This window comes from Bos taurus, chromosome 3, assembly GCF_002263795.3.
Source record: "Bos taurus isolate L1 Dominette 01449 registration number 42190680 breed Hereford chromosome 3, ARS-UCD2.0, whole genome shotgun sequence".
Taxonomy (NCBI): domain Eukaryota; kingdom Metazoa; phylum Chordata; class Mammalia; order Artiodactyla; family Bovidae; genus Bos; species Bos taurus.
Window position 1 is genome coordinate 92,876,346 of NC_037330.1, and position 124,079 is coordinate 93,000,424.

General features: G+C 50.2%; 1 protein-coding gene across 15 annotated transcripts; it reads left to right on the forward strand.

Annotated features, from left to right (window-relative positions):
• Window positions 1–42,817: 42,817 nt before the first annotated feature.
• Window positions 42,818–120,166, forward strand: LRP8 (LDL receptor related protein 8). Of its 15 annotated transcripts, none has more exons than XM_024985270.2 (21): window positions 43,262–43,478; window positions 44,266–44,385; window positions 78,697–78,819; window positions 87,373–87,501; window positions 91,133–91,516; window positions 92,440–92,562; window positions 93,359–93,481; window positions 95,416–95,454; window positions 96,608–96,727; window positions 96,803–96,928; window positions 100,097–100,271; window positions 102,224–102,451; window positions 104,867–104,985; window positions 105,222–105,361; window positions 106,856–106,997; window positions 107,969–108,121; window positions 108,994–109,218; window positions 111,247–111,315; window positions 115,094–115,266; window positions 116,230–116,406; window positions 118,632–120,166. In XM_024985270.2, exons 1-21 carry the CDS (start codon window positions 43,370–43,372, stop codon window positions 118,668–118,670), a joined length of 3,036 nt encoding a protein of 1,011 aa, XP_024841038.1. In that variant the 5' UTR covers window positions 43,262–43,369; the 3' UTR covers window positions 118,671–120,166.
• The last annotated feature ends 3,913 nt before the right edge of the window (window positions 120,167–124,079 follow it).

Here is a 124,079-nt window from a genome sequence, read left to right on the forward strand (position 1 = left end):
AAGATTCGATATGACTGAGTGACTGAACAACATCTATGGAGAAAATAATATGAGCACTTCCAACTTGATATGATTTCAGTTTTCTTAAATTTACCAAGCTTGCTTTGTGGCTCAGCGTGTGATCTATCCTGGAGAATATTCCATGGGCACTTGAAGAAAATGTATATTCTGCTGCCTGGGATGGTAGGGATGAAGGTTGACTGGAAAGGAGCATGAGGGAATCTCTGGAATGATGGAAATGTTCTGTCTTACCTTGAATGGTAGTTATACATTGTACACAGTCGCCAAAATTTAGTGAACTGAACACATTTAACCTGGGCATTTTATTATACATAAATGATATCACACAAAAACACAGAAAGAATAGCTGGGAGGATGATAAGAGAAAGAATCCAGGATTAGACATAAACACATATGAGTTTTAAATTGATAAGGTATCGTTTCACGTGAATGAGTAAAAATTGACTAATAAGTGATATTGAGGTAATTTGAAAAAAGTGCGCAGGAATCACATACTACTGTTTACATCAATATTAATTTTGTGTGGATCAAAGATTTAAAAGTAAATGAAACCATGAAAGTATTGAAACAAACATGGATACTTCTTTTGTAGTTCTGAGTTTGGGAAAGGGAAAGATTTTCCCAAATTGATTCAAACTCAGAAGCCACATAAGAAAATATGAATATAACTGCTAAAATTTGATGTGTCCGATTTGAAAAAATACCACAAGTAAAATTTCAGGTTGTGCTAGTGGTAAAGAACCCACCTGCCAATGCTGGAGACATAAGAGATATGGGCTCGATTTTTGGGTCGGGAAGATTTCCTGGAAGAAGGCATGACAATTCACTTCAATACTCTTGCCTTGAGAATTCCATGGACAGAGGAGTTTGGTGGGCTATAGTCCATAGCATCACAAAGAAAAAAGTTGGACACGACTGAAGCGAATTAGCACATACACACACACATATATATGAGTACATATATATACATATATGTGAGAGGCCACATGTCAATTTTTTAAAAGATCAATAATATAAAATGGCCACATGACATGAACAAATGGTTCATAGAAAGTGTATACAAATGGTTTCTGAAAGAAGGAAAAATGTCCATGCTCAGTTATAGTAAGAGAAATGCCAACAAAAACTGGATCAAAGTTACCACTTCCCCCAGTAGATGGCAGAGACCAAAATTTTAGATAATATGCTGTTTTGGTGAAAGTGTAGGGCAGCAAGTTCTCTCATGCATTGTTGACTTGCCGGGGTCCAGCCCCGGCTGATCCAGGGTATTCGAAGCAGGGACGGCGTCAGCAAGGATCAGGATACAATAGCTTCAATTAGATATTAATTAAAGATGTAAAGAGTAATAGAATGAGGATAGCTCAGTAGGAAAAATCAGTGGAGAAAAGAGGCTGAGTAGCTTGGTTTACGCAGGAGACCAATAAAACTTCAAGACAAGAAGCTTGCACCACTTATGTAGGCCGCAGGCGTCCTTCCGTTCTCCCGAAGGAGAGGAGACACTGAGGCCTCCCTGGTCGGATCTTAGAAGCCCAGGCAAAATTAGTAAGCATGGTGGGTTCCGCGCTCCAGATGGAGACTCAGCCAGAATGAGAGAGAGAGCGACATGGGGAGACCAGTATTTCGAGAAACTGATCCCAATTCTTTATTTTCCATGGTCTACTTTTATACACTGAGATGTTATGCAAAAGTCATGCAGGGTCAGCAGTCCTGACTCTTATCAAAGTCAGGTGCTTCATACAAATGTATACAGAGGTCTTAGGGGTGTTACATCATTTTCTGGCCAGGGGGCCTGCTGACAATTTACAACCCTCTCCTTGTGACAGTGGTCAGTCAACCAGGACACTCATTTCTCCAGGGGTGATTATTCTTAAAACAGACGCCACCCAAATAAAGTTACATTCCTATAGGGTGAGGGTATAGTGGGTTTTAGTTAAGGAAAGAATTTACTTAGCCTAAGGTCTAACGTGATTTATATCAAAGGTTAATAGTTATTTCTTCTATATATTCATTAACGTGTGTAAGGGCAGGGGATGTGGAGACTTAGCAACAAACATTGGCTCAACAAATGAAAAACCCTTCGCCAATACAATTTCTAATCAGCCCATTATACTTATACTAATAGTTTTCTAACTTTTCTAAGGAACCTGTTTTTAGAAGGTTTAAAGCATCTCGTGCCTCTCACGGTTGGGAGGCTGTGAGCAATCACATGTGGCCAGACAAGCCTGTCAGGCAGGCCAGAGAACCTTCAGAGGAGTTTGTAGGTTAAAACACTCTTGTCACGCCCAGGAGTTTTTATTAACTGGAGCTCTAAGTTAACTCCTTTTCCGAAAGAGGTGGTGGGGGACAGCCCCCTGTAAAGTCAGAGGTGTAGGTGAGAGCACAAAGTAGTAAAGTAGGCAGGCTCTGGTTATGGGGGTAGCTGCTCAAGGATTTCCAGGGGGACTCCTGAGGCTTGATCCCGCCTTTGCGTATGTCGAGCCTCCTTCCTCATGACCTTTGCCACGGGCCGAGTGCCTCACTCTGGCCCCCAACATTGACTGGAGTAAAAATTCTTACAATTCTTGAGAAGATAATCTAGAGATATCTATCAAATATAAAACTGCATATGCCCTGTGACCCAGGCATTCAACTTCTATGAATTAATTCAACAGATGCACTTCCACATGTCCAGAAAGATGAATGACGGAGATATCCAGGGCAGCCTTGTTTGCAGTGGCAAATAATGGCCATCAAGAGGAGGCTGGTTAAATAAATGACCATGTCTGGATGTAATGGCATTTCATGACACTGCTTGAAGTGGATTAATATGGTCTTTAGAACATAGACTCTAGACCCAGAATGCCTGAGTCCTAATCCCAGCTCTGCCACCACTGGCTGTGGGACTGACTTTGGGCCAGTTACCTAACTTAACCTCTCTGTGCCTCAGTTTTCTAACCTCTAAAATGGGATGAGTATCAGTAATAATAATGTCACCCACCTTAAACTGCTGTGCTGAGGAGTAAATAAGTAAAATTGGTCTTATGGTATTTAGACCAGGGAGTGAAGTGAAGTGAAAGTCGCTCAGTCATGTCTGACTCTTTGCGACCCCAGGGACTACACAGTCCATGGAATTCTCCAGGCCAAAATACTGGAATGGGTAGCCTTTCCCTTCTCCAGGGGATCTTCCCATCCCAGGGATCGAACCCAGGTCTCCCACATTGCAGGCAGATTCTTTACCTGCTGAGCCACCAGGGAAGCCCAGGGAGTGGCACATGGTAAGTCCCACGTATGGATAGACTATATTTATTATAGTCTATCTGAACAACCTGTATTAATATATTAAGTACAAAAAAACAAATGCAGTTCTAGTAATATAAAATCAGGGTGTGGAAGGAGTTGAATGTATTTATGCCTGCATATGCATAAAATAGGGCTTCCCTGGTAGCTCAAATGTTAAAGAATCTGCCTGCAATGCAGGAGACCCAAGTTCAATGCCTGGAGCAGGAAGATCCCCTGGAGAAGGGAATGGCAACCTACTCCAGTATTCTTGCCTGGAGAATTCCGTGGACAGAGGAGCCTGGCAGGTTACAGTCCATGGGGTCACAAAGAGTCAGAGACTAACACACACATACACACACACATGCACATAAAATATCTCTAGAAGGCGCTAGAAACTAGAAATCTCATCTGGGGAGTGATTGGGGTGGAAGACAGTTCTCAATGAATAACTTATATACTTTTAAATATATTTTTTACTGAATATATGTATAATATATTCCAATTTTTTATTTTTTTCTTTTCTTTTATTATTATTATTATTATTATTATTTACTTTACAATATTGTATTGGTTTTGCCATACATCAACATCCAATTTTTTAAATAAAAGTTCATATTTTGAAAAAAAATCCCTTATATAATGGAACTGTGTCCTTATTGTGGTGGTGGTTACACAAACCTATACATGTGTTTAAAATTCATAGAACTGTACATAAAAGTAAATTTTTCTGTATGGTAATTAAAAAATTGAAAAAAGAGTGTCCTTTTGGCTCCAATGCATAATACAGAGCAAGCCTGGTCCTCCAGGAGGTCAATGAGGAGCTGATTGCATTTAAAGAGAAAAGAAATTCTTAGAACCTGGGAAAGGAGCACCACGGTGGGGACAGGAAGGAGAGAATTCAGAAGTGTAGAGGAAAAAGGCTTGTGCTCCATTCTTTTATGAACCACACCCCAACTTTGTACACTCTGTTTGCCGAGCACTGTGCACTCTCTTCTCACAACAGTCCTAGAAGATAATGGTTATTTTCTGTCGTCTCAATTTTCCAGATGAAGTTAAATTGACTTGCCCAAGATATAAGTAGAAGAACCTTTGAATCAGGCCTGACTCCAAAACTGGTTCTTTTTGAAACTGCACTTCTTGGATGGGATTCAGACCCAACCAAAACTCAGACTGGGGCTTGAACCCACAATTCCTTGTGGGTTCTCAAACTCACTTTTAATTGAAACTGCTCACCTGGTGTCAAAACTTATTGAAGCCCAGTTTCTCTTGCCTTGTTGCAGAAAGAATTCCGCGTGAGACAAAGCAATAGGTAAAGCATGAGTTTATTACCATAGGCTGCTTGTGAGAGATACAAGCAGGCCAGCAAGGGAGCACAGTTCCAACAGCAAAGCGGGTTATATTTTTATAATCAAAGAAAAATGGGGAATGGAGAAGACCACCTTCTTCCTCATGTTTGGGCAGATGTCAAGGCTTATGTCAATTCTTCCTTTAACCCTACATGGTCCAACTGGGACTGTCATGGTGCTTTTTAAATCATATGTATATTAGAAAAAGGATTGTAATACTTACTAAAACATGGTCATTCATCTCAGGTTTTGGTATAATATCCCCTTTTCCCTGTTTTTTGTGTGTGTGTGTGTGTGGTTTTTTTCTTTTTTTACATATTTATTTATTTGGCTGTGTCAGGCTTTAGTTGCAGCATGCAAGATCTTTGTTGCATCACGTGGGCTCATTCATTTAGATGCACGGATTCTCTAGCTGTGTCACGAGAGCTCCAGAGCGCCCAGGCTCAGTAGCTGCAGTGCTGGGCTTAGTTGTTCCGTGGCATGTGAGATTTTAGTTCCTCAACCAGGGATTGAACCCATATCCCCTGCATTGCAAGGCAGAGTCTTAACTTCTGGATCACCAGAGAAGTCCCTCCCCTAGTTTTTTTAAATCTTTCACCTATATTCCTGTCTTGGTTACATGCAGAAATGCTACTCTTCAAGGACCATTAACTCCCTGACTTCACATAACAAGATTCTGATCCTGTATCTATTGTCTGTGTTTTAACTACCAGGTTTTGTGGCTTGACTGTGCCTGGCACTTGATGTACCTGGTCTTCCTTCAAGGTGGTGTAGATTGCTGCTAGGTTACTGGATTCTTTTCTTGAGGGGTCATTAGCTTACAACAGTTTCTCAAACTCCCTTAAAATTCCCTTTCTGTCTTTAGTCCCCTAGTGGGATTTCTAAACTCACTATTAAATTATCCTATTCTATCCTTATCATTTTTAGAACACAAGACTCCCTTTCTCTAGTAAACTAGATCTAGGGAAGTCTGGGAAGGCTTCACAGAAGAGGTGACATTTGAACTGGGGCCTTGAAGTTTATCTAGGGTTCTACCCTGTACAATTCCAAGTGCTGCCATTCACAAGGTAATCTCTGTTACTGGCTCCCCTGCATGTGCAGGGCAACTCTGAGATCTTCACAGAGAAATGGAGAAGGTGCCCTTGTTAGTTTTTGCTGTCTAACAAATGGCTTCCCAAATTCAGCCTCCCAAATTCATGCTCTATTGGTTTCAAACAATAAGCATTTACAGGTCAGCTGGCTAGCTCTTCTGAACTCAGGTGGGCTTATTCCTGCACCTGAATCAGCTGGTGAGTCAACTGTAGGGTGATCAACCGTCCTGGTTTGCCTGGAACTGCCCCAGTTATAGCACTGAAAGACCTACATCCCAGGTGACCCCTCAATCCTGGGCAAATGAAGCAGTGGGTCACCCTAGGTGACTGGGGCTGTCAGGTCTAGGCGGGCCTGGGTGAGGGTGGATGGGGCCTCTCTCTGCAGTTCCTTCATCCTCCGGTGGGCTAGCCCAGGCTGTCCTCATGGCAGCAGTGGCAGGGGTCCAAGACAGCGAGTGGACATGTGTGTCCTCTTGAGGCCGAGGCTCAGAACCAGCCCGTTGTCGTTCTGCCACATCCTATTGATCAAAGCAAGTCATAAGACCAGGGGTAGAAAAATAACCTCTCCCTTTTTATGGCAGATGAACATTGCAAGGGGCATCGATATGGGAACAAGGTTGGAAAACTGGGGCCCGTTTCATAATCAACTTGTCTTGACTGAGGTGAAGCAATAAGCCCAGCTGACCTGTAAATGCTTAGTTTTTTTAAACTACTCTACTGAATTCGGGAGGTTACATAGCAAAATCTAACCTACCTCCTTTCACGAGGTATGTCTGGGGAGTGGCAGGAGTTCAGAGTGGCTGGAGCATAGTGGGCTGTGAGAAGATGGGAGAGTGATAATAATGGCCGAGTCTGCGTGTTTTCTCATTTCCTAGACTGGCAGATGAGTACAATTGGAGACAGACTGTGATCCCTTTATACAGATGAGAAACACCAGGGCCCAGGTAGGGCAGGCACACACCCAAGGTCACACAGCATGGATAGGGACTGTAAGGCTGTACCTGCTGGGCCAAGAGAGGTTATGGGAGGAGGGGGGCCTTTTGCCATCTCCTACTTAAGACCAAGAAGCCACTTGGGTGTTCATAAAAGAATAGGGATGACTTGATGGAGATGGAGGGTGTTGAAATCACCAAACCTCCCCTGGCACTCACACTTCTGCAGAACTGTGATTATTTATTCTTTGAATTTGAATAATTGGTTTTTTTCCCCACCTCCAAATATTCCCTGAGGCTCACTCTGTATCATTAGTAGCAAATGGATTTGCAGGTGTGTAATTAGGCTGGAAAATTACAGACAGCCGGAAGCCTTGACCATGATTCTCCCACCTCCTGGGGAGGCCCCCGAGGCAGGAAATCAAGCCAGATCCTGGGAAAGGGCCTTCTTGCTAATGAACTGGCCAACCAGGCCCCTGTAAATCCACTGACCCATCACTAACTTACTATGTGACTCTGCTCTCTGGGCCTCAGGCTCCTGCTCTATAATCAGGAGGGGACAAGGGGAGAAGCAGCGTGGTGGGATTTAGATGGCAAGCATGCCTGGTAGTGGCAGGGCCATCCGTGAACTGAGCTGAGGACATTACAGGCCCTGGAGTGGCTGTGAGGAGCCAGGTGGCTGGAGATGGCAGAGGCTTTGTCCTCTCTTGGAAAAGGCAGATGATATTCTTTTTTAACCAACAAGCTTACCATGTACCTGACTGCACAAAGTCTACACAGACTCACTTCAGCTTCTCCACATTCCCAGAGAGGGTGTTTGCTACTCTGATGGACAAACGGACAGGGGACGCAACTGTCCAGTATCACTCGGTAGGTGTGAACCCAGGCAGTTTGGCTCATTCCACAAACCTACTGAATGTCTGCCGCCACCCTCCCACCTCCATCTGCCCAGCATGGAATCAGGTGCTCCACTGGCCTAGAGACACACCCTGTGCCTTGCCCTCGGTTCCACCAACTGTATCACCTGAGCCCCCTCACCTCTGGCTTCCATGCTTCAGTCCATGGCAAGCAACAGCAGGAGCTTGGAGGGTGGAGGTGAGAGAGACTGGGGACTTATTACCACCCCCTCCCTGCCGGGCCGGGTTTCACCCTCCATTAGTCAGGTGGCACTCTCCCCGGAGCCTCCGCCCTCAGGGGCCTGGGCAGGGCTGTCTGCACAGCTCTGCAGGCACTGACTGCTCCCACTATTGTAGGTTCAGGGTGTTTCATCACCCCCGAATCCATCATTAAATACTTCCATCAGGATTCTGAGAGGAACCCTGGAAGAGACCCCTCTAGAAGGCTGCTCCTGCCCCACAGAGCTCTGTGTTGTATCACCAATAATTCCTCCTCTTCCTTCTCCCTGCCCCCCAAGACCTTATCCTGTGGACACAGTTGATCAGGGTTGGGAGGAAAGCAGGATGATCAAACTGGTTCCCGGCAAAGAAGAGTTCTCCACCCATTGGTCCCTGCAAATCTCCAGAGCCAGTACTTAATATTTCCCTTTAATCAACTCTTTTCTGTCCAAACTTTTAAAAAATTGAATCTGGGTTTTTGAAATAAATTTTTAATTTTAGAACAGTTTTAGATTTCAGGGATATTGTGAAGAATATTATAAGTTCAGAGATCGACCGACTCTCAAACTTATTTTAAAAGGAAATATTTTCATTATTCCTGCAAGTGAAATCAGCATGATTTGCCTCAGATAGACTTTAATCTTAAAAATGAACACTGAAAACTAAACAATGTTGTTAAATTTTTAAAATTAAAATAAAAAATTAACAGCCCAATAGAAGTATTAATAAATCTGGTTGATTTATATAATGCATTTTGCATGCAGAATTGGCTAGGGTGTGTGTGTGTAGGCAAAAAAGGAGGCAGTATATGCAGCTCTCCCCAGGGCCATCACCAGGCAGTTTTCCATCAAGAGTGCCCTGCCAAGAGTCCTCCAAGGAATGAGCCAGCATAGTACAGCCAGTGTTGATGGAGTGCTGCCTCTGGTGGGGCAGCGTTTTGATATCTTACATCTACTAAGTTGTCAGAGCCTCAGGACCACCTGATGAGGTAGTAGGTACTGTTACCATATCACTCTTTAGACGGAGACACTGAGGCAGGTCAAGGAACCGGTTCAAGGCCGCAGGACAGAGCCACATGGAGGCAGTCTGGCTACCAAGCCCACACTTGGCTGTGCTCTGTTATTGGGCTTGGCTATGCATCGCTGTTCCCTGTTACCGACAGCAGAGGAAACAGACTCTTTTCTCATCCCGCTGCAGGCTCGCTGGACCAGGACAGCAGCACCAGCCTCATCTCTGTTCTCCTCCTCCTGTCTGTTCTCGGCTCTGCAGCCGAGCGCTCTCAAATCCACCAAGCTCTGTCCTGCCCTCACTCAGCGCCCTCCAGGGATGTCCCCCACTCTTCAGTTTTATTCTCCCCCACACCAACTTTGTACTCTGAAATTCCTCTATAAGAGGTGAAAGACTAGAAAATGAATACCCTATGTACTTTTCCAAGATTTAACGATGGCTAACATTCTCCATCTCGGAGAAGGGAATGGCACCCCACTCCAGTACTCTTGCCTGGAAAATCCCATGGATGGAGGAGCCTGGTGGGCTACAGTCCATGGGGTCGCAAAGAGTCGGACACAACTGATCGACTTCACTTTCACTTTTCACTTTCATGCATTGGAGAAGGAAATGGCAGCCCACTCCAGTGTTCTTGCCTGGAGAATCCCAGGGACGGGGGAGCCTGGTGGGCTGCCGTCTATGGGGTCGTACAGAGTCGGACACGACTGAAGCGACTTAGCAGCAGCAGCAACATTCTCCATCTACCTCTGTGTGTTCTATTTTGAATTGAAACAAAACCTTTCCTCATGTGTCCCTGGCAATAACACCATGCTTGATGTGCTCGTTATTTTTTCTAAATATATTATAAAATAAATATATTACTGTGGAAAAAAAGGTATTTGGCCATGTACCTCCTAAAATCACCCTGTGCCTCCCTTCTGACGTGAGTGCCACACACCGGGGAATCTCCATGGGCCCCCACATTGTTTGCAGCAAGGATGCGACCCGGACTCGCTAGCTCCCTCTGGTGGCAGGGCTGGGAGCCGTGTGGGGAGAGTCCCTGGGGTCTGGGTGGGGAAGGCAGGGGCATCTTGGGGACCTTCCACCTAGCCTGGGAAGGGAGGGAAGACAGTACAGACAAGGCTTTGCACTGGTCCGCACTGGCTGTTCCCTATACTCTTCCTGTGTATTTGGAGGCACCTTCCCTCCCTTTAAGTGGGTGACTGCTCAGATGTCTCTCTCAGAGGGGCCTTGCTGACCACTCAGCTACATGGTCGCCATCTCACTCACCTCGCTTAATTTCTCCTCAAACCATGATATTGTTTTCTACACTAGTCTGTCAACTCCACAAGGGCAAGGACACAGCCCTCTTTACTCAGCACTGCACCCCTGTGCCTGGCACAGAGCCTGACCCTAGCATGCAGTGAGTAAACAATTGTTGAATGAGCAGATGAATGAATGAATCAGTGGCCTGGGGTTCAGAGGCTAGGCCTGGTGCTCTCACTAGGACCAACCCAGCCTCTACTTGCATGCCCTCTGTGATGGGGATCTCAGTCCCTACATTTCTGAAAGATAACCATATTCAAAGAGTTTCTTTCAAGACTTTGCACACCGGTATGATTTGTTATGTTGTCCCCCAAACTGGGACTTATGTTTCTTTCAAGCAGTAGTGTAACTCCCCTAGGAAACGAGAGGGAGTTTGCCTGCCGGGGACTTGGGGAGGGCAAGGCCCCTCTGCTTTCTCCTGACCCCCATTGTACCTATTTCTGAATTAGATCCCAGTTTCACTTCAGCCTCTGGGGCTCCGTGGAGTCTTCATTCTCCACCCCCATTCCCTACTGATGGAGCGATGGGAACATTGTCCTCTCGCCTGGGAGGCCTTGTTGACAAAATCCTGAACTGGATGAGGCAGTGGAAAGGGCTCCAGCTAGGATCCAGCAGGCCTGGGTTCTCTGCCACAGACTCACTGTGGAACTCTGCTGAACCTTACCGTCCGTACCTGTAAAATGGACATAGGGAGCTTGTTCTGAACCCAAGGATAAGAAACTATCCCAGGTCAGATTTCCAGTCCCCAGGGTCCTTCTGCAAATAACTACGAACCACCTCATCGCCAGAGGCCCTGGGCACAGGTTAGCGGTAGAGAAGCACCACAGGGCCCATTTTACGTAAGCACAGGCAGAACTGTAGCAGAAGAACCAGGCGAGGGGCCCCTGCAGCGGCCTCATTCTGAGCTGTCAGTGTGACGCATGAGACAAATTAAGTTCATAAAGAAAGTCAAAGAGGGCTGGCGCAACGTGGCCACAAACTGCGCTTCTTGGCCACCCTGGCCGAGGAGCTGGCAAGGCTGCCCTTTGGAAGGCCCAGCCCAGTATTTGCCATGTCTACTTGCCCTCCCCACAGGGCACACAGAGCCTGAGCACCAGGGCTTTGCTCAGGTCATGCTCCTACCTGACATGCTCTCCCTGACTGGCTCAGCCCCACCGCTCCTGATCCAGAACAGGGTCTAGTGGAAGTTGTGGTGCTCCTAGTCATGAGATACCTGGGCCAGTAGTCCCAGTTCAAGGCCCAGTTCTGGAGTGAGGGCTGCCCCCTGCCTGGGGCATTGACCCTTTCAATGGGTTGGGAGTCAACCCCCAGTCTCCAGCAGGAATGCCTCCTATTGGGATTCTCATATCGTGTAGTAACCACCCATGCTTCCAGGTCAGCACCAGGACTCCTCCTCCATGAAGCCCTACTAGAATGGCTCAAATGCAGCCCTCTAACTCCTAGGCAATGGCACCCCACTCCAGTACTCTTGCCTGGAAAATCCCATGGACGGAGAAGCCTGGTGGGCTGTAGTCCATGGGGTCGAGAAGAGTCGGACACGATTGAGTGACTTCACTTTCACTTTTCACTTTCATGCATTGGAGAGGGAGGTGGCAACCCACTCCAGTGTTCTTGCCTGGAGAATCCCAGGGATGGCAGAGCCTGGTGGGCTGCCATCTATGGGGTCACACAGAGTCAGATATGACTGAAGTGACTTAGCAGCAGCAGCAGCAACTCCTAGGCACACAGGTTTCTCCCAAGGTGAGAAGGTCCTGGGCTGGGCCCAGCAGGATCATCCCTGGTCACCCTGTATAAAATGCCAGCACCATCCTCGCCTCAGCACTTCCAGTCCCCTTTCTCTGCTTTGTTCTTTGAGCATGGCCCTTATTGCCCTCTGAGGTACTTTAAATTGGCTGATTTATTTTCTGGCTCTCCTATTAGAAGTAAGCTCTCTGAGGGAGGGCCTTTGTCCTTTCTCTTTGCTTTTATGTCTCTGTGTCTAAGCAGTGCCTGTGTGGCAGTGGTCTCAAATGCTAATTAAACAAAGAATGAATAGAAGGAGGGGTGCACAGCACATGCCGAGGTCTGGGGTGTGAAAAGGGCTTGAAAAGGAAGAGGTGGGGAAGGGTTTGGAAAGGAATTCAAGTGCAGAATTCCTGCAGGTGAGGTGGGAAAAGGTAGTAAGGCCTAAACTGAGAAGGATCTTGAATGCTAGACTGAGGTTGGAGGGGACTGAGAGCTTGTTGGGTGTTAAATGGGGGAGCAATAGGATCACACGCGGGCTTAGAAAGACCCTCTGGCTAGGTGAGAGGAAGGATAGTGGGGTAGGGGGAAGAGTGGAATCGGAGAGAACATCGGGGGACATGAAATTAGGTGAGAGAGGGCGGGCAGCTGGGGGAGGGCTGTGGCGGGACCTGGAGGTTGAGCAGGAGGCCTGGATCGGGCAGGCACTGACTGGCAGGAGGGCGCAGTGGAGGTGAGCATCCCCTGTGGCCAGCTCTTCCTGGTCAGCCTCACCCCACAGGGCTGCCCCATAAGGGGCAGAGAGCCAGGGGACCCAGCCTGGCCCTGCCTCTCTGGACTCCAGGGAGGCACAATGCCTTCCGTTAATGGCAGGAGACTGCAGCCAGCATTGCCCACCGAGTGCTGCCGTGTGGCGGGTGGAACTTCCCAGTGAGGGGAGCTCAGCTGATGCCACATGCCTGGCTCCTGAGGCTTCAGGCGTGCAGCACTGTGGGAGAAGGGACCTGTCACTGACTGAGCACCTACTCTGTGCCAGGCATGGGACGGATGCTCTATATGCATTTGATCCTTACAAACAGCAAGGCAGGTCTGCACCCCCAATTTACAGATAGGGAAACTGAGACCCAGAGAAGCTAAGTAACTTGCAGGAGTCACCTGGCAGCAGAGTTCTTTCTACTCTACCATGCTGCCTTCTAAAAGGAAGCCAGACAGAAGGCACACAGAAAAGGAATTTATGATCAACCCAGCAGCCCAGCAATGGAGGGGCTGCTTGGGAGGGGTGAATGGCCTGCCCAGGCAATTAGAGACCCAGGGAATGCTTGACAGTGTCTTTGTGGAGGGGAGGAAAGGGTGAGCTATCTTCTGGTTCCCCCTTCCCCAGCCAGGCACCTCACAGGAATGGACAGTCTGAGCTGAGGGGTGGCTTTGTCCCTGCCCCAGATCCCCACAGATGCCCTTCCTGGAAGCAAAGTCCCCTTCCTCAGAATGGACCCGATACTCTGAAAAGGTATGGGGTTGCCACTTTTTCTTGCTCTCTATCACATAGTGGAAACAACACAGGCCCAGAAAGTAAATGGGGCTGGCCCAAGTCATATTTGTGCCATTGGAGGATTGGACCAAATGCATTGTTCAGTGGTCTCCAAGGGCTCTGGCCACTGTCTAGTCGGCTGGGCCCAGCCCTATCTTGGCCACCATGATTGCCCCAGCTATTATACACGTGCCTGTGGCCAGAGTTTCTCAGGGAAACAGGGATCTGGAATTCCTATGACTCCCAGCACTGTCTCCAATACTGGCTTTGGGAACTCTGCACACACCTGCACAGGTGTTCAAGCTGGAAGTGTGGGTGGGGCCATGGCATCTTATTTCTTAACATGACTTGAGGGCTGGGCTGCCTGTCCGTCCCCATTGCCTCAGTCAGTTAGTCAGTTCAGTCGCTCAGTCGTGTCCGACTCTTTGCGACCCCATCAATCGCAGCACGCCAGGCCTCCCTGTCCATCACCAACTCCCGGAGTTCACTCAGACTCACGTCATTTGAGTCAGTGATGCCATCCAGCCATCTCATCCTCTGTCATCCCCTTCTCCTCCTGCCCCCAATCCCTCCCAGCATCAGAGTCTTTTCCAATGAGTCAACTCTTCGCATGAGGTGGCCAAAGTACTGGAGTTCAGCTTTAGCATCATTCCTCCAAAGAAATCCCAGGGCTGATCTCCTTCAGAATGGACTGGTTGGATCTCCTTGCAGTCCAAGGGACTCTCAAGAGTCTTCTCCAACACCACAGTTCAAAAGCATCAATTCTTCGGCGCTCAGCTTTCTTCACAGTCCAACTTTCGAATCCATACGTGACCAATGGAAAAACCATAGCCTTGACTAGACAGACCTTTGTTGGCAAAGTAATGTCTCTGCTTTTGAATATGCTATCTAGGTTGGTCATAACTTTCCTTCCAAGGAGTAAGCGTCTTTTAATTTCATGGCTGCAGTCACCATCTGCAGTGATTTTGGAGCCCAGAAAAATAAAGTCTGACACTGTTTCCACTGTTTCCCCATCTATTTCCCATGAAGTGATGGGACCGGATGCCATGATCTTTGTTTTCTGAATGTTGAGCTTTAAGCCAACTTTTTCACTCTCCTCTTTCACTTTCATCAAGAGGCTTTTTAGTTCCTCTTCACTTTCTGCCATAAGGGTGGCGTCATCTGCGTATCTGAGGTTATTGATATTTCTCCCTGCAATCTTGATTCCAGCTTGTGTTTCTTCCAGCCCAGCGTTTCTCATGGTGTACTCTGCATATAAGTTAAATAAGCAGGGTGATAATATACAGCCTTGACGTACTCCTTTTCCTATTTGGAACCAGTCTGTTGTTCCATGTCCAGTTCTAACTGTTGCTTCCTGACCTGCATACAGATTTCTCAAGAGGAAGGTCAGGTGGTCTGGTATTCCCATCTCTTTCAGAATTTTCCACAGTTTACTGTGATCCACACAGTCAAAGGCTTTGGCATAGTCAATAAAGCAGAAATAGATGTTTTTCTGGAACTCTCTTGCTTTTTCCATGATCCAGCGGATGTTGGCAATTTGATCTCTGGTTCCTCTGCCTTTTCTAAAACCAGCTTGAACATCTGAAGCAGCTTCCCTTTTAGCCTCAGTGGCATCTCTCAGGTGGCCAATCGCTATTGGAGGGCTAATGACCTAAGTCCTCCACAAATTCTACATGTTCCAGACCTGATGAAGGGGATGCAGACTCAAGAGTCTGGGGTCTGAGTCCTAGGCTCTCCCCCAAGTTGTGTGACCTTGGGCAGGTTCCCTTGCATCTCTAGGCCTCAATTTCCTGAGGGTTCAAATATTCCTAGGGCAGGACACAGCATGTACTGTAGTTTTTCTTTTTTTTAATCAAATTGGTTGTCAACATTTAAAACACAAGATTAGGAAAGTTCATCCAAAAAAAAAAAAAAATCTAGGTTTTCAGGTTTCTTTAAAAATCAAAAGATCTGGTCTCACCGGGTTCCCATGCCTGCCAGGTAATAGTCCACTAGAGTGAGTCATTCTGCAATCCTTACAGGCCAGGGAACCCTTAGAAGCTGGTGGGTTTTCTACCTTTGAGTCAAGCTGGGAGTCCCCAGCCTCATACCTCAGGGTCCTCAGAGCTCCTGGCCCAGCCCTGGTCATTGGATGGGTTAGGGTTGATGAATGAATGAATGAATAAATAAATGAACACAGCAAAAATGATAATAATAATGCTTGCTCCCTGTCCCACAATTTCCCAGAGGAGTACAAGGAGGTACTTGCATTTTATAAATTTTGAAGTTCCAGGAATAACAACAAATGCATGTGTAGCACTCACCAGGTGCCTCTGTGTGTGTGTGTGTGTGTGTGTGTGTGCGTGTGCACGCGTGCTCAGTTGCTTAGTCGTGTCTGACTCTTTGTGACCCCACAGACTGTAGCCCATCAGGCTCCTCTGTCTATGGGATTCTCCAGGCAAGAATACTAGAGTGCGTTGTCATTTCCTTCTCCAAGGGATCTTCCTGACCCAGAAATCCAACCTGCGTCTTCTACTTGGCAGGTGGATTCTTTACCTCTGAGCCACCTGGGAAGCCCACCAGGTTGCCCTGGCCAAAGTAATTTTCTTCCATTATCTCATTTGCCCCTTGCCATGGTCTATGAGGTGTGACTTCTCCATCCTGGGGAAGACAGGGTAACAGGGAACAGTACGCCGCTCCCAGGGTTGGTGGGAGGATTAACTGAATTAATGAAGCTAAAGTGGCTGGAACAGAGCCTGGCATACAGCAGGTGCTCAATAAGCACTGGCCATCAACACAAAAGCCAGCATTTTCAAAGCAGTGATCTCATGTTGGTGAACAGATGAGCCCCCTCAAGCTGGAAGGGCTTGGGATTTGCTCAAGATCACAGGGCAAGTGGTGGCTTGGAGAAGATTCTTGGATGGGTAGACACATGACTTCTCGCGGTGGGGCTCAGAACTTCCATGCATCCTTCCGTGTGTTCCTGACAACAGCCCTGATTCACAGCTTAGAGGATGGAAGCTCAGTCTTTCCCCATGTCACACAGCTCAGGGTGGATTCAGAGCCAGGTCTGGGTGAGTTCACAGCCTGAATTCTTGAAATGAAGGAAGTGGTGAGTATTCATTTGGTCACTGTGAGAACATAGAATAAAAAAAATTAAGTAGTAGTTGAAGTTTCTGTAGCTTTTAATTACCATGCCAGGGCTGTTCTAAGTATTTTGCCCAAGTTAAGTGGCTTCACCCACCCATCAACAGTACCAGACAGTTCTCCTATTGTCATCTCTCCGTCACAGATCAGGGACCTGAGGCACACCGAAATTAAGTAACACGCCCAAGGCCACAAGCTAGTGAGCAGCAGAGCCAAGAGTTGACTCCAAGCCTTCCAGCTCCAGAGTCCTTGCTTTAACCCACTATGCTGTGAACAGAGGGCACCGTGCATAAAGTGTGTGATGAATCCCAAACCCACAGGAGTCCTTCCCATCAGCTCCATCGTCAGTATGTCAGCTGCAGAGCTAGCAATGAAGATGCAGGCCCCTGGGATTCCTGTCCCAGGCTGCTCCCCACCCTCACCACTCCAGCCCCACCCCAGGGTCTAGTCGGGTACACAGGCCATAACCACCAGGACAGAGAATCAGCAGCCTGAGAACAATGCAGGAGCCTGACATCTATCTCCCTAGAAACCCAAGTCAGCGCTGGCCTAGCTGATGCAGGGAGGGGACCCGTGATTCCTCCTGTCCTCCATCCTCCTAGGGCTCCTGGCTCTCAGTTCTCTGAGCTTAGATTAGACAGCAGACTCTGCAGCAGGCCCCACGACTGGGAGCCATGACCGCACAGCCGTCTCCTGTCCTGTATCCCACCCTCCAGCTCCTCCTGAGTGAGGACACTTACGACATTGTTTCACGCTGCCCTTTCCGATTCCTGGGCCTTTGCTTGGCTACTCCCTCTGCCTGAGGGCTCTCTCACAACCCTATGAAAAGACCTCCTTTTCCCTGTAAGCAGTATGTCCCACATTCCTCTGAAATCCTATGGTCTCCATGGCCCCTTTCGTGCCTCATCACACACCACTGTGATGGTGTATGTGTCTGTTTCAGTCCCTAGCCTGTTCACCTACTAGTTTTACATAAGCACACGATCCCCTCCAAACACACTATGACAGACTCAGAAACATGCAAGCACGTGGAAATACACACTGTCCTCTCATAGGGTGCATCCACACACCCAAAGGCCCATGCACGTACTCTAGACACCCATAGGCAGGCTTACACTCAAGCAAGCAACAAGGCAATATCTGTGACTTTACACCCATACAGGTACACACACACAGAGGCACAAACTCACTCACAGCACACAATCCAAGCACACAGGGCCAAGCTACCCACAGAGAATCACATACTGCAGAAATTGCTTTTACACTCCTGAGCACAGACATGAAGTTTCAATCATGCAGGAACATGCAACACCACCCACATACGGAAATGCCAAACTGCATCCATACTGGAGTCACTCCCCACGTGGGCTGGCCGGCTCTGACCTGAGGCTTGGAGGATGTCTCCTCAGAGACAACCCGGAGCCCGGGTAGCAGGGCCTGGGAAACCAGGCCACCACCTCCTGCTAGAGCTCACGCCTGGAGGGGAAGATAGTGACATGTCTATTGGGCTCCTGGGTTGAGGGTCCCATGTGAGAGGGTGTTCTTGGGCTGATTCCTGGCTCCTGTTTCCTTTTTGTCACTGTGCTTTCAGACCAGCAAGCCCCTGCCCTCTAGCTAGGCCCCAAGCTGTTCCTCCAGGTGCCCCTAGTAGCCTTGTTCTTAAATAAAAAGAACCAGGATTTATCAGCATTTGCTTACCACAGGGTGGAACTGGGAGAACACCGCCCCAGTGGCCTCATGGGGATCACACTGGTCCCGGCTCTCATAGCACTGACACCAGTGGGAGGGATTCTTCGGATACCTGACATATAGGATTATTCTGCCCATTTTAAATAAATGCAGAAATGGCAGCTCAGAGAGGTGAAGGAACTTCCCCAAAGTAACACAGCCAGGGAGTGGTGGGGCAGAAAAGTACCAGCCTTCCCAAAGGGAGCTCCTGGTCCCTGGGCTCCCAGGACAGCCCTGGGTCACCCTCACCTACTCTCAAGGGAAGAAGCAGGAGTTAGGAGACCCCAGGCCAGGGTGGAGTCTTTTTTGGGGGTCTGGGGAGGCGGTGAGATTGATTTTGCTGGGATGCAGCCTGGCCTTTCTGCCTCTGGGAGGTCAACTCCTTGACATATCAGGAGAGGGGCTCCAGGCCTATACTCCCAGCCCCATTTCTGGGTCTGAACAAACTGTCACCCAGTTACCAGGTGGAGCCAGCATCTATCCAGGTTCCTGTGGGAACATGAAGCCCCTCATCCCTGAAGGGATTGAGTATCTCAGGCTATTGTGGGCACAGCAAGGGAACAGCTGGAGCTGGTGCCAAGGGTTTCAGAGATTACTCCAGGAACTGCTTAGAGCTAAGAGACCTTCATGGGGCTTCCCTGGTGGCTCAGATGGTAGAGTCTGCCTGCAGTGCAGGAGACCTGGGTTTGATCCCCAGTTTGAGAAGATCCCCTGGAGGAGGGCATGGCAACCTACTCCAGTATTCTTGCCTGGAGAATCCCATGGACAGAAGAACCTCGCCAGCTACAGTCCATGGGGTCGCAAAGAGTTGGACATGACTGAGTGACTAACACACACACACACACACACACACACACACACACACACGAGGTCACCATGCCAGCTGATTGCCTTTAAGAATTAGGCAAGACAGCCAGGAGCAGACAGAAATCACATTTAGTGAAAGCATGAAACTGCTCCTGGCCTGAGCCTCCTCAGCTGCTGGACTCCAGTGGAGATTTTCAGACTATGTGCCCCACTTGGCGAAGGGGCCTAGGTGGAGTGCTGCCAGCTTTGAGGTTCTAGGATTCCTCACCACCCTTCAGCAGAAGCACTCAGTGTGACTGCAGGCTCACCAGTCTTATTTTTTCTTTCTGGATCCACAGGAAGACTGCATTTCTCACCTAACTTGCCAAGGTGACAAAGGCCGGTAACTGGGTTCTTTGGAAGGAGTGTGAGCAGAAGCAAGGTACAGGCCCAGCTTTAAATCCCCAGCGTGACACTGTAGGCTCTTTTCTTTCTTTCCCATAGTGACAATGCATTGAAATGACATGGTCTATAGGGTATGGCTTCCCTGGTGGCTCAGATGGTAAAGCGACTGCCTGCAATGCGGGAGACCTAGGTTCGATCCCTGGGTTGGGAAGATCCCCTGGAGAAGGAAACGGCAACCCACTCCAGTACCCTTTCCTGGAGAATCTCGTGGACGGAGGAGCCTGGTAGGCTATAGTCCATGGGGTCGCAAAGAGTCGGACACAACTGAGCGACTTCACTTACTTACACTTACTTACACTTACTTATAGGGGTATATTGTAAGATGGAAACAGGGCTTCCTGGGTGGCACTAGTGGTAAAGAACCCACCTGCCAATGCAGGAGACTTAAGAGGCATGGGTTCGACCCTTGGGTCAAGAAGATCCCCTGGAGGAGGGCATGGCAACCCACTCCAGTATTCTTGCCTGGAGAATCCGATGGACAGAGGAGCCTGGCGGGCTACAGTCCATGGGGTTGCAAAGAGTTAGACACGAATGAAACAACTTAGCACATATGCAAGATGGAAGCAACTTCGACCCCTGAGTCATCAGGCGGAGGAGAGATGCTCAGGAGAGCCACTAACCCACATTATATTTGTGTGAGTAATAAACTTTTATTGTGTTACCCCCACTGAGACTTCAGAGTTTATCTGTCACCTCAGCAGAGCCTGGACTCGCATGGCTAATATATTCCTCTTGGATGAATTTTTTATCTTGAGTTTGCACATATATTTTTATTGAGGAAAGAACTCTGTGACTAAAATCCCACTTCCAAGATGCCCCTCTTAGGGTCTCCCAGCTCTGATGTCCTGAGATTCTGCATTTAGACAGCTGTAGGCTGTGGCTTGAATGTGGTCATATACCCTGACTGTGTGACCTTGAGCAGGCTTCACACTTTTCTGAGCCTCAGTATCTTCACCTATAAAGTAGAGGCCAAGATGCTTCACCTACAGGTCTACTGTGAGGATCCATGAGGAACTGTAAAGCAGGAGAGATTTGCTTCAGGGAAGGCACTGACTCAATAAATGTTTTTGTCATTATGATCATTCCACCTTCCACACCCAACACAGCCAAGGTCAGGGAAAAGAGACTTCAAGAGGCATGAGGCTTCATTCATTCAGGTAGGGGACAGGTCCAGCCCTGTGTGGGGTCCTGGGCCACAGTCAAGGCTCTGCAGAGACATCATCTCTCTCTTCAGCTGTATCTCCCCTGTCTTGGAGGAAGGGATGGTGTCTACCCTAACCACAATGATGGCTCATGAAGAGATTCCTGGCCCTTAATGATTCAATGAAGCCTCACTGGGGTAGGGACTTTCCTCAGATTCCTTTCACAGAGTAGGAAACTGGAGGTACAGAGAGACGGAGCCACCCGCCAAGGGTACACAGGTAGGATGCTGGTAGGTTACACAGGAAGGACGCAGGCGATGCTGGAATTTGAACCCAGGAAGTCCTACCTGGGAAGCCCCCCAAATCAGAGTGCCTGAACAGGGACAGGAACTCTGGACCCGCAGATTAAAAGTCTGATGCTTTACTGACTGAGTTATCCAGTCGGGAAGTGGGAAGTGTCCGACTCTTTGTGACCCCATGTACTGAGGTGGACGCAGGATGGAGGAGTGGAGGCTGCCGGGGTGGGTTTCCAAGACTAAGCAGAATAGTATCACTTCTCTGTTGCTTGGTCCCCTTCTATCTCTCTGACTCTCTCCCCCTAATTTCCTTCTTAACCTCATTTGATAGCTCTCTTCCCGACTTCTCAGTTTTCTTTGCCTCACTTTAATTCTGCTGCCCTTGGGATGCAGTTCGAGATCTGAGGCTCTGCATTCAGGGCCCCCAGGAGGTGCCCTTTCCAGCCCTGCTTCCCGCCGCTGCACTGCCCCGTTGTCCTGTGCCCTCTGCTCTACTTAGAGTGAAGGATGTGAATTGCCTTCCCCGAGCCCAGCCCGCTCATTCCCACAGCATGGCTCTCTGCATTCTTTCTGTCTGCTTGGAGCTCTCTCCCCACCTTTCCCGTGAGCTCGATCAGCTCCAGGCAGCCATCCCAGGGTCTCCAGGTTGGCCCACGTTTCTTGCAGTGCCATATGTAGCCCGGAGCCGTGTCTCTCCTCTGGTCCCCTGGGTTATCACATCTCCATCTCCATCTGAACCTTGACAGGTCTTCTAGGGCAGGGCCTGGATTGGGAGCCCAGTGTTGCCCAGCACAGGGCCTAGCACCAAGGGGATGTCAGTGACCCTTGATTGCAGGCGAGGTTTCAGGGACACTGGAGGATGGTCCTACACAGAGTCACAAGTGGATGGGAGTTGGGGAGTGGGACCCTGGGTGGGGTGGGGTATAAGGACTCAGGCACTGGGGAATCCAAATGGCTGCAGGGGTCATCTGAGGCCCTGAGGACAGATACCCAGGCTGGTTCAGAAGGATACCAGGGCCAAACCACAAAAAACCCCTTAGATCGTGGCCAGGCTGTGGCCCTGGCATTATACATTACATATATGATATAATAAAAGTTATATACAAGAGAGATGCATGTTGTACTTTATAAGAAACAAATAGAGTAGTCATATACATTATTATCCAAACCAGAACTTTCTGAGAAAGAAAGGAATTGCAGTGAAATTATATGAGACAACAGGTATAAACCCGGACTATCCTGGAAACACCGGATGTATGGCAACCCTGGGAATAAGGGATCGTAATGAACACCTTTGAACCCAACTTAAACGTGAGAACATGATTAACACTGTGGGCCTCTTCCTTATCCCATTTCCAATCTGCCTTCGTTATAGAAGTAACCATTATCTCGGATTTTGTTGAGTCATTTCCTCAGTAAAGCTTGTATCACATATGTATGAAAACCTAAACAATACAGTTTGGTTTTGCCTGTTTTGAGCCCTCTAAATGTTGGATTGTGTTGTCTGAAGTCTTCTGAATACGCTGTTCTCCCTCAGCTTATGTATCTAAGCTTCCATTATGCTCCTAAGATTCCCTTCTATAGCTGACTGCAGTTGTTATCTGCTTCATTTCCACTGCCATACAGGATTTCATTATATGCAGATGACATAATTTATTAATTCATTTTTCTTCTAAGGACATTAGCTTGGTTTCCAGGTTTTTGCCATTGTAAATGGCATCACTGTGAACATTTTTGTATGGGTCTCCTGATGCTTGTCTGCATGCCTATCTCTAGTGTTTTCCCTTAATAATGAAATCACAAGTTCCAGAGCAGCTGCAGCAATTTTCACCGTATTACATGGGTAGGAGAATTCTTGTTGCTTCACATTCTCACCAGTACTTGTCACTGTCCGATTCCTTTTCTGTAGAAAATCTCATTGTGGTCTTAACTTACTTTTTCCTGATTTCTGTAAGGTTCAGCATTTTTTCTTCAGGTTTATTTTTCATTCATATTTCCTCTAGAATGCTTGTCCATAGCTTTTGCTGTTTTAAAAATATATGTTTTGTTTATTTATTTGGCTGTGCCGGGTTTTGGCTGTGGCACAAGGGATCTCCCGTCTTTAGTCGTGGCATGCAGACTCTAGCTGCAGCACGCAGGATACCTGGCCAGGGATCCAACGTGGGGGCCCTGCAGTGGGGGCACAGAGTCTTAGCCACTGGACCACCAGGGAAGTCCCTTTTGCCGTTTTTTAATTGAGCTGTTGGTCTTCTTCCCATTGGTTTGTAAGAGTTCTTTATGTATTCTGGGTAGAATGCCTCGTTCATTATTTGAGCTATAATGTATTTTCCCATTTTGTGGCTAGTCTTTTAAACGATGAGAGAAAAGTTAACTTGGACGAAGCAGAGACTTCTGCAGGGTGATAAATACTTTAACAGAAGCAACAACAAAATGTTATGTACATCTTTAAAGAAATAAGAGAAAATATTGCATTATGAAAAAAGAACAAGGTACTATAAAAAAGGAATAGTCAGTGAAAAAATGAGGAGCTCTTGGAAATATGATCAGAGGAAAAATAAAAACAAAAACCTCTGTAGAAGGTTGAAAAAAATTTTCCAGATAGAGAACAAAAAGAGGTGAAATATATATATATGAAACATAGAACGCTAGTTCAGAAGGGCCAATGTTGGAATAATTAAGGAGATCCAGAAAGTAAAAAACACAGAAAATGAACGTGAGGAAATTGTTATTTTATAGAGATCACTCTAGGAAGCTTTCTCCAAACTGAAGATGAATTTCCAGGATGAGAGGACCCAGCATGGGTCCAACACACTGAATGGAAACAGATTTACTCAAAGACACTCTGAGGACACAGATGTTTAAATGCTTCTAGAGAGAAAGAAGGCAATGGCAACCCACTCCAGTGTGCTTTCCTGGAGAATCCCAGGGACGGGGAGACTGCTGGGCTGCCGTCTATGGGGTCGCACAGAGTCAGATATGACTGAAGCGACTTAGCAGCAGTAGCAGCAGCAGAGAGAAAGAACAGGGTCCTATAACCAGGAAACTAAATGGCATTGGACTTTTCAATAGCAACTATCAATAGAAGACATGGGATGTACTCCCCTGGTGGTCCAGTGGCTAAGACTCCATGCTTCCAATGCAGGGAATCCAGGTTCGATCCCTGGTCAGGGAACTAGATCCCACATGCCACAACGAAAGATCTTGCATGCTGCAACTAAGACCTGGTACAGCCAAATAAATAAATCAGTTTAGTTCAGTTCAGTTGCTTAGTCATGTCCAACTTTTTGCAACCCCATGGACTGCAGCACGCCAGGGTTCCCTGTCCATCACCAACTCCTGGAGCCTACTCAAACTCATGTCCATTGAGTCGATGATGCCATCCAACCATCTCATCCTCTGTCATCCCCTTCTCCTCCTGCCTTCAATCTTTCCCAGCATCAGGGTCTTTTCAAATGAGTCAGTTCTTCACATCAGGTGGCCAAAGTATTGGAGTTTCAGCTTCAGCATCAGTCCTTCCAATGAATATTCAGGATTGATTTCCTTTAGGATGGACTGGTTGGATCTCTTTGCAGCCCAAGGGACTCTCAAGAGTCTTCTCCAACACCACAGTTCAAAAGCTTCAATTCTTTGGCTCTCAGCTTTCTTTATAGTCCAACTCTCACATCTATACATGACTACTGGAAAAAGGATAGCTTTGACTAGACGGACCTTTGTTGACAAAGTAATGTCTCTGCTTTTTAATATGCTGTGTAGGTTGGTCATAACTTTTCTTCCAAGGAGCAAGTGTCTTTTAATTTCATAGCTGCAGTCACCGTCTGCAGTGATTTTGGAGCCCAAGAAAGTAAAGTCTGTCACTGTTTCCATTGTTTCCCCATCTATTTGCTATGAAGTGATGGGACTGGATGCCATGATCTTAGTTATCTGAATGTTGAGTTTTAAGACAACTTTTTCACTCTCTTCTTCCACTTTTATCAAGAGGCTCTTTAGTTCTTCTTCTCTTTCTGCCATAAGTGTGGTGTCATCTGCATATCTGAGGTTATTGTTATTTCTCCCAGCAACCTTGATTCCAACTTGTGCTTCATCCAGCGTGACATTTGGCATAATGTACTCTGCATATAAGTTAAATAAGCAGGGTGACAAAATACAGCCTTTTCCGATAAAGAGAAGACAATGGAACAAGACGTCAAGATTCAGAAAGAAAATTATTTCCAATTTAGAACTCTATATCTTATCAAACTACCAATTAAATGAGGGGCACTTTTAGGCAAGCTCTCAAAAAGTTTACCTCAAATACCTCCTCTTAGAAAGCTATGAACATAAGTTTTCTATGTCTGTGAATCTATTTGTTCTATGAATAAGTTCACTTGTATAATATTTTAGATTCCATATATAAGTGATATTATATGACATTTGTCTTCCTCTGTCTGACTTACTTCACTTAATATGATAATCTCTATTTCCATCCATGTTGCTGCAAACGGTATTATTTCATTGTTTTTAAAGGCTAATATTCCATTATATATAGTCTTCTTAAACCAGGTGTCTATTGATGGGTATTTGGGTTGTTTTCATGATCTGAGATTACCAAAGGGGAAGGGGAGACAGGTGGGATAAATTAGGCATATGATATTAACAGATATAAACTATTATACATAAAATAGATAAGCAACAAGGATTTACTGTATAACACAGGGAAGTATATTCAGTATTTTATAGTAACCTGTAATGGAAAATAATCTGAAGAAAATATGTATATACATATATATACACACACACACACATATATATGAGTCACTTTGCTGAATATCTGAAACTAACACAATATTGTAAATCAACTATATTTCAATAATAAAAAAAGAAAGCTATGAGCAGATGTTCCCCCAAAAAAGATAGTGAATATTGAAAAAGGAAGACATGGGATGTAGGAAGCAAGAGATTCAACACAGGAGAAATGTGCAGAGAAATCTCCAGATGATGGGGAAGGGAAAACCCACAATGAGATCTGAGCAGCTGACCTTGCCGTCAACTCGTCAGAATTTTGCAGGGACTTCCCAGACAAGTAAATGGGTAAAAGGCTATTATGGGTGATTACATTAAGAGAAGTCTACACAAATGATGGAGAGTTTGGGAATAACGAGTGAATACTTAGAAATGAAGCAAAAAATAAAGTGACAAATAAATAAATGTCCATTACCAATTCCAGGAAAAACATAATAATTCAGGAAAAAATACTAATCATGGCACACTGTGAATAGCATTTATTTTATTATGATCACATAAAAATCCTTTCAATATAAGACACTAAAGCACAGGCAACAAAAGAAAAAATAGATGAGTTAGACTACATGAAAATAAAAAATGTATCAAAAGACAACTACACAGCAGGAGAAAATATTTGTAGATCATGTATCCAATAAGGAATTAAGATCCAGAATATATAAAGAACTCCTACAACCCAACAACAACAACAAAACAGATGAATTAATTTTAAAATGGGCAAAGGACTAGAATAGACATGTCTCCTAAGAAAATGCACAAATAGCCAGGAAGCACATGAAATGACTCTCAATATCACCATTCAGATCAGATCAGATCAGTCTCTCTGTCGTGTCTGACTCTTTGCAACCCCATGAATCCCAGCATGCCAGGCCTCCCTATCCATCACCAATCCCGGAGTTCACTCAGACTCACGTCCATCGAGTCAGTGATGCCATCCAGCCATCTCATCCTCTGTCCTCCCCTTCTCCTCCTGCCCCTAATCGCTCCCAGCATCAGAGTCTTTTCCAATGAGTCAACTCTTCGCATGAGGTGGCCAAAGTACTGGAGTTTCAGCTTTAGCATCATTTCTTCCAAAGAAATCCCAGGGCTGATCTCCTTTAGAATGGACTGGTTGGATCTCCTTGCAGTCCAAGGGACTCTCAAGAGTCTTCTCCAACACCACAGTTCAAAAGCATCAATTCTTCGGCGCTCAGCCTTCTTCACAGTCCAACACTCACATCCATACATGACCACTGGAAAAACCATAGCCTTGACTAGACAGACATTTGTTGGCAAAGTAATGTCTCTGCTTTTGAATATGCTATCTAGGTTGGTCATAACTTTCCTTCCAAGGAGTAAGCATCTTTTAATTTCATGGCTGCAGTCACCATCTGCAGTGATTTTGGAGCCCAGAAAAATAAAGTCTGACACTGTTTCCCCATCTATTTCCCATGAAGTGATGGGACCGGATGCCATGATCTTTGTTTTCTGAATGTTGAGCTTTAAGCCAACTTTTTCACTCTCTACTTTCATCAAGAGGCTTTTTAGTTTCTCTTCACTTTCTGACATAAGGGTGGGGTCATCTGCATATCTGAGGTTATTGATATTTCTCCTAGCAATCTTGATTCCAGCTTATGCTTCTTTCAGCCCAGCGTTTCTCATGATGTCCTCTGCATATAAGTTAAATAAACAGGGAGACAATATACAGCCTTGACGATCTCCTTCTCCTATTTGGAACCAGTCTGTTGTTCCATGTCCAGTTCTAACTGTTGCTTCCTGACCTGCATACAGATTTCTCAAGAGACAGGTCAGGTGGTCTGGTATTCCCATCTCTTTCAGAATTTTCCACAGTTTATTGTGATCCACACAGTCAAAGGCTTTGGCATAGTCAATAAAGCAGAAATAGATGTTTTTCTGGAACTCTCTTGCTTTTTCCACGATCCATCGGATGTTGGCAATTTGATCTCTGGTTCCTCTGCCTTTTCTAAAACCAGCTTGAACATCAGGAAGTTCATGGTTCACATATTGCTGAAGCCTGGCTTGGAGAATTTGAGCATTACTTTACTAGCGTGTGAGATGAGTGCAATTGTGCGGTAGTTTGAGCATTCCTTGGCATTGCCTTTCTTTGGGATTGGAATGAAAACTGACCTTTTCCAGTCCTGTGGCCACTGCTGAGTTTTCCAAATTTGCTGGCATCTTGAGTGCAGCACTTTCACAGCATCATCTTTCAGGATTTGGAATAGCTCAACTGGAATTCCATCACCTCCACTAGCTTTGTTCGTAGTGATGCTTTCTAAGGCCCTCTTGACTTCACATTCCAGGATGTCTGGCTCTAGGTCAGTGATCACACCATCGTGATTATCTGGGTCATGAAGATCTTTTTTGTACAGTTCTTCTGTGTATTCTTGCCATCTCTTCTTAATATCTTCTGCTTCTGTTAGGTCCATACCATTTCTGTCCTTTATTGTGCTCATCTTTGCATGAAATGTTCCTTTGGTATCTCTGATTTTCTTGAAGAGATCTCTAGTCTTTCCCATTCTGTTGTTTTCCTCTATTTCTTTGCATTGATCGCTGAAGAAGGCTTTCTTATCTCTTCTTGCTATTCTTTGGAACTCTGCATTCAGATGTTTATATCTTTCCTTTTCTCCTTTGCTTTTCGCTTCTCTTCTCTTCACAGCTATTTGTAAGGCCTCCCCAGACAGCCATTTTGCTTTTTGGCATTTCTTTTCTATGGGAATGGTCTTGATCCCTGTCTCCTGTACAATGTCATGAACCTCATTCCATAGTTCATCAGGCACTCTATCTATCAGATCTAGGCCCTTAAATCTATTTCTCACTTCCACTGTATAATCATAAGGGATTTGATTTAGGTCATACCTGAATGGTCTAGTGGTTTTCCCTACTTTCTTCAATTTAAGTCTGAATTTGGCAACAAGGAGTTCATGATCTGAGCCAGAGTCAGCTCCTGGTCTTGTTTTTGTTGATGTATAGAGCTTCTCCATCTTTGGCTGCAAAGAATATAATCAATCTGACTTCGGTGTTGACCATCTGGTGATGTCCATATATAGAGTCTTCTCTTGTGTTGTTGGAAGAGGGTGTTATGACCAGTGCATTTTCTTGGCAAAACTCTATCAGTCTTTGCCCTGCCTCATTCTGTATTCCAAGGCCAAATTTGCCTGTTACTCCAGGTGTTTCTTGACTTCCTACTTTTGCATTCCAGTCCCCTATGATGAAAAGGACATCTTTTTTGGGTGTTAGTTCTAAAAGGTCTTCTAGGTCTTCACAGAACCGTTCAACTTCAGCTTCTTCAGCGTTACTGGTTGGGGCATATCACCATTAAGGAAATGCAAATCAAAACAACAATGAGATACCTGTTATAGCTGTTATACCTGTTTATAGCTACTGTAAAAAACAAAACAAACAGAAAATAACAAATGTTGTAAAGGGTATGATCCTTTGTGAACCATTGGTGGAATGTAAAACAGTGCAACCACTATGAAAAATGGTACAGCAGTTTCTCAAAAAATAAAAATGGGATTACCATATGACCCAGCAGTTTCGTTTTTGGTATATACCCCAAAGAATTGAAAACAGAGATTTGAAGTGATATTTGTACACCCATGTTCATAGAAGCATTATTCACAAAAGCCAAGAGGTGGAAGCAACCCCATGTGACCATTGTCAGATGAATGGATAAGCAAAATATGGAATATACACACAATGGAATATCATTCATCCTTATTAGTTCAATTCAGTTCAGTTGCTCAGTCATGTCCAACTTTGTTACCCGATGGACTGCAGCACACCAGGCTTCTCTGTCCATCACCAACTTCCAGAGCTTGCTCAAACTCATGTCCATTGAGTTGATGATGCCATCCAACCATCTTATCCTCTGTTGTCCCCTTCTCCTCCTGCCTTCAATCTTTCCCAGCATCAGGGTCTTTCCCAAAGAGTCAGTTCTTTGCATCAGGTGGCCAAAGTGGTGGAGCTTCACCTTCAGCATCAGTCCTCCCAATGAATACTCAAGACTGATTTCTTTTAGGATTGACTGGTTGGATCTCCTTGCAGTCCAAGGGACTCTCAAGAGTCTTCTCCAACACCACAGTTCAAAAAGCATCAATTCTGTGGCGCTCAACTTTCTTTATGGTCCAACTTTCACATCAGTACCTGTCTTACTGGAAAAACCATAGCTTTGACTAGATGAATCTTTGTCAGTAAAGTGACATCTCTGCTTTTTAATATGCTGTTTAGATTTGTCATAGCTTTTCTTCCAAGGAGCAAATGTCTTTTAATTTCATGGCTGCAGTCACCATCTGCAGTGATTTTGGAGCCCAAGAAAATAAAGTCTCTCACTGTTTCCATTGTTTCTCCATCTATTTGCTATGAATTGATGGGACCAGATGCCATAATCTCAGTTTTTTGAATGTTGAGTTTTAAGCCAGCTTTTTCACTTTCCTCTTTCACTTTCATTAAGAGGTTCTTTAGTTCCTTTTCACTTTCTGCCCTGAGGGTGGTGTCATCTGCATATCTGAAGTTGTTCATATTTCTCCCGGCAATCTCAATTCTAGCTTGTGCTTCATCCACCCAAGCATTTTGAATGATGTACTCTGCATATAAGTTAAATAAGCAAAGTGACAATATCCAGCTTTGATGTATTCCTTTCCCAATTTGGAACCAGTCTGTTGTTCCATGTCCAGTTCTAACTGTTGCTCTTTGACCTGCATACAGATTTCTCAAGAGGCAGGTAAAGTGATCTGGTATTCCCATCTCTCTTTATTTTTTAATTTTTTTTATTTTTAAACTTTACAAATTGTATTAGTTTTGCCAAATATCAAAATGAATCCGCCACAGGTATACATGTGTTCCCCATCCTGAACCCTCCTCCCTCCTCCCTCCCTATACCATCCCTCTGGGTCGTCCCAGTGCACTAGCCCCAAGCATCCAGTATCGTGCATCGAACCTGGACTGGCAACTCGTTTCATACATAATATTATACATGTTTCAATGCCATTCTCCCAAATCTTCCCACCCTCTCCCTTTGCAACAGAGTCCATAAGACTGTTCTATACATCAGTGTCTCTTTTGCTGTCTCGTACACAGGGTTATTGTTAACATCTTTCTAAATTCCATATATATGCATTAGTATACTGTATTGGTGTTTTTCTTTCTGGCTTACTTCACTCTGTATAATAGGCTCCAGTTTCATCCACCTCATTAAAACTGATTCAAATGTATTCTTTTTAATGGCTGAGTAATACTCCATTGTGTATATGTACCACTGCTTTCTAATCCATTCATCTGCTGATGGACATCTAGGTTGCTTCCATGTCCTGGCTATTATAAACAGTGCTGCGATGAACATTGGGGTACACGTGTCTCTTTCCCTTCTGGTTTCCTCAGTGTGTATGCCCAGCAGTGGGATTGCTGGATCATAAGGCAGTTCTATTTCCAGTTTTTTAAGGAATCTCCACACTGTTCTCCATAGTGGCTGTACTAGTTTGCATCCCCACCAACAGTGTAAGAGGGTTCCCTTTTCTCCACACCCTCTCCAGCATTTATTGCTTGTAGACTTTTGGATCGCAGCCATTCTGACTGGCGTGAAATGGTACCTCATAGTGGTTTTGATTTGCATTTCTCTGATAATGAGTGGTGTTGAACATCTTTTCATGTGTTTGTTAGCCATCTGTATGTCATCTTTGGAGAAATGTCTATTTAGTTCTTTGGCCCATTTTTTGATTGGGTCATTTATTTTCCTGGAGTTGAGCTGTAGAAGTTGCTTGTATATTTTTGAGATTAGTTGTTTGTCAGTTGCTTCATTTGCTATTATATTCTCCCATTCTGAAGGCTGCCTTTTCACCTTGCTAATAGTTTCCTTTGATGTGCAGAAGCTTTTAAGTTTAATTAGGTCCCATTTGTTTATTTTTGCTTTTATTTCCAATATTCTGGGAGGTGGGTCATAGATGATCCTGCTGTGGGTCATAGAGGATTCAATATACCATGTTCATGGATTGGAAGAATCAATATAGTGAAAATGAGTATACTACCCAAAGCAATTTATAGATTCAATGCAATCCCTATCAAGCTACCAACGGTATTCTTCACCGAGCTAGAACAAATAATTTCACAATTTGTATGGAAATACAAAAAAACCTCGAATAGCCAAAGCTATCTTGAGAAAGAAGAATGGAACTGGAGGAATCAACCCACCTGACTTCAGGCTCTACTACAAAGCCACAGTTATCAAGACAGTATGGTACTGGCACAAAGACAGAAATATAGATCAATGGAACAAAATAGAAAGCCCAGAGATAAATCCACACACATATGGACACCTTATCTTTGACAAAGGAAGCAAGAATATACAATGGATTAAAGACAATCTCTTTAACAAGTGGTGCTGGGAAAACTGGTCAACCACTTGTAAAAGAATGAAACTAGAACATTTTCTAACACCATACACAAAAATAAACTCAAAATGGATTAAAGATCTAAATGTAAGACCAGAAACTATAAAACTCCTAGAGGAGAACATAGGCAAAACACTCTCTGACATACATCACAGCAGGATCCTCTATTCCCATCTCTTTAAGAATTTTCCAGTTTGTTGTGATCCACACAGTCAAAGGCTTTAGCATAGTCAATGAAGCAGAAGTAGATGTTCTTCAGGAATTCTCTTGCTTTTTCTATGATCCAACAGATGTTGGCAATTTGATCTCTTGTTCCTCTGTCTTTTCTAAATACAGTTTGAACATCTAGAAGTTCTTGGTTCACGTACTGTTGAAGCCTTGCTTGGAGAATTTTGAGCATTCCTTTCCTAGCTTGTGAGATGAGTACAACTGTGTGGTAGTTTGAACATTCTTTGGCATTGTCTTTCTTTGGGATTGGAATGAAAACTGCCCTTTTCTGGTCCTGTGGCCACTGCTGAGTTTTCCAAGTTTACTGGCATATTGAGTGTAGCACTTTCACAGCATCATCTTTTAGGATTTGAAATAGCTCAGCTTAAATTTCACCACCTCCACTAGCTTTGTTCGTAGTGATGTTTCCTCAGTCCCTCTTGACTTCACATTCCAGGATGTCTGGCTCTAGGTGTGTGATCACACCATCATGGTTATCTGAGTCATTAAGATCTTTTTTGTATAGTTCTTCTGTGCATTCTTGCCACCACTTCTTAATATCTTCTGCTTCTGTTAGGTCCATACTGTTTCTGTCCTTAGCTGTGCGCACCTTTGCATGAAATGTTCCCTTGGTATCTCTAATTTTCTTGAAGAGATCTGTAGTCTTTCCCATTCTATTGTTTTCCTCTATTTCTTTGCATTCATCCTTAAAAGGAAGAAAACCCTGCAATACACTACAACATGGATGAACATTGGGGACATTATGCCAGTGAAATAAACCAATTGTAAAAGGGAAAATACTGTACAACTCCACTTACATGAGGTACCTAGAGTAGTCAAATTCATAGGACAGAAGTTATAATGTGGTTGCCAGGAGCTGGGGACAAAGGAGAATGGGAAGTTATTTGATGGGTACAGAGTTGCAGTTTGCAAGATGAAAAGAGTTCTGGAGCCGACTGGGGTGATGGTTATGCAACGATGTGGATGTAATCAATGCCACCGAACTGTACATTTAAAAGGGGTTAAGATGGTAAATTTTAGGTTATGTGTTTCTTACCACAATTAAAAATTAAAAAAGTTAAAACACCTTTTAAAATCACATAATCACAATCATATTGGAAGGATGGGTAAGGGTTGACTCAGAGAGTGACTGTGTGGATGTCTATGTGTTTATGTTTCTGGGAGAGCAGTGGGTGGTGGTAGTGGCGGTAAGAGAGCTAAATCCTTGTCTTCATGGTGGGAAGTCAAAAGATAGTGCCTGAAATTGAAAGATCAAGAAACAGAAACAGAAAAATGTTTGCCTCTGGGGAGAAGGAAATAGAGGTGGGGAGTGAACGACTGAAGTTTCTCATGACAAGTGTGCAGAAGTATTTGATTCTTTAAAGTATGGGAAGTGAAACTCTAATAAGAAAAAAAGAAATTAAAACTAAACCAAAACAAAGCAAACGGAAAATTGCTGAGCCTCCACTAGCAGGTCCTCTGACTCAGGTGGCCAGCACCCTGGTGGCCTCTCGGTCACCTTGAGAGGTTTGCTGTCATGGGCAGAATGGCCAGGGCTCCTGTACTCCATCCTCTTCAGATTAAGTGGGGCGAGGAGCTGGAAGCCCCGAGAGAAGCAAGACGCATCTGGCTGGACAGAAAGGTATCATTTATTTGAATAAGCACACATTTATTTTAATGTGTATTGGAGAATATGATTAACATATCAAACCTGTGATCTTATGGAGATTATTGCTTAGCATTGCTTAGGATGAAGTGAAGTTTATTATTAAGTGAAAGGACTTAAAGGAAAATACTAGGATGACAGTAGAGGAGGTAAGTGGAAATGGAAAAAGTCACTCCAGTGGGTAAGAGTGACTGATCTGTCATAAGAAATACTGACCTAGTCCAACCCTCATGTTTCGGATGGGAACCCCAAGGTCAGAGAGGAAAAAAGACCTGCCCAGTGTCCTCCAGCAAGGCAGTGAAGGAAGCAGATGTGACTCTCCTGGGGGTACACAGCCAAGAGGCAAGAAACCAAGGCTGGGTTTGTCTTGCTCTGCTCTGGTCAGTTTTGAAACCCTGAAGTGCTTTTATCCTCTCAATTGCTGGGTGTCTTCCTCTATATGATGAATAGGGTTCTGTAGATAATAGGAATAATGTTTATGGTATTTGTAAATAACCCTTATGGAGTCCTTACTATGTACCAGAAAAAAACAGCAATGATTGCAACAACAAACACACATATAAGATGTACTATATACAGAAAACCCTTCTGAGCACTTTACTTATATTAACATGTTTCATCCTCGCTAATCCTATGAGATATGTGGCAGCTAGTCTCCAAGATGGCCCAGTGATTTTTGCCTCCTGACTGTCATTCTTCTACATAGTCCCTTCCCACAAGGAATAGGGCTGACATGTGAAATCAAAAGGATATTGCCAGAATGATGGAGTGACCTCCCTACTTGGGCCATAAAAGACATTGTGACTTCCTTCTTGTTTTCTCTTTCTCCTTCTTGGATGGGGGGAGCTGGCTGCCATGTTGTAAGGACACTCAAGCAGTCCTATGGAGAAATCCGTCTGGTGAAACGCTGAGTCATCTTGCCAACAGCAAACATGAAATTGCCAGGCACACGAGCGAGTCAACCAAGACCCTCCAGCCCCAGTTAAACCTTCAGAAGACTATAGCCTGGGCAACATCATGACCCAATTAAGTTGTTTCCACATTCCTGACCCATAGACACCATAAGGGATAGTAAATATTTGTTGTTTTGAGTTGCTAAGTTTTAGGTTATTTTGGTATGCAGGTAATTAATACTATTAGGTAACATTGTCATCCTCATGTTATAGATGAAGATGTAGCACAGAGAGTTCAAGTAACTTGTCTCAGGTTACACAGCTAACATATGATTTAAACCATGGCAGTTTGGACCTGTATAAAGTTCATGTAATAAATGAGAATTCTTCTATTATGGGAAGTGAAGATATTCTGCTAGAAAAGAGAGAGAGAGAGGAGGAGAGAGAGGTAAATATGTAAGGACATGGCAATTCATTGCTAGTACACATGACAGACCAGGCTAGACTTCTGTAAAGTGAAGGCAGCGGACAGTGGGAGAGTTCTGCTGCCCTTGCAGCTCAGCTGTGATTAGCTCGGGGCCACTAGTCTCTGACCCTGGCTGGATGGGTGATGCAGCCTTGGGTATCTGAGGGTGGGGATGTGATGCCATGGGCACCCCCTCTCGGGCTCTTATCAGCCTGCACTGTCACTGTCTGCCCCTAGACCCGAGATCCTCAAGGGCAGGGACAAAGTCTGGTCCATCTGTGCTCCTTGCCTAGCACAAAGCCAGCTGGAGCAGCTGGGGGAGGTGTATATGCAGAAGGCTCTCTGGCCCTGGCCCTGGAGAGAATTCATATCACACTACCCTTTAACAAATCATCACTGGGGACACAGCAAGGACCACGACGACCCAGTTTCTGACTTGAGCAACTCATTGGATGGGGAATCCAACAATGATATCCCAGTGTGATCAGAGAGACTGGGACACACAGTCTTGTGGGAGTCTAGAGAAGAAGGGGCGGTACCTCTCTAAAGGAGGCTGGAGGGCTTCCCAGGGGAGGAGGATTATGAGCTGAGGCCCAAAGTATGCACAGAAGTGAGCCAGGGCAAGAGTATTCTCAGCAGAGACTACAGCCTGGCAGAGGACTGAGGCTGTCTTGGGGGACAGAGTGCGGGAGTAGAATGTGCAATGGGTGGGCCATTGGGCCTCTGATAGCTCTGAAGGCAGGACACAGAGACCTGGGAGGGACATGTGGACAGCAGGTGGAATGTCACCTGTTTCTGTTTCACAGAAAACTCACTGTACTTGGGGTTGGGTTTGAGGGTTTTCTTTGGAAACCCAGGACTGGGTGAGGCCAGTATGCGTGAGTCAGCCCAGGATGGAGACAGAGGACAGGTAAGGACAAGAAGTCACTTGAGCACAAATTGTACCAGAAGCTCAGCATCCATTTCCTGTCTGGTGTGTGCCAAGGGCTGGCTTTCTCTGTTTGTCCCTCATGAGAATTAACCAACTTAGGTGCCCTGAAAAACTCCCAGATCTGTCCTCTGAGTTCAACTGCTAGCCCTGCCATTTATTATCTGTATGATCTCCCCACCCTTTCTTTACCTTGCTCATCTGTAAAATAGGATCAACATAAAACCTGCTTCATAGAGATGCTGTAAGGACCAAATGAGTTAAAGCATTCAAAACACCCAGACAGTGCCTGACCGCCTCCCTCCCAGCAAATGTACAATAAGCATTAGCTATCATTATTATTTGACATGGTTTTCTTTCTAATCTTTTCAAGGATTTAAACATCATTTATCTAATGCTTGTTATATACCAAGGCTTGTATTTATCCTCTGAAAATAGGGGTGAATACGACATAGTCCTCCTAAAGATACAGAAATCATAAATAAAGGCAACAACAAACAAACACTGATCAAATGTGCCCTGTGCCAGAAACCCAGACATGCATGAGAGCTAGCTCCTGTCCTTGGGAAGGTCACAGGCTGACTAGGGAGAGAGAGAAGTGGCCCAGATTGGGTGGGAGCTGAAAGGAGCCTGGAGAACCTCTGGTAGGGGCTTTTTCGAGAGATGAGTTGCCCACTTTGGCAGCTGGATGTGCGTCAGACAGTAGGAGTAAAGACCCTCTTGGAAAGGAGGTCAAGGAAGGCTCAGTCTTTATTCTTTGAGTGCTAGGATGTTATCAAAGGTTTTTGATGAGGAATTATGTTTCAATAATCATGTTGGAGACGACTCTTGAGAGTCCCTTGGAGTGCAAAGAGATCAAACAAGTCAATCCTAAAGGAAACCAGTCCTTAATATTCATTGGAAGGACTGATGCTGAAACTGAAACTCCAAAACTTTGGCCACCTGATACGAAGAACTGACTCATTGGAAAAGACCCTGATGCTGGGGAAGATTGAAGGTGGGAGGAGAAGGGGATGACAGAGGATGACATGGTTGGATGGCATCACTGACTCAATGGACATGAGTTTGAGTGGGCTCCGGGAGTTGGTGATGGACAGGAAAGTCTGGTGTGCTGCAGTCCATGGGGTCACAAAGAGTTGGACACAACTCAGTGACTGAACTGATTGACTGAACTAAACTAGTTGGGCTTCCCTGGTGGCTCAACTGGTAAAGAATCCACGTGCAATGCGGAGACCTGGGTTTGATCCCTGGGTTTTGGAAGATCCCCTGGAGAAGGGAACGGCTACCCACTCCAGCATTCTGGCCTGAGAATTCCATGGACCACAGTCCATGGGGATGCATAGAATCAGACACGACTGAGCAACTTTCACTTCACAACTAAACGAGTAGCTATTATGTGCCTACTGTACACTGCATCGTAGTGATGCTTCCTAAGGCCCACTTGACTCCACATTCCAGGATGTCTGGCTCTAGGTCAGTGACCACACCATCGTGATTATCTGGGTCGTGAAGATCTTTTTTGTACAGTTCTTCTGTGTATTCTTGCCACCTCTTCTTTATATCTTCTGCTTCTGTTAGGTCCATACCATTTCTGTCCTTTATCGAGCCCATCTTTGCATGAAATGTCCCCTTGGTATCTCTAATTTTCTTGAAGAGATCTCTAGTCTTTCCCATTCTGTTGTTTTCCTCTATTTCTTTGCATTGATCGCTGAAGAAGGCTTTCTTATCTCTTCTTGCTATTCTTTGGAACTCTGCATTCAGATGTTTATATCTTTTCTTTTCTCCTTTGCTTTTTGCTTCTCTTCTTTTCACAGCTATTTGTAAGGCCTCCCCAGACAGCCATTTTGCTTTTTGGCATTTCTTTTCCACGGGGATGGTCTTGATCCCTGTCTCCTGTACAATGTCATGAACCTCATTCCATAGTTCATCAGGCACTCTATCTATCAGATCTAGGCCCTTAAATCTATTTCTCACTTCCACTGTATAATCATAAGGGATTTGATTTAGGTCATACCTGAATGGTCTAGTGGTTTTCCCTACTTTCTTCAATTTAAGTCTGAATTTGGCAACAAGGAGTTCATGATCTGAGCCACAGTCAGCTCCTGGTCTTGTTTTTGTTGATGTATAGAGCTTCTCCATCTTTGGCTGCAAAGAATATAATCAATCTGATTTCGGTGTTGACCATCTGTTGATGTCCATGTGTAGAGTCTTCTCTTGTGTTGCTGGAAGAGGGTGTTTGCTATGACCAGTGCATTTTCTTGGCAAAACTCTATTAGCCTTTGCCCTGCTTCATTCTGTATTCCAAGGCCAAATTTGCCTGTTACTCCAGGTGTTTCTTGACTTCCTACTTTTGCATTCTAGTCCCTTATAATGAAAAGGACATCTTTTTTGGGTGTTAGTTCTAAAAGGTCTTCTAGGTCTTCATAGAACCGTTCAACTTCAGCTTCTTCAGCGTAACTGGTTGGGGCATAGACTTGGATTACTGTGATATTGAATGGTTTGCCTTGGAAACGAACAGAGATCATTCTGTTGTTTTTGAGACTGCATCCAAGTACTGCATTTCGGACTCTTTTGTTGACCATGATGGCTACTCCATTTCTTCTGAGGGATTCCTGCCCGCAGTAGTAGATATAATGGTCATCTGAGTTAAATTCACCCATTCCAGTCCATTTTAGTTCGCTGATTCCTAGAATGTCTACATTCACTCTTGCCATCTCTTGTTTGACCACTTCCAATTTGCCTTGATTCATGGACCTGACATTCCAGGTTCCTATGCAATATTGCTCTTTACAGCATTTGACCTTGCTTCTATCACTAGTCACATCCACAGCATAATCACGATGGTGTGATGACTGACCTAGAGCCAGACATCCTGGAATGTGAAGTCAAGAGGGCCTTAGAAAACATCACTACGAACAAAGCTAGTGGAGGCGATAGAATTCCAGTTGAGCTCTTTCAAATCCTGAAAGATGATGCTGTGAAAGTACTGCACTCAAGATATCAGCAAATTTGGAAAACTCAGCAGTGGCCACAGGACTGGAAAAGGTCAGTTTTCATTCCAATCCCAAAGAAAGGCAATGCCAAAGAATGCTCAAACTACCGCACAATTGCACTCATCTCACATGCTAGTAAAGTAATGCTCAAAATTCTCCAGCCAGGCTTCAGTAATACGTGAACAGTGAACTTTCTGTTGTTCAAGCTGGTTTTAGGAAAGGCAGAGGAACCAGAGATCAAATTTCCAACATCCGCTGGATCATGGAAAAAGCAAGAGAGTTCCAGAAAAACATCTATTTCTGCTTTATTGACTATGCCAAAGCCTTTGACTGTGTGGATCACAATAAACTGTGGAAAATTCTGAAAGAGATGAGAATACCAGACTATCTGACCTTCCTCTTGAGAAATCTGTATGCAGGTCAGGAAGCAACAGTTAGAACTGGACATGGAACAACAGACTGGTTCCAAATAGGAAAAGGAGTACATCAAGGCTGTATATTATCATCCTGTTTATTTAACTTATATGCAAAGTACATCATGAGAAACGCTGGGCTGGAAGAAGCACAAGCTGGAATCAAGATTGCTAGGAGAAATATCAATAACCTCAGATATGCAGATGACCCCACCCTTAAGGCAGAAAGTGAAGAGAAACTAAAAAGCCTCTTGATGAAAGTGAAAGAGGAGAGTGAAAAAGTTGGCTTAAAGCTCAACATTCAGAAAACAAAGATGATGGCATCCGGTCCCATCACTTCATGGGAAATAGATGGGGAAACAGTGGAAACAGTGTCAGACTTTATTTTGGGCTCCAAAATCACTGCAGATGGTGACTGCAGCCATGAAATTAAAAGATGCTTACTCCTTGGAAGGAAAGTTATGACCAACCTAGATAGCATATTCAAAAGCAGAGACATTACTTTGCCAACAAAGGTCCGTCTAGTCAAGGCTGTGTTTTTTCCAGTGGTCATGTATGGATGTGAGAGTTGGACTGTGAAGAATGCTGAGCGCCGAAGGATTGATGCTTTTGAACTGTGGTGTTGGAGAAGACTCTTGAGAGTCCCTTGGACTGCAAGGAGATCCAACAAGTCCATTCTGAAGGAGATCAGCCCTGGGATTTCTTTGGAGGGAATGATGCTGAAACTGAAACTCCAGGACTTTGGCCACCTCATGCGAATAGTTGACTCATTGGAAAAGACTCTGATGCTGGGAGCGATTAGGGGCAGGAGGAGAAGGGGACGACAGAGGATGAGATGGCTAGATGGCATCACCAACTCGATGGATGTGAGTCTGAGTGAACTCCGGGAGTTGGTGGTGGACAGGGAGGCCTGGCGTGCTGCGATTGATGGGGTCGCAAAGAGTCGGACACGACTGAGCGACAGAACTGAACTGAACTGTACACTGCATGCTCTGCATAAATAATCTCCTCTAATGCAATCCTCACAACCCTGTGAGATACTCATCATTCCCATTTTACAGGTAAAGAAAGTGTGCCATAGAGGTCAAGTGAGTTGCCCAATATCACGTAGCTAGAAAGAGAAGGAACAGACTTAAACCCAGGCAGTCTAACCCAGAGCCTATGCTCTTAATCTCTTTACCTTGCTGCCTTTGAACTTCAATTCACACAATCTGAAAACTAAAACGAACCTATGAAATTCCCCATTTTTGCTTCACAGATGAGCAGCTGAAGCTCACAGATGGGGAATGACTTTTCTGAGACCACAAAGTGAAGGAGGTGCTAAGCTGAAGTGGTCAGTTTTGGCTACAAGAGGGGCTCCAGTCCTATGCATCCCGCTGTCACATTGGGAATCATTGTGCTTGGAACAAAATCCAGACCTCTTGCTGTGGCCTACAAAGCCCTCATGTGATCAGAACCTTGCTGCTCTCTCTGACATTACTTGCTCACCCAGCTTCTCCTTATTACCAGATTCCAGCCCAATTGGAGGAGTCTGTCTGCTGCTCTCCTGTCCAGGAATGCCTCTGCAGCTGATCTTCCTAGGGTTGGATTTTGTCTCAGTCCACTGGGGATGCCATAACTAAATATCACGGATTGAGTCGCCTGAAAACAACAGAAATTTGTTGGGAGCCTGAGACGTTCAAGGTCAAGGCAATGAAAGGTCAAGATGCCAGCAGATTTGATGTCTGGTGAGAGCTCACTTCCTGTGTCATAGATGACTATCTTCTTGCTATGTCCTCCTATGGTAGAGGGGGCCAGAGATGTCTCTGGAGCCTCTTTCCTAAGGGCACTAATTTCATGTATGTCCTAATTGACTCCCAGAGACACAACTTTCAAATACCTTCACAATGAAGATTAGGTTTTAATGTAATTCTGGGAGGATACATTCAATCTACGGTAGTTTCATCCTTGGCCATTCAGTGAAATATCACCTCCTCAGAGAGGCCTTCTCTGATCACCTCTCTAAAGTTACCTCATATTACTCTCACATCATCCTACTTTATTTTTTCTATAGCAGTTATGATGATTGGAAATTATGATCATTTTTTTGTTTCTGTTTTCTTGCTTTTGTGTCTCTCTCTCCCAACTAAGATTTAAGGTGCAGGAGGGCAAGGAGGAACGCCATCTATTTCTATACTGTATCCCTGGGCAATGTCAGGCACATAGCAGGTGCTCCATAATTTTGTGCTGAAAGTATGCCTGCATTTCATCGACTGTTGGTTGATGGTCTGTCTCCCCAGCAATGAAGCTGGTAGACTGTCTGATTCACCTTGGCACTCCTAGGCCCAGGGTTGACACAGAGCAGGGCTGGAATGTGTTCGTTGGATGACTGAATGAACAAAAGATAGAAGAGGTGATGGCAGCAGCACCTGCTGGGCTCTCTGGGGTCTGCAACCCTCCTCATGGGGTGGTCACAAACACTGCCAATGGGCTGCCCTTTGTGGGAAGACATACAGCTCAGTAATAGGACTGCTGATGAGACAGAGTGACTTCTAGGCCTGAGGCTAACAACTCCTGAGGCCCTTTCTTCTATATCCCTGCCATGGAGGTGAGACAGCCAGAAAGGAGGGGAAGGTGGACCCGCACTGGGCCTAACCACCTTCAAGTCTGGCTCTTTTAGTGGCCAGCGCACTCAAAACTCTTTGTCCAAAAACGCTGTGCTGGTTGGGGCTTGCTTATCAGCAGGTAACTAAAATCTAGTCACCTGCACTCTGGAATGCGTGAAGTGGGGCTGAGACTTTCCAGAGGAGGGGTCTTATTCATGCCAGCAGGGGCGGACAGCAGCCCTGGGTGTGAGTCCTCCATTAGCAGGGATAAGGCATCCCTTCTCGGGGGCCTCCAGTCTCTGCCTTTCACCATCACAGCGAAGACAACCCCGTTGTCCCTGCTGGTCCCCCTGATTGTCTGCCCCTCTGCCTGGCCCAACAGGATGACCCAATGAGAATGAATGAATCAAGTCTGTCCACCAGGCCCAAGCCACCTGCCTCTCATCCTTGGCCTCACAAACTGCATTCATATGAGAATGCAGCATGGGCACGTTAACCAGCTACAAGGATGTGTGATATCTGGGTTGGAGCCTTGGAGGGGTGCAGAGGTCCATTCCTGCTCCCCCAGTTTCTCCCAGATCACATGAATCCTGGTACCCCAACCCCTATCCACTATCATCCCTACTCCATGTGTACATTCACAGGCCTGTGCAACCGGGAACATCGTCTCCATCCCGCCCAGGTTCACTCCTTGGCATTCCTCAGCCTCCTATCAGCCTGTCACCTCTTCCAGGCAGCCTGTGCTGCTTCCCTTAGGCCATCTGCTACCTCTAGGGGTAGAGGTCTTGCCTGGCTCATCCCAGCGTCTGCAACGCCCAGCACGAGGGGGACCCTGAGCAGGGTCACTGAGAACGTACCAACCGAGAAGCGGACCAAGAGCTTGAGGGAGGAGGGAGAGGAGGCGTCAGAGGGAGGAGCGTGGGGCGGAGGCTGCAGCGGGAGGGGGCGCGCGCGCCGGCGGCAGCAGCCCAGGCCCGGGGCCGCGCGCCCAGCCTGAGCCCGCCCCGCCGCCGAGCGTCACGAAACCTGCTTGAAATGCAGCCGAGGAGCCGGGGCGGGCGGCAGCGGCGGCGGCGGCGGCGGGGGCAGCGGCAGCCCCGGCGCCGCGGCAAGGACTCGGTGGGCTGAGGCGAGGCGGCTGCACAGGGTGCGCGGGGCGCGGCGGCCGGAGCCCGGGGCCCGCCATGGGCCGCCCCGAGCGGGGCGCGCTCCGGCCGCTGGCGCTGCTGCTGCTGCTGCTGCAGCTCCAGCATCTCGCGGCGGCGGCAGCGGATCCACTGCACGGCGGCCAAGGTGCGTGCGGCCGATGCCCGGCCCAGCTTTGAGCCGCTGGAGCGGCCAACAAAGCAATGCCCGGCGGCCGACGGGCGGGTTGCGCCGGGGTCCCTGAGCCCGGGCCAGGCAGCGGGGCGCCTGTGCAGGATATACTCCTGGGGACCCAGGTCTCCGTTAATTTGCCCTCGACCCCCACCCTCGCGGCTCTCTTGTGTAGTGGGCTCTGACCCCCGGCACCCGTTCTTGGGGGATGGGCGCCGTGGGGGCCAGGAACTTTGCTGGGTTGGTCACTGATGGTTTCGCGAGGGCTTGTGTGATTCTCGCCGTTGGGGTTAATTTGACACGCGCGCTCCGCGGCGGCGATGAGCAGAGCCAAGAGACTACCCCGGCTGACAATGCGTTTCCGGCGACCCCTGCGTGTTGCAGAGAAAGAGGGGCTGCGTGCGAGGGGGATGTGCCCGCAGCGCCTAGTGCGCGTGTCGCGGCGTGTTCGGGGGGCTCCCTGTGGGCTGTGTCTGTGTGGATCTCTCATTATGGGCCGTGTGGGCGGGTGAGTGTTCTGAATGGGGAGTGTATCAAAATGGTGTGACACCGACTGTGTGTGCCTGGCCTCGTCGTGCCACAGAGCAGCCCGTCATCCCTGGAACCCTTATCATCCTGCCCTCCTTCCTGGTCGAGGGTGCCAGAGGCCTCCAAGTCTTTGGCTTCAGCGTCGCCCCCTTTCCTTCACTCAGTAGACCCCTCCCCGCGGCCGGGACCGCTATGCTCTGGGGATCCGGCTCACGCCTCCTCTCCCCCCGCGCAGGGTCGGTCAAGGAGTGCGACGAGAACCAGTTCCGGTGCCGGAACGAGCGCTGCATCCCCTCCGTGTGGAGGTGCGACGAGGACGACGACTGCTCGGATAACAGTGACGAGGACGACTGCCGTGAGTGGTTGGCCGGGGAAGGAGGGAACGGTGGGGGGACGCTTTGCTTAGCGCCCACGTGGCTGCAGCCTCCGCCGGGCCACCTGTGTGGGCTTTTACTGCTGGAGGCTGCCGCCAGGAATCCGCCCGGGAGCCGCTTCCTTCTGGGCACTTAGGAACCCGGCCGGTTCCCGGCGGCCCGCGGGTCCCGCTGGGGCCGGAGCGGAACCCGGCACTGCGGGGCCGGGGAGGATGGTACGCCACGCCCAGACTGCTGGGAAGGATCTGTAGGCGGCGAAGCGACAGCCCCTACACGCGTCTAGCTTTCTGCGATCGGGCCCTCCGGAACTCCAGCCTCCACACCACAGAACGCGCGCGCGTTTCAAAGTTCCACGCAACTCTGGGCCTAGCCTCGCTTCTTTTCCTGCCGCGTTGTGTGAATGAATGGGCTCTCTGGGGCCCCTGATTGGCTGTGGGAGGACCACCCCATAGGTCTCTGTGGTCTGAGCAGGCCAATCGTGGAGCGGACGGGTGTGCAGTTTTCTGGCGCCCCGGGCGGTGCGGCCCTGCCCTGGCCCCGCCTTGGTCACACCCCCGCTCATCCCCTGGGTAGTAGGTGCAGGCCGGGCGCTGGCGCCCGCTGCTTTTCTGCCTAGTCACGGTGAAAACCTTTCTTGTGCCACCCTGGTTGGCCGACTGCGGTCTCCTGCCAGCCAGGCCCAGGAGTGAGTCATGGCAGAGCAGGAAGGAGGGCCCCAGAAGGAAGAGTTTGTTTCCTGGAAGGGGCGTGAGGATCCCAGGGCCGTGCGTGAACCGCGGGCTACATGAGGTGGCCGACCGCCTTTGCTGAGTGTGGTGTTCGCCGGCACCCGGGTGCAGCAGCTTTGGAAGTTCTTTCTTGAAGTGCACGCGGTTTCTGATGTCTGCTGAACCTGAAGCGAGTTAGCAAGCAGTTGTCACAGTGGAAGGAATGTAGTTCCAGGAACAGAAAAACAAGACTATAAACACTTACACAGGTAGTCATTCATCCATTGTTACTGAGCACCTGCTGTCTGCCAGGCACTGGGGCACTTTGGAGAACAGACCCACCCCACCCCCACCCCCCACCCCCTACAACCCCCCCGCCCCCACCTCTCCATCTCCCACACCCCCCCGCACCCACCCCGCCCAGGCCAGGGCACAGCTTCCAGGGGCAACTGGCCCACAGCTCCACACAGTGGCAAGGAGTAGAGGGACCACCTGGACTGGCATTGTCTGTTGAGTTCTAGTTTTTGTTTTTGTTTTGTTTTTCCTTGGTTTGCCAGCCAGTCAGCCTCCAGGTTCATTCTCAGACCATCACTGACTCAACTCGATGAACATGAGTTTGAGCAAGCTCCTGGAGTTGGTAATGAAGCCTGGCGTGCTGCAGCCCTTGGGATTGCAAAGAGTTGAACACAACTGAGCGACCAAACTGAACTGAACTGATCCCAGATTTGCTTGTGTGACATGGGTACATCTTTCCCTCCTGTCTTTCCTCTCCTGACTACTTGGGCTAATGATTCCTGACCTGTTTTTGAGGACCAGTTCTAGAAATGTCATTTAAAGGGATGTAACTAATATGGGCTGACTGTTAGCTGTGTGTCCACCACTGTGGGAAGTCTACCACTGTGTCAAGTCCACCACTGTGTCTTATATAAATTCCTTTAATCTTCAGAACAGTCCTATTTTACAGACCAAAAAAAAAAAAAAAAAAACCCCACAAAAAAAGAGGCACTGGAGACAGAGATTAAGTTACTTACCCCACAGCTATTGAGCTGTTAAGTAGGAGCTTAAATTTAAGCATCTGACTCCAGAGTTCTTAGCCTAATTATGATCCTGACCATTTCCCAATTCTGTTGAAATTCTGCAAATGCCTAGGTCAGGGTAAAATATGACAGTGAGTCTCCTCGCTGGGAGTTGTTCTTCTGTGGTCCCTTTTAGTAGGAGTGCTAAGCATGAGGTAGGGAAATAGGAACTACGTTTCTGGGCTGGTTTTACTTTATCTCCCTGAGTCTGCATAGCAACAGTTTTGTGAGGATGGCTGTGAAGAGCAACAGTGTTTCTTGTCATTCTCATTTGTTGATAAGAATTCTGGCTCTGAGAAGTTGAGTGATTTGCCCAAGGTCATGCAGCTGAGAGTGACGGAACTTGGTCAGGGTGTCCGCCTGCCTCCTAGCTCAGGGGCATTATCTGTGGTGGTGGTGGTGGTGGTGGGAGTGTGGTGAAGAAGGACCCAGGAGGGTGATCCCAGTGCTTCTCATCTCCGTTCAAGGCTCTGGGCAAGAAGAAAGAGTGAAGTAGCTGGTGGCGGGGCGAGGGCCAATCTGATGACCACTTTGGGCTCCTGCTTTCATTCTGAGATGGCTGGGGTGGGGTCAGAGGTTAGTGAACAAAAGGGTCCACTAAGGGTTTTTTTTGTTGTTGTTTTTCACTAAGGGTTAGTGAACAAAAACAACTGACATTGAGGGCTTGGCTGTTAGTATTGAGTATTGATCCTACACACTGGACTTTCCTGGACTTGTTTCATCATCCGCCAAATGAGGGTAGCCATTCCTTTACCACAGATTATACACATAGAAAGTCTTCACATGGGGCTGGTGAAGAGAAGGGAATGGATGTGAGTTCACACCACCAAGGTCTTTAGAAAGGGACTCCTAGGGGTCACAGAGAGAAATGGTGAGGAAAGGGTTGCAAGATCCAGTGGCTGTATGGGGCCAGGTGTTGGAAAATGGTATTCTGTCACCTCTTCCTTCCCCATCTGGGAAGTTCCCTCCATTCTGGGCCACCTGCCCAAACTGCTTTGCTTGGAACTGTCCTCCCTGCCTTATATTTAATCATTCCACCCCTTCCACCCTGTGAGAGGGCCTCAGCCACTCCACCTCTGTACCTCTTAGCTTGTAAACTGGGGATTGCAATTTGTAAGTGAAGTCTGTGTGCCGCAAAATGAGTTCAAGCTCCCAAAGGGGCTAGAATGCCGACCATGAATTCCGTGAGAAGATGGAGGTTGGGGGGAGGGAGCTTGTCTTTGGAGGAAGCCAAGGAAGGCTTTCTGGAGGAAGAGAAGCTGAGCCAGGCCTTAAAAGATAGTAATTAATGCCATTCCCTCAGGACTTGATGCCTTCCTGGTGGCTCAGATGGTAAAGAATCTGCCTGCAATGCAGGAGACCTGGATTCAATCCCTGGGTTGGGAAGATCCCCTGGAAAAGAGAATGCTAACCCACTCCTGTATTCTTGCCTGGAGAATCCCATGGACAGAGGAGCCTGGCAGGCTACAGTCCATATCGTTGCAGAGTCAGACACAACTGAGCGACTAACACTTTCACTTTCATTAGGACTTAGCATTTAGAAATAGATGATACAGGCCCCACATTATAGAGGAAGAACTGGAGTTCAGAAAGGTGACCTGATGCCCCCAAAGTCACACAGCTCCTCATGGTTGGAGCTGGAACTTGACCTTCTAAGTGCTGAAACTTAACCCACAATGGATGGGACTTGCCTTTTCGAATAGAGCTGGCAGGATGGGAAAGGGAAAGGCTCATGGGGCGTCAGTTCCCAGCTCAAAGGGCCTTCAAAGTGGAGGAAGGGGCTGGAAGCTCAGGGGCAGCCCAGCCAAGGGAAGGGGTGGGGTTCCTGGCCGCACCTGGGCCACACAGACCAGCCGGCGTCTTGGCCTCAGTTTCCTGTTGCTCCTTAGTGTCTGGGGCAGAGACCGGGGTTCTGGTCTCCAGCCAGCCCTTTGCTCCCAGAGCAGCAACAGCAAGAACAGTGAACATTTACCGAGCTCTTGCTGTGGTGGGATTCTACATGCGTCACCTTGTGCTCCTCGAGTCTACAAAACGGGGTGACTCTATGAAGTCACCTGCGCACATCCTCGTTTTACGAAGGCACAGAGGGGTTAAGGAACAGGCTCAAGGGTGTATGATTTTTCAGTAAACTGAAACTGCTGGGTTTGAATGCAGGCACCCAACTATGGAATGTGTGTCGCATCAAGCACTAGCTGGTAGCCTCAGGTAAGTCCTCCCAGGCCTCTGTTTCCTCATTTTGAGGGGACATCAGCCTCTCCCTCTCATCCCCCTCCAGCTTCTCTGTGTGGGTGTGCTGTGTAGACAGGTGGCCCGGTTGTATGTTCAGTTTTCCCTACCTATTCAGGCTTTTTTAGGCTGCCCTGTTCTCCTAGCTTTCGTCACTCCTCCACTTCAAGTTTAATAAGCAGTGGCTGCAGTGAGGTCTCCCCGGCAGAGAGTTCATTAGCTAGGCGAAGCCTGGCTGCAGGAGTGCTGAGGCCTGCTGGGCAGTGGCCTTGTAAATAATTAAAGCTTGGCCACCACTTCCGGCTGGGGCTGCACATTGCATTTGGTATTCGGCGTGCCACCTGACCTAAGCCATTCTAACACCCCTGACACCAGGCCCAGCTTCGTGTCCTTTTTTGAATGGAGACATCTGACAGACCGTGCTGCTCTCTCTGAACCTCTGTTTCCTCATCTGAACTGCTGGTTCCACCATTCAGAGTCCTCCTGAAGCTCCCATGTCCCCATAGCATAAGGTCAGCTGAGACTCCTCTGCATATGGGCCTCTGTGACCAGCTCCTGATGGCCACTGCCCTCCAACCCCTTCCTGCTCTTCCTGTGAATGAACCTGTGACACCAGACTTCTGTCACGTTCTAGCTTTCCTGCTGCTTCTCACGGCCTTTGCACATGGTATTCCATCTGTGTGGAACACTTTCTGCTCCCTCATCTGGCAGCCTTCTTCTTGTCACCTTCGAATTGTCAGTGCAGGTTTCACCTCCTTCAGAAAGCGTTCTCCAGGGCTGAGACACAGGAGTCAAGAGAGGGGAGTTAGAGACTTGGTGTTGGAATAACTCAATGTGGCCCTCAATTAGACACTCTTGGTTTTCTATCCCAACTGTGACCTCTGGCTGAATGGCCTTGGAGGTGGTATTAGTCTCTCCCTCCCAGAAGTGTTGTGAGGATTAAGTGAGATAATGTGCCTGATAAGCAGTAGGTGTTCAGTGAATGGCAATGGGTCTGTCTGCTCTGGAGGAGTTCACTGAAGACTAGATATCTGTCTGCCAAGATGTCCCTGCTTCTCCTGCTCCTATTTGCTTAGCCAGAGGTCTCAAGGCTCCAATTTCTGAGACTTGCCCCAGCCACAGAGTTGCTGAGCCCTAGTGGAGGTAGCCCCAAGGCCATTCAGCCCTGAGTTGAACCTGGGAATGGAGAAAGTCACCCAGGGAGGGCCTGAGGGAAGAAGTGAACCAAACCAGTCTGGTTGGTCTCAATGAACGAGTGTCTGGGGCCCTGGGATGGGCAGAGGAAGCCTTCCCTGAGGCTAAATGATAGTCCCGAGGCGGTTTATGACCTGTCTGTGCCTGGAAAGGGGAGAAAGCCCTGTGGCCCCCAGCAGACCCCAAGCTTCTCCCTTCCCCGGGGCCAGGATGGTGCCTCCATGGCTTGGTCCCAGCAGGCCTTGGGAGTGTTTGCTGAAGACTCTCCCATGGGCCTTCCTGCGGGCTCTCCTGGGACCAAGTTCCCCTCCGGAAACCCCCTGGGCTCACTCAGGCCTGCCGAGGGTTCTGAGTGCAGCGGGCCTCTTAGTCCTCTGAGTTGTCTGCAGGAAACTGACTTGACAGTTTTCTCTCCTTGGGGAAATAGCAGCAGCAGGTGAAGCCAGAGAGATGCCCCCAGGGAGAGGGTGAAGAGAGGGAGGAAGCAGAGGGCTGAGGGAGCAGGAGAGTACACATTTGTTTGCGCCCCTTCAGGGCTATAAGCAAATGGAAGTAAGTGTTCTGGTCCAGGTCAGACCCCTAGGCCAGTGCCACCCCCAGGAAGCCAGCCCTGGGCTGAGGGGAGGGTGTGGGGCCCTGCTGTGGGGGCCGTGCAGCCAAGCCTCAGGGCCCTGGATCTAAACAGCACTGATAACACCTGCCCACATGCCCTGTCGCCCAGTCTGAAGTTCTGGTGGAGGTGCCACCTCCCCCGGGTGGCCTTCCCTGACCTCTTGTCCTCTTCCTCCCTGGTCCCTGAGCTCCCGTAGCCTGTCCCTGTTCTTCCTTTGGTCCCAGATCCTTCTTCTCCAAGTTGTCCTGCCAACCTTGTGCTGAGCAAGGAATATGCCGAAATAGCTCCCTCGAGGGAATTACTAACACTCGATACAGGCTATTTACCCCGCGCCTAGTATCATGTTGGACAATCTGCATTCAGTGGCTTTGCTACTCACAACCCTTTGAGGGCTGTTTTCTTATTATTTCCATTTTAAAGATGATGAAACCTAGGCTCAAAGAGAAGTCACTTGGCCAGTGTCATGATGTTTGAGTGCTAGAGCTGGGACTTGACCCAGGCCTGTCCACTCTGGAGCCTGGACTTTTCCTCGGGCTCTTCCTTTCCAAGTTCTGATTACCCTGTAGAGGTCAGAGGGCCTGGGGCTCAGAGGGTGTGGAAGAAGTGGTGAGGGATTGCAGTGTCCAGTGATGCCTCCTTGGACTATAGGTTTCTGTCTGGGAGGGACCCTCTTCTCTGGAGACAGCACGGAGCCCCAACATAAGGTCCTCTCCTCACATAGCCCCCCATGAATGTAACCCTCCATAGTTTCCAAGGGTCTTCCTTGGCCATTACCTGGGGATGGTGGTTACTGTTCCCATTATACAGATAGGGAAACTGAGGCCCCAGCGATATGTCACTGATGCAGGTAACCTCAAAGAGTGTCATTTCCTATTCACCATCTTGCCTCCAGAAAAGGCCAAGAACCCAAGTCATCCAAAATGTTGACTTTGGTTCTCTGTGCTGTGCTCTGCTTAGTCGCTCAGTCATGTCTGACTCTGCGACCCCATGGACTGTAGCCCGCCAGGCTCCTCTGTCCATGGGGATTCTCCAGACAAGAATACTAGAGTGGGTGGCCATTCCCTCCTCCAGGGGATCTTCCCAACCCAGGGATTGAACCTAAATCTCCTGCATTGCAGGCAGATTCTTTACCATCTGAGCCACCAGGGAAGCCCAAGAATACTGGGGTGAGTAGCCTATCCCTTCTCCAGGGGATCTTACTGACCCAGGAATTGAACCGGGGTTTCCTGTATTGTAGGCAGATTCTTTATCAGCTGAGCTACCAGGAAAGCTCTTGGTTCTCTGGCTCCCAGGCAATTCGCCTACGGGTCTTCATACATACTTTCCTTCTGCTTGGATTGTCCTGCTCTGTTTCCTACTAATCCTTCAAAACCCAGCTCATTACCTCTGCCACGAAGCCTTCCCTGTCTTCCTTGTGTGATCTAACCTCTCCTATGTTTGGATGCCATGGCTTTGTGGACCCTTGTTATAGCCCATTGTAGGAGCTTGTGGTTTCTGGGGAGTATCTGAGGTGGAGGACCACAGGGCCTGGCCCAGAGCCAAGGCATTTGAGTGGTGTGTGAATGAATGAATGGACTGAGGAAATGTCCCCCACTTTTGAGAGTGGGAATCTAGTATCAGTCAGATATGGGGGACCCAGGGGCCTCTGAGAAGCCCCTGAGGGGTCCTTGAGGCTGGAAAAGGGAGCTGGGTGTCCTTTAGGGACCATAGTAAGGTCCTCTCTTGTGAGCTGGGTCACCTGAGGCCAAGGCTCTGAGAAGCGAAGTCACTTGCCCTGGATGCGTTGGTCGGTCAGCGACAGGACTGGGCCATGCCTGTCCAGCTACAATGTGACACAGGTAAAGGAGGAGATACATGTTCACACATCCCAGTCACAGCTACAGCGGGAGTGACGTGGGGGTGTGCTGTGGCCCCTCTTCCTTTCTAGGTACCCCAGGCATCTGTCTTTGCCAACCCCTGCCAGTGGGTGTACGGACTCCCTCCTGAGCAGCACTGGCCCCTCGGTGCCCCTGAGCATGAGCTGAGTCTGAAGCTGCAGTTTCCATCACCAGTCGTGTGGCCCTGGCTCCTCTTATAGGCCACGTATGTCATAGGCCCCAGGAATAGCCCCTTGGCTGGAGTGGCTCAGGAGAGGCCCCAACTGTGAGCTCCCCCATCCCCCTGCACCAGGTCTGACCTCTCTGTCCCTGGCAGAGCCCAGGCCAGGTGCCCACAAGCCAAGTGCTTTGCAGGTGCAGAGCCCAGCTTATTATCAAGACCCTCTAGTGACTGGAAGAGTCACCCAGAGAAGCAGGGCCATGGGGCTCCTAGGTCCACACAATTCCCATGATTCCTCTCGGCCTCCACATACCCGCCCCTTGGATATGGCAGCCCAAAGCCTCCCTGAGGTCCGCCAGTCTGGGAGTCCACGGGAATGGTCAAGTGGCCACCGCCCTCCTCTGGTCACTGGCTCTGAGTTCCACAAGGGACTTTACACCAGCCACTCTGCAGACTATTCAGTTTCTGGCCCTCTCAGCCTGTTAGAACCACAATATGGCTTTTTCCAGTTTGTGCCTCACAGCTGCTCTGTGGGGAAGGTGGTGCAGAAGTTCATTATCATCCCCATTTTCTTGAGGAAACTGAGGCTCAGGGAGGGTGCGGGACTTACCTGGGGCCACACAGCCTTTCACTGGTGGTGCTCAAGCCAAAACTCACTTCAGTTGATTTCATTTATTTTTCCAATAGAAGAAAGTTTTTCTGATTATATTAAGATAGTATCATACTTGTTTAAAAAAAGTGAAAACACCCAGACAATTCAGAAAAGTGAAAAGAGGAAGGCAGGAGTTTCTCATGTGGTTATACCACTGTGGGAGCTGCCTGTCCTCCCAGAGATGTTCTTGTATTCTCTGCATGCGAGTTCATGTGCTATTTTTTTTTTTTTTTTTTTTTACAAAATGAGCATGTGTTATGCCAGTTGTTTTCTCCTTACAACACGTACATCTTTCTGTGTCAGAACAGTAGATGCCGATCATCGTTTTAAAGGGCTAGATAGCATTCCACTGCATGAATCTTCCCTGATTTAATGACATAGTCTCCTATGGATAGACTTGTATTTAGTTGGTTCTATTTTTTTTCCTGTCTACACAGTGCTGGGGATCATCGTTTTAAAGGGCTAGATAGCATTCCACTGCATGAATCTTGCCTGATTTAACGACATAGTCTCCTATGGATAGACTTGTATTTAGTTGGTTCTATTTTTTTTCCTGTCTACACAGTGCTGGGGTAAATATCAGGATTACACTTTGTGCCTTGTTCTGGTTCTTCTCTTAAGAAGAAGAAAGCCCTGGGAAAGACAGGGTTGAGCATGTGTTTTCCTCCTCACCTTGTCGCTCCCCCTCAAGGAGACGGTTTCCTATCTCATGACACCCCGACTCCCTGCGGCCCCTCCCAGCCAGGTGGGCAGTCCACAGGACCTCCCTTTTCCGTGAGCACAGGGCCACTTCACCCCAGTCCCAGGGGGCAGACAAAGCAGCCAGATCCAGGCCGCACAAAGCAAAGTGAGGAGAAAGGACAACTGTATTCTGGCCCCAAGGAGAACACCCCCACCAGAGAACACAAGAGGGAACACAACCAGTCTTCATTTTTCTCATGATGTTTGTAGAATCTATCTCCTCCACAGCATTATAAAAGTGATTCTGCCCCTGCCCCTAACTTGCTGTGTGACCCTGGGTGAGGGACTCTCCCTCTCTGAACGTCATCTCCCCTTCACCCATTGGTCCATACTCCGCCTGCACTGTAACCAGCACTCTGAGCAGTTTTCTTCTCCCTGGAGCTGGGCTCAGGGTGAGTCCTGGCCTGGGGGAAGGGGTCTTGTGGCCCTCAAGCTCCTTGATGCCTGGTGAAGGTTGGTGTGAGTGTAGCTGGCTTTGTGGGTGGATTCCAGGCAGGCTGATGGAGGGTAGCTGGACTATTTAGGGTCCATTTCCAGAACTTAGCCCTAAGGCTCAGGTTCCTTGGGCTGCTTTCCCTTCTGTCTTCTTCCTGTGCCTGTGATTGGATTGGATGCTGTGGAGTGATGGAGAAAAATGGAGTCAGACCACTAGTTCTGTGACCCACTAGCCAGGGTTCTTGGTATGGGTCTTATGCTCTGAGCTTTAGATCACTGGTCTCTGAAATGGGGATAATGAGCCTACCTCTCAGAGGTACCCAGGCTGATATAAAGTGTTCTGTCCAGACCTGGCCCTGAAATGAGCACCCCACTTCCCTTCCCAAGCCCATGATCTCCGCACGGGGAACAGCTAAGTAGAAGGGACCATCAGCAGCTTTCCTCCTCCTCCTCCACCAAGGACATGACAAGAGGGCAACTGCTGAAATAGCAGCAGGAGAGATGTAGGTCATCTGGCCAGTTGGGAGGACTCGGCTGCTTTGGAGAACAGCAGCTTCTTGGGCTGGGAGGGACTGTAGGAATCACCTCATCCACCGCCATCTGCACTGGAGGCCTCATAGTGGCTGCCTCCTGGGTGGCCTGGGGGAGTTGGTTAAGCAGAGAGAAACAAGAAGACCTGGTTAACCAGCTGCGCCTGGCATAGTTATCTAGGAGGGGGCCTTGGTTCCCCAGTGGGTCCGTTTAACATCAGAGAGTTGGAAGCTGATGAGAGGCAAGAAGGGCCCATCGGCCCAGGTTAAGCTACAGGACTGAATAGCTGGAGGCCCAGGGTGGGCTTTCCTGGTGGCGCGAATCCAGGGATATTCAGGCCAGTGCTCCTCCCACCGCCCTGCCCTCTCTGCTTCCTAGACTGAGCTGCCATCTGCTGCCCCCGTCACCCTCGGCCGCCTCTCCACCATGTGTCCCGGTACATGTGCGTGTGCACAGGGTGTGCACCTCAGAGAGGGGGTGTGCACCAGGAGGGAGGTGACCGTTCCAGACACACGGAGGCGGCAGGGACACAGTGACGCCCTTCCTCCCACGCCGGCCAAGGCCGCCCAGCCAAGCTGAATCCAAAGCCCCCCACTGGGCTGTTTGTGGCGGGGGAATTATTTGTAGCTGGCGAGGTGCCAGCAGTCTCTGTTCCCAGCCTGCCCCCTGCCATGGCAGCTTCTCTCCACCTCCAAGTCTCAGCCTGCAGCCCACTGTCTGCACCCACCCACCCCCCACCCAGAGGGCTGAGCTTGATAGAAACGTCATGGCCCGGAGTCCAGGCCCACCTCAGCTCCACCCCCGCTCCTACCTCACCAACTGGCCGGATGCAGGTTCCTGACCCTCTTGGGTCTCTACTCATTAGGAGTGGGGCATCTCCCAGCCCCTCTCAGCTCTAATTCTCTGGGATTCTCTTTTCCCCCTGAGACCAGGGAGTTCACTGGAACTCTGCTATGGCCAGGCCCCAGGTGTGGGGGTCCAAGGAGCTGCCCCTGTTCTCTGTGGCCCAGGAGGCCCAGAGTAAGCGGTGTGAAATCCAACCCTTCACAACCCCAACCCAGGGATGTGGCCTAAACCAAACATGCAAAGCTGGAACCAACAGTTTATTAGTAGAACATGCCTCCACTTGGGAGTTTCTGCCTGTTTATTTTTTTGCTGAGTCTGACCAGGCCGATTCTTTAATACCTGCAGCCCCAGGCTTTATATCTGCTGCACACGTGATGCTCTCATGTCTCCGCGCTCTCCTTCCTCTACCTGAACAACTGCCTGCTTCTCAGAGGTGATTGACGGGCTCGTATGGCCTCCCAGTGTCAGCTGGACTTCAGTTTCCACCGCAGTCTTTCACGTCCTAGCTGCAGGTCTGGGACAAGTCCCTCAAACCTGAACCTCAGACTCCTGCACTGTGTGAAAAAGTGCAAGTGTTAGTCGCTCAGTCACGTCTGACTCTTTGCAGGCTCCTCTGTCCATGGAATTCTCCAGGCAAGAATACTGGAGAGGGTGGACATTCCCTTCGCAGGGGATCTTCCCAAGCCAGGGATCGAACCCAGGTCTCTTGCATTGAAGGCAGATTCTTTACCATGTAAGCCACCGGGGAGGCCCATGCGCATGGACAATGAGCAATTCCTGATTTTGGTATAGTAGCTGAAGCCTCACTGGGTCCTGCAGAACCAGTCAATTCTTCCTGCGCTGGGCACAGGTCCACACCAGGGCCCAGAGGTTGATGGCTGTGTGGTTCTGCACTGAGTTCTTCCCCTGGGAGCAGAGGCCCTAGCCCTTGTCACTGTTGTCCTATTGAGAGCCAGTCCCCCTAGGCTCTCAGTGCCACCACATCGGGAGCCAGGGAGCCTCCCCTTGTCACTGACTTACTGAGGGACCTGAGTGAGTCTCTGACCTGTCCTGAGCCTGAGTTTTCCCACCTGTGAGGATTGCATCAGGAGCTTGAGTCACTTTGGGCAGCTTTTGAAATTTGGATTCCCTGACCCTTGTCCAGATCTGACTCCAAAACTTTGCTTGCTCTGTGGCCAGGTGGGAGCCACAGACACAAAGACCCCCCAGGTCCCCTTCCTCCTGAATGCTCCTGCATCACCTCATCCTTAAGTAACCCCACTGTGACACAGAATAGCAGGGCCTCTAACCAGGCTGCCTGGGGACAAGTCCATACTTCCCCACTTCCTAGCGGTGGGGCCCTAGGCAAGTTACTTCACTTGTCTCTAAAATGGAGCCAACACCTAACCCTCTAAGTGGCTGGATGAATATGAGTTTATTTAAGAGAAGCCCTGAGAGCAGTGCCTGCACATGATTTGCTCAGCTTCTTTTGACCTCTTCGTCTGAACTTCTGTCTCCCAACTGACCTTTAGGTGTCCCCTCCCATGCAGAGATGCTCACTGCTGGGTGGAATAGGAAGAGCTTCCTTTGTCCCTGCTTCTTCCTGTGGCCCCAGGCCATAACTTACTGTCCTAATTTAATTAGGAAGAGTCCTTCCAGGGACCTCATTAGGAAATGAGCCCAGAGCCTTGGGGACCTCCAGGAGGGGTGGGGTGTAGGAGGAGTTTGTATTGTGTCTGACCCTGTCCAGCCCTTGACCCTGTGCCCCACATGTGCCCAGTCCCTTAGACCTGTGACATGGAGCCTGGGCAGCCAGGGCCTCCACCCTGTGCCCCCTGCCCAGCTTTGGCCTCATCTCCCTGGATGAGGATGAGGAAGACTGACTGAGAAGGTTTCTCTTGTTCTGTTCCACCTGCCCTGGATGTCCCCAGCCTGGCGCAAGGCAAGCCTTGGTGACTCTGTGTTGAGTGAGCTGTGGCTCTTGGGAGAAGCATCTTTATTTGGCTAAAGCCGGCTTCCATACTCATCCCAATGTGGGAATTCCCTCCAGCAACTCCAGGGGCTGGGTGTGGGCGTGGGGGAGGTATCTGCTTGAATACCTTTAGGGACAGGGAGCTAACTCAGCAACTGAGAGCTTTTTCTGCCCCTAGACAGTCCTTCCTGTTAGAGAATCTGTCTTCCTTTCAACCTCAAATCTGCCTCCTGTGACACTCCTGCCCTGTCCTGGTCCCGCCTCTGTTTTTGGGGCCTCTGCTCACAGACTCTGCCCCCTACCTTCACCTCAAGCCTGCTTAGTATCCCTTCTTGGCCTGTGACAGCTGACATGCTATATAACCTCGAGTAAGGCCTATTCCCTCTCGGGCCACTGTTTCTTGGGGCCTGGTGGGCTGCACACTCTCAGGTTCTATAAATACTGGCTGCCTTCTGTAACTGTGACCTACCTCCCTATGAAGTGGGGGCTGAAGACAGATGTGCTGTGTCCAGAGGTAATGGTGACACCTCTACAGACAGCTTGTCTCCTGGTCAGCAAGGCGACAGATCCTGCAAGAACCTGCTGCTGGGTGCTGGAGGGTGGTGCTTGGACCTCCTCTGCCCCCGAGACCAGTGCACAGCACAGACACCTCCGCCATGTCTTGGTTAGGAATCTGGGAGTCGTTGTAGCCCCTTTCTCCCTTACCACTAATAGCCTCCGTGGCCTGGTCCTTCCCCCGCTCACGGCCCAGGCCCCTACTCCATCCCACTGCGGCCTCCCTGGACCAGGGCAGCAGCCCCAGCCTTGCCTCTGCTCCCTCCCTCCTGTCTGTTCTCTGCTCTGCAGCCAAGAGCGCTCAAACACTCAGAGCACTGTCCTGCCCTTGCTCGGCACCCTGCAGGGAGGTCCACCACTCACAGGACAGTCTGCTGGCTGGCCTTCAGGGTCCTTCAAGACCCAGCACGCACCTGGCATCTCCAGCCCCGGACCTCACCATCTTCTTGCCCCCCAAAACCCTCGACTCTGTGCTCCAGCCCCCCGCCCCCCCCCCCATGTGAGTGATGTCGAAGAGGCATCTTCACACTCTCACGTGCCTGGAAGACCCTTCCTCTGCTTGTTCAGTCCCACTTTGCCTCAATAGTCACCACTTCCAGGGAGCCTTCCCATCCTGGCTAGGTCAGGGCCTGCTCTGGGCTCCCCTGTCCCTGTGTTTCCCTCCATCCTTGCCGCATACCGAGATGGTCCGATTAAGAGCCTGTGGTTCACAGACTCAGGCTTCAGGAGGATGGGGCAGGGGACCTGGCCAGGGCCTGCCAAGGAGGGGGAGGGGAGGAGAGTGGGTGGGGATCTCTGGCATAGGCCCAGGTCCCCTCCTGCCAGGCCGTGTTTCTGCTCCTTGTGCTGCATGCTCCTGAGCCACGTGTGAGCCCCAGAGAAGCACCTGGCATGGACTGGAGTCTTCAAGTCTGAGCTCCAGCATTCACTGCAGGCCTGCTGTGTGCCAGGACCTAGGAAGGATCTGCAGATGGAAAAGCAGGCCTTGGTCACCTAACTCAGTATGTGACCTTGGGCAGTTGGTTTCTCTGAACCTCGAGCTTCCTTGGAGGTAAAAGGGGTAGAGGACCCAAGTCTCCTTCCCCTGTTCCCCGGGCACATCTGAGCTGCGGTCGGGGTCACACATGGCCCCCCAGGGTCCCAAGATGGCAGCTAGACCAGAACTTCCTTCCCTGCCCCCCATCCTGGGGCCTCTGGGGCCTCGGGCCAAGCTTTGCTGGGATCAAGGGGGACAGGGGTTTTGCTCTCTGTTGGTTGAAAAGGCCCGCCCCCGCATTGGCCAGCGCTTTGGCATTACCAAGAGCCTGCTCCCACGCAGGGTGACCAGCTTGTCCTCATTTGCTTGGAACCGCCCCAGTTTTAAAACAAAAGCTCATGTCCAATGGGACACTTGGCCCGCCAGCCTGCACTCTGTCAACTCCCGCAACCACTCCCCCCGGCTCTGCAACAGGGCTTCCCCGTTACCTGTGGATTCTGCTGCTAGTTGGGCAGGGCTCACTCTAAATAAAGAAAAAAAGCTGATTTCTTCCCCTCCTTTTGGCAGAATTCAAGGAGACATAGAGCTCCTTGGAAGGTCTAAAGGAGCCAGGGCTGAGCATCCTGGTTGGGGTGCTGGTGTGGACACAGCCAGGACGCCTGGCCTTTGATCTGACCCTGCCTCTGACGCAGCTGAGTGACAGCTCTCTCTGAGACTTGGTTTCCCCCAGCCCTGCCCTGCTCACCTCACGTCAATAACATCAATAACATCACATCAGTAAGGTGAGGATTGTTACCTCGACGGCCCTGCCTTTGCGTTCCTGCTGCCCTTTATGTTCTTCACGGCATTTTCCTTCTATCCCTTGAGAGGCGGGCTCAGCAGGATTGCTATGCCAGGTGTTCAGATGGGGACACTGAGCCCACAGGCTCACAGGATTTCAACTCCTTAATGACTGAGGAGAAGGTCAAGTGTGGTGGCCGAGATGTTTGGTGGTTACCAGTAAGTGGGGGTCCCTGGCTGGCTGTTCTTCTCCTCCCCACCCCCACTTTGTCAGTGTCTTCGTCAGTCGGAAAAGATGGAGACAGATGCAAGGGAAAGGTAGACACAGGCGTGGGGAGAGAAAGGACCTGGGGTGGGGGGTAGTGCTGGGGCGGCAGGGGTGGGGAGGGCCCAAGCAGTGCTGCTACTTCCTCTGATGGTTCTCACAGTCTGTCTGCACCGACTCCTGACAGATGGAGGGAAGGGGAAAGCTGGTGCCAAGAGGCTGTCACCGCGGGCGGGCAGAGCTGGGGGGAGGTGCTTTGTGGCCAGGGTTTGTATGGGGAGGGGGCAGCAGCTGGTGGTCTGGCTGCTGGGCCTCCTTGGAGCCCGCTCCCCAGGGAACCATGGCTGGGGCGGGAGGGTGGGGGTGTGGGGGAGTCATGGATGCTGTGGGGCGGGAAAGTGGGCAAGGGGTGAGCCCACCCTCTGTCTGGGGCCAGCCATGCCCTTGTCCCCGTCCCAGCAGAGACAGCCACCCCTCTCTCCTCCATTCCCTGTTGCCAGCAGAACCTTCCCTCCAAAGATACTTCCTGTCCACTCCTTACTGGGTATCGGGCTGGGTGGGGCTCTGGGGACCAGCACTGAGCTGTGGTCAAGGTGGACAAGGGCAGGGAGAGAGTGAGCACCAGGAGGCCCTTGTGATGATGGCCTTGAGGGGCTCAGAGCAGGTGGGGCCTGGCCTTACATCTGCAGGGCCAAAGCACGTGCACTGAGCCACCCCAAGTGGTCCCCAAGCCCCCTTCATGCCAAAGGGCCTCTTGCTTTTTCTCTAGCCTCTGACACCTCTACAGGACTGGGCAGACCTGGCCTGGGATCGGTTTGGCACCTTCAGTATCTCTTGTTTTCTTAGATGGTAGATTTCCCTGGTGGCGTTGGGTCTCTGTCTGTCTCTCCCAATTCCCGGTGCCCAACACAGGGCCCAGAACTGAGAAGGAAGGGCCCAGTGAATGCTAGTTGAATAAATGAATGGATCTCTTACTTGCACAAACCTGCTGGGATGGAGGTCTCACTTCCTTATAAGGCAGTTCTTTCTATCTGCAAAAGCAGAGCTTTTTCTGGTTTTGTCCTGAGAGGCACCCTGGGTCCCTGGCCTGTCATGGGGGCTGTACAGAGACCCCTGGAGGCACTCTAGGTCCCTGGCCTGTCACAGGGGCTGTACAGAGCCCCCCAGCTGATCCTGCTGCCTGAGAGTGGCCCTGTGGAGACTGGAAAACCCCTGAACCCACGCCACTGCTTGGTGGTACCTGACTGGGCTGGCATCCACTACCCTCCGAGGGTCAGTAATCATAGCCATCGCTTACTGAGCCGCTGCCACTCGGCCCTCCCATCAGCCCCATAAGGTGGCACTGTTTTTATCCCTCATCATGCAGGGGACAGAGATGAGGCAGAGGTAAGGAGAGGCTTCCCCAAGGTCATGTGGCTAGTGTCTGAGTCAGGAGGTAGGGGGAGGGCTGCGGGGAGGGGAAGGCTTCCTGCGGCAGGACTTGCGGGTGTATGGGGCTTGGCAGGGCTGAGGAGCCGTACTCCCTGGAGGTAGATCTGACCCCGCACCACATGCTGTCCCCTCCCTCCTTCCTACACGGTTCCCAGACACACCCATAGCACTAAGACACCAACTTGGTCGTCTCTCAGGTGAGCCCTAGGGACCTGGGGCCCAGAGTCCCTCCTGTCCCCCTTGAGGAGCCCCAGGCCCTTGACATGGCCTGTCCTGTTCGGTGATCTAAGAAGTGTGCAGGATGATGGCTGAGAGCCCGAGGTGTCGGATGGGTAAGTGGGAGCTGGGCCTCCTTCCTGCTGCTCCTTAGAGTTGGTCCTGGTTGGAGCTGTCCTCCACATTAATATTAATAATGGCAATCATTAATGATAAATGATGGTGTGCCTACCCCCTACCAGAGCTGGTGGGTGCCCTGGGGGAAAGCCGAGAGAAGTAGAAGAGGGGACCAATCCCGAGAGCAGGATGTGCACCTTCTATTGCATTTGTCTCCTCCCCAAAGCCTGTCATGCCTGGACCCTTGCGGGGGCAGTTTAATGAAGTCCCCACTCCAGTACTCTTGCCTGGAAAATCCCATGGACGGAGGAAGCCTGGTAGGTTGCAGTCCATGGGGTCACTAGGAGTCGGACATGACTGACTGACTTCACTTTCACGTTTCACTTTCATGCACTGGAGAAGGAAATGGCAACCCACTCCAGTGTTCTTGTCTGGAGAATCCCAGGGATGGGGGAGCCTGGTGGGCTGCCGTCTATGGGGTCGCACAGAGTCGGACACGACTGAAGTGACTTAGCATAGTGGTTGAAAACCAGGTACCTGTGTGGTGGGACACCTGCTGGCACGGGACACACTTCTCCCTTTCTGCCATCCACAGAGTGATTCCACCACTGGCCCAGGCCCTGTGCCCACCCCTCATGGCCCCCACTGCCTGACTTCACCCCTTGCCTTGGCTCTTTAGATCCTTCCAGAGGTGCTCAATGGGCGTAGTGAGTGACTGTGGTCCCCTCACTGCCCCCGGCCGTGACTATTCATGTGACCTTGGGCAAATCAGCTCCCCTCAGTGCCTTGGTTTCCTCATCCGTACAATGGGACTATAGTAGTTTCTTCCTCAAAGAACTATTAGGAGAATTAAATGAGATGATGCGCCTAGTGCCTGTTAGTCACTCAATCATGTTTCTTCTTCCGCTCATGATGTAGGAGGAGGAGATGCAGATGTCAGAGCCCCTCTGTTCTCCACGCATGACCTCGGGAATCCTCTGACAGCCCTGAGAGCGGGGATTTGTCTTGTTGCTTTGCTGACGGCAATGGTGAGGCACAGAGAGGTGGGGTGACTCACCCAAGGCCCCTCAGCTTGGGAGTGGCAGATCCAAACCCTGGGCTCTCAGGCTTGAAGGCCCATGCAGGTGTCACCGAGCCAGGCAAAGGGGACGAAGGGCTTGGCCTGAAAGGCTCCTTTGGAACTGGTGATGCAGAGGCTCCTGGCTTCCTGTGCTGATCTGCAAACCTCCAGCCCCCAGATCCCCAATCCCTCTAATCCTGGGAAAGAGGCGGCCCTCGGTCACGTCCATCAGCAGCTCTAAGCACCCTCCCCGGGCCTCTCACCTCCCACACGAGCCCAGAAGCGGCAGGCGAGGGCCTGGGCTGTGAGGATGGGGGATTTCCCCACTTGGTTGAAATCTGTCACAACATTAATGTTAATTAAGCCTCGTTAATTCAGCCCTCTGCTTACGCAGAGCTCCTGACAGCAAATTACTCATAAGTGAGGCGGTAAATTTATTGCTGCGTTTTCCCAAACACTCAGCAGCAAAGAACGTGCCCCAGGAAAGGCGGAGGAAAGGCCTGGAGGGTGAGTGCTGTGTGGTTCCTGCCAGCCTGAACCACCGGGGACCATGGCCCAGAGAACAGCCAGGGTTCACCAGGGAACCTGGTAAGGATGTGCTCTGGTCTAGTCAGAGCTGCCTGGAGATGGAGTGAGCTCCCCCTCACTGGAGGCGTGCAAGCGGGAAGGCAGGGAGCATCGCAAGTCCCTCTGGGCTGGCCCATATCTTCCCGCCTCATCCCTCTTGCCCGGCAGACTGCACTGGCTCTGTGCCTTGTTTCCACTGACAGTGCCCCAGAGTCACACAGTAGGGCTTGTAAAGGGCGAGTTTGGATCTAGATGTGAGCCCCAGAGCCCACCCTGTAAAAACCTTCCCCTGCAGTGCAGTCTGAACAGGAGCCCAGTGGCCTGTGCAGGGACCAAAGTACAGGTAGGGCCAGACAACCTGCCAGGGATGCTGCGAGGGCTGTCTCCTGGTCCTGGGTTATAGGGTGCTCTTGGAACCAGGGAAGAGGACTTTGAGCCCAGACCCCCTTACTAGGCTAGGTGTCTAGGCTAGGTATCATAGCCTTCCAGTGAGGATGCAGGCTCTCCTGGGGGCAGTGGAAGCCCCACCATCCTTCTCCCTAAGATCTCCTTCCTTGGTTTCAGACTGGGACCATGCCTGAGACATTTGGAACAAACCCAGGCTCTGGGTACACAGAATTTTAAAAAATTAATTAGAGCATTAAATGGTAGCCCTCTGGGAGAATCCCACCATCTGGCTGTCACAGGAGAGGCAGGAAAATCTATGCATATTTGTCTGGAGTGTGTGAGCGTAATATGAAGCCACCTGTGCATGTGTGAGTGTGTGGCCTATGTGCTGCTGTGTGTGCACAGGGAGGCATGTGTGTCTGTGTTCAGTGTGTGGTGCACGTCCGAGTGTGCAAGCAGGCAGTGTGCGTTTGTGTGCATATGTGCCCATCTGCATGTGCGTGTGCTGTGTGCCTGCACCCATGGGTCTGCATGTCTGCCTGAGCACGCGCCTGTGACCAGGCCTGGCTGTGGGGGTGGAGAATCAAGCTGGGCTGTGTGCAGAGACTGCTCAGCCTCCCCACCCCTCTTGACAGAGTGATGTTCACAGAAAGGTGGGGGTGGGGGCGTGCACAGGTGGGACAGTAGTGGGTTTGGCAAGTGTACAGCTGGCCTGCAGGACTCTGGCTCTCTGGGGCTCAGGAGAGACCAGTGTGGGGCCATGGCTGGAGAATGGCAGGGTGTGCTGGTGGCTGGACTGACCCAACCCTTTAACAATTCTAACAAAAACTTCCTGAGGGCCTACTAGGTACAGAGCCAGGGGGTGGGAGTGTGGAAAAAAAAATCGAGAGGACCTTGCCTCACTATGTCAGGCACTGATACATTATCTTACAACCAACCACCCTGCAAGTCAGGATTCAGCCTCATACTTTTAGATGAGGAAAACCGAAGCTCCGAGAGGGCAAGTAACCTGCCTGAGGTCACACGGCCAGTAAGGGCCCCGCCAGGAAGTGAACACTGGTTCCTTAACTTGCTCCTTGTGGGAGGAGGGCCACAGAGGGCTGCAGACTAGCATCTTCCAAATCTCTGTACTGGGAGACAACGTCCACGTGAAGAAAAGGCTGAGGAGGGTGGAATTGTCGTGGGCGGTAGGCGTGCCCACAGAGCAGGCTCTTTAAGAGGCAGCTTCCCTTTTATCCAAGCTGTGGTGGGACCTATCTGGTGGGGGACCATGCTGGCTCAGAACCCCTGAGTGACGGCCCCCTGTCTGAGGGCTCTGTGCAGTGCCAGGGGTCTCAGCCAGGATAGCAGCAGAACTGAGGTTCTGCTGGGCACCTGCCCACCCCCACCCTCAGCTCACCTCCCACAGCCACGACTGTCTCCCTCTGCCCAGGTCTGGTTGGGGGCCATCACAGAAGTTCTCCTGGGCCCCTGGCTGGAGACACTGAGCTGTGGCCTGTGGCTGTTAACTCTGCCCATGCTGTCTGCCCCTTGGCCAGCTGCAGAGAGGTAGCCTTGGCCAGAGCCCAGGGTCCCAGTCCACCAGGACCGGTACCTGAGATGTGGCACCTTTGAAGGTCTGGCCTCACAGCAGGGCTTGCCAGCACCTAGCTGGGTACTCAGCACCCAAGGGCCCCTGCTTGATTCCTTCAGCTTCCCACAGCAGAGACTTGCGATTTTCCAGTTGGAACAAGGGTCATCAGATGCTTGACCCTCCCAGAGTCCCTCCCAGAACACAGGATTAAGGGTGTACGCTGGGGCCTGACTGCACCCAACTCTCCCTCAAGTGGGCCGAGGACCCCCTCTGCCCAGAAAACTTGCCAAGTGGTCCCGTGGCAACACGTGGGCCTGCCTTTTCTCCCTGACTCTGGTGTAGTCATCTCCCAGGAAACGGGGAATTTCCCCTCATTCCCATCATTAGGGTGCCAGGGCAAACAAACAGCCTAATCCAGATGAGCCCTGGGCCACAATCACATTCTCTTTGGGGGTTTTCTTTCTTATTTCCAGCAATTTTGAGGAGACTGAGTAATTGGTATTCCACACAGGTTAATAGAACTGCTGCCTTTCCGTATTATGCCTTAATTTCCTTTATCGCATAGCAAGTTGGAATTAATCGCCCCTCTCCTTCCTTTTTCCCACCGAAACCCATTACCAGCCTGTCTGCTGGTTAAAGTCATTTTGTGGCAGCTCTTGGCTCCTTGCCACTTCCCTGGGAATCTTTCCGACCAGAGCCAAAGAACAAGGAGGGGTGAAAAATCCATTTGTACAAAGTGGAGATCTCCTGTTGAGAACTTATTTCCCTCCCTGTTCAAGAGGAAGGAACGTGTCCAGCCTCCAGCCGGCACAGCTGACTGAGTCCCCTGTCCCCGAGAGCATTCAAGAGGGCGGAATGGCCATATGTCAGTGGTGGGAACAGAGGATTCCTGCACTGCTCAGGGGAGGGGTTGGGGGAAGGGATAGGCCTTTGCCACTCCTGGTGCCTAAATTAGATGCTGTGATTGGAAGCTTCTAGAGTTCTGTTGTTTCTAAGTTTAAGATTTTCTCTGATTTCAAAGTTGGAAAGAATCTGGGAATCCGTGGTCCTGACTGAGCTGCCTGGGCCTAAGTACTTTTAAATTGTGTGTTTTAAGATTCTAATAAGATACTCTCCTGGAACTGGAGATTGTGTTCTGTGATTCTAAGGCTATTTTACGATTCCATGAGCCTCTTAAGCTGCAGTTCTGCTCTGTGACTGGGTCTCAGGAGGGAGTGTAAGCTTTGCTGAGGCTGCTTTGGAAGTGTGAAAGGCCCAGGCCTTCTCTGGGCTGAGTTTCCGCATTTATGAAATATTAGGGTTGGATCAGATGGCTTCCAGGTCCCGCCCTGCAGGTGTGTTCTGCCCCTTGCCCCCTTCCATGCCTTCTCCACATAGGTCATCAGCACTGGCCGCCCCACAGCACCTCGGGGACCCAGGAGCCTTTCCATCTGAGCCGCATCCTTTGTCCACTTGCCTGTAGCCCTCTCCCATTCCAGCAGGAAGGCAACTCAGCTCTCCTCCAAAGTCCCAGCAGGAAAGCCGCTGGGAGTAATAATAAGAAATAAACCATATCGTTGACAAGAGCTCCATCGCCCTTGTGGGCTATTGTTGATATTGCTGTTCAGTCACTAAGCCTTGTCTGACTCCTTGCGACCCCATGGACTGCAGCACGCCAGTCTTCCCTGTCCTTTACCATCTCCTGGAGCTTGCTCAAACTCATGTCCATTGTGTCAGTGATGCCACCCAACCATCTCACCCTCTGTCATCCCCTTCTCCTCTTCCCTTCAGCGTCTTTTCCAGTGAGTTGGCCCTTCACATCAGGTGGCCAAAGTATATACAATTCACTATATAATTTCAACATCTATCATCTCCTGTACATCTTGCCCCAAAGGGTGTGACTATTGATTGATATCCCCATTTTGTAGGTGAGCAAACTGAGGCTCTGAGAAGTTAACTCACCTGTAGTTCCAGGACCCTGAGTTGCTTGCTGCCTGCACAGCTGCCAGCCACATGCAGGCTGGATTGAACAAGTCATGAGCAGCCCCAGGTGATCAGTGTGATGAGGGAGCCCGGGGGCATCTCTCACCGGAATCTGCTGCTGGGTGGGGTTGCCACCCATGCGCTCACACTTCCCCGCTGAGATGTTGAATGGACCTCGTTTCCTTCCCAATGCACCAAGAAGCCAGAAAAGAAACTGCCTCCTTCATCTGCTTTTAGAATCTACCTTTTCCTTCTGGATCAAATAAGATTTCTCAGGATGGGCTTCCTCAGCCCCTACTGCTTCCCCATTGGTGCAAAATCAGCCCTTCTTTGAGGTCCTACTCAAAAGGCTCCTATCTCATTGCCCTTGCCCCCCAAGCATGTCTCACCTACAGAGAGGAGAGGCGCTGGTGAGAGCTTCCTCAGGGGTGAGTTCAGCATCCTTGTTTTCAGCTGAGGCCCAGAGAGGGAGATGACTGCCTGAGGCCACACAGCATCATTACCACCCTTGATTCTGATCAGGACCGTCTAATCTTGTTCTGGGTCTGAACGGTTACATCTGAATTCTTGTCTCCTCACCCTGGCTGTAATTTCTGTGAGGGAAGGTCCACCTCTCACCTTTTTCTTTCCTGTTGAGCGTTAGGGATAAAAGGACCTGGATTCTGGTCCCGCCTTGAGCTCTGTGACCTTAGGACAGTCCGTTGCCTTTCAAGGGCTTTTGCTTCCTCATCTCTCAAAGGAAGTGATGCCTCCCTCCCCCGCCTCACAAAGCTGCTATGAAGACCCCTGATGAAGAGTGGGGGGTGGGGGGCTCACCGAATCTATTACTTGGCACCGCATTCATTCAGAATCCCACTTCTGCCAGATTTCCTTCAGCCTTTGCTGAATTTTCAGCCAGAGACTCCTTGTCCTCAGAACAGCCCCATAGTTCCCCACGGCTGAGCTGCGCTCCTTGGTGGCCCCTGCTGTAGGGCCCTTGCCCTCTCTTCATGGAGCATCCACCCTGAGCAACGGAAGTGCTCTGCCATCCTCACCAGCCAGCTGCACACCTGCCTCCCCTCTAGTGGCGGGTGCTGACTGCACAGGCTGGCAGCACGCAGCCCTGCCTGCATGCCTGGCGTGCCCTCCTTCTGTCCCTTCCGCTCTCCACCTGGAGGGTGGAGGTCCGTGAATCGTGCACATGAAAGCCTGACTCTCGTCTCCTCTGATGAGATTGAGGCATGGGGAAGGCAAGGGGCTTGGGGCAACCTGGAGTAGTGCTAAGGCTCTAAGGCTCAGAGTCAGAGGCTCTCCCACCCCCAACCCCCTCCCCCAACCAGGGCCTGGGTTTGCAGAATTCCCTCCCAATAATCCTGTGAAGGGCTTTCCTGCAGCCAAGGGCCCAAGGGCCCAGCTGCAATGGGAGAGGAAGGTTGCCCCTCCCTGAGGCCGGCTCCACAGTCTGGCTGGGCCTTGGGATGACTCACTGAGCCCGCTCTGGTCGGGTGGAGCCTCCTGGGGCCTCCAGGCTGTCAACAGGATGAGTGCTGTCTGGCCGGGCTGCAGAGCTTCACCTTGGCACTGACGGCCAGGGTGGGCACAGTGTGGAAGGCTGGCTGAGAGCACTGTCCTGGTAGGTCTGGCCTGCCAAAAATATGGCAGCAAAGTAAGCAGCCTGTGGAGACTTGAGCTGGTGAATGTTCTACCCTCGGTGCTCTGGGCCCCGGGCTGGAGTTCCACTCCTTTGGGCCTTGTTGGAGGTAGAGGGTGTCATCAGACACCGTCTAGGACTGATGCTTGAGCTGGACTTGAGGAGTGGGGGGTTTTGCCAGGTGGAGATGAGAAGTGTCTCCTGCAGGTGGAGCTACACAAGTACAGACACCAGGTAGGCAAGCCCACGGTTCGTCCGTGACCGTTGGGTGGGTGTGGGGCAGTGGTAGCCAGGGGTGGGTGAGAGCAGTTAGCAGAGCAGCTTGAAGTGTCCCTGAGCACCTGCTAAACCCTTGGTCAGGTTCTAGGGGAGATGGGAACCCAAAAGGACCAGGAAAGGTGGCTTTCTGATGATGGAGGGGCCTGCAACAGGTCAGTGACTACTGGCTGTGGATCTCCAGCCCCCACCTGGAGCCATGGAGGCAGATTGGGAGGGCCTGGGGACCGAGCCACGGATCCCCTCCTTTGCCAGCCTCACTCTGGACCTGGTGATAGTAGTACCATACCTAAAAAAAAAAAAAAAAAAGGGAAGTTAGAGATCATCTCGTCTAATCCAGTCCTGTCATGGAGGAAAAGAGCCAGGCCCAGAGAAGAGCTTACCAAGGTCACACAGTGGAGCCAGGCCCCCAGGCCAGGGGTTGGAGAGAGCCTACTGCTAACACCAGGCACAGTAAAATGGTCTTAACTTCTTTCTAGATAAAAGCCAGCAGCCATCCAGGCACAGGCCTCAACTACTTCGCAGAGCAGTGTCCTAATCCTCAGGCCTCCTACTGGCACCTCCTAGTGGGCAGAGGCTTCCTGGATTGCCAGCAAGGGGCTGAGGGTGACAGAGAGCTCGTACCAGCCTCCTGGGTGAGAAACTCTGGGCCAACACAGAAGGGACGCCCCCAGAGAGGCTCCAGCCCACCCAATCCCAGGAGATGGATTTCCCAATGACAGGGCGTCCTTGCCCATTTATCACCAGGATAGCCCAGTGGCGCTGTGTGCTCAGTCTTGTCTAACTCTAGGCAATCCTATGGACCACAGGCTGCCAGGCTCCTCTGTCCACGAGATTTTCCAGGCAAGAATACCGATGTGTGTCGCCGTGTCCTCCTCCAGGGGATCTTCTGGACCCAGGGATTGAACCTGCGTCTCCTGTACTATAGGCAGATTCTTTACCGCTGAGCCATCTGGGAAGCCCATAACCCAGTGAGGCTCCTCTCAAAATGCTTCTCCTACCACCTAATTGGTGAAAGCGGTTCATTTTCCACTCAGGTAGGGCTGTTTCCCAGCCGCTGCCTCGTGGGCAGAGGGTGCCTGAGTGAATGGGGTGGGGCAGCATTGAGGAGACAGGTGGTGGTCATCACTCCATCATTCACGTCCTTGTGCCACCTGGTGGCCTCTGAATAGGAACAGCTGGGCACCTTGTTCCTGCGTGCATGCTAAATAACTTCAGTCATGTCCAACTCTTTGCGACTTTATGGACTAGGGCCCGCCAGGCTCCTCTATCCATAGGATTCTCCTGGTAAGAATACTGGAGTGGATTGCCATGCCCTCCTCCAGGGGATCTTCCTGTCCCATGGATTGAACCCACATTTCTTACATCTCCTGCACTAGCAGGGGTTTCTTTACCACTAATGCCACCTGGGAAGTCTCACCTGATTCCCACTCCCTTAGCAAACCCGACGCAGGCTGCTGACTGAGGTGGCATCTGCCCTTGGGGACTTCTCAGGCCCCTCTGGCCTGGCCTTCTTGCCCTCCGCTGCAGAGCTCTGTCCACGGAGCCCTGGGCTTCCCAGTCCAAGTCAGTGGGGTGGAAGCCACAGAGCCCAGAGAGGTCCTCCGGCATTACCCAGCTTGTGGGTGGCAGAGCCCCCTGCAATGAGACCCGGAGCCTTTCCCTCAGCTGCGGAAGAGGAGGCAGAAGAGCTCCCTCTCCTGTCGGGGCTGGTGATGGAGAGCAGGGCCTGGAAGGTGGGATCCTTGGCAGGCTCTGAGGTCTGCCGGTGGGAGGCAGAGCCGTGACTGATGGGGTTAGACGGGACGGTCCCCAGGTCAGAGGAGGCTGAGTCCCCGCTGGGGCTAGCCACGTGCTCTCACCTGAGTGGAGGGACAGTGTGTGGGTGGAAACCAGGCAGGGCCCTGGCTGGAGGTCATGGAGGGTTTCCTGACCACGCCTCTGCTTTCTGATGGCTTCCACTCTGAGGATAGAGCAAGTTTCCCTCTAGCTGTTTCCTTGGGACCTCAAATCCAAGTGCCAAGGGGGTGTCCCAGACCCAGGGCGGGCAGTCCTGAGCCTGGAAATTGGGCAGGGAGTGGCTGTCCCCTCCATGCTACCAGCTGCTCTGAGCGGCACCCCTTGAGTGGTGCTCGGTCCTGTGCAGACACCTGCCAGGGACCCCTGCTGATCCCATCCACTCTCCCCACACCCACTCCCCCCGCCCCCTCACAGCTGTCACTGGCTCAATACCCTGCGTCCACAAATCACTACGACAGGAAGACCCCTTTGTCGTCTGTCCCTCGGAGACACGCATCTTCCCTGTGGCGACAGGGAGTCCCACATACCCCAGTGATGGCTTGGACCTCCCTTGGTGACAGGAGGGCCGGGGTGGGGCAGCGTCGGAGAGCAGCTGGGATGTGCCAGGGGCCTGGAAGAGGGACTTGGCTGCCGGAAGCCCCAGGGGATCCCCTGGAGCAGCACCGAGGAGCACAGCCCACCTGTGTCAGACCCAGACTGTCAGCGGGAGGGGTCCTCACAGATCTGCTCACCTGAGGAAGCTGAGGCCTAGTGGGAAGGGATCGCACAGTCTGTCAGGGGTGTGGGGCCACGGGTACTCTTTGGGCACCTGCTTGGCGTCAGATCCTGTGTGAAGGGGACACTGAGATGAAGGAAGTGCTGGCAGGTGCTGGCGTGTGGGGCCAGGGGGACACCCCGCTGAGGGACATTGTCCGATTTAAGAACAAAGAGCCCTCCCCAAAGAGTGGTCCTCCCACAGTCTCCGCTTCTTTCTTTCATCTTCTCTCTCAGGCCCTTCACATGCCCACCCCTCCCTGCCCCCCGCCCCCCAGCATCTGCTGCTGCGTTTCCTCTGTCTCCCCAGGTGGGATGAGAGGGTGGACGAGAAAGCGGACTCAGATGTCACCTGCTGATGGATGGTGGTGGCCTGAGCCCCGGAGCCCGCTGGGCAGCACAAAGCCTCGAGCCGAGCCCCTCCCCCTGCGCTCCGTGGGTGTCGGGACACTGTGGGAACGGCCTGCCTCTCTGGCAGCACCGGAGCCTTGGGTCTGACTGTCAGCGCGGACTCAGAGTCAGTCCCTCACAGGACAGGGTCGGGGGCATTCACAGCTTGTCGACATTACATGATTCGTGCAGGGACCATCTTGGAGTCCCGTCATCCGGCTGAGGTGTGTGGATCAGGGTGGCAGTCTTAGAACCTTGGGTTCTTGGAGAGTGAGCACCTTGAACCCTCAGAAGCTGTTCTAAATGTTATATTAGACTCATGGGATCTCCCCCCAACCCCCAACTCACGGGATCTTTAAACTGAGGGTTCTTAGGAACATCATGTGTCCGGGATGGGATCAGTGTCGGGTTTGAACCCAGTGCTGGGGGGTGCTGTGAGCCCAGGGTGTTATGGCCCCACCAGGGCTGCTGAGGGAGGGATGGGGCAAAGGCTGATGTGGACCCCTCTCACCCTGCTTTCAGTAGCACAGCTCCATTTTACTCTATTTTATACCCTGGGGTTTCACTTAGACAAAGCATTCCTCTGCTTGAAAACAAAGTTTTCCAGGCCTGTGCTGTGTGGCAGCTCTGTGCCACAACCCGCCACAGCCTTAGAGGGTGGCTCTGGCTGGCGGGTGAGCGGGCAGGCAGACTGGGCCTCCAGGGAGGGGGTGCAGGTTGCTCTGGGCCACCGTCTCCTCCCCCTCTCACTCCCGCTGTGTTGTTGCTGCAGCCAGAGAACACTCCGGGTCCGTCGTCCTGTTGACTGGGGTGACAGTTTAATAGTAGCTTCCTGGGCTGTCATTTAAATCTGCCTGCCAGGTTAGTAGGCCAGGGGCGGGCTGGCACGCCCCCTGCCCCCACCCCGGATCTTCCTTCAGCTGGCAGCGGTCGTCTTGGCAACGCCGGGGCCTGGCGAGCTCTGCAGAAGGGTAACCATGGGGGGAGTGGCTCTTTCATCTGCCCGACCTGGGTACCAGTGGCCCAGCTGCCTTCGGGCTGGGCTGCAGGGCCAGAGCCAGGACACTTGGGGCTGGTCCAGGCCTGGGAGAGGAAATGGGAACAGATGAGTCCCCTCTGTGCACAAGTCTCCAAGGTGGGGGTTTACATCTTTGCTCCTCCAGACTCTCAACTGCCCTGGGAGGGAAGGGATCTGCCCCAGGTGGCTCAGAAACAGTGCTCAGTTGGAATCATCTCATTTGTGGGTCTCTGCTCTGCCATCAAAAAATGTTCCCTGAGGCCCGCGACCTGTCTGCAGGAACCTGAGGGCTAACACAGCCCTCATCTCTCTCATCTCCCGGTCCTGTGTGGCCTGGTATCAGTGCCCCCCACCGCCCAGCCATCCTGGGCTCACCTCTAGACATGTCCCTGCTCTTAGGACTGAAACTCTCAGCTTCGCTCAGGGCCAAATGCTCTGGGAACAGTGTTTTGTGTTTTTCATGGCTTGGTGGAGGTGGCCCAGAGACAGAAGATTGGGTACCCGCCTCTGCTGTGTGACGATAGGCCAGTCCTTCCCCTCTCTGGACTTCATCTTCTGATCTGTAGGATGCAGGGCTCGTACTACAGCAGTGTTTCATCAAGTGCAATTCATTGCACTGGTTTTTCTTGGGAAATTAGTAGACATGGCATCCAACAAAGATGGTCTTTGGCTTAACAAATTTGGAAAGTATTGCAGGAAACAAAATCAATCTGATATCTTTCCCGTAGGCCTCTCAGGGTCCTTGGTGAGCCAATGGGCATCAAGAATCTCCCAAAGGGAAAAGAATAAAGCTTATGCCAAACATCTGAATGGATGGTCCCCAGCTGTCTGTTGGGGTCCCTCGTCTCTCCTCCCCTGCTAGGGCCTGGTGGTCCACGTACCCACCCCCACCCCCAAATACTGAAGGAGACCTGGGTAGCTTGGAGCTGTGGGTTTTGTTGGCTGTCCTGTGATTAGCAGGGATAGGGGCTTAGTCCCTGGATATGCTCAGGGAAAGCCAGGCCGCTGCACTGGGCCTCTGAGGGGCAGCCTGGTGCCAGGCAGGGTGAGTTGGCCCATGGCCTAGTAGAGCTGCCAGGCCCCTTGCCACTTAAGTGTCGAATGAGCCCCGAATGGCCACTCCACTGGCTCCTCCACACCCCATGCCGTTATCCCTCTCCTTGAATGCCCTTCTCCGCTCTCCTTACTCCCGCAGCTTGGCTGACCTTTCTTTCTTCCTTGAACACAGTCCCTTCCTCCAGGAAGCCTTCCCTGACCCCTGGGATGGTTGGGTAGCCCTCCCTGGCTTCCTGGCTACACAGTGTTACCAGGAGACAGAATACCTGGGCTCAGGTGCACGTGTGTGCTGTGCCTTTGATCTGCCGCCTCTCCCTGGGCTTGGCTTTTGCTTCTAGAATGGGAGAGCTGCAGAGGGGACTTCAAGGCCCTGGGCTCTGACAGGAGGGAGCACTGTGATTGCCAAGATGAAGCCACACTGAGCAGTTCTGCCCTGCAGCCCTGACTAATCTTTGTTTTGAAGCCCCCTGTCTGCACTGGGGCTGCGGGATGAGTGTGGGTGGGGAATAACAGCATGAAGGATGCACATTGTCTCGGGGAAGGGGCGGAGGAGCTGGGAGGTGCTGAGTGATCATAACAATTTCACAAGATCATAGGCTCTGGGCACAGAGAGGGGCTGAAGATGCAGTCAGCACCACACCTCCATACCAGATGAGGAGGTGGATGAGCCAGTGTCACACACACAGCAGCTGAGGCTGCTGACTTCACACATCGCAAACTCACACCTTTCTGCTTTTCGTGAAGTCCAGACACCATCTAATATAGCCCGACTGCTTCTCACAGCAACCCTGTGTGGTAAAGCAGGGATATGATCCCTGAATGTGGATGAAAAAAGTGAGACTCAGAGAAGTTGTGTAACTTGCAAAAGGGCACACAGCCCACAAGTGGCAGAACAGAGTTCCATCAACCGTGAGCAGCCTGACACTTTCCTTGGTCTGCGTTCTTGTTATGAAGAGCAGCTCTCGCTTCCTTTGTCTTGGATTTCCCATTCTCTCCCACTCGGCCATGGGGTTGGCCCCTCCCCACTGCCCTTTGGAATCCCGAGTCCTTTGTGGCAGCCCATCTGTTGCCATGGCACCAGATTATGATGTCGCAGACCCTGGATGACTGTGTACCATTCCTGGGCCGTGGAGGACAGGGATTCACAGAGGTGGGCATTGTCCAAGGGGCGACTGGCACAGAGGGACATAAATCCCTGGAAATAGAGAACCACGGCCCTGAGCCCAGCTTGGGAATCACCCTGGGAGCTGGAGCCAAGGCTGCCAAGGCCAGGAGAGTGGGGGCTGGCCTGGCTTGCTCTGACAGCCTCACAAGACTGCTGATCCCTCATCTCTTGGCAGGGCTGATGTAGCCTCTCTATACCGATCCACCCCTCACTAGGATGCTCGCTCAGATCCCTTTTTGCCTTCTGCCCTTGTGCCAGTGCTTCCTGGGGGAGCCACCCTCGCCACTTGCCCAGAGAGGGAAGGAGCTTGCCCAGCATCACCCAGAGAGGAGGTGGCCATGCCAGGATTTAGACAGCTCTGCTTCCAAATCCTTCCACGTGGTCACACTTCAGACAGGGCCCGCCCAGGTAGTTTAGCCCAGTTCCCAGCATGAAACTGACCATGCTGCCTCAGTTTCCCCAGGGTGGTGCATTAGCCAAGCACAGGTCGTCGAGGCCCAGGTTTACTGCACATTTCTGGGTACATTCCAGGGGAGCACTTCAATGTAGGTGCCTCTGGTCTATGATTGACCTTCCACATTGCCTTGCCCTGCAGCCCCTGGGATCTAGTCCCACTGCATTTGCCTCTCTGGGGTCCTCATTCTTAGCCTGATAATACCGTGGTGACTAAGGGACTTAGCACAGAGAGCCCAAGCTTTGGCAGCTGCACATGGGATTGAAATCCCACTTCTGCCACCTACCACATCTACCTCTTTGAGCCTCAATTTCCTCTTCTGTAAAATGGAATTAACAACAGCTGTCAGGATAGCTGTAAATCGTCACTGGGATATTGAATGAAAGGTGCTAGGGTGGAAAATGTTCAAACTGGTCATGACAGTGAATGAATCTGTTCCCTAAAACACTGCCAGAGGACATGCACCCTGAGGCTGCCATTTCCTCCCCTCAGGACTGTGATGGTGCCTGTGGCTGCTCTGGCTTCCTCGCTTGGGGCCCACCAGGACCTGGCACACTGTGGGAGGCCAAGCTCACTCCCAGAATGCCAGGGAGGAGAGGGTGCTTGGTGAGCATCTGGCTGGCCCAGGCCCAGCGATGGAGCCCCTCCATCACCTTCTCGGTCAGCCTGGCCCTTCTCTCCTGGGGTTTGCTGGTTGTGCACTTGCACTAACAGGCCGGGCTGATTCCCAATCCGTGTGCTCAGGGCACAGATACATGCTCACCAAGCACCGAGTTGGAGCTTCCGTGGACTTTCCCATCTACTCCAGGGCTTTTGTTCCATATCTGATGCCACTGGGCATTTTGTTTGGAGAGCCCTGGTGGGGAAGAAGGTTGGCTGACAGTGAGGTCAAATTGTGACCTCTGCTGCCCCTGAGCTGTGACCTTGAGTGTGTAACTTAACACCCTGGGACTGAATTTCCCCACGTAAAGTGAGGGCCACAGCAGGCCTTTCGTCGTGGGGTTTCCTGGTAAAGTGTTAAGCACAGAGCCTGGCTCATGGGATGCACTTGGAGAATGTTAGAACAGGAAAAAGAAAGCACGGGAATAGATGTTTCTTTTTCGGATGCAGAGCTTCCTGTGAAGGGAGCACTCTGGAAATGTCCAGGTGCCAGAGCTCATAACTGTACTTACTCTCTGATGTGTCATAGGCTGTGATTTGCCAAAAGGCGGTGACTCAATGGTTATGTCTGAGCAAATTCTGGGAGAAAGGGAAGGACAGGGAAACTCACCATGCTGCAGTTCAGGGGTCACAAAGAGCCAGACACGACTTAGCGACTGAACAACAGCAACATTGGTATCTATTACCCACGTCAACCCCTGAGTGCAGGGCTCAGGGAGGGCTTTCAGGGTCCTGGACTGGGAGGCAATGAGCTGGTTCTGATCACTGTGGTGTTGTGTTTCCCTGGGCCAGCCCTTTTCTGTCTCTAGGCCTCAGGCCCCCATCTGTAGGTAGACTCTGATTCCTCTGGTTTCTTCCCACCCTGCAAAGGCAGAGATGTTCTTCTAAGGAAGGTGTGAAAGCTCAGCCTAGAATGCAGATGCACTGCAAAGATTTCATTGAAAAGGAAGGCAGAAATGGAATGGATTCAGGAGCCCTAGTGTCTGTCCTCAAATCCTTGTTGGGCTGCTCAGGGGGAGGGAGCAGTCCTGTGGCTCCAGAGGAGGCCAGAGGGCCTGTGGGAGGATTTACATAACCCAAGGCTGGTCGCTGGGAAGGCGCTTCCTGGAAAGAGCTGGAGCCTGGCCTGCAGGTGTAGGAGCAGCGGCTATGTTTCCCTTGGGTTCAGTGGGCTCCACTGAAATTACCCTGAGTTGGGTCCGGTGTCGAATCTGATGTAATAGCCACACTGGAGGAGCATCGGGCCAGTGGAGGGACAGGGAGAAAAGCAAACCATGTTGGTCCCTGAGTTGGTCCCAGTTCTGCTCCCAGCTGTGAGAGCCCAGCCTGTTACGTATATCCCCCCTGAGGGTGTAGAACACCCCACTTCCTTTGCTTCTAATTCAGACTTGAACCATAAAAACAGCAATAGCTGCTGCTTACTGAGCATCTGCTGTGTACCAGGGTCTCTGTTGCCTGATCTTCATACATTACAACTTCTTGCTACTTCTCCTTAGAGCCCTTTGTTTCTTTCTCCCCATTACATAGATAAGAAAACAGAGGCTCAGAGGTCCAGTAACATCCCCAAGGTCACACAGATAGAAAGAGGCAGAGCTGGGATTCCAGCCTGCAGCGTGGCGGCCTCTCCTCCGGGCTGTAAAGGCCTTCAGGACAGAGACTGATTTGGATGTCTAGAGTCTCTTTCCCTCGCTGTGAACAAAACGTACCTCATTAATCTTGCCACGAGGTGATCACTTACTTTTGTGATTTATTATCATAAATAATAAGCTCCCTGGTGCTTGCAGAAGAGGCCTTGACTTCAGTCTGGCCGGAGGGAGGAGGAAAGGCAGGTAAAGGAACGGAGAACTGGCTGAAGGGGCCAAGGCAACCACTGTATGTGATCTGGGGAGGCTTCCTAGAGGCTGTGACAGTGAGACTGGACATGCGGGGAAGAGAGAGGTGTGATGGGGAGAGGCAGTCCCTTGGTGGTTGGTTGCTGTCACCCTTGTTGAACCTGGAGAACAGGGCCAGGGACTGCCTGTCTCCTCCTGGTGTGGAATGAATAAGTCTTTCTCTCCTGGAGCTGTGGGAGGTCATGTGGTCCAGTTTGCAGACGGAGGACGTTCTGGTCACCCTGTAGCCACCTGACTGTATGTCCTGGAAAAGCCTCCTGTGCCCACCAGGCCCCTCATACTCTTCTCCTTGCCCCACAGCCAAGAAGACCTGTGCAGACAGCGACTTCACCTGTAACAACGGCCACTGCATCCGAGAACGGTGGAAGTGTGATGGCGAGGAGGACTGTCCAGACGGCTCTGACGAGTCGGAGGCCACGTGCAGTGAGTCCTGCCCCTGGGCTGTGGTGGGGCCTGGCTCTGGGGCTCAGCTTCCTTGCCAGGTCTTCCTGGTGGGGAAGCTGCAGGCTCAGGTGAGGTGATCTGTCTCCTACAGCCCCATAGGCACTTTGTGCTGAGCACTCACGAGCTCCAGTGCTTCTAGTCGCTGGTGTCCGGTGACCTGTGTCTGGGCTTTCTTCCCAGCCCTCTGGCAGCTTGGGCCCTGCTCTTAGAGTTCCAGGAGCTAAAAGCAGCCCCTCTGAACCCTGATGGTGAGAAGCAGCCAGCACACATGCTACAGGCCTCCCCTCAGTTTCCCCCACTAGTATTTTTTTTGAGGACTCCAATCATAATTCTAATACTACTAATGGCAGTCGGTACTTGTCTAGCATCACTATCTGCAAAGCGCTGTCTGCTTTCATTCATCTTATTCCCAGGGTGGCCTCATGAGACAGGTACTGTCACGTTCCGATTTCTGCAGAGGTGGAAGCTGAGGCTCAGAGAGGTCGAGTGACTTGCCCAAGGCCACCTAGCTGGGGTTTTCAAGGCCCTAACTCTGTCCTCTGCTCTGGGCGGACTGAGCCTAGGAGCTTGGCCCAGATGGCAACAGGCAACAGGGGCAAGATGAAGGCCAAAGCCAAGCCCCAGGCCCGCCTCCTGCACTTAGCCTTTGTCTCTCTGTGATTTCTTTTGCAGGCCCTAATCCTCAAAGCAAACGAACACTGGGCAGGTCATTCCGTGACATTTGTTAAATTAAAAAGGAGATGAGAAGGGGGCGGGGAAGGACCCGGTGGTCCCAGAGGCAGAGCTCCAGCAGAATGAGCCTGAGACAAAAGGCCAGGAGAGGGACAGCACGTGGAGGGCCGTGGGGCTGAGGGGGACCTGCTAGTCGCAGTCCCCGGATCTTCCTTAGGGGTCACAGTCACCCCAGAGGCAGAGGTGGGAACAGCGGAGCCCAGCGTCCTATCTAGGCCTGTGGCTGGTGATAACTGGGTTTCCTTGTCTCCTAGCAACAGAGCTACCAGTCTCCGCATGCGAAACAGGGAACGGGAGAGAAAAAGGGAGAGCAGGAGCCACCCCTGCCCACGACAAGGGACTCCCTCGTTTCCTTGCACAGCTGCCTCGCCTCCCCAGCCACACCGCAGGCCCTACCCTTTGCTCACTCCACCCAGCAGCCCCTGCACCCCGATGCAGTCCTGGAGGTGCTGGACGGTGGGGGAGGGCAGCCCAGTGCTTTGTCCTGCGCTTCCGGAGGAACAAAGCCCAGCCACGCCCACTTGTGGCTCCTCCTCAGGGCCAGCTTGGGCGAGGGGTGGGTCTGTTCAGAGAGAAAGAAACTGAGGCTGGGACAGGTTCGGCTGCTTGCCCAAGGCGGCCCAGCTAACATAGGGCAGAGCCATGTGCAGCCCGGAGTGCATGTTTGGGGAGGGGAGCTGTGACCGCCTTGGCAGTCAGCCAGCTCAGCCATCCAGACCCCGTGCCTGCAGTTACCCTGGACACTGGGGATGGAGGGGAAGGGAGCGTCATCACAGTCATTACTGGGGTCTGTCCTGTTGCCGAAGAACTATGCTCCTGCTCCTCCCCACATCTCTGTCTGTTTGCAGTGGTGCTCCTTTCCATCTCCCTCCTGCCCAGCCCTGCACTTGGGCTGCCTCCCTTCTCTGCGTGCCCCCTCCTCCCCTTCTCCCTTGCCCTCTTTCTTCATCCTGCCTGTGTTTCTCTCTGTCTTCCCTCTTCTTGCCCCTCCCAGCACTTGCTGCCTTCCCATCTTCTGGGCTGTGCTGGGCTAGAGTGGTGGGGGGTGGCGGGTCTCTGGCCTCACACCTCCTGCCTCCCCAGGCCTGTTTCGGGCTCAGCTGTAAAGCATTTATCAGGTAGTTGAGTAACTAGAAGCCTAGAGATGCTGAGGGCCCTGCTTCTAAGACACACAGGTTGTTCGTGGCTGGTCTGCCTTCCATGACAAAAGGCAGGCTCTCAAGTCTCACTGGGGCTTGACAGAGTACTGTGTGGGAGCTGCCACCAGGGGAGTTGGGACACCCAGCTCTCTTCTCTGCATCCTGGGAGTCAGGGGGCTCTCCCAGTGATGCAGGGTGAGTCCTGCATGCTCTCCTGCCCCATCTGAGCTGTAGTCTCTAACATTCCAGAGTTCCAGAGACCATGATTCTAAGACTCCTGGACTCATAAGAGTCTGAGGTCCTTTTCTCCCTCGCCTGTACCCAGCTGGGCACAAGGCCAGGATCCCACTTTCTGTGCAGTTACACTGGTCACAGGTGGGAAGGCCTGTGTGTGGGGAGGGCTACCTGGAGGAGGTCAGCCAGTGTGGGACCTTGAGGGCCAGGCAGAATTGGGGGCAGCAGGACCTGGTAACAGGCTTGCTCATAGCCTCCTGACCAAGTGAGAACCCAGCAGCCAATTCACTGCCCATTTAGTTGGTGTTGTCATAGCAACCTCCACAGCCTACCAGGTTCCTGGGGACTGTGCCAGCTTTTAGGATAGATCCCCTTCCCCACCTGCAAAGAAAGATTATAGTCAGTAGTCAAATATAGTGGGTTTGATGTCTGATATACTCGGGTTCAGGTCCTTTAACCTGTGCGACCGCAGGCAAGTTGCCCAATCTCCCTGAGCCTTAGTTCATTCATCTGCAAAATGGGGCAATGGTACCTATCTTACATGGGTGGTGAGGACCAAATGAAAAAAAATGCACTCACAGTGTCGATGATGGAGGAAATGGCAGTGTGATTTTTATCATCGAGTTTTGACGTTAGGCCCTCTCCCCGATTTAAAATCTTCGCAGTTTAAGTGAAGATGCTTTGCGTGAAGTAGGGAGGGATTTGGGAGCAGGTTCCCATGCCTGTGTTCCCCTCTATATAATCTACATCTCACTGGCTGGGGTTCCTCCCAGATCTCTTTCCTTCTGGTTCTGGATTCTGTGGCTGTCACATTGAGCCAGGAGTCACAGCAGGAAAGCCCGGACATTTGCCTAATGAAAGTAGCATTTCAGCTCTAATTATAGCTCCCTTGATTGGGGATGTTTGTGACCCACCTTCAGGCATCTGTTGGGAGGTGTGCGGCATGTGGGTAGGGAAGCTGGTTCAAGGTGAATGAGTTACAATTCTGGGTGCTGCTTATTGAAAATGAGGTTTTAATCATGCATGTTAGAGCCTTTCCATCTGGAAGAGGGACCTCACTGATTAACCAAGCACACCTTCCTATCAGAGATTTTCTGAGCTTATCCAGCAAGTCAGGGGCCCACCCAGCTGACCCTGTGAGAAGGAGCTTGGTGTGACTGCCCCCTTCTGCACAGTGGGACGTCCATGCCATGCTTCCTGGGGCAGCAGCTGGACCCCACAGTCACCACTGCCTGAGCCCCTGGCCTCTGGGAGCTAGCAGTCCCTAAGTGGAGGCTGTTGGCCCTGCGCGTCCTGTGACCTGCACTGCTGATGTACTTGCTCAATAAGAAGCCGTCGGGCACTTTCCTTCCTTCAGTCAACAGACATTTCCCTCTTTATTAATTTGTGAGCTTCTGAATTAGATAAAGGATGGTTGGATTTGGATTTCTAAGACAAGATTCTCTGGGAATTTTTAAATGCCTGCGATCACTCTGGAGTACAGTGGCAGGCCCTTGGTGACTTGGAGGATTCCTGATGTCTGAGGAAGTGGGGCTCCTCATTCCTGCCCCTGAGAACCTGGAGATACTCGGACAGCAAGCCAGAGGCATTCCCTGGGGCATCTGTTTCTGAGAGAGAGAGAGCGAGAGAGGGAAAGAGATGGAGAGAGAAGGAGAAGTGTTCAGGTCAATGGTGGGGGCTGCATCATGGAGGGCCTCTGGACTCTAATAAGCTGTGATGTCTATCCCCAGGGGTGACACCTGGGCCCTCCCAGCCCTTTGCATTTCATGAAATAAAACAAGGGCAACTGTTTGCTTAGTTCCAAGTTTGCTCCGGGTTCTGTATAGGGATTTCCATGTTTCTTCATATAAACACCCACCAGCTCTGGGAGATGATGTAACCCCATGTGCCGGTGAGGGGAGCCAGGGTGCAGAGAGGTTAAGTGACTTGTTGAAGGACCTTCATATTAGTAAATTTGATGTGGAGTCCAAACCCATACTCTGTCTGATGCCAAACCCACGCTCTATCTCCCGCGCTACGCTGCCTGGGGCCTCTAGCTTCAGTTATCCTGAAAGTGGGCATTAGACAGCCACCTCCCATCTTGCAGACTTGCCTAAGCCAAGGCCCAGTGAGCCTCCTCCCTGCAGTGACCCTCTCCAGGGTCACCAGGAGACCATCGGGGCCTACTTCCCCCCGTGCAGTGTGAAGTGCCATAAGTTAACAGTGTTTGGGGGTTGAGGGAGCTGGGGAAGATGTGCAGCTCTGCTCTTCACAAGACTTTGAGCAAACGACTTATGCTCTCTGGGCTTCACTCTCCCCATCTGTAAAATGAAGGTGATAATAGCCTTCACTTCATGAAGAGATCATGCAGCGGTAATTAACCTCCCTGGCAATTCAGGAGACACAAGTGACCCAGATCCCTGGGTCAGGAAGATTCCCCTGGAGAGGGAAATGGCTATCCAGTCTGGTATTCTTGCCTGGAGAATCCCATGGACAGAGGAGCCTGGTGGGTTACAGTCCATGGGGTCTCAAAGAGTTAGACACGACTGAGCACACACACTTGAGGAGATGCTTCGCGTCAACACTCCCCAGAGCAGCTTCCGGGGCTGAGTAGTGAGCGGTCTGACCCAGGAGCTCAGAGGGCGAGGTCCGTGTCCTGCTTTGGGAAATAGCTGCATCACAACAGAGACAGCGAGGTTCCGGGAGAGACAGCGGTTGTCATGCCCAGCGTCCAGTACCCCGGGCAGGTCGCTTCCCCTCTCTGAACCTCTGTCTCCTGTCACTCCAGCCAGTGCTCCTCAGTGTGACCTCCAAGGCCTCTTGTGTCCCCCACATTCCAAGAAGGTGCCTCGGCTCTTTGAGGGTAGGAGGGCTGGTGTCAGGCACTACTGAATCCTCAAGAGCCTGTAATTAGAGCTGTCTATTTAGGGACACAGCAAATGTCTTATTAATTATAAAGAAAGGAAGCAGACGGATTGTTTAATCATTGTCCTTGCTGAAAGGTTATGCAATTAACTGTATAAATATTCATTCAAAGTTCAAGCAGCTGCCTGCTGCACTGGGGTATGCAGAACCAGGCCCCCGGAGATGGTACAGATGGGTCAAGGGCCGTTTCAATCACCTGGACTTTTGAGCAGAGAGTTTGGGGTTGGTTCTGGGCCATGATGTATGGATGTCATACATGTCATGTATGGATGTGAGAGTTGAATCATAAAAAAGGCTGAATGCTGAAGAATTGATGCTTTGACCTGTGGTGCTGGAGAAGACTCTTGAGAGTCCCCTGGATTGCGATGAGATCAAACCAGTCAATCCTAAGGGAAATCAACCGTGAATATTCATTGGAAGGACTGATGCTGAAGCTGAAGCTTCAATACTTTGGCCACCTGATGTGAAGAGCTGACTCATTGGAAAAGACCCTAATGCTGGGAAAGATTGAAGGCAGGAGGAGAAGGGGATAACAGAGGATGAGATGGTTGGATGGCATCATTGACTTAATGGACATAAGTTTGAACAAACTCCAGGAGATGGTGAAGGACAGGGAAGTCTGGCATGCTGCAGTCCATGGTGTCATAAAGAGTTGGACACGACTGAGCAACTGAACAACAGTGACTGGGCCACTACCCTACCCACAGGAGAGTGAGGGGTTTGATGGAAAGGGCAGGGTTTAGTCAAAGGACTGTAGACTCTGACTCTCACTGCTGTGCATTTGGGGCCAGTTACTCTGAGCTTTGGTCTGGGTCTCTCTGAGCTTTGGTTTCCTCATCTGTAAAATGGAGTGCTTACCTGCAGGACCAGTGTCCTGCTCTGTTCTAGGGGTGCCCCTAACTCCATCTTTGGTGCCCCTGGAGTTTCCACTCACAGCCTGCAGGGCCTGCTTATGTAGCAGGGAGAGGGTCAGGATGACATGGGAAAATATCAACTCAGCATAAAGTAGCCTGCCCCACAGTAGGTACTCAGTAACCACGGCTCCCTAACAACTCCCCATGAGCATCTGTTTCCTGAGGCCTGGCGCACAGATGCTGCCTCATCCCTCTGTCCCCTCTGTGTCAGGGGCTTGCAGACACACAGCGCCTCCTCTAACACTTTTCTGGAAGCGGATTTAAAAGACATGAAATCTCCTGTATCTTTTGGATTTGCAGAATGGTAACCCAGGGGTTCTCAAATGGGGTGCCTGAGAATCACCAGGGCAAGCAGGGGTGGGTGGAGTTGCTAAGATGCCTGGGCTCTGCCCTGGAAGCCTGGATTCAGTCTAGTGTGAGCTAGGATCCAAGAACCTGCACCCACCACCCACCAGCCCACCCCTTATCTGGGACATGCTGGTCGCTGCAGCCCCCTCATGTTCTGCTGGGCCCAGAGCAGGAAGTACTTTCTCAGTTCCTGCAGTGTGTGGGTGATGGAGGTGCTCTGGGCCCCTCCCCTGACTCCCAGGCCCCTCACCACCTGTACCACCTCCCCAAGGAAGCCTGTGTAAAGGGTCTTTGAGTATCAGTGCTTCCAGGGCTCTGCCCGACGGTATTTGTAAAGGGAAATTTCTGTAAAATGAATCCCATGAATCCTGTATTCCCAACAGGTTGCCTTATATTTATGAAATATATTCCTAGGGATAAATTTGGGGTCCACAGTTGAGAGGTCCAAGGTACTCCTTTCCCATGGTGTAGTAGCATCTTGGGGTCTTGACTCAGACACCTGCCCCCAACTCATCTTGCCTGTGTCCTTCTCTCCATCTCTTGTGGGCTTTCCCAGCTATGGAACTAAGAGGTTGGGGAAACTGGTCTGAGATTAGAGAGAAGAACTGAGGGTAAGGTACCAGGAACCCACTGCCTCCAGGGTGCCACGGACTGTTCTCAGCCTCTGGCATGAGACACAGCTGACTGCACCCTCCCCTAGATCTTCACGACTTTGTGAGTAGGACCCGGCGCTGGGTGCTATGTCTGGTACACAGCAGGATACTCACTGAGGGAATAGATAAGCTGCTACGAGCGGCAAATGATAGTAGGTATCATGAGTGAGCACTGGCTTGGCATTCTAATTGCTTTACAGACTTTAATGTAGTTGTTGTAACAGTCCAGTGGGACTGGGAATAGTATTATGCCCACTTTATGGGCACAGAGATAAGGATTGATGGCCAAGATAGACGGCCAACAAGTGACTGAGCTGAACCCAGGCCGCCAAGCTCCAGAGCCCATGCCCTTGACCTTCGTGCTAGAGGCCCCAGTGTAACCTATGCCTTGCTAGAGTACTATGGAAGCGTCTAGCACTGCGCCTGGCACATCCTAGAGACCACTGGGTTCGGCCCGTGTACACCCTGGAAGGCAAGGTGAGGAAGCCAGCACGGAGGTCTGAGATGTCTCTGCCTTGGCTGGGTCTGTCACGTGGGTCGTCCTGGGATGCTCAGGATGGGAGCCATCCCCAGGCTGGATCAGGGTTCTCATTCTTTCTTCCAAATTGAGAATCAGCCCTGGAGCTTCGGGCCCCTGATTGAGTCAGTCTCTGATTGCGGCTGCAGTAATTATAGCTGTGTGGTCCCGCTGGGCCCTGGCACACAGCGACTGCTCTCAGCAGCGTGCTCGGCACATTAACAGGGGGAGGCAGGCTTGGAGGGAGCTCTTGGGGCCGTGGCGAGCCCTTCCCATCTGCAGGTTCGGATCACAGAGTCACTGATCTGGAAGGCAAACTGAGACCCAAACAGGGTATATCTTGCCCAAGGGCACACAGCTGGAAATGGCAGAGGAGCATGCAGGGCATGGTGGCTCCATATTGCTGGAGCCTAAAGGAAAGGCTTGGAAGGGTGGGAAGTTAGGCCGGTGAGGCAGGTGGAGGGGTTGGCTCAACTGAAGAGGGTCTTGAGGGCCAGGGACCAGGGGGCCATGAGAGGGTGTTAAGCAGGGCAGTGACAGGGTCAACTGTAGGATTCAGAAAGTCTTAGGGGTAGGACTTTCCTGGTGGTTCAGTGGTTAAGAATCCACCTTGCCATGCAGGGGGCGGACACAGGCTCAAGTCCTGGTCCAGAAAGATTCTACCTGCTGCAGAGCAACTAAACCCATGTGCTGTAACTATGGAGCCCATGCTCCAGAGCCTGAGAACCACAACTGCTGAGCCCTCATGCCACAAATACTGAAGCCCACACACCCCTAGAGCCCATGCTCCACAGCAAGAAAAGCCACTGCCATGAGAAACTCGCACACCACAACTAGAGAGGAGCTCCTGCTCACCACAACTAGAGAAAGCCCGCACACAGCAACAAAGACCCAGCCCACCCAAAAATAAATACATGAATAGAAAAGTCTTAGGGGCAGAGGAACTTCTCAGATGAAGAAACTGAGACAGGAAGGCCCTGGTGGATTCCCAGGGCTTCAGGCCACGTGGCTGGAGTTGGGCAGTAGGGCTCACTGGCACCGTGCCCTATGTCCCCCTTGGCTAAGCTATGCTCTTGTGTCTCTCTCCACAGCCAAGCAGGTGTGTCCTGCAGAGAAGCTGAGCTGCGGACCCACCAGCCACAAGTGTGTGCCGGCCTCGTGGCGCTGTGATGGGGAGAAGGACTGCGAGAGCGGAGCGGACGAGGCTGGATGTGCCACGTGTGAGTCCAGGGTCTGGTCCCCAGGGTCACGGTCAGGCAGCCTTGGGCAGCAGTGGCCACTTGTGGGGAAGGAGGGCCAGATTCTGCAAGGGGCTTGGGAGGTGGAGAGGAAAGGGGAACGGTCAGGACACTAGTAACGGCCGGGCACTTTGAAGAGACATTCTTTTTCATCCTCACAACCACCTCACGAGCAGCCATTATCATCCCCATTTGTGGGTGAGGAAACTGAGGCTCAGACAAGCGAGGAAAAATGCCCATGGCTAAGTGATGGGACTGAGTGGGATTCGACTTCAGGTCCGGACAGCAAAGTCCATGCGTGTTTTAACCATGCCTGACATCTGCTCATCCATTCCATAAGTCTACACTGATCTCTGAGCAGGGGCAGGAGACCAGAGTGGGGGCCATAGTGAGAGATGGTGGTGGCCTGGGTGAGGACACAGCAGTGTTAGGGGGAAGGGAACAGATTCCTGAGGACTGTTGCTGAAATCTCAGATCTGAGCACCAATGTCACAGGGCAGGAAGACATTCTCAACAGGCTTCTATAGGGACAGATGGAAGTGGTCACTGGGGCAGTTCCACATCAGTGGGCTTCAAACACAGGATTATCTCCTTCCCAGGGGGCAGGCCAGCAGGGCCTGGACCAGTGGGGAAGGCGGCCTGGCCGGGCATGTCTCATATGCAACGGGCACCTACTGTGTGCCAGGCTCTGGAAGGGACAAGAAGGTGAATCCTATAGGCCTCTCTCTGGGAGCTCATGATGAATGGGGGAGACAGACTGGCTGTTGGAACTGGGCTGTGAGGCTGGGCAGAGATCCGGGTGATCGCTCGGGGGCTTTTGCCAAGGACTTGTCCACCACTGTCTCCCACCCTGCTCACTCTGCCAGCTTCTGTCTTTGTATCTTACCCATCCTTCCTGGCCCTGGGGAAGTGCTGCCTCCTCTGAGGGCTTCTAGGTCACAGCACTCTAAGAATGTAAGTCTCTGGAATTTGGATATCTCTGAAGCTGGAAGTGTCTGGGTATGGGGCAGATCCTGGCTGGAACCAGCAGTTGCAAAGCCCCAGTGGTACACTGCCTCATTTCTGCAGTTGTGATAATTCTGTGGGGCCTCACTGGCCAGTGAGAATCCTCTCCCCTCCATACCTCCTGAAAATCAGATGTTTCTGCAGTCATCAAGGCTATCAGCCACTATTTCCAGGTGTGGGAATAGCTCTAACTATGGCATGTTGTGGCAGAAGGCAATGGCACCCCACTCCAGTACTGTTGCCCGGAAAATCCCATGTATGGAGGAGCCTGGTAGGCTGCAGTCCATGGGGTCGCTAAGAGTCAGACACGACTGAGCGACTTCACTTTCACTTTCCACTTTCATGCATTGGAGAAGGAAATGGCAACCCAATCCAGTGTTCTTGCCTGGAGAATCCCATGGACGGAGAAGCCTGGTGGGCTGCAGTCCATGGGGTCGCACAGAGTCAGACACGACTGAAGCGACTTAGCAGCAGCAGCATGGCATGTTGTGGCAGGGCTGTTCCCTGTTAATTATAGAAAATAGTCATGTTCAAAGGTCCTATTGGGCTTCTCTGCTTCAGCTCCCAATTACCAAGGCAAAGGAAAAAGAATTCTCCCTTCTCTCATTCCTCAAAGCTTCTTTCATTCATGAATGCTGGGAGGGGTCCCTGAACACAGGCCTGATGATGTAGATCTTAAAGGTGCTGTCAGCTTCGAAACCTTGGAGCAAGCTCACGATGAAGCAGCTCTTCCTCCTAGAACTCTGATCGTAGTGAGTCCTCCTCCCTGTCCAGACAGGGAGGAGGAGGGCTAATCTAGGCATCAGCTTAATCTTGAGGGGCAGACATCACAGAGTAGGGTGTGCATTTCCTACCAAGGCCCCAACATCCCAAAAGCCCAGAAGGGGAAAAAATTCATCTGTCAGAAACTTGATAGAGCCATCAGCAACACATGACATGAGCTGCCTACATTGTGAAACTGAAGGCATCCTTCTATTTTATGTTCACTAACAATGAAAAAGGACAGTTTTCCAACAGAAAGTAAAAACAGACTCTTGGCGCCCCCACGTGGAAAGACGGGGTGCTGCCACCACCAAGTTACCGGGCTTCCCAGGTGGCGCTAGTCGTGTTGCTTCTGCCAATGCAGAAGACATAAAAGACGAGAGTTTGATCCCTGAATGGGGAAGATCCCCAGAAGGAGGGCATGGCAACCCACTCCAGGATTCTTGCCTGGAGAATCCCATGGACACAGGAGCCTGGGGGGCTACAGTCTATTGGGTCACAAAGAGTCGAACACGACTGAAGTGACTTAGCATGCATACATATGCAGCCTCTGTATCCATGCCTGGCCTGGGGCTCCAGCCTCTTCTTGGCCTCTGTATAAGGAATGAAGGAGGGAGGAAGCCAGGTCGCTACTCTAGAAACAGCCTGAACTCCAGGGTGGGAAGAAAACCGGAAAGCCCAGAGGAGTCAGAGTAGGAAGTAAGAGCCCCAAACTTGAGTTCTGGACCCCTCGTCACCGCGGACTGACTGTGCGACCCTGGGCATGTTGCTCCTCTCCCTGGGCCTCAGTTTCCCCATCTGTAAACTGGTAGAGGGGCTACTGGTCTCTAAGGCTCTCCCAGCCTCTGAGCTCAGAGCAGCCCACCAGGGAGGGGAAGCCCAGGGCCCTAGGCAGGGCCAATGACCTGTGCCCATAATGATTGTGAATCCGTAAATTATTCCTCACACCTGGGCTGGTCCAGCCTCCATCTACACCACACGCACTCACTGCAGGGAGCTCTGTGCTGGACCTTCAGGAAAAAGTGGGTCGATCTCAGAGCCCACCCCTTTGCAGTTTGTGGTCATGGGGCAGACAGAGAAGGACACGAGACCCGGACACCTGAGCAGGCTGTGCAGGGCACCTGGAAGAAGAGTGGAGGTGTGTGGAGACTTCCCGAGCAGGGGAACACGAGTGTGTTATGAAAGAGGTAGAATTTGGACCCTTGAAGGATTTGAACTCATCACTGTGATAAAGAGAGACAGTGGTAGGCAAGAGATGGGCGCCCAGCAGATGAAACAGCCTGGGCAAAGGCTGGGGAAGTGGGAAAGTGTACAAATGGTCTAGTGTGTGATGTGAAGCAGGGTGTGTGTGGAGTGAGGTGATGGGGTACAGCAGTAGCTCCATGCCAGTGGCCTTGGATGCCAGGCCAAGGGACTTAGAGGGGATAGTGCAAGCAAACCAGGGAGCGGGGAGGGCCCTGAGCTGTGTTGTAAGGAAGTAGGTCGAGGCCTTGTTCCTGGAAGGGTCGGTGTCATGCTACATATCATTTCCTGGGAACATCGGGAGAGGCCTTCAAGCCAGGTTACACTCTGCAGCTTTAGAGACTCAGTCCCACCATCCTGCAGGCAGCAGGACAGGAATTCCCGCTCCCAGTGAGGCTAGGCAGGAGAGCCTGCTGCACCGGGTCGTTCAGCATGACCCTAGTTGGACCCCGACTGGAGGCCCCCTTTGCCGTCCACATTTGGGGCCCCCAGCAGGGCTCATTCAGGCCGGTGGGTGAGGATCAGGACCCCCGGAGCGGGACCGGCGGGCCCGGGGCGCCGGGGATAGGGTCCGGCGGGCCGACCGGCTCTCTGTCCCGCGCAGTGTGCGCCCCGCACGAGTTCCAGTGCAGCAACCGCTCGTGCCTGGCCGCCGTGTTCGTGTGCGACGGCGACGACGACTGCGGCGACGGCAGCGACGAGCGCGGCTGCGCCGACCCGGCCTGCGGGCCCCGCGAGTTCCGCTGCAGCGGCGACAGCGGCGCCTGCATCCCAGAGCGCTGGGTCTGCGACCGCCAGTTCGACTGCGAGGACCGCTCGGACGAGGCGGCCGAGCTGTGCGGCCGCGCGGGCCCCCGGGCCACGCCCGCGCCCGCCGCCTGCGCCGCCGCCGCCCAGTTCGCCTGCCGCAGCGGCGAGTGCGTGCACCTGGGCTGGCGCTGCGACGGTGACCGCGACTGCAAGGACAAGTCGGACGAGGCCGACTGCCGTAAGCCCCCGCCCACCCCCGTATCACCCAGGGCCGCGGGTGCGCCGCCGTCCGCGGAGGGGGCCGCCTCTTCTCGCCCTACCCCGACCCTAGTCTTGGTTTAACGGGCGCGACAGAACTGGGGAAACGTGAAGTGTGTGTGGTCACATGGCTGCTAAGCTGTGGAGCTCAGGGTCTTCACAGGCACCTGTGACCCTCCGGGATGCACCCCTGCCCCTGTCATACCTCCCACCCCTGCCTTCCCTGGCCCAAGCAGTCACCCACCGGTTCCAATGGCAGAGACCTTGGTACACTAAAGAAGAGCCCCAACCCGACCCTTCCCTACCTCCTGGGCCTGCTCATCCTTCAAGGCTTCTCCCAGATTCCTCTGATGGGCCCTGCTGGGCTGGGTTCCCCTGAGCTCCTGCAGGTTCCTGGCCACCTTGTCTTACAACACATCCACACAATGATCTCCTTTGCCCTTCAGCCCTGCTCTGCACCCTTGAGCTCTTAGAGGAAGGGGAGGCTCTTAGTAATCTGTGCCCCCCCCCCCACCCCTACATCCTGGGCACTGAGGAAGGGTTTGCTGAAAGGGTGGGGTCATTAAGTAACGAGCACTGAGATTCCAAAGACGTTTAGGTGCCTGTTCCAGAGGGGTGGCCCTGGGGAGAGACGGTAGAGAGGGAAACAGGAGACCTGAGTTTTAGTCCTGGCTTTGCGTGCCAGAGTGCTGTGTGACCCTGGGTGAGGCCTTCCCCCTCTCTGAGCTTCAGTCTCCCCATCTTGTGCCTTGGCCAGGTGTCCTCCGAAGACTCCCAAGCTCAGCCACTGGTTCTCTTCTTGCTGGGGGTGGACGTGGAGTGGAGGTGGGGCTGGAGGTGGGGGAGGAGAGCTGTCCCAGCACCTGAGGGCACTGACCCTCTCCGCTTACCCTCCCCTGGCAGCGCTGGGCACCTGCCGTGGAGACGAGTTCCAATGTGGGGATGGGACTTGTGTGCCTGCCATCAAGCGCTGTAACCAGGAGCAGGACTGTCCAGATGGGAGTGACGAAACTGGCTGCCTGCAGGGTGAGTGTGGTCAGTGGCAAGGGGACAGCACCCCCTGAGCTTTCCCCTGGCTCCCTGGAGAGAGTGGAGTTAGGAGACACCACCCCTTGGTCCTTATGATGCCTCTTCCCCCAGAGTATTACTTGCCCCTAAACCACCCAGACCCCCTCTGTGCGGGTCCGCATGGCACTAGACGTGGAGCCTTAAGGACTTTGCAAAAGCTGAAAGAGGCCTGGGGGAAGGGATGTGAAGGCACTGCAGGAGATCCAGCCCCCACCCTTTGTCTACATCTGCACCCACAAGCAGGGTCACTAACTGGTTCCCGGACCGGGCAGAGGCAGAGTCCTGCTCCCCAGGGAGCCCCCTTAATTCTCAGGTGGCTCTCTGTCATCACCCTGCAGGAGTAGGGACCCTGAACCCCTGGTCATCTGGAGAAATGGATCAAGGATTGGGCGGTGAGGTCGCCTCCCCAGTTTAGGACCCCTGGAGCACAGGCCCCCTCAGGAGATGGTCCCTGCAGCCCCCAGGGTGTCTGTAGAGGGGCTGCATTTCCCTCCAAGGTCCCTAATGCTGGTAGTTCAGATGTAGACCCCCACACCCTGCCCACCTCCATGATCCTGGTTATCCCTGAGGTCCTGTCCTTCTATGAACAGAGCTCCCACCAACCCTGTATTCAGCTGTCAATCCTGGGCCACCATCTGGAGGCTGGTGGGGGCTGAGTCTGGAGCTCTCCTCAACTCCCATGGGCCCAGCCCACCCCAACCCTCCCTACCTAAGGTCTCACAGGTGCTGTCCACTCTCTTGTCCGGCCCGACAGAGTCAACATGTGAGGGTCCCCGCAGATTTCAGTGTAAGAGTGGCGAGTGCGTGGACGGCAGGAAAGTGTGTGATGCTCAGAGGGACTGCCGGGACTGGTCGGATGAGCCTCTGAAAGAGTGTGGTACAGTACCTGTCTCTGTCCGGCTGCTGGACTAACCCCCGCCCCGTCACACCCCCTCCCGGCCCTCAGGCCACAGCCCTCACCCACCCCTCTGCACATGTGCTGTTCTGACCCTCTCTCTGGACCCGTGTGCTGTCCCGTGGTCTCAGAAGGGGCTCTTTGCCTTTGGGGCCTCTTGTTCTGTGTTTCTGCTAATCTAAGGGCCTTTCCTTTCCGAATGCTCAGAAATTGTGCTTCCTCTCGTAAACACAGCCTCTCTTCAGTTGTTTCAGATTCAGACCTGTGAGTGTGTGCTCACTCGGGAACTTTCTCTCTTTCTCATTGTTTCTGCCCTGCTGTCCTAGTCAGGGCCCTGGCCTCTGAGGCCTTCCAGCCCCCCAGCAGGGGACCCTGCCTTGTAAGAGGCGGGGAACAGCCAGCGGGTGGCCAGACGAGGTCCAGATGAAGGTCACTGGGCTCAGGCCAGGCCTGGGTAAGGATAGGGCAGACCCAGCAGCAGAGGGTGGCACCGTCCTGTGCCCTGAGGAACTTTCTGGGAGACCAGACTCACAGGCTGGACACAAGCAACGAATGCAAGGAGGCAGTTGCCCTGACGGCCAGAGCTGTCAGGCCGGGTTCCAAGCTAAAAGGAGTGGGAGAGTCTGGACTGCAGGTGGGCGGACATCACCAAGAGCTTGTGGGAAACCCAGGGCGGGCTCTAGGAAGGTTCATTTCTGAGGTCAGTGGCTTGGACAGAGAACCCCTGAGCGGACAGAGCCTAGGCCAGACCCTCCCTCCCCTACCTTCCTGGCAGGCCCGTTTCCACCCAGCACCTCCTGGGCCTTCAGAGCAGATCATTCCCTTGAGCTTCCTGAAACAAAACACTTTTTCCCCTTTTGAAGATTAAGAAATTGATTTCAGGAAGGAAGAGAAGCTGGGAGAAGGTCACTCGGCCTTCGTCTGAGCTTGCAGGTGACAGACTCCCCCCAGGCTCTGCCCTGAAAAGTCCCAGAAGAAGGAAGTTATGGAAAAGAGGATAGGGCGGCAGGAACATCTGAGCCTAGGCGCCCTACCGGAGACTACTAACCTGCTGAACTCTCTTCTCTCTTGTCTTTTGCATGACACTCCAAAGAGACGTATGTACGCATGTGTTTGTGTCTCTGTGCTGGTGAGAGACCAGTGTCTGTATCCATGACTCCTTCTCGGAGGAAGGCAAGGGAGTTGCATCGTGTGTCTCTGTGTGGCTGCCATGTCTGTGTGAATGTGCCTGTGCATGTGAGCTGGTGTGTGAGCATGTAGATGTGTGCATGCAGGTGGGCACTAGTGCTGGGGGCACTGCCCCTTCCTTCCGTGGGGACCCCAAATGCTCCTCAGGCCTCTCTGGACCACTTTCCCTCCCTCCCTCTGCTACAGGCCCCAGCAGACTCACCTCCAGGGTAGATCAAACTGGGAAGGCCCAGACTCCCCTCTTCTGCCTCCATGCTGACTCTCCAGGGCTGAGGGACCCTCTACCTGTTCTCTGACCCTGACTCACCTCAACCCTGGAGGACTCTGCGCCTTCGTCTTTCATGGAAGCCTAAGTCACGTGGCACTCTCCCCTTCCCCATCAGAGCCATCTGGCACCTCCTGCTCCACCCAGTGCTCAGTAAATACGGTGGTTGAACTGCCACTCCTGCAGAAGGAGGGGGAGGAAGTGAGTGATGGTGACTGAGGCCATGAGTGAGCAGGTGAACAAGTGAACGGATGGTGCTGAGGGAGCAGTATGCAGTGTGCTATGGGAGAGGTCAGGGAGGGCTGGGAGTGATGGGAAGACCCGAAGGTGATGCCCTCCAGAGACCACCCCAGAGCTACCGTGGCTCAGCCCACCCTGAGGTGCTGGGGCTTCCCAGTGTTGGGCCTGGCCGAGTCATCCCCAGCCCGCCAGTCATGGGGTTGCCATGGTCTTGTTCTTTCAGTTCTGCCAACGTCCCAGAGAAACAGGAGGCGGCCCAGGGGTAAAGGGGAATATTCCCCCAGCATGGCTCAGGCTTGGGGGGGGGGCACCCACAGCTATGCATGGCCTGGGGTGGGAAGCTCAGACCGGCTGTGTGCATGGCCCTGGCTGGCTCGGCACAGCTCTGCTTGGCTTGGCTGGAGTGGCGGGGCAGGGGTCTAATGGGCAGAGGGTGGCACGGCACCTTCCCCTGGCTTGAAGAGTTAACCTTCTGTGATTCTAAAGCCCAGAAGATGCTGTGAGAACTTGGTGAGCCTTGGTCCTGGCCTCTCTGACCTCCACTAGGACCCTGCCAGACGTGGTGAGGGAGTGGAGGATGGGGGAACCAGATCCCTTCATCCCTTGCAGCAGTCGGTAATCTTGGGACCAGACTTGTGACCAAGTGTAGGAATAGGGACAGGGGCTGAGAGGAGAGGAGTGGGGAAAAAGTCCACCATAGTTCACAGTGGGAGAGAACTGACTTAGCAACAGTGCCATGGAGATAGAGGCCTGGCAGTCTTAAATAACCACAGGCTCAGTAGAGGGCAGCCCTTGTAGTAGTTCAGACCCCTCTGGGTGGTAGACTAGCTCTGGGCCCCGTCCAGAGAGGGACATGGACAGAAAGAGTGCATCCAGAGAAAGACACCTGAAAGCCAGGGGACCAGGAATCAGTGCTTTAAGGAAATTCTGAGGGAGCCATTGGACTCTGGCCAACCCTGCATGGCACCAGCTGCCTCAGGGGGAAGTGGGCTTCCCGAGACTGGAGGTGGTTAAGCAAGGGCATTTCACAGGGGATTCTTAAGGTACTTGATGGTTGGACATGGCACATGCTTACTGAGGTCATGAGGAAGGAGATGTAAGAAACGTGTTTGTGAAAGGAAAGACCTTAGGCAGCCTGGCTGCCTCCAGGCTGGTGATGGACAGAGTCCTGGCCTGGGAGGCAAAGGACCCGAGTTCTGGTTCCACCCTGTCCTGTCTGTGTGTCTGGCCTTAAGCAAGGACCCTCTCTGAGCCTCCTCTTGCCCAGTCACCTGGCTGACAAGGCTGTGGCTCGATGAGGCTCTGAGGGAGGCTGAGGCTGCCCTGAATCTCTGCTTCAACTCCAGGCCCATCCATGTCCTGCCCCCACCCCAGTCTCAATTCCTGGACCCTCAGGAGCCCATGTCCCTCTCTAGGCCTGAACGAGTGTCTGCACAACAATGGCGGCTGTTCCCACATCTGCACTGACCTTAAGATTGGCTTTGAGTGCACGTGCCCTGCGGGCTACCAGCTCCTGGACCAGAAGACCTGTGGCGGTGAGCACCCCCACCCCAGCCCCTCAAGCAGAGGCAGTTCCTCCTGCTGGTTCTGACCTCTGCTCCTCCCCACAGACATCGATGAGTGCGAGGACCCAGATGCCTGCAGCCAGATCTGTGTCAATTACAAGGGCTACTTTAAATGCGAGTGCCACCCTGGCTACGAGATGGACACACTGACCAAGAACTGCAAGGCCGTTGGTCAGTATGGACACTACAAGGTGGGGGCAGGGGAGCAGCTCTGAGCAAGTCCAGGAAGCAGCGTGCTTAATGCGAGGAGTAGGTGTGCACACATACCCCCTCACACACTCAGATAGGAAGTTGCAATATATAGCACACACACAGTGCAACCGTGCACACAACACTGACCATGCATAGAGCCACCCAGAGACTGCACTCACATGGCAGATATAAGCTGGACCATGCTGGCCACAAGTGGCATAGGCAGCCCACACAAAGAGCTGCGTGCAGACCTGACGGTGATCATCAGGTCAGCCGATGGAATTCACTTTATTCATTTGTTTACACTGAACACCTAACATTGTGGTAGGCACTAGAGACTCAACAGTAAGCAAAACAGATTCAAATCTCTGTCCTTATAGGATTTACACTCTAGTAGGTGAAACAGGAAATCAAAAAACTAAGATTCAGTGCATGGCAGACAGTAATTAGGGTTCAGGAGAAATATAAAGTAGAGAAGTCCAAGGGGGCAATGGCTTACGATTTTAAATGAGAGCGGTCAGGAAAGCCCTCACTGAGAAGGTGACATTTGCATAAAGACCTGAAGGAGGAGGAGTGAGCCATGCATGACCTGCAGGAACCAAAAATAGCAGCATGCCTGCTGTGTTGAGATAACAAAGAGGAAGCCGGTGCAGCTGGAGCAAAGAGAATAGGAGGAGATGAAGCCCACAAGGTGACTTGGGGCAGATCATAAAGGCCATCTTGACTATTATAAGGGCTGACTCTCACCATCAGTCCGGGGAAAGAAGCTTTGGTGGGTTCAGAGTAAAGAGACAGGGTGCCTTCCATTTTAACCAGCTCCCTCTAGCCGCTGTGTTGAGAATAGACCGTCAGGGACAGGAGAGGAAGCTGGGTAACTGCTGCAGAGGTCATTGCAGTCAGCCCGGAGAGAGGTGATGGTGGATTAAACCAGGGTATTGCATGGAGAAAATGAAAAGTAGACAATGTGAATATATTTTCAAGGTCAGGATTTATTTTGAAGCAACAGGATTTTCTTATGAATTGAATGTAGGATGTGAAACTGAAAAAAGGAGTCAAAGATGACCATGAGGTTTTTAACCAAACGAAAAAATGGGATTGCTATTTAAGGCATTGGGAAAGATGGTAAAAGAAGGTTTGGGAGAATATTGGATTAATTTGGACATGTTAAATTTAACAAAACTGTTTAGACATCTCAGTGGAAGTATTGTGTAGGCTGTTGGATATATGAACCTGGAATTCAGATGCACAAATACCCACTCTGTAGGCTATAACAATACAGCAGCTACAATAATTGACATAGAGCCGGCAAACCCGAAACACTTAGCACCCAAACTGTCCAATGTACAGAATATACATTAGCACATCACATGTAGCTTGCTACCAGTTCCTTCCCCCACCTAGGACAGGTGTGACGTGTATCATAGACTGTATACTTGCAGTGGAGACAACACACAATGGCCCATATATATACAACCCCCACATATCAATATCTAGAGTGCAGTTCCACCAAAACTCCAGTCGTAAACAAACAGGGCACCTGTCACAGTCACAACTCTCAGTAAAAATCAGTTCAAGATACCCTTTAACCCAGCTCCTGCCCTCAGGAAGATAAGGTGTCTTTGCTCTCATTTCCAGGCGAGGAAATCCCTTGTGGCTCAGCTGGTAAAGAATCCTCCCGCAATGCGGGAGACCTGGGTTCGATCCCTGGGTTGGGAAGATCCCCTGGAGAAGGGAAAGGCTACCCACTCCAGTATTCTGGCCTGGAGAATTCCATAGGTTGTATAGTCCATGGGGTCGCAAAGAGTCAGACACGACTGAGCGACTTTCACTTTCCAGGCAAGGAGATCACAGATTGTCAGTGGGAGAGTTGGCCTTGAACCCAGCTTTTCTCCTTTCTCCTTGCACATGGAGCTGTATTTTTCCATGCTCTGTGTCCCATACCCTCCCTGCCACCCCCACCCTGCTTTGAAATGATCTCTATCACTACACACAGGTCACACCCTCAGCCCCAGGCCCCACATGGCTCTGTGCTGGTCCCTCCCATCCCCCAAGGAGCACATTACCCTGGCAGAGATGTGCAGTGACAGGGACCAGGGGCCCTGCCGAAGTGTCAGCTGGAAAACAAGACTGGGAGAAGGCCCAGGCAGCTCCAGAGATAGGTGTTTCTGCTCAGAGACTGCAGATACCTGAGAGTGGCCTGTTACATCTGAAAACAGGCTGGAGGAGCGGCGGCCTGTGCCAAGTTCTAGACCCTCCTAGGCCTGGGGGACAGTGATCTTCCCCATGGAGTTGCCAGGAGTGTTAAACCTTTGATGTTCTTCCTGAAATCTAATCCTAAGTCTGAAAATGAGTTTATATATACACCAGTTGTGTGTTGTCCCTTTGCATGTGAATGATCTGTATCATATTATACACATCCTGCCCCAGCTACTGGCTCAGAATAAAGTGCATATCCAGATCACAGGATCCTTTGTGATTGGGTCCCTGCTGGCATCTGCAGATTCATCTCTTGCTGTGTCCCCAAACACACTCTGTGTAAATTGAAGACTCACAATGACCTCCTTGAATCTCCTCCCTTGAGCCTCACCACCAGCCCTGAGGTCTGTGCTCCATCCTGCAGCCTCAGTCATCTTTGTAACTCATTTGTAACATTCATGTTGCCCCTTCTTGAATGTTGCAGTGGGGCCCAAGCAGAAGAGGAGGCAGCTGTTGGGGAAAAATGCACTGTAGGTAGAAGGACAGCTTGAGCAAAGGCCCTGAGGCAGCAAAGCTCTGCCGTGGGGAGATGATGACAGATAGCCTGGTGGCTGGGACCAAGGTGTTAGGGGGGTGAGTGATGAGGCTGGACAGGGAGCTGGAGTTACTGCAGAAAACCTCCCATACAGGCCAGAGGAAATGGAGTCATCTCAGATTTGGGGGAGTTTATGTCTAATAAAAAAAAAATCCCTCTTGTTATGTGTGGTGCTTTGCATCTTATGGCTTTTGTACCCGTTATCTCACTTATTTCTCTAACTTGTGAGGTAGGAGTTGCCACCACTTTTTACAGGAGATGAGGTGTCCCCCAGCAAACCAGTGGCAGAGCCTTGGTCTCTAGACCCCCCCACCTGTTGCGCTGACTCTTTCCCTCTCAACCCCCCTGCATGGCAGCTGGCAGAAGCCCATCCCTGATCTTCACCAACCGGCACGAAGTGCGGAGGATAGACCTGGTAAAGCGGGACTACTCACGGCTCATCCCCATGCTCAAGAACGTCGTGGCGCTGGACGTTGAAGTTGCCACCAATCGCATCTACTGGTGTGACCTCTCCTACCGCAAGATCTACAGGTGAGCAGAGGCCTGGCTCCTGCAGCCAAGGCGTGGAGAGGGCCTGACAGAGGAGGAGAGGACCGGTGGCCTCTGCACCCGCTCTGCCCCTAGGTTCCCCCAGGACAGAGTTGGGGCTTAGGAGGGGATGCAGGAGCACAGGGCACGTGGAACTGCCGGGACTTCCCCACCTGCTGGGCCAGCGGAGTCTGAGGGCTTTGTTGGGAGAGCACCTTTGGGCCCACACATGGGGGCTTTGACTGACCTCTGGCGGCCTGGTCGGGCAGTGCAAGGCACAGGATGGTGCCTCTGGCTTCGGCGGGGATTTTCAGAGCCGCTCACATACATGTGTGTTGGATGCTCAGGACTCAAAGATGACTCAGACCTGGGCCTGCCTGGAGGATCCCACTCAGAACACAGTGATATCTCTTGTGATGATCATGAAGGAAAAGTATACAGGACACCTCCGACCCGGTCTGGGGGCTGCACTACACCCAGACAAGCCCTTCACATCAGTCTGTTCCCAGGAAGGCTCCTCACACACACAAGAAAGTTCTCTCCTGGGAGCTTCTGCGTGCCCAAGTCCCCTTTGGTAGTCATGTCCTTTCTTTGTCCTGAGATCCACTTGGACTCAGGACTGCCGATGACCAGGCCCTGGGTGGACTGTTGAACAGGTGGTGGGATGGATGGATGGAAGCAATGCCAGTGGCTTCTCAATGACAACCCAGTGCCTATCACACCCCAGCGCACATAGACACACTCACACTCGCACACCCAGAACCAGCTCGAGCAGTGTGTGTCCAACAGTTGTGACTGAAAGAGGCAGGATTTGATGACAGACTGTGTGTGGGGCTGTAGCAGGAAGAGTTGAAATGAATTCCCACTTTCGTTTTGAGAGTTTCGGTTTCTTGCTTGGCACTTGGGTACCGTTCTCTGAGATGGGACCAGGAGGGGAGAGATGGTGGTGGGGTAGGCAGGCTGAGTGTGGCTGAGAAGAAGGGAATGGGGTGAATAGTTTGGGATGTGTTGCATTCAAGGCGTCCATGAGACATTCAAAGGGGGCCAGTTGGCTTTATAGTCTGAAACTTAGACACTTGTCAAGATCAGAGAATTTGAGTCATGGATGGCCATGGGCACTGTGGAACTAATAGAGCAAAGAGAGGGTCTGGGGAGAAGAAAGCCTTGGGGAAAACAGCGTTTGGGAGACATAAAGCCCTGCTAGTGTTGCCCCCTGAGTGTCTGCTGTATTTTGGCCCCTTCTCTCTATTCTCACTGCCTCAGCCCTTCTGCAGACCCTCTTCGTCTCTCACTTGGACGTGCTCACAGCCTCCTAACTGGTCTCCCTGCCTTTATCCCCTCCCGCTCCAAACCCTTTCGTACTCTGCACGTGCCACAGTGATCTAACTCCCCTGTCTGGCCATGTCCTCTGACCTGTTCAGTTTTACCCTTAGCGCATATTCGAGGGCCATCAGGAGGTGGCCCCTTCTACCTACTCCCCGTCTCACACCCTCACTTACCCCCTCCACCCCTGCCCGCTGGCTCTCTCAGTGTTTCAGAACACGTGCTTTGGCATCTGCACATGCTGACTCTAACCCGACCTGTCTGTTCCTTGTGTTCCTGGTGAACAGATCCTTCAGGGCTCAACCACAAGGCCTCCTCCAGCCCCCCAGGGTGATGTAGTTTCCATTTCTCTGCTGGTACAGCCTCTGATACTTTCCGTAATCACAGAGTATTGGTGTAATTATTGGGCTATAAATTTCTGTCCCTTCTAAACTGAGCTCCTTCAGGCCAGAGACTGTGGCTGACTCAAGCTTGTGTCCTTACCCTGGTGGCCCAGAGAACCCATTGAATGGAACTGAGCCAAGCTCCTCTCTGGTGCACTGCCATGGCCCAGAGGGAAGAGAGGGGAAGGGCAGCTGCAGACGGGCCCCGGCGGTGGCATGCCTGCCCACGCCAGCCCTGGTTGCTCCTAGCGCCTACATGGACAAAGCCAGCAACCCCGTGGAGCAGGATGTCCTCATTGACGAGCAGCTGCACTCTCCCGAGGGCCTGGCGGTGGACTGGGTCCACAAGCACATCTACTGGACCGACTCTGGCAACAAGACCATCTCTGTGGCCACAGTTGACGGCAAACGCCGATGTACTCTCTTCAGCCGTAACCTCAGCGAACCCCGGGCCATTGCCGTCGACCCCCTGCAAGGGTGAGTGTTCCCACCCCCAGACTGTGCTGGGCGCTCAGTCTGCATACGTCTGTCACCAGAGCTATCTCGAGGGCTTCGGAAGGCCTTGGGCCACCCAGACACAGGCAATGGGGGAGAGAGTCCCTGCGGGCCCCTCAGCCTATGAGCGCCTGACCAGGGGTCCTTGTGCACTGGCTGTCAGGGCACTCCCAGGACTGGGATACTTATCATATCACAGAACTGAGCATCTCAGGGCGCTGGAGACTGTAGATATTCCTGGGGCGGGACGTCTTCTCTCAGGTTGCCATGCGCTGCAGGTGGGCATCTGGTAGGTGCTCATACTCCCAGAGACAGGAGCCCATTACATCCCACACAGCCTGTTTGAGTGGGGGGCAGCTCTGCCCATTGGAAAGTGATCTTTGTTTGTTTCTCACATTCCCAAATCTCTCTGATTGGCCTCTGGGGTTACCTCTGGCTATCTCCTCCCTGCCCTTCCAGACAGCCAGAGAGATTTGAGGAACAAAATTACAGGGTCTACTCTGCTCCAGGCTGCCCACCGCCATCCCCACCCATGTTGCCCACAGTCTCCGGGCCCCTCATTACCCAGGCTGACCTGCTCTGGCCATGCCTCTGTACTGAGAGTAGGGATTCTGAACAGAGCAGGACTCCCTCCCTTCCTCAGTAGTGATGTCCTGAGATGGCATGGTTTTTAAGCAGCTGCATCCTATTGCTTGCCAGAATCACCAGCTTCCTCCTTCTGCTGTTTCCTTAATTGTTAAACAGCGATAAGAGAACCCTCTTCTTCCAGTAGGGCAGCTGGGGTTGGGGCTGGCCACCCGAGAGGGTGTGTGTGGCCTTGGGAAGTGACTGACAGCTGCCATTTACTCGGCACACACAGGTGCACCCAGCACAGTCCCAGGCATTCTGCAGACACTGAGTCATCTCATTTAACCCCACCTCAACCCTGTTCCCGGTCTGCTGTCATACAGACCTGGGGCTGTACCTGCCATGTCCCCCAGACCATGTGGTTACACCCAGCCCATCCCTAGTCCGTTGTGGATCTGCCAGGGTCCCAGCAGGAAACCCACTGCACACTCAGATGAAGATAATTTGAGGCCGGTTAAACCTTTAGAGCATGAGCCAGTTGGAGTCAGCTTTGTGTGGGAGAGTCAGGGGAATAGACATCCTGACCTCAGTCTGTCCTCTTCCCCCTCCAATATTTTGCTGAATCCAACTGGAAGCCAGACAGCTAGGGAGTCAAGCCCATTGATGTGGTTTCCACGTGCACCAGCCTTTTGCTGTACAGAGCAGAATGGCGATGGGATTCAGAGCAGCAAATGGAAGAGATCCAGAACAATCACTCGGCCCTTTAGCCTGGAGCCAGCTTGGCTGGACACCAGGCTTCAGCAGAGGCATTATGGGGAGGGTTAAGCATGCAGGGTTGAATTTCAACTTAAATTTGAAGCCTGGTTTCTCTGCTTGTTCACATCGTGATCTTAGGAAAGTCAGCCCCTCTGAGCCACAATTTATTCATCTGTAAATGGGACTAGTAATGATACCTTTCTGGGGTAATTGTGAGGCTAGAATGAAAACACTAGTTTGTCCAACAAATAGTAAATGAAGACCTATATCACACACAAGCCACCTGCCAGGCATAAAGTGAGGACTAACGCAGATGGGGGACCCTCCCTTAGTGGAGCTTGTAGACTAGTGGGGAAACAGACAGCAAACAAACACACCACACGCCAGAAAGCCTACAAAAATCAACAATGGTGTGAGCGCTGCAGAAGGGAAGAACGGGGTGCTTTAAGAGAAGATAGCAGGGAGAACCTACTTACTTGGAGGGGAAGGAAGAACCTACTTCCTAACAGAGGAAGATTCTCTACTGAAAAGACATTGTAAATGGGAAAAGAGTGGGCGCGAAGGCTCCGTGAAGGCCTTGGTGCCCTGAAGGACCTAAGAGAAGCCCTGTGGGGCAGCTGTGAGGTTTGTAAGGAAGGTGGGCGATGGTGCTAGGAGAAATAGCCAGAGAGGTAGGCAGGGCCCTGGTCGTGCAGAGCTTTGTCAGCTGTGGTAAGGATTTGGGATCTGATTTTAAGGTCAATAGGAGAAGCCATCATGAAGTTTAAAAACTGGAGAGTGGTAGATCTTAAAAGTCCTCATCACAAGAAAAACCACTGTAGCTATGTGTGGTGCTGGATGTGAACTGGCTTATTACAGCAGTCGTTTTGCAATATATACAAATACTGAATCATTGTGTAATGCACCTGAAACCAGCTCACCTGTCAGTTCTAAGACTGGATGTTCCCATGAACTCTAGAGGTCTGCTTCCAGTCCCCACTAAGCATGATCCAGCGGGCCGTTGAGTCCTTGTGAGCCAGACCACCCCAGTCACGTTCCCTGTCAAGAAGCTCAGCTGGGTTTTCTCTCCTCTAGGTTCATGTATTGGTCTGACTGGGGGTTCCAGGCCAAGATTGAGAAGTCCGGGCTCAACGGCGTGGGCCGGCAGACACTGGTATCGGATGGTATTGAGTGGCCCAACGGAATCACCCTGGGTGAGCCCTGCCTTCTGTTGTAGTGCCTGACACTGACCACTGCCTGGAGCTCCATGGGTCTCATCTCCACATCCCCTCTTAGAGCCAGTGCCTGTGTTTCCTGATGGTTTCCCTGGGCTGGCCTCCTCCTGAGGCCTGGCCTGGAGATGTGGGCAGGGAAGGGGCACAAAGGAGCCAAGGTCCAGGCTGCAGTCGCAGGCTCAGCAACTGATCCCCTCGTCCTTTTCCTCCCCAAGATTTGCTGAACCAGCGCTTGTACTGGGTGGACTCCAAGCTGCACCAGCTGTCCAGCATTGACTTCAGTGGAGGCAACAGGAAGATGCTGATTTCCTCCCCTGACTTCTTGAGCCACCCTTTTGGGATAGCTGTGTTTGAGGTGAGCCCCGAGAGGGGAGGCAAGGCTCCTTCAGGAAGCTGGAGCCTAGGAAAGGCTGTTCACACAGGACGACTCCCTGAGACTCGTCCAGGTGGAAACAAAGGGACAGGGAAGCCAATTGGCTCGTTTGTATGCAATATGTGAGCTGCCTGCAAACAGAGGCTTTGCAGTCCCTTGTCCACCTGGCAGCCTCTCCTGTGCTTCCTCCCCAAGGCCCTTCCCCGAGAGCACTTCTCACAGGTAAGTTGCTAGACCTTGTGCCCTCAGCACCCAGCACTGTACCCACATATACAGAAGGTGCCCAATAAAGGGAGGAGGAGGAATGTACATTTCCTTAGTATCGTTTACTATTGGAAATGGCCTGGTAGATGCTATTCAATTCAACCACTCGCACTCACTTTTGCTGGATCCTGGGGTCATAGGGGTGAACCAGGCATCATCCTAACCCTCAAGAAAAAAAGACCCCTCCCGCCCCACCCCCACCAAAAAAAAAAAAAAACACCCCACAGCAACAAAAAAGAAGCTCATGGAAGAGTGAAGAGGCAAGACCTTCCTGTGTTCTGACCCTGACAACCTTTCTCCTTGGGGAATAAGGAAGCCAGAACCAATCAAGTTCTTGTACACACATACCTCTTCCCCATAACTTGCTCTGCCATCAAGGGGAGGGGAAGCAAGGGGACACTGGCCCATGGTGGGTGTGGGTAATGTTTGCTTGGAGCAACATCACCCAGCACAGCTCTGAAACTGTGGGCAAAGCTCCACCTCCCACGTCCAGCCTCTGCTTCAAAAGACAGGTGTGTTCAGACACATGTGTTTGTACTTGTGCATATATGTGGCATGTATGTGGATGTGCATGTGTATACATAAATGCATCTGTTAAAACATGTACATTCCTGTATGTGCTAGTGCTTGTGAATGTAAACGTGTATACCAATAATTAGACAAGTGCTCATTTAGGTTCAAGTGTGCCTTTGGGTATGTAGATGAGCATGTGGGCTTGTGTCTAGGTCTGCATAGAGTGCATGGTTGTACCTGTAAATGTGAATTTGTCTACATATGCACATCTAGGCTTGTGTGGACTAACCATTGAATGCACACGCGTGTACACCCAGAGGCTGCAGGAGGAGGCCCTGTAGGGATAATACTCACTAAACCACACATCCTCTCTGATCTTGGTCCCGGGCCCTAGCGATGGTAATAGCTAAAGAGACCCAACCCAACCCTGGTTCTGCTGAACTCCAAGAAGCAGGACTAGCTCAGCGTTAATGAGCAGCCTTTAGGCCAAAGCACAGAATCACTGAGTAACCCTCTGAGACAGAAGTAAACCACAGCGTATGCCACAGGTTAGAGCTGAGAGTCCCACCGTGAATCCATGGACAGGAGACCTCAGGGGAAATGCCGGAGCAGTTCTGGTGACTGTGGTTTGGGCCTGAGCCCTCAGACAGAGGTCATGGGTTTAGGCTCTAGGCCATTCTCTGTATCTGTACCCCACAGGACAAGGTGTTCTGGACGGACCTGGAGAATGAGGCCATTTTCAGTGCAAATCGGCTCAATGGCCTGGAAATCTCCGTCCTAGCTGAGAACCTCAACAACCCGCATGATATAGTCATCTTCCATGAGCTGAAGCAGCCAAGAGGTGAGCCTTCCCCAGTCCTAGGTCCCCTGCCTACATCCTCTCCATCCAATAGGCAGGCTGCGTTCACATTCGTGTCACATCCCAGCACCCCCTGAGGCAGTGCTGACAGTCCCTCTCATTGGTGAACTGCTTAGCTGTCACATATTTTATTTCATTTGCCTCACACTCTTGGTGAACTAAGGCTGGGTATAAATAAGTGAACATACAAATGTCCCATTTTTGTCAGTCTTACAAAGTATGGCAATTACTGTTCTCATTTAACCGCTGAAGAAACTGTAGTGGAGAGGTAAAATAACGTCGGCAGATCGTAGAGCTAACCCTAAACCTAGATCTGTCTGATTCCAGAGCAACTTTGGCCGTGAAGAAGCCCATTGCTTCTCATCTGTCATTTGTTCATACTTGGCAGTGGTATAAAGTAATGTATCCTAGGGCCGTCAGTAAGTCAGCTGGCTGGTTGGGAACAAAAGCCAAGAATCCTACCATTAGGTTGTTCCCGCCTCTGTCACTAGGGTATCCTCAGTCTAACTGTAACAGAGAGGGTGAAGGTGGGGGAAAGCGGGTAAGGAAATCAGGTTGGTGCCTGATTCTAGATCTAGAAATTTAAAGAAGAAAGAGATGTGGCATAGGGAGGAAAAAAACATGGTCTCTGGAGTCCAACAGACCTGAGTTTAAATTGCCTCCAAAATTACAAGAGGTACAGCGTTGACAAGTTTGTTCTTTTTAAGCAGTCTTTTTTTTTTTTTTTCGGTCAGTCTGGGCATAACACCCAGCCCTCAGAGTTGTCGTCAGCATTAAACGAACGTGGGGATAAAACAGCAAGTCCAGTGGTGGAAGGTGCTCGACAGAAGTAGCAGAAAAAGTGTTTCGATTGAGCTGAGTGGGTAGGGCCTCATCCCTGGGAGGACGGGGAACCTGGCATTTCCCATCTGTGCCCTGACACTCTCTCTCGCCATCTCTCTCTGTGCCCATAGCTGCAGATGCCTGTGAGCTGAGTGCCCAGCCCAATGGAGGCTGTGAGTACCTGTGCCTTCCTGCTCCTCAGATCTCCAGCCACTCCCCCAAGTACACGTGTGCCTGTCCTGACACAATGTGGCTGGGCCCTGACATGAAGAGGTGCTACCGAGGTGAGCAGAGCTACCGGGAGGGCTGGTCCCTGGGAATGGCAGACCCATCTGCTGAAGTCTTCCTTGATTTCTTGGAAACTGTGCGTCCCTGGATTCCTCCATGTTCTCTGGCTGCTTTTTGCCTTTGTAGCCTCTTCATTACCTACCCTGAGTTCCGGTGTCCTGTAGGGTCCCTCCAAGGCTGACTCTTCTTGCTTCCAGGAAAGATGCACATATACACACAGCATTTTAAATTCAGCTTCAGGGGGATCCAGAACCCCTTGAAGACCTCAAATTAAGAACCCTTTATCCCCATGGCTTCAGTTACTATTTGTATGCAAGTGACTATAATCTTGCCTGTTTCTCACCCAGAACTTCACACACTACCAAAAGTCCTTTTGTGATATGATTGGGACTAACAGTGAATACTTCAATCATATAAATCCTATTCATTCCCCAGTCTCAATGAAGATACACGGCCTTTTGTTTGAGCATAGGTCTGCTGCATCATTTATGATTTCCAGGTTCAATTGTTTATAGTTGAGTGAGAATTTGAACCTAGTAATATAACAGTATACATGTATCAAAAAAAAAAAATCCTTCTTGATTTCCACTCCTCCCATTCTTTTATAGTGACCTTTCCCACACCTAATCTGACAGCACTGTTTTAATAACTCATCTTTATCAAATCAAGGTGCAGTATAAACAGTTAAGGTGCTTGTCATTCAGCTAAAGAAAAGATCGTAGCCCATTTAGGAGGACTAGAGAGGGCATTTGAGTTGAGCCATGAGGATGAGTTTATACTTCATCGAGTATATTTATAGAGCAATAATTTAGGCACTAAAACAGCAAAGTTCTCTGTCCAAGTGATCTTCATGGTATTTCCCCTTCAGCACCTCAGTCTACCTCAACTACGACGTTAGCCTCTACCACAGCGAGGACACTAGCCGACACCACCAGAGCCCCTGGGACCACCAACCACAGCCCCACCTACCAGAACCACAGCACAGAGACACCGAGCCTGGCCACCGAGGTCCCAAGCTCAGTTAGTGTCCCCAGGGCTCCCAGCATCAGCCCGTCTACCCCAAGCCCTGCAACCAGCAACCACTCCCAACACTGTAAGGAAATGAGTTCTGCCTTCTTGCATGACATGGGGAGGGCGGGGTCCTAGGGAAGCCAGGGTGGGAGGATCTGTGGGAAGAAGAGATCATACCAGACTTTAGTGTTGGCTTATCAGCAGGGAGGAAGCAGGGGATGTAGCGCACCAGCCTGCAATTTGGAGTCACAGGTGCTCCTGCCTCATAGAGGGTCTTGAGGGAAGCTACTTCTTGTCTCTGAGCCTGTTTTCTCACCTACCAAGTGGGATAATAATAACCCTTCCCTACCTGCTTTGCAAGTTACGATGAGAGACAGAGGAGGCCATGTGAACAGAAGAGCTTGTGCACACAGCCTCTGCTGACTCAGGTGGTGTGTCTATGTCACACGCTACTGACGAGTATGAGGGTATGACCCTCAGATTCAGAAACTTAAACTTCAAAAGCCCTGGTCTCAGTTCTTTGAGAACCGAGGTTCTGAAAGGTTTCCCAGGTAGGTAGGTTCCCCAGGTAGTCATAACCATAACTATGGTTTGCTCATGCCTCTCTGCAAACCCTGGGATAAGTTCACCACTTATTAAATCATTAGGAGCCGTAATTGTCACTGCTAGAAATGTTCTGTCTCATTAACCAGTGAATACCTTTTAAATTGAGTTACCTGCTGGGGGGAGTTCATTTAAGAGGATAAACTATCTTTTAAATTTTTTCCCACATGTGCATGGCCCAGAAACTACGCAGCTTGGCAGCATCTTTCTAATCGGGCCCATCGTGGTCCAGAGTGGGATTTTCAGAGTTGAGCGCTTACCCTGGAGTTCAGAGAGGCAGATGGAAGCTGTGTAAAGTCCAGTTCCTCTTATCTGGGCAGAGCTCTGACCAAGGGGTCTCCCCACTGGCTTCATCACACTCTAGGCTTTAATATCACTGTCCTGTGTTTTCTCAGGACCCAGGTGGAGAAGAGAGCGGCATTTCCTCAGAAAACTTTGTAAACAGTGCACTCTTTCTCCCCTTAATAGTTAGGTTCCCTTAGAGTAACTTGGAGAAGTAGACCTGCTGAGAGGATGGCATCTGGCCGTTGCCAGGGGACAGTCATCTCCGGTCTAGGAGTAAATGTGGGTGATGGTTCGTCTCACACCTCAGAGGGCTATCATGAGTATACAAGGGAAAACTGCTTTTTAAGCTAAAAAATTCTATACAGATATTATAATGAAGATGAGTGTAAGAGTGGAAAAGATGGCACAACTTACTTTTAAAACTACATAGTACCATTTCCAAGCACTTTTCAGTTTAGAATCTGCTTTTATCTGCCCTATTTAGGCCTCACAAGAACTCCTACCCCACTCTCTGACCTCTTTGAACTTGGTAAGGCTGTGTCAGGCACTGTGCTAAGTAAGCACTTTACATGAATTGTCTCATTTAATCTTCACAATATCCCTAGGAAGTAGGTATATAATTATCCTCCTTTTAAAGGTAAAGAAATATGATATTTATGACATACAACAACTTGCCCAAGGTCACAGAAGGAGTGAACAGAGCCAGGATTTGAACCCTAGAAGTCTGACCAAGAAGCCTGTATTCTGGATTCTACTAAGCTATATTGTGTCTCATTTTGATAATGCAGACAGTACTGCAGACAGGATTTCTATTTCAGGTGGAAATAGGGAGAGATAAGGCAACAGATATTGGCTGAAAGAGGCAGTTGCCCCAAGCATCAACAACATAAAGACCTAAGGGTTCAGCCCCGAGCTTCCTGCCACCCAAACACTATGGAAAGGGGTAAGGGATTTAGGTCACAAGTCCTGGCTTTGAGCCCCAGCTTTGCCACTTTGAGACTCCCCCAAACTCCAATAAGACTCAGTTTCCTCATCTGTGAAATGGAGATGACCTGTGTCCTGATGAGATCTGGAAAGACTAAATTATTAAGCATTGAGTAGGACCATCATTTTGGAACGGGGACAAGAAGCAGTTGGGTAGTTTTTACTGCATGAGGCCAGCGAGGAAAGACTTGGGCTCACAGTGATAGAGCCTCATCCTGCAAATGTCTGTGTTTTGCAGATGGGAATGAAGATGGAAAGATGGGCTCCACAGTCACAGCTGCTGTCATTGGGATCATCGTGCCCATGGGTGAGTGTGGCCCCAAATCCCTGGGGAGAAAAGAGAAACCCTGCCCAGGGTTTGGGAAAAGTCGTTAGAAGGACAGAGCACTCAGCACACTGACCCCTCGTTGACTTTTCTGCCCTGGAAGCCTTTCTGCTCACCTCCTAGTCCTGGTGTAGTCTGGTTTCTTAGCTTGGCACCCACGGCCCTTTAGGACCTAGCCCCAAACAACTATCCAAATATTTCCCCCATTATCCCTCACTGACACTCTACATGCCAGCCATGTAAGCCAGCCAGACGGTAAGCTCCATGAGGACAGGCCTGGTGTCTCTCTTGCTCCCACTCTCCCCAGCTCCTAGCAGTATCTGGCATATGGGAGGAAATAACAAACTCGTTGAATTAATGAGTAGGACAAAAGTAATACACTGAAAAATATTAGTAGAGCTACTTGCCATTCCTTTGGTAGATCATGCTATCTTGCATTCTTTCTGTTTGGCTTTCAACAAACATTATCAAACAACTGTGTTCATGGGATTTTCCAGGCATGAATACTGGTGTAGTTTGCCATCTTCTCAACCCAGCGATTGAACCCGTGTCTCCTGCATTGGCAGGTGGATTCTTTACCACTGAGCCACATGGAAAGGCCTATCAAGCAGCTAGGGCTTCCCTGGTAGCTCAGCTGGTAAAGAATCCGCCTGCAGTGCAGAAGACCCCAGTTTGATTCCTGGGTTGGGTAGATCCCCTGGAGAAGGAAATGGCTGTCTACTCCAGTGTTCTGGCCTGGAGAATTCCAAGGACTGTATAGTCCATGGGGTCACAAAGAGTTGGCCATGACTGAGTGACTTTCCCTTTCACATCAAGCAGCTGTGATGTACCAGATTCTGTGATAAGGGGAGGGAAGGTGGTTAAAAATAAGTATGACATGGTTCTTGAGCATAATCAAAGCCATGGGACATGGCATGGGAGGGCGGGAGTGGGGTGGATGTGGAACATGGCCAGGATGAACATTTGTTTAAACCTCACAGAGAGCCCTGTGGGATGATTCATTCTTACCCGGATGTTCACTTGGTATGCTGCACATCCTGTCTCTCATGCCAGTCTTTTCTCTTGGTCGGATCTTTGCATTGTGATTGTCCATTTGTAGGTTTATCTCCCTTACTTGCCTATGAGTATCTCAAGGATAAGGACTTTGCCCTTTAATCTGGGAATCCCCAGTATTGTGGCGAGTTAGTGAGTGAATGTTTTAAAAACTTCAACACCACGCAAGGGACTGTGCGAGGTACCAAGGATTCAAGGAAGGAAAAGATTAACGACTTTTAAGAGCCTTTAGTCTTTAATCAGACTTAATCATTAAAAAGGTAATACAGGAGAGGAGTTACTGCATATTATAAGTGCCATGATAGAGGCATGACCCTCTGTGGAGGAAAGGGGGAGTAGGCACTTCTGGAGAAGGTGGCATGTGAATTGGTCTTGAAAGGTTCATCAGTAAAGGTGATGGTGAGAGCCAGGCTCATTTTGAGTGCAGTGAGTGGAAAATACTCAGCATTATGTAGTGAAAAAGAAATCAACCCCTTTCCTGCCATCCTCCGGTCTATAGAAGAACATGCATGTGCTGTTTCCCAGAGGTAACCTTCCCTAATATAACCATTATTTTCAATTTCTGCTAATCTGAGGGGTGAAAGACGAATATTCTTTCCCTGATACTTCCCTGTGAGGTAGAACATATTTTCATAAATGTATTGGCCATTTACATTTCATCCTTTATGAATTGGCTATTCATGGTCTTTTCTTATGTTTCTATTGATTCTGTCTTGTTCTTACTTATGTATAGAAATTTTGATACATAATAAATGTTAAACCTTTGTAATATATGTTATAAATCATTTCTCCCATACATGATTTTTAAAATTTGTTGATGGTCTCTTTTGCCATGCATAAATTAAAAATTTGAAGTATCATATCATATCACAAGTCTCATGGGTTTTGTGTCCTGCTTAGGAAGGTCTTCCTCATTCTAAATTATTAAAATATCCCCTATATATTTTTCTACTATCAATATTTTAAGGATTTTTAGTGTTTGATTATTAATTTATTCAGAATTTACAGTGCAGCATGAGGTACAGATTTAGCTATTTTTCTCTCATGCCTGTCTGGTTTTCACAAGACCATTATTGAATAGTTCATCCTTCCCTTGTGACTTGAATTGTCATCTTTATTATAACTGTATGCGTGTACATACCTTGATCTGCTTCTAGGCTATTTATTCTCCTCCACCAATTTCTATATACCATTCCTAGTTACTAGAAGCACATTTGTGATATGTTTTAATATCTAATAGGGCATTATTATTCTCACAACATTTTCTTAGCTGTTTTTATTCAATTTCTCTTCTAGGTAAACTTTAGAATCATCTTGTTAATTCTATAAAAAATATGATGAAATCTTACACTTTGGGTGTATAAATTGACATGGGGAGAATTTACATTTTTGTAGCATTGAACCTTCCCATTGAGGAACATGACACATCTCCCTGTTTATTTGAACCTTCTTTTATGGGCTTCAGTAGAATTGTATAAATCACATAGGGCTTACACATTCCTACTGGGTTATCCCAAGTATTTTATAGTTTTTTGTTGGGTTGTTATGAATGTGTTCTTATTATATCCATTTTCTAATTGATTATTGCTGATTAATAAGAAAGCTATTGATTTGTTTGGGGTTTTTTTTTTTGGCCACAGTGTATGGCATGGTAGAACTTCCCCAACCTGGGATTGAACCCATGGCCCCTGCAGTGGAAGCGCAGAATCTTAACCACTGAACCACCAGGGAAGCCCCAATTTTTTATGTTGATTCTTGAGGAACTAAAATTATTTCCAATAGTTTTTCATCTGCTTTTCTAAGATTTTCCAAACTTACAATATCTGTTTATGATAGTTTGGTTTCTCTCTTTCCCATGCATGCCTTTCAATTCTTTGTCTGGTCTTACTGGGATAACAAATACTAGCAGCGATAGCAGGCATCCTTGCCCTGTTCCTGTCTTTATGGGTATCATTATTATTGATTATAATAATCTTACCAAAGTGGAAATCCCTCTATAGCACCATGGATGGCTGTCATCCAGCCTCACTTGAGTACTCATTCAGGGTGACCGCTTACTATCTTATGAATCTGCTTGCCTCATTTTTGCCCAGCTCTATTTGAGAATTTCCTCCTTCACTCATTAGTATACCATTTGTTTTAACTCAGAGCCTGTGTTTCCCTGCTGTGCCCCCTTCTAGAGATGCTCCCCTTCTTGCAGAGACCCAGCTTTGGGAAGAAGCACCCCACCCCCCCTAGCCTCCCCTCTCCAATTTTGGGAGAGAATGGTTTCCTTAGAGAAATCTAGGGAAGCAGCAAGAATGTGGTGAAGAAATTCACTCAGTTACTCAGCATGTGACTGAGCACCTACTCAGTGCTGGGCACTGGGCATAGAGAGAGAAAGAAGACACAGCTGCTGCCCTCAAAGAGCTCAGTCTAGCTGAGGATGCACAGAAAGTACAACATTGTGGTCTAGAAACACACGTGAGGGAAAACCTGACTGCACCATGGGATGTTGAGAGCATTTGAGCTGGGTCTTGAAGGGTGAGCAGTTAATGAAGGAAGAGCTAAGAGAAGGGCCTCCCAACAGCAGAAAAAGAATATGCAGAAACAGAGCCTGAGGAACAAGGGGCAGTCAAGTAGGAGTGGTGACAAGAAACGCACTGACGTCTGGGCAGCGGGCTGGAGCCTGCTGGATATACCCAGTGTGATGTGTCTCCTCCTCCAGTGGTCATAGCCCTGCTGTGCATGAGTGGCTACCTGATCTGGAGAAACTGGAAGCGGAAGAATACCAAAAGCATGAATTTCGACAATCCAGTGTACAGGAAAACAACCGAAGAGGAGGAGGAGGATGAGCTGCACATAGGGAGGACTGCTCAGATTGGCCATGTCTACCCAGCAGTAAGTATTCCTTGCAGGAAGGATTCCTTCCTTCCTTCCTTTCCTTCCTTCCCCTCTCCCTCCCTCCCTCCCCCCTTTAGACATTTATCAAGAACGAACCATGTGCCAGGCATTGTTCTAGGCCCTGGGGACACAGAAATGCTGGGGCAGGTGGTTGGGGTAGAAGGGTATCAGAACCACCTTGTACCTAGAAGCTCTTCCTGGAGTAAAGAGGCCTGTCTTTGTGCTGAGCAAGTTTTCAGAACCTGTGGCCTAGAAGGGTAACTGTGGTCGTTCAGTTCAAACACATTCATTTCAGTAAGCACTGTACACCAGTTATGTGCCAAGTGCCACATTAGATACCAAGTGTCCAAAAGTTAAGAAGGGATGTACTTGCTTCCGGGGAGCTGGTGGGGGAGTTAAGAGTCACTTGCTATTGAACAGCTGTGTGCTAAGTGCCATGGTGGAAGCCCAGGGGCTTCCTCTTCTAAGAAGCCTTCCCTGGTTTCTTTTTCTCCCACTGCCTCTCTCCATCACAACACATGTCACACTGCAGTCTGCTTGCCTTTATACTCATTGGTCTCCCCACTAGACTGTGAGCTCCTTGAGGGCAGGATTGTCTGATTCATGTTTCCCTGGTACCTAGCACAGCATAGCTGGCTCCCAGTAAATATTTGTTGAACCAATGCTATGGAAATATCCAAAAAGGAGCTGTTAATGCTGTTTGAGAAATCAGGCAGGAATGCCTCACAGAGGAGGTGGTGGATGAACTGTGTCCTTGAAAGATTAATAGTAGTTTTCCATGTAGAGAAGGGGGAAAATGACATTTCAGAAAGAAGCACATGCAGAGGCCGAGAGGCACAGCAGGGCGTGGCTTGTTGGGGGAGCGAGGACCACACAGTGGCTGAAGCAGATGTCATGGTTGTATAGCCGAGTCGGGGCTGAGTGTGACCTCATAGGTCATCCAGTCCATCCCCCTGTCAGGCAATCAGCAGCTTTGATCACCCACTGTGGGCAGAGCCCTGTCTTGGGGAGACCAGAGAACTGGAAGACCCAGCCCCTGCCCTCAAGGAGCTTTTTGTCTTGCCGGGGGAACCAAGGTCACAGCCGCACCAACTCCCGAAGAACCCTCTTTCCGAGCTGCCTGTCGTCAAGTGCAAGGTAGGGCAGTGCCACTCTGAGTCTGAGGGGCTGATGAGTGAGGGCATGAACCAGACAGGTGCAGCCAATCCTCGAAGGCGTTCTGGTTCTGGAAGGCTGCAAATTGTGAGCTGGGTGTTGGGGCAAACAGGAAAGATGGGCAAGTTGCAGACTAAGGAAATGGCATGTGGAAGAAATGACTGAGTATGGGGCAGGACAGACAGAATGGCTGCTAAAGCTATGAAGGGGAGACATGGGAGATAAGTTTGACAAGTGAGGGTTAGCAGATGGCCTTGAGGGTCCTTAACCTCGGCCAGTCCAAGCCAACAGTTGCTTAACAAGTTTTTAAAGATCAGAGAGGGCACAGTGGAAGGAATGTTGAGCTTGGAGTAAGGAGATGACTCCCGGTTTCACTGTTCCACAGCCCTGTGATCTCTGTCCTTTCTGTGTGCTCACTTTTATTTGTAAAATGGGAATGATAACCCCCATTCCCTTTACGACCTAAGTGCAAGTGAGATAGCACATGTGAGAATGCTTTGTGAGTTACAAAGCTCCTTGTACGTGTGACGTGTCACTGTTTCCAGAGAAGGAAACAGTCACTCAGGAGGAGCTATTCCTGATGAAACTAAGGTCTGAGAAATAAGCTCCTGCCAGCTGCAGAGAAATAGAGTAGGAGAGCGAGGAAATTGACATTTAGTAAGAATCTACTGTTTCAGACACTACTCAGTATTTTACATAAATTTTCTTGTTTAGTCTTTACAGTAACTTATATACTTGACATTATTAGCCCCATTTTGCAGATGAGGAAACTGAGACTCAGAGAAATTGAATAACTTACCTAGGATCACAACTAGGAAGTGGCAGAACCAGGATTCACACTCTTGTCTGTATGTACACGAAAGTCTATGCTCTTTCCGCTATATCTCAGAGTATCTAGCCTTGAAGCTGTGGAAATCAGTGTTCTCAACAACCTTTTCTCTCCCCTGGCCCCTTCTTGGGTAGCTCCACTATCACTGCGGGGACCTGCCTTTGGCCTGGAGATCTGTCTTGAGGAGGAGGGTAACACAGTAGAAGAAGTTTAGTGGAGCAAGGCCATGACATTCATGCAAAATCACAAACAGGCCAAAAATGATTTGAAAGGCAGTGGATTTGTATAATGTCCAGAAATGGAAAATGCTAGTCTGGTTCTATCTTATGCTGGTTAGGTTGATGTAGAATGCTCTGGATCCCATATGTGTTAGATACTATATTAAACACTCTACATACCTGATCTCATTTGATAGGTCCTATTACTATTCCCATTTAAAAGGTGATGAAACCGAAACTCAGAGAGATAAAGTGGCTAGCCCAAATTCATAAAGCTATGAGAAAGATCTTAAAACAATGGGGTCTATCCAAAGGAGGGTATTGAGGAAATGGAAGAGTGGGGCATAGGATAACATCAGGACCACGTTGGGGGAGCTAGATGTGCCTGGAGAAGAAGACGCTCAGAAGAAAGGGAAGGGAATTCAAACTGAAAATTTCAAGGGTTGTCTGTGTAGAACTCTCTGAGTCTAAGAGAGAGAATCAGGGAACATCAGAAGAAATAAAGAAACAGATCTCATGTCAATATATGAAAGAATGTAAATCTACTGTCTACAGTGGAATAGACTGGCTCAGGGGTTAGTGGTCTCACCATCTAGGGTCACCCATTTGTGGCAGAGGGAAGTCGAGCATCTAGTGACTAGAAGGTAGGGGTGAGGGAAAGAGGGGTTAACATAATTGACCTCCATTGCCTTCCAATTCTACACAATTAGTTGGATGGGTGCAGCTGATTACCTTCCTGATTATGATCAGTATGATAGAAAAAGGTAACTAAAGAGGCCTGGGATTAAACATTTGCAAAGCTAACCCACTGAAATTCAGCAAAATCCTGAAAGGGAGGATGGAGAGAGTTTAGATCTCTGTAGCCCCCTTCTTTACAGAGACAGCACAGAATGATGAAAAAAACTACAGCTCTGGAGTCATACAGATCTGGGTTCAAACTGAGTTCACCCACTTGCTGTGTGACCCAGGACAAATGCTGTTTAGGCTCATTGCATCTCAGTTTTCTCATCTGTAAAATAAATATGACAGACCTGTCTTCTGAGGTAGTTTGAAGAGTATGTGAGCTACTGCCTGTAAAGTAATAGAATTTCTGGTACGTTGTGATCCAATAGCTAGCTCCAGTGGATCTAATGATGACTTCTTTGCTCTGTCTCCCCCAGCGAGTGGCATTAAGCCTTGAAGATGATGGACTGCCCTGAGGATGGGACCACTCCCTTCGTGCCTCATGGAATTCAGTCCCATGCACTACCCTCTGGATGGTGTATGCCTGGATGGAAGGGTTTCTGTCCTTGAGTCTGTGTGTATGTATGTGTGTGTGTGTGAGTGTGTGTGTAATTTTTAAAATTTATGTTGCAGAAAGGTAACCACAAAGTTATGATGAACTGCAGACATCCAAAGGATGTGAGAGTTTTTATATGTATAATGTTTTATACACTTTTTAACTGGTTGCACTACCCATGAAGAATTCATGGAATAGCTACTGCTGAGTGACTAACATGATGTACATAACCAAATGGGGCCGATGGTACAGTAGCTTACTCATCATTTAAAAATTATATTTACAGAGGGCTTTTGGTTTGGAGGGTCTTTTTTAGGTTTCAGAGTTATGTTTTGTTTTTTGTTTTTTTGTAAATAGAATGATAATGCTTTGTGGCTATCCATCAACATAAGTAAAAAGAAAAAAACAGAAGACACGTCAACTCCCTCTCCCACTTAGGTTATTTATTAACATATTTCAAAACCAAGATTAGTTCTGTAAGTAATTTAGAGACGCGAGAGTATTTATTTTTGGTATGATTGGCCCATGATGTGGTCTCTGTGTGCATTTATGTTTCTGTGTGTACGCGAGTGAGAGGAAAGTCTGTAGAGAAGAGGCGCGCCTATGGCTGTTGTTCAGTTACATAAAGATAAGTATATTTTAAAACAACCCACAAGAGAGGGGTATCTGTAGTTTTCAGAGAAGCCTTTGTAAATTTGGCTCAGAAAAGAGTTATCGTGATTTGTGCAAACATGCAGTGGAAGAGGTAGATCTTTCCTGCCTCTGTCTATTTCTGGGACTCCAGTCAGTCAGAAAAGAGCCCCTCCGCTCATGAGGGGCTGCCGTAGCTCTCACCTGGGCTTTCTCTTCTGTGGCTAAAGCCAGTGCACAGACTTCTTACAGTACGCAAAGTTCTCGCAAGCTCAGGTGAGAACATTCCTGAACCTCGGCTACTCCTTGTTTTAAAGTTCAGCATTTCAAGTAACTTCATTTTCCTTCAGGACATTTGGATTGAATTCATTGTTTTCTCTGAAGCATACTGAGGGTGCCATCCTTACTTAGAAAGAGCTAAGTGGAGATGTTTTTAGAACCGCCCAAGTTTACTTTAGGGACTGGCTCAGGCACTTACCTCTGAGTATCCTATGGGTGAGGATAAGGACGGAGGAATAGGTTTTGTTAATCTCTATTTCGCCCTTCCCCTTACTCTCTGCCACATCCTTAAGGTGGGGAAAACAGTTTAAGGTGATACATAGGTTTGTTACCATCATGTGTCTACATAGATGAACTGCTGTTTGGCTTAAATCAGAAAAAGTGGCCAAATCTAAAGTCCTGTTTGAGGAGGAAATGGCATACACAATATTACAGTACACTGGATATATATGTTCACACAGGAATTTGGTTTACTGCTTTGTAAATAAAAGGAAAACTCTGGGTATATGTATAGATTTTTTTTTTTTCATTGTGGACACTTACTTTGCTTCTCCTGGGTCTTGGGGGATGCGGGGAGAAGTGCACTTTTCTTTTTGTGGGTCTACCATTGAAAAGATAATCTTACAGTCCCAGAAGGAATTCGGTCCCAGTTGACTCTTATCCAAGGTGTGGTCTTCTATTAACTCAGATGTTCTGCCAGTTCACACCCACTGGACAACCAGGGACAAGATGTGACATGGAAATGTGTGCTGTAAGTAGGAGCAGAGGACGTGTATCTAACCTGAACATACCTGGAACTTGACACTTTTAAGCAAATTCCTCCCCTCCACTCTCGAGCTGCCTCCAACTCAATGAAGCTTGGATGTCTCACCAGCTTGATACCCTCTGAATTTGCAGGCAGTGATTCTGGAGTTCTGTCACCCTCTTCCTAGGACCTTTCTCCACATCAGTCATGGTCTTGGCCTCCTAACTGTGTCCTGGAACCTGGGCACTAAGCTTTGCATAAACAAGCAGTTTCTTCATGATATACACGTGTGGATAGTCCTGAAACACTCATCAAGAGGGTATATGCATTGACATAGAATGACCAACACCAAACAGAATTTTAAGAACAGAGGGACAACTCCTGTGGAGCTCAGTGACTTACTACTATTCTTTCAGAAATGGAAAGTAAAATTATTTTTGACTGAAGAAAAATGACGCAAGTGAAAACACAGAAATTTACACAAAACAAGCAACTTTCCCTGTAACCTGCCTCCAAAGAAACAGAATTTCCGGGGAAATGATAACAGTGACTAGTGCATAGTTTCTAAATGTTCAGTCAGATCCTGGCCTTTGAAGACAGAATAATGAGTGGGGTCAGGATGGTTCAGCCTGAAATCTCAAAATGGTGATGAAACACAACTCTCTAGGAGACATCCATGTTTCCTGTGACATAAGAACCTATGTGCTCAATCACTCAGTCATGTCTGACTCTTTGCAGCCCCATGGACTATAGCCCGCCAGGCTCCTCTGCCCATGTTTCCCGACTATGCTACAACTGTGGTTTGGAAGACGCTGTTATGGGAGCAACCTACAGAAAAAAGAAAAAAAACTGTGAAATACTCATGTGTTGGGTGGCAGTAAATAAGATGAAGTCTGAGGAGTCAGGTCCATCGTTCCCTATTCTTGGAGGCATTTTGAGGTGTAGTTCCACTTCTGTTGCCTTTTGCCCCTGTGCCATCATATATCTACAGCCAATAATGGATCACAGAGTCATTGGACTAGAGAGCTGGAAGGGCGTTTAGAGATAAGGCCCAAAGATTAGACAATTTATCTGACATTTATATATATATATATATATAAAAGAAACTAGTCCAAGTCCTTTTCCTCCCTTTCCTTTTCCAGGAGACTACTTTGGGCTGCCAGAACACTGTATCAAACCTGCTACCTATCTTAGGGCCTATCTTTCTGATGGGATTTTGAAGGCCCTGGCAGAAATGGTCTTCCAGAAACAGAGGATACTAAAATTGTATTTCTTCTTGAGAGCATGATTATAAAACAGGTTGAGGTAAACTGTAACCTCAGAATGAGGTTGGATTTAAATTTATAGCAATAAATATGATCCATCCCTCCAGCTGTCTATGTGATTGCAATATGTATATTCATCCACTGAAACTATTTGCTAGGTACCAACTAAGTGCCAGGTACTGCAGATGTACAAGTCAATCAAATGCTTTCTGTCCTGATGGAACTCACAGTAGCAATTAGAGGAAGACATATGTGGGAACAAACAAAAAAAGTAGTTTTTTTTTTTTTTTTTTTTAAGTACTATCAGGTTACAAAGGAGAGAGAGGTCATTTCTACCTGAAGAGATAAAGAATGGGGTCAAGAAAGGCATTGTAGGAAAAGTAGACTGAAGCTAAGGCTCAGAAATGAAGTAGGGGTGTCCAGGCTGCTTCAGGCAGAGGACACACTGAGCTGGGACACAAGCATGAAACAGCATGAGGATTTTAAGGAACTGAATGTAATTTGTAATGAGCAAAAGGCTCAAAGGAGACTTGGCAAGAAATGAGGCTGGATGGAAAGATAGGTTCAATGTAAGCACTTTATAGGATACTTCTGTTTAATTTCTGATTCAATTAATCAAATTTTCTTGGTCATTTATTGTGTGTAAGGCACCAAGTACATCACGGAAAATTGATCAGGATGTGTTGCAAGCACTTTGCAGACATGACAGTCTTTACCCTCAAGCTACCCTGTGGCCAAAGGAAAATAGTGACTGCTTTTCATATATTTGTGTCAGAGTGTTTTGACGTGGTCATTGAAGACTGATGTGAGGGCAGTGGGATTTTCACAGAAGCATTCCATGTTGTCAAGCGCCTCTGGGACTTTCTCAACTGTGAAAAAGAAAACTGGAAATTTTGAAAGATGTGGTGTCCACAGAGGGGACCCCCAGCACTATCCAGTCAGGTACTGGAAGGGATGGGGAAAGGGCACAGGAATGAGAGCCTCTCTGCTCTCCCTCAATCCTGCTACACACTCATCATTTCACAAAACAGAAACGAGTTATCGGTTCAGTGCTTCAGAGTAAATCATTTCTTTTCCTGGCAATGCACAAAGAGTATTGGAGTTTTCCCACTATTTTTAGGGTATTGAGGATTTTCAGGATGTGGACAACTTTGAGGTGGAGGAATTAACAGCTTCACAGTTTCAGTTAACATAAGAAATCAGGAAGCTTTGTTCATTCAGGCTATGCACCATGTGCATAGTTGAGAATCAGCAGAAATCCTCACATTTGCAAATACTTTGTGCTATGAAAAGTAATTTTAAAAAAGCCACCTGTATATGTGTGTGTATATATATATATTTAAAGACATGAAGGTTTTGATACTTTTTTACAAAAATTACAAGAGAAAATATCTGTACAAACCATGTGTTTTAAATAGCATTTTGTTCTATACAAGCTGTTGTTGATGTGAGGTGAAGTACTGGTTTGCAGACTCCATCCCATTGTACCCAAATGAATTTTCCTTGTTTGTCTTCCCCGAACACCCCTAAATGATCATATTTGATGTAACAGGCATGTTAGAATGTTGGGTCACACTAACCATTTCTGCTTTTTATTTTGTCCTTCTGAGTTCCCTTAGCTTCTGTACTCAGTCCCCTTTGCAACCTGGTTTCTCTTCCAGAGGCAAGGGGTGATGTGCTGCATCTCACTAGTTGTACTGACATCATCTTGGTGAACTAAAAACCAAATGTGGACATTTGTAAACTCGGTGCACTGTTTCTAGAGAGAGATTAAATTCCTTTTATTAAATCTGAAAGTACTGTGATGCTTTACTGAGTGGGGAGTGAGCAATCTTGTGAGATAAAGACTCTCAATATTATCATTCCCATTTTAGAGATGAGAAAAAGAATGAAGACACTGCCCAAAGTCAACAGTTAAGTTTCAGTTCAGTTCAGTTCAGTTGCTCAGTCGTGTCTGACTCTTTGCGATCCCATGAATCGCAGCACGCCAGGCCTCCCTGTCTATCACCAACTCCCAGAGTTCACTCAAACTCATGTCCATTGAGTCGGTGATGCCATCCAGCCATCTCATCCTCTGTCGTCCCCTTCTCCTCCTGCCCCCAATCCCTCCCAGCATCAGAGTCTTTTGCAATGAGTCCACTCTTCGCATGAGGTGGCCAAAGTATTGGAGTTTCAGCTTTAGCGTCAGTCCTTCTAATGAACACCCAGGACTGATATCCTTAAGGAAGGACTGATTGGATCTCCTTGCAGTCCAAGGGACTCTCGAGTCTTCAACACCACAGTTCAAAAGCATCAATTCTTCGGTGCTCAGCTTTCTATAAAGAAAGCTTTCTATAAAGTCCAAGTCTCACATCCATACATGACCCCTGGAAAAACCATAGCCTTGACTAGACGGACCTTTGTTGGCTAA

Coding starts and splice junctions, on each gene's coding strand:
- LRP8 (XM_024985270.2), top strand. CDS start 43,370: ATGGGCCGCCCCGAGCGGGGCGCGCTCCGGCCGCTGGCGCTGCTGCTG. Junction 111,316..115,093: donor TGGGATCATCGTGCCCATGG/GTGAGTGTGGCC, acceptor CTCCTCCTCCAG/TGGTCATAGCCCTGCTGTGC. Junction 115,267..116,229: donor TTGGCCATGTCTACCCAGCA/GTAAGTATTCCT, acceptor TCCCCCTGTCAG/GCAATCAGCAGCTTTGATCA.